Source organism: Mustelus asterias, chromosome 7 (genome assembly GCF_964213995.1).
Source record: "Mustelus asterias chromosome 7, sMusAst1.hap1.1, whole genome shotgun sequence".
Taxonomy (NCBI): Eukaryota; Metazoa; Chordata; class Chondrichthyes; order Carcharhiniformes; family Triakidae; genus Mustelus; species Mustelus asterias.
The window spans coordinates 140,915,598-141,059,776 of record NC_135807.1 but is presented as its reverse complement, the minus strand read 5'-3'; the positions used below and the strand labels follow the sequence as shown (position 1 = coordinate 141,059,776).

Sequence of the window (144,179 nt, the reverse complement as noted above, 5' to 3'; positions counted from 1 at the left end):
TGGATTAGCAAATTTGCTGATGACACCAAAGTCGGTGGTGTGGTAGACAGTGAGGAAGGGTGTCGTAGTTTGCAGGAAGACTTAGACAGGTTGCAAAGTTGGGCCGAGAGGTGGCGGATGGAGTTTAATGCGGAGAAGTGTGAGGTAATTCACTTTGGTAGGAATAACAGATGTGTTGAGTATAGGGCTAACGGGAGGACTTTGAATAGTGTGGAGGAGCAGAGGGATCTAGGTGTATGTGTGCATAGATCCCTGAAAGTTGGGAATCAAGTAGATAAGGTTGTTAAGAAGGCATATGGTGTCTTGGCGTTTATTGGTAGGGGGATTGAATTTAGGAGTCGTAGCGTTATGTTGCAACTGTACACAACTCTGGTGCGGCCGCACTTGGAGTACTGTGTGCAGTTCTGGTCCCCACATTACAGGAAGGATGTGGAGGCTTTGGAGAGGGTGCAGAGGAGGTTTACCAGGATGTTGCCTGGTATGGAGGGGAGATCCTATGAGGAGAGGCTGAGGGATTTGGGATTGTTTTCGCTGGAAAGGCGGCGGCTAAGAGGGGATCTTATTGAAACATATAAGATGATTAGAGGTTTAGATAGGGTGGATAGTGATAGCCTTTTTCCTCTGATGGAGAAATCCAGCACGAGGGGGCATGGCTTTAAATTGAGGGGGGGTAGTTATAGAACCGATGTCAGGGGTAGGTTCTTTACCCAGAGGGTGGTGAGGGATTGGAATGCCCTGCCAGCATCAGTAGTAAATGCGCCTAGTTTGGGGGCGTTTAAGAGATCCGTAGATAGGTTCATGGACGAAAAGAAATTGGTTTAGGTTGGAGGGTCACAGTTTTTTTTTTTAACTGGTCGGTGCAACATCGTGGGCCGAAGGGCCTGTTCTGCGCTGTAATGTTCTATGTTCTATGTTCTATGTTCTATGTTGTTATGTCCTGATGACTGGACACACCCCTACCGGTGCTGCCTGAGGCTCCTCCCCTGTTCACTGGGGTATAAAGGTGGCTGCTCCTCCCCTTCGCCTCATTCTGATCCGGTCCCTTGGTTAGAGTTACTGTAAGAGTTAGTTCACATTTGTAGTTAATAAAAGCCAGTTGTTCCAGATTCCGTCTCTGGGTATTGATAGTGCATCAATTTTATTAACTACATTAAAATTTTCTTGTGATGGGACAACTCTTGAAGGCTGACAAACTCCACGTGCTCCACGCACGAGTAAGCGCCGTCGTGTATGCTACCATCCAGGACGCCGACACGTATACGGCCGCAATCGAACTGCTAAAAGGCCAATACCACAAGTGGCCCAATGTGGTCTACGCTCGACATCTACTAGCTACACGCCGACAACAGCCGGGTGAGTCGTGCGACCAATGTCTGCGCGCATTGCGGGTACTCGCCCGGGCCTGCAACTGTACGGCAGTATCAGCCGCCCAAAACGCAGAGGACTTAATCCGGGACGCTTACGTCACGGGCATCAGGTCGAGTTATATCCGACAGTGGCTGCTGGAGCAGGGTGGGCTGGACCTGCAGAAAACCTTGGCGCTAGCCGAATCACTGGAGCTGGCCTCCCGTAATCTTGAAGCTTACACCCCCGACCACGCAAGCGCATCATGGGCACCGCTGCCACTACCTCCCCAGTACTCGAGCGGGCCCCTGACCCACATGACGCCACGTGCAGTCCACGACTCTACCGCCGCGGCAGTCTACAGTGGTCCGAAATGCTACTTCTGCGGCCTAGGAAAGCACCCCCGGCGAAGCTGCCCGGCAAAGGATTCATTCTGCTCCGCGTGTGGGAAAAAGGGCCACTATGCAAAAGTCTGCCGGGCAAAGTCCACCTCAAGGTCCAGTAGCGCCGCGTGCGACCCGCAAGAGCCGCCATTTTGGACGACATCGGCCGCGTGCGACCCGCGGGGGCTGCCATCTTCGACGCCATCAGCCGCGTGCGACCAGCGGGGGCCGCCATCTCCGACGTCGTCAGCAGCCCGTGACTTCTCGCATGCCTCGACAGTGGCGTCGATTACCCTGGACCAGTCCCAGCCTCACCAACTCGCCAGGTCCATAATGGACATCCAGGTAAATGGCCACGTGAAGCATTGTTTGTTTGACAGTGGGAGCACGGAGAGCTTTATTCACCCTGATACAGTGAGTCAATGCGCCCTTTCCGTGCGGCCCGTCAAACAAACGATCTCCATGGCATCGTAATCCCGCTCCGTAAATGTCCTCGGGTGCTGCGTAGTGACCCTGACGGTGAGGGGCACGGTATATGAGAATTTCAGGCTCCTCGTGCTGCCTCATCTCTGCGCGGCTGTACTCTTGGGGCTGGGTTTCCTGACCCGCCTGAGGAGTGTGACTATGATTTATAATGGGCCTCTTCCCCCGCTCTCCGTCTGCAACCAGCAGTTTCGAAATTGCCCACCGCATACAACCTGCAGTCTCTCGACTCTTAAAATCGCACCTCCCTCTCTGTTCGCTAATCTTGCCCCTGGTTGCAAGCCTATCGCCACCAAGAGCAGGCGATATAGTGCTGGAGACAGGGCCTTTATCAGGGCCGAGGTCCAACGGCTCCTCAAGGAGGGGATCATTCAGGCCAGTACCAGCCCCTGGAGAGCTCAAGTGGTAATCGTAAAGTCTGGTGAGAAACACAGGATGGTCATTGACTACAGTCAGACCATTAATCGATACACGCAGCTGGATGCGTACCCTCTTTCTCGCATATCTGACATGGTCAATCAGATTGCGCACTATCGGGTGTTCTCCACCATTGACTTGAAGTCGGCATACCACCAGCTCCCCATCCGCCCAGAGGACAGGCCATATACGGCCTTTGAGGCGGATGGTCGCCTATACCATTTCCTTAGGGTCCCTTTCGGCGTCACTAATGGGGTCTCGGTCTTCCAGCGTGAGATGGACCGAATGGTGGACAAGAACGGGCTACGGGCTACCTTCCCGTACCTGGATAATGTCACCATCTGCGGCCACGATCAGCAGGACCACGATGCCAAACTCCAAAAATTCTTGCACACAGCAAAGCTCCTTAACCTGACCTATAATAAGGAGAAATGTGTATTCCGTACACACCGCCTTGCCATCCTCGGGTACGTGGTGGAAAACGGGGTCATCGGCCCCGATCCCGGAACGTATGCGTCCCCTCCTGGAACTTCCCCTCCCCACTAGCATCAAAGCACTGAGAAGATGCCTGGGCTTCTTCTCGTACTATGCCCAGTGGATCCCCAATTATGCGGACAAAGCCTGTCTGCTGATCAAATCCGCCTCTTTTCCCCTGACGGCAGAGGCCCGTCTGGCCTTCGACCGCATCAAGGCTGATATCACGAAGGCCACGATGCACGCTATAGACGAATCCATCCCGTTCCAGGTGGAGAGCGATGCGTCTGACTTTGCCTTAGCCGCCACTCTTAACCAGGCGGGCAGACCCGTGGCCTTCTTTTCCCGAACCCTCCAAGGCCCTGAAATTCGATACTCCTCTGTCGAAAAAAAGGCCCAAGCCATAGTGGAAGCTGTACGGCACTGGCGGCATTACTTAGCCGGTAACCGGTTCACCCTGCTCACGGACCAACGATCCGCCGCCTTCATGTTCAATAATACACAGCGGGGCAAGATCAAAATGATAAAATATTGAGGTGGAGAATCGAACTCTCCACCTACAATTACGATATCTTCTACCGGCCCGGGAAGCTCAATGAGCCCCCGGATGCCCTGTCCCGTGGAACATGTGCCAGCGCGCAGGTGGACCGGTTGCAGGCTCTCCACAATGACCTCTGCCACCCGGAGGTCACCAGGCTTTTCCATTTTATTAAAGCCCGCAACCTTCCCTACTCCATTGAGGAAGTCAGGTCTGTAACTAGACACTGCCAGGTCTGAGCAGAGTGCAAGCCGCATTTCTATCGGCCAGATAGAGCGCACCTCATAAAAGCCACCCGCCCTTTTGAACGCCTAAGTGTCGACTTCAAAGGGTTCCTCCCCTCTTCTGACCACAATATCTATTTTCTGAACGTGATAGATGAATATTCACGTTTCCCCTTTGCCATTCCCTGCCCGGATATGACCTCGGCCACGGTCGTCAGGGCCCTGCATGGTCTCTTCATTCTGTTCGGTTACCCCAGCTACATCCACAGCGACCGGGGTTCCTCCTTCATGAGTGATGAACTGCGTCAGTACCTACTCTCTAAAGGCATAGCCTCGAGTAGGACTACCAGCTACAACCCCCGGGGAAACGGACAGGTGGAAAGAGAGAACGCAACTGTCTGGAAGGCCGTTCTACTAGCTCTGCGGTCTAAGGGTCTTCCAGTCACCCGCTGGCAAGAGGTCCTCCCTGATGCACTACACTCGATTAGGTCCCTCCTGTGTACAGCAACCAATGCCACACCCCACGAACGAATGTTCGCGTTCCCCAGGAAGTCGTCCTCGGGGACATCCCTACCGTCGTGGCTGGTGTTCTGCTCTGGAGGCATGTTCGGACCCGGAAGTCAGATCCCCTGCTCGATAGGGTCCAACTCTTCCATGCCAACCCCCAATATGCCTACGTGGCTTATCCCAATTGGCGAGAGGACACAGTCTCGATTCGAGACCTGGCACCCGCAGGTGCCCCAGAGTCCACTACGCCCCTCAACCCCACAGCCCTGAACTCTTTTGGTCTCCAAACAGCGCCAGGGTCACTGCTCACACCTCTCACCCCTGTGTACAGCTCGCCTGAGCCCCGGGAACCGACACCACGCACCCGGCAGTTGGACGAGGCTGTGGATGGGTCCGATAATCGAGTTTTGGCGCCCAAACCGACACCGCAATCTCCGCAACTGACTTCGCGGCCATCGGAACTGACATCGCAACCTACACTACGGCGGTCGCAGCAGCGGATCAAGGCACCGAACCGACTTAATCTGTGACTCTGTATATATAGTTCCGCCCATTTCACCCCCGCTGGACTCTTTTTTAAACAGGGGGTGAATGTGGTAAACCTCCGTTATGTTGTTATGTCCTGATGACTGGACACACCCCTACCGGTGCTGCCTGAGGCTCCTCCCCTGTTCACTGGGGTATAAAGGTGGCTGCTCCTCCCCTTCGCCTCATTCTGATCCGGTCCCTTGGTTAGAGTTTACTGTAAGAGTTAGTTCACATTTGTAGTTAATAAAAGTCTGTTGTTCCAGATTCCGTCTCTGGGTATTGATAGTGCATCACCTTGGCTCGACCCCCTAGGCCCCACCCTCTTGGCACTGCCCGATGCCCAATGGGCAGTGCCAAGGTGCCCCCTGGGCATGGGCACTTAACGTTCAAGTTTATTTATTAAGCACAAGTAAGGCTTATATTAACACTGCAATGAAGTTACTGTGAAAATCCCCTAGTCGCCGCAGTCCAGTGCCTGTTCGGGTCAATGCACCTAACCAACACATCTTTCAGAATGTGGAAGGAAACCGGAGCACCCGGAGGAAACCCACGCAGACCCGGGGAGAATGTGCAAACTCCACACAGACAGTGATCCAAGCTGGGAATCGAATCTGGATCCCTGGCACTGTAAAGCAGCAGTGCGAACCACTGTGCTACCGTGCCACTTTGCTGCTTGGGCAGTGCCAGGGGGCACAGGCTGGCACTGCCAGGGTGCCCATTTCATGGGGCACCAAACCCCTGCTGCCTGACCCCCTGGAGGCCCCAATTGCCCCCACTCCACTCCAGCGGGGTCTCCCGCTAGTTCCCCGAAAGTGGGGAGCTATTCTAAACCCCGCTGGAGTGAAGTTGTACTGGCAGGTTGGGAAATGCTATCGGGCCCGGAGAATTCAGCCTCAGGCTCGATAATCACATTCAAATAACATTAACATAAGATTAAAATTACTTACCTGATGTTCCCGCTGGAATTCTGGGGTGACCTTACCAAAAAAATTCTAAATGCGTAATGAGCGTGAAAACAGGAATTAATTGCACCCATTTTTTCAGCAAGATTTCAGACACAATGGGCCCGATTTTACATCGCGTTGCACCCATTTTCGAGCACGAAAACTTGGCAAAGTCGGGCGTGAGGTGAGTAGCGCGATCCGCGCCCGCCTCCGTGCCGGTTCCCCCTTTACCAAGGCCAGAAAATGGCTGCGATCAGGATGGCGTCCAAAACGGGCATGACAGCCATTTAAATGCATTTGCATGCATTTAAAATGACTTAATGGGCTGCACGCCCAACTTTACCGGCACTTCCCTTTTTATCACCGCGTTCGCCCATCCAGAATCAGCGCGAAACAGACATGCTCCATAGAAGTCCGATTCGGGCACTCCAGTTAGTGAGGAGATAAATTATAAGTATCCGATAGCTCTCTGCTTGAGATCGGTGGGGGCGGGGGGCAGTGGGAGGGGGAGGGAGGTAGATGGGTCCCTTGCCACTCTGCCTGAGATCAGTGGAGGGGAAGAGGGGGTCCGCTACCACTCTGCCTGAGATCAGAAGAGGGGAAAGAGGGGTCCGCTCCCATTCTGCCTGAGATCAGTGGGGAGGGAAGGGAAGGTCCGCTGCCACTCTGCCTGAGATCAGTGTGGGGGAAGGGGTGTCCGCTGCCAATTTGCCTGAGATCGGTGGGGGGAAGGGGGGGAGGGGTCCACTATCGGTCTGGGAAGCGGAGAGGGGTTGGGGGATAAGAGGGTCAGTAATGTTGTGGGGGTGGGGCAATGTCTGCTTGGGCCGGGGGAAGCATTATCCTGTACGGGAGGGATGTGGCAGGGGAGCAGCATTCTTATCATTTTTTCTGCACATGCGCAGTTGAAGGCGCCGATCGGAGATGCATTAAGCCCCACCCACAGGCTTCTGCAGCACAATTCGGAATCGCTGATATTTTTGCTGGCAGAGTGCGTATGGGGGCGCCTGAGAACAGGTCTAAAAGTCCGATTTGAAACACTCCCAGTTTCAAGTCCACCCAGCACTTGGAATCAAAATGGTAAAATAGGGCCTGATGTTATGCCACTTAGTGCAAAAAAAGAGACAAAGTGTGATTCATGCCAGTAGGGGGAGCAAATGAAATCTATTCCCGCCAGAAAGCCGGCTGCTCACAGCTAGAGGGGCAGCATTGCGCTTGCACAGATCGGTGTTTTGTGTACAAGTGTACACAGAACAGAGAGATGAGTCACTTCCCCACCCCCCAGACAGCCGGTGCCCAGTGGGAAGTGCCAGGGTGCCCAGTGGGAAGTGCCACTCCTGAGCACCTGGGAAGCATCAATGGCCTCCAGTCCCACTGGCAAGGCAATCACGACAGGTCCCAATTGGTGAGGACCATGCGTGATCCTCGACAGTGAGGACGATTATGTCCTAGGCTCATTAAACATATTAAAATGTATATTTAAATTTGTAAATCAGCCTCATGGCCTTCTCGGGCACAAGGCAGGTCACATTGGCAACCCAGGGCTGGTAAGATCACGAGAGGCATGATGAGCTGGTAAGCCAGTAAGATTGCCCCCTCTGATACAAACACCCATCTCTTTAGCATGTCTGAGTTTTTTTCACCCTTTTAGCCTTTAATCCCTTTCAGTTCACTCACATTGCTTCACTAAGTGTCTTGAGTTGTATTTCTTCTAACTGCCAAACAGAAAACTAAACCATTCATAGAGAGCTTTTTTTAGCTTCCCCTCACAAAAATTCTGTGTCCCGAACTGCAGGTTCAGAGACCATCTGTAATTCAATCTCCCAGTTAGCTGTCTATTCACCCTTTGTTTTTTAGCTTGCTTTCATTCCTATTGCAACCTCATGTCACATAAGCATTTCTTGGAACTTAAATACTTGCGAGGTAGTCCAATTTGCAGAATACACCCCATTTCGGTTTTGGAATTAAAGGAACATGACATAAAAACAAAATACTGGCTTTTTCCCAAAGCAAAGGGGGCATCACAGGAAGTTAAATTACACAAAACCAATCAGGTCATATCAAAAGCAAATGTTGAACATTTTTGTTTGGCATATTTCAGATTGGTAATTTTTTTTCTGTTGTTTCAGGACTCCCGTGGTGATGATGATTCTTACCAAGGAGAATGCTGTTAGGGAGTGGAGGGAATTGATGGGACCTGTAGACCATGAGTTGGCAAAGGCGTCTTTTCCAAATTCGCTTCGAGCTCAGTTTGACACAAGTATTTTACAGAATGGATTTCATAGCTCCTCCACTGTAAAACATGCCAATCAATACATCATGTTATTTTTTGGAGATACATTCTTGGATTCATTTGGGGATCACATAGGTAATTCCATCATATTTCCAATTTTCAAATCAAATCTGGTGTTGTGTTTTGAGTTCAACTCCAAAACAATGCATAATCCATTTTCCATACGCTAATGAAAAATTTAACTTGTTGCACAAATTTGCTAAACTGTGGAAGCCAATTTTCATGTATGTCAGTTCTAACTGGAAGAATGACTGCAATTATTATACCACTGCACCCAGTTTCCAGAATCAGTCAGTGCATGTACTCATTCATTGCTCCAATTCTATGCAAGGTACAAGGAGGCAATTGAGTGGTGGGACAGATTAGTATCCACTGATACTGAAGGGGAGGAGCAGATTAAGGAACAATAGACAAAAGTAGAGGGAATTAAATCCCATTGTGCAGATATCTGTAGCCAACTGATGAAGTATCCTACACTCATTTCTATTTGACAACTGTTGTTTCAGTATTGTGAGCAGTTTTGGGCCCCGTATCTAAGGAAGGATGTGCTGGCCTTGGAAAGTGTCTAGAGGAGGTTCACAAGAATGATCCCTGGAATAAAGAGCTTGTCGTATGAGGAACATAGAACATAGAACATAGAAAGCCACAGCACAAACAGGCCCTTCGGCCCACAAGTTGCGCCGATCACATCCCCACCTCTAGGCCTATCTATAGCCCTCAATCCCATTAAATCCCATGTACTCATCCAGAAGTCTCTTAAAAGACCCCAACGAGTTTGCCTCCACCACCACCGACGTCAGCCGATTCCACTCACCCACCACCCTCTGAGTGAAAAACTTACCCCTGACATCTCCTCTGTACCTACCCCCCAGCACCTTAAACCTGTGTCCTCTCGTAGCAACCATTTCAGCCCTTGGAAATAGCCTCTGAGAGTCTACCCTATCCAGACCTCTCAACATCTTGTAAACCTCTATCAGGTCACCTCTCATCCTTCGTCTCTCCAGGGAGAAGAGACCAAGCTCCCTCAACCTATCCTCATAAGGCATGCCCCCCAATCCAGGCAACATCCTTGTAAATCTCCTCTGCACCCTTTCAATGGCTTCAACATCTTTCCTGTAATGAGGTGACCAGAACTGCGCGCAGTACTCCAAGTGGGGTCTAACCAGGGTCCTATAAAGCTGCAGCATTATCTCCCGACTCCTAAACTCAATCCCTCGATTAATGAAGGCCAGTACGCCGTACGCCTTCTTGACCGCATCCTCCACCTGCGAGGCCGATTTAAGAGTCCTATGGACCCGGACCCCAAGGTCCTTCTGATCCTCTACACTGCTAAGAATGGTACCCTTCATATTATACTGCTGCTTCATCCCATTGGATCTGCCAAAATGGATCACCACACTCTTATCCGGGTTGAAGTCCATCTGCCACTTCTCCGCCCAGTCTTGCATTCTATCTATGTCTCGCTGCAACTTCTGACATCCCTCCAAACTATCCACAACACCACCTACCTTGGTGTCGTCAGCAAACTTACCAACCCATCCCTCCACTTCCTCATCCAGGTCATTTATGAAAATGACAAACAGCAAGGGTCCCAGAACAGATCCCTGGGGCACTCCACTGGTCTCTGGGGAGCAAGGGTCCCAGAACAGATCCCTGGGGCACTCCACAGATCCCTGGGGCACTCCACTGGTCTCTGGGGAGCTGAGGACTCTGGGTTTGTTCTTGTTGGAGTTTAGAAGGATGAGGGGAGACCTTGGGATTGGGATGGTGTTGCATAATATAACCAGAAAATATTGCATTCAGTTGGACAGGCAGCATCTGTGGAAAGAGGGACAAAGTTAATGTTCTTTCTATCAAAACCAAGTTAATCAAGGTTTCCAAGGAGAATGTTATTAGCGATCAGAGGGAATTGATGGGATCTGCAGACCTTGAGTTGGCAAAGATGTATTTTTCAAATTCCTTTCAAGCTCAGTTTGACACAAGTAGTTTATAAAATGGACCTCTTGGCCTGCACTTTTTTGGATGGCAGGGTCTCACTGCCCGCGATCCGAAGAGTCAGCAGGTAACACATCCCTGCTGACTCCAAGCACCCTGCAGCCATTTTGCACTCAAATTAATTTAAGTGGCTGCAGATAGGACTTCCGTCCCTCATTCAGGATGGGGTCCTGCCTTAGAGAGCTGCAAATCCAGGCGCCAGAGGCCCAGGTAAGTTCAAGGGGCCCTATGTAAGTTCAAAGGGTCCTAGGGCAGAAGGGGTAGGGAAGGCCTGGGGGTGTGGAGGTGGAGCACGAAGCGGCGATCAAGGTCTTAGGCATGGTACCAGGAGGTGAAGGGAAGGTCCAGAGGCTGCTGTCTTCAGAAGGAGGCTTCTGATGGAGGCAACCCACTTCCTGCCCAGTATCGAACTCTTTGTAATACAGCCTTCCCCCATGAATGTGGAATCCTCTTGCCAGCCTAAAAATTGAGGCTAGGTGGAAAGTAGCTCTTAAAGCTTATATACAGAAGTTTAGAAATTCAAGAAAGAAACAAAGTCAGTCTTCTGGAATTTGCAAGAGAAAATGAAGTTATATTTGGTGGGTGGTATAGGTCAATGAAGATTGAACAAGATTTCAGAAACCTTACAGAGATGATGCTGATTGACAAAACTCAAACAAATGTAAAGGAAGCTGCAATAATGGCAGCTATCAGTCGTCTCTCACACATTAGCAAAATGTCTTTGTGAATTTCCAAAGAAACTGGTATGACAAAATAGGACTGAGTCAGCACAGCTTCGTCAAGGGGAGGTCATGTCTGACAAATCTGTTAGAGTTCTTTGAAGTGGTTACAAGGAAGTTAGACAAAGGAGAACCAGTGGACGTGATTTATTTAGATTTCCAAAAGGCCTTTGACAAGGTGTCGCATAGGAGACTGTTAAATAAGTTAAGAGCCCATGGTGTTAATGGTAAGATCCTGGCATGGATAGAGGATTGGCTGACTGGCTGAATGTAGAGAGTGGGGATAAAGGGGTCTTTTTCAGGATGGCAGCCGGTGACTAGTGTTGTGCCTCAGGGGTCGGTGCTGGGACCACACCTTTTCACAATATACATTAACGATTTGGAAGGAGGAACTGAAGGCACTATTGTTAAGTTTGCAGATGATACAAAGGTATGTAGAGGGACAGGTAGTATTGAGAAAGCAGGGGGGCTGCAGAAGGACTTGGACAGGTTAGGAAGGTGGGCAAAGAAGTGGCAGATGGAATACAATATGGAAAAGTGTGAGGTTATGCACTTTCGAAGGAGGAATGGAGGCATAGACTATTTTCTAAATGGGGAAATGCTTAGGAAATCAAAAACACAAAGGGACTTAGGAGTCCTTGTTCAAGATCCTCTTAAGGTTAATGTGCAGGTTCAGTCTGCAGTTAGCAAGGCAAATGCAATGTTAGCATTCATGTCGAGAGGGCTAGAATACAAGAGCAGGGATGTACTTCTGAGGCTGTGTAAGGCTCCCATTTGGAGTATTGTGAGCAGTTTTGGGCCCTGTATCTAAGGAAGGATGTGCTGGCTTTGGAAAGTGTCTAGAAGAGGTTCACAAGAATGATCCCTGGAGTAAAGAGCTTGTTGTATGAGGAACAGTTGAGGACTCTGGGTCTGTACTTGTTGGAGTTTAGAAGGATGAGGGGGGATCTTATTGAAACTTACAGGATACTGCGAGGCCTAGATAGAGTGGACGTGGAGAAGATGTTTCCACAGTAGGAAAAACTAGAACCAGGGGGCACAACCTCAAGCTAAAGGGACGATCCTTTAAAACAGAGATGAGGAGGAATTTCTTCAGCCAAAGTGTGGTGAATCCGTGGAACGCTTTGCCGCAGAGGACTGTGGAGGCCAGGCCATTGAGTGTCTTTAAGACAGAGATAGATAGGTTTTTGATTAATAAGGGGATCAGGGATTATGGGAAAAAGGCAGGAGAATGGGGATGAGAAAAATATCAGCCATGATTGAATGATGGAGCAGATTCGATGGGCTGAGTGGCCTAATTCTGCTCCTATGTCTTATGGTCTTATGGAGTGATAAGCGATCAGATCAAAATGAGGAGCAAGAAGAAATAGACGATTCTCGGAGTAGAGAGACAGTCCGGAGGTTCCGTTTTATTCAAGGGTCGCAACATGTTATTTTTGTCATACAAAGGACATGTAAAGAATGTTGGAAATTAAAAAGCAAAACAGTAGCATCTCTATAATGGGCCTCCAGTAAGTACTGTCCCGGTGGGTAAAGCTGAGGACAAACCTGCTAAGGTACAGAGTGCTGGAAATGATGAAAGTTTTTTGTATAAAGGCAAAGTGCTCCCATTCTTATCTGGTGAGGCAGGGAAGCCAATTTTTATTCTAGGGGCAATCCTATCGGCTCGTCACACCAGTCAATTGGCGTGGCAAGCTAGTCAGATCAGGCGGAAGCGAAAAACTGGGTTTGCACCCGGTTTCTCATTTCTCACGATGTTACCAGTCCCATTGTGCTGACAAAATCCTGGGCGCGAGGCTGATTTAAATATTCATGAGCTTATTTTAATATAATTAGTAAGTTCCAGATGCAATTGTCCAGGTTGACTTGCCTTAACAGCTTCGCCATTCGAGGTCCTCACTGGCAAGGATCACGTGTGATCTCCACCAACGGGGACCAAATGTGATAGCCTCGCAGGTGGGACCAGAGGCCATTGATGCCCCCTGGTGAGTCGGGAGCAGGGGAGGGCAGTGGCTCTGGTAATCTGGCACTGTCCATTGGGCACTGGGCAGTGACAAGTGGGTGGGATTTAAGAGGAAGAGGCAGGGCCTGAAGGGCAGGGTACTTGATGGGGAGTTGGCAGAGGCGGGGGGGGGGGGGGGGGGGGCTAATCTCCATCGGGGATGAGCTGGGGCAATGATCAGCCAGGAGACTGATACTTTGCATAACGGAGTGGCCAGGGCAGCAATCGGCCGGGGGGAGGGGGGATCAGGGCCAGTGGTCGGCCAGGGGGTGAGATCGGGGCCAGCAATCAGGTGGGAGCGGTGGGAAGTGACAAATCTCCCAGTAAACTGTATACAGTTGTACACAGTGAACTGGGAGATCAGGGCCAGGGCTCCTGCGCAATGGCACCCCTACAGCCCAGCAGCTGGCTTCCTGGCATGAGTAGGCACCGTCCACTCCTTCTGCTGGTGAGAATCACACTTTGGCACCTTTTTTTTCTAAGTGCCATACAATTGTGACTGGGAGCTCGTGCAGAAAATGGGCGTGATTCTCTGCCGTTTTCATGCTCCTTCAACACTTAGAATTTTTTTTGTAAGCATGTCAGGTGCCCCATGCAAGGCTCATTGAGAAAGTGAAGGGGCATGGGATACAAGGGGACATTGCTTTGTGGATTCAGAACTCGCTTGCCCACAGAAGGCAAAGAGTGGTTGTAGATGGGTCTTTTTCAGCATGGAGGTCGGTCACCAGTGGAGTGCCCCAGGGATCTGTTCTGGGACCCTTGCTCTTTGTGATTTTTATAAATGACCTGGATGAGGAAGTGGAAGGATGAGTTAGAACATAGAACATAGAACAGTACAGCACAGAACAGGCCCTTCGGCCCACGATGTTGTGCCGAGCTTTATCTGAAACCAAGATCAAGCTATCCCACTCCCTATCATCCCGGTGTGCTCCATGTGCCTATCCAATAACCGCTTAAATGTTCCTAAAGTGTCTGACTCCACTATCACTGCAGGCAGTCCATTCCACACCCCAACCACTCTCTGCATAAAGAACCTACCTCTGATATCCTTCCTGTATCTCCCACCATGAACCCTATAGTTATGCCCCCTTGTAATAGCTCCATCCACCCGAGGAAATAGTCTTTGAACGTTCACTCTATCTATCCCCTTCATCATTTTATAAACCTCTATTAAGTCTCCCCTCAGCCTCCTCCGCTCCAGAGAGAACAGCCCTTGCTCCCTCAACCTTTCCTCATAAGACCTACCCTCCAAACCAGGCAGCATCCTGGTAAATCTCCTCTGCACTCTTTCCAGCGCTTCCACATCCTTCTTATAGTGAGGTGACCAGAACTGTACACAATATTCCAAATGTGGTCTCACCAAGGTCCTGTACAGTTGCAGCATAACCCCACGGCTCTTAAACTCCAACCCCCTGTTAATAAAAGCTAACACACTATAGGCCTTCTTCACAGCTCTATCCACTTGAGTGGCAACCTTTAGAGATCTGTGGATATGAACCCCAAGATCTCTCTGTTCCTCCACAGTCTTCAGAACCCTACCTTTGACCCTGTAATCCACATTTAAATTAGTCCTACCAAAATGAATCACCTCACATTTATCAGGGTTAAACTCCATTTGCCATTTTTCAGCCCAGCTTTGCATCCTATCTATGTCTCTTTGCAGCCTACAACAGCCCTCCACCTCATCCACTACTCCACCAATCTTGGTGTCATCAGCAAATTTACTGATCCACCCTTCAGCCCCCTCCTCTAAGTCATTAATAAAAATCACAAAGAGCAGAGGACCAAAAAGCACTGATCCCTGCAGCACTCCGCTAGCAACCTGCCTCCAATCCGAAAATTTTCCATCGACCACCACCCTCTGTCTTCGATCAGACAGCCAGTTACCTATCCAATCGGCCAACTTTCCCTCTATCCCACACCTCCTCACTTTCATCATAAGCCGACCATGGGGGACCTTATCAAACGCTTTACTAAAATCCATGTATATGACATCAACTGCCCTACCTTCATCAACACACTTAGTTACCTCCTCAAAAAATTCTATCAAATTTGTGAGGCACGACTTGCCCTTCACGAATCCGTGCTGACTATCCCGGATTAATCTGCATCTTTCTAAATGGTCGTAAATCCCATCTCTATGGACCTTTTCCATCAATTTACCAACCACCGAAGTAAGACTAACCGGTCTATAATTACCAGGGTCATTTCTATTCCCTTTCTTAAACAGAGGAACAACATTCGCCATTCTCCAGTCCTCTGGCAACCCCCTGGACAGCGAGGACCCAAAGATCAAAGCCAAAGGCTCTGCAATCTCATCCCTTGCCTCCCAAAGAATCCTAGGATACATTTCATCAGGCCCAGGGGACTTATCGACCTTCAGTTTATTCAAAACTGCCAGGACATCCTCCCTCCGAACATCTATTTCCTCCAGCCTATTAGCCTGTAACACCTTCTCTTCCTCAAAAACATGGCCCCTCTCCTTGGTGAACACTGAAGAAAAGTATTCATTCATCACCTCGCCTATCTCTACTGACTCCATACACAAGTTCCCACTACTGTCCTTGACCGGCCCTAACCTCACCTTGGTCATTCTTTTATTCCTCACATAAGAGTAAAAAGCCTTGGGGTTTTCCTTGATCCGACCCGCCAAGGACTTCTCGTGTCCCCTCCTAGCTCTCCTAAGCCCCTTTTTCAGCTCATTCCTTGCTAACTTGTAACACAAAGTTTGCTGATGACACAAAGTTTGGTGGTGTTGTGGATAGTGTAGAGGGATGTCAGCAGTTGCAACGAGACATAGATAAGATGCAAGACTGGGCGGAGAAGTGGCAGATGGACTTCAACCCAGATAAGTGTGTGGTGGTTCATTTTGGCAGGTCGAATAGGATGAAAGAATATAATATTAAGGGTACGATGCTTGGCAGTGTGGAAGAGCAGAAGGATCTTGGGGTCTGGGTTCATAGGACGCTCAAAGCAGCATCGCAGGTGGAGGCTGTGGTTAAGAAGGAGTATGGAATACTGGCCTTCATCAATAGAGGAATTGAGTTGAGAAATCGGGAGATAATGCTGCAGCTGTATAGGACCCTGGTCAGACCCCACCTGGAGTACTGTGCCCAATTCTGGTCGCCTCATTACAGAAAGGATGTGGAAGCCATAGAAAGGTCCCCTGGTGATGAAAACCTTCAAAGAGTTCCTGCTGTCCCTGGACGACTCGGTGGACGAAACGGAGTCGGTGAAACGTTACGAGTACAAGATCGAGTTCCGCCGACAGCAGATGCAGGATTTCTTCCTGGCTCACAAGGACGAGGAATGGTTTCGCTCTAAGTATCACCCGGACGAGGCTGGCAAGCGAAAGCAGGAGGCAGACTACGGCCTGCGCACCCGCCTCAGTGTGTACCTGATGGAGCACAGTTGGTTCGAAGGGCTCTCTCTCGACATCGATAAAGCCAATATCATCATGAAGGCTTTAGACGCCGCCGTTATAAAGATGGAAGGCGGGACGGAAAACGATGTGAAGATCCTGGAGCTGGAGGATGAGGAGGAAAAGACGGAAAAGTTGGAGCTGGTGAAGAAGGAAGAGGGGCGCGTCCCGGACCCCGACAGGAAGCTTCCGGAAAAGGAGAAGGAGGAAGATGGCAAGAAGGTCACCCCGCTTCCCTTATTCCCCTTGGTTTGGGGCTGGGCTTGAAACGTGACAAAGTAATGGGGGGTGTGGGGGGGCGGGGGGGCGGGGGGGGGGGGGGGGGGGTGGCGGGGGGAGGCGATGGCCCCATGGGATTATCGCCAGACTATTAATCCAGAAACTCAGCTAATGTTTCTGGGGGACCCCGGGTTCGAATCCCGCCACGGCAGCTGGTGGAATTTGAATTCAACAAAAAATCGTTTAAGACTTACCTGGATAGTCACATGAGCAGCCTGGGAATGGGGCGGCACGGTGGTTAGCACTGCTGCTTCACAGCTCCAGGGACCTGGGTTCGATTCCCGGCTTGGGTCACTGTCTGGATTCGGCCGGATTAGGCAGGAATTGGTGGATGTTGATTGGGAGAGGATGTTCGAGGCTAAGTCCGCGTCTGGCATGTGGGAATCTTTTAAGAAACTATTGATAAGGCTGCAGGATAGGCATGTGCCTGTAAAAAGGAAAGATAGGAAAGGTAGGATTCGAGAGCCGTGGATAACCAGGGAAATTGAGGATCTGATTAAAATGAAAAGGGAGGCGTACGTTAACTCCAGGCAACTGAAAACAGATGGAGCTCTGGAGGAATACAGAGAGAGTAGGAAAGATCTCAAACGGGGAGTTAGAAGGGCAAAAAGAGGTCACGAGATGTTCTTGGCAGGCAGGATTAAGGAGAATCCTAAGGCATTCTATTCATACGTTAGGAACAAAAGAGTTGTCAGGGAGAAAATCGGACCTCTCAGGGACAAAGGAGGGGAATTATGCTTAGAACCCAAGGGAATAGGGGAGATCCTAAATGAATACTTTGCATCGGTATTCACGAAGGAGAGGGGCGTGTTAACCGGGAGTGTCTCGGAGGGAGGTGTTGACCCGTTAGAGTAAATCTCCATTACAAGAGAGGAAGTGTTAGGTTTTTTAGGGAACATTAAAACTGACAAAGCCCCAGGGCCTGATGGCATCTATCCTCGACTGCTCAGGGAGACGAGAGGTGAAATTGCTGGGCCTCTGACGGAAATCTTTGTCGCTTCTTTGGACACAGGTGAGGTCCCTGAGGATTGGAGGATAGCGAATGTGGTCCCGTTGTTTAAGAAGGGTAGCAGGGATAACCCAGGAAATTATAGGCCGGTGAGCTTGACGTCCGTGGTAGGGAAGTTGTTGGAGAGGATTCTTAGAGACAGGATGTATGTGCATTTAGAACGAAACAATCTCATTAGTGACAGACAACATGGTTTTGTAAGAGGGAGGTCGTGCCTTACAAATTTGGTGGAGTTTTTTGAGGAAGTGACAAAAACGGTTGATGAAGGAAGGGCCGTGGATGTTGTCTATATGGATTTCAGTAAGGCATTTGACAAAGTCCCACATGGCAGGTTGGTTAAGAAGGTTAAGGCTCATGGGATACAAGGAGAAGTGGCTAGATGGGTGGAGAACTGGCTTGGCCATAGGAGACAGAGGGTAGTGGTCGAAGGGTCTTTTTCCGGCTGGAGGTCTGTGACCAGTGGTGTTCCGCAGGGCTCTATACTGGGACCTCTGCTATTTGTGATATATATAAATGATTTGGAAGAAGGTGTAAATGGTGTAATCAGCAAGTTTGTGGATGACACGAAGATGGCTGGAATTGCAGATAGCGAAGAGCATTGTCGGGCAATACAGCAGGATATAGATAGGCTGGAAAATTGGGCGGAGAGGTGGCAGATGGAGTTTAATCCGGATAAATGCGAGGTGATGCATTTTGGAAGAAATAATGTAGGGAGGAGTTATACAATAAATGGCAGAGTCATCAGGAGTATAGAAACACAGAGGGACCTAGGTGTGCAAGTCCACAAATCCTTGAAGGTGGCAACACAGGTGGAGAAGGTGGTGAAGAAGGCATATGGTATGCTTGCCTTTATAGGACGGGGTATAGAGTATAAAAGCTGGAGTCTGATGATGCAGCTGTATAGAACGCTGGTTAGGCCACATTTGGAGTACTGCGTCCAGTTCTGGTCGCCGCACTACCAGAAGGACATGGAGGCATTGGAGAGAGTGCAGAGAAGGTTTACCAGGATGTTGCCTGGTATGGAGGGTCTTAGCTATGAGGAGAGATTGGGTAGACTGGGGTTGTTCTCCTTGGAAAGACGGAGAATGAGGGGAGATCTAATAGAGGTATACAAGATTATGAAAGGTATAGATAGGGTGAACAGTGGGAAACTTTTTCCCAGGTCAGAGGTGACGATCACGAGGGGTCACGGGCTCAAGGTGAGAGGGGCGAGGTATAACTCAGACATCAGAGGGATGTTTTTTACACAGAGGGTGGTGGGGGCCTGGAATGCGCTGCCAAGTAGGGTGGTGGAGGCAGGCACGCTGACATCGTTTAAGACTTACCTGGATAGTCACATGAGCAGCCTGGGAATGGAGGGATACAAACGATTGGTCTAGTTGGACCAAGGAGCGGCACAGGCTTGGAGGGCCGAAGGGCCTGTTTCCTGTGCTGTACTGTTCTTTGTTCTTTGTTGTTCTTTTGTCTGCGTGGGTTTCCTCCGGGTGCTCCGGTTTCCTCCCACAGTCCAAAGATGTGCGGGTTAGGTTGATTGGCTATGCTAAAAATTGCCCCTTAGTGTCCTGAGATGCGTAGGTTAGAGGGATTAGTGGGTAAATATGTAGGGATATGGGGGTAGGGCCTGGGTGGGATTGTGGTCGGTGCAGACTCAATGGGCCGAATGGCCTCTTTCTGTACTGTAGGGTTTCTATGATTTCTATGGAGGGATACAAACGATTGGTCTAGTTGGACCAAGGAGCGGCGCAGGCTTGGAGGGCCGAAGGGCCTGTTTCCTGTGCTGTACTGTTCTTTGTTCTTTGTTGCAGAGGAGATTTACAAGGATGTTACCTGGATTAGGTGGCATGCCTCATGAGAGAGCTAGGTCTTTTCTCCTTGGAGAGGCGAAGGATGAGTGGTGACCTGATAGAGGTGTATAAGATGTTGAGGGGTATTGAGAGTGGATTCTCAGAGGCTTTTACCCAGGGCTGAAATGGTTGCCACAAGAGGTCACAGGTTTAGGGTGCTGGGGAGTAGGTACAGAGGAGATGTTAGGGCTAGGTTTTTCACTCAGAGAGTGGTGGGTGCGTGGAATCGGCTGCCGGTCGTGGTGGTGGAGGCGGATTCGATAGGGTCTTTTAAGAGACTTTTGGATAAGTTCATGGAAGTTAGTAAGATAGAGGGTTATAGGTAAGCTTAGTAGGTAGGGACATGTTCGGCACAACTTGTGGGCCAAAGGGCCTGTTTGTGCTGTAGCTTTTCTGTGTTCTATGTTCTAAGTATGCCCCCTTAGAGAAATGGGATCAGTAGTTACTGATGTTGGCAGGAGACAGGAATTTCCCTCCAGAAAGTTTGCTAAATAAAAAGGTATACGGGATATTGACGGAAAGTATTTACCCATTCAGTTGTATAGGTTTAATTTAAAATGTAGTTTATATAATTGCCCTGTAATTGTGGAGGTGGTTGGTAATTTGCCTATGGATGGTGAGATTTTTATCAGGAAATGACTTAGACAAAGATCAGGTCCTGCCATCTCCAGTGATTTTGGAAAAGGCTGTTGAGGCTATTGAGATTGAAATTGTACCAGAAAAACCAGGTATCTTAAAGAGTCCGTGGCTTTCTGTAACCCTACTGCAAGTAATACTGTTTCAACTAAAGATTTGTCCAAAGAGTCAGAAACTTCGCCCATTAATTTTAAAAGAACATTAACACATCAGGCCGAAAACAAAATGTGAATGGTATTTGGAGATGTTGGGCCTGATTTTACCATCAAGTTTTTTATGCATTTAAATTAACTTAATGGGCAGCATGCCCAACTTTACCAGCACTTCCCCCTTTACCACCACGCTCGCCAGTCTAGAATCCAGACATGCTCCATTAAAAGTCCAATTCGGGCGCTCCATCAGTGAGGGTTAGTGAGGACGTAAGTATATAGCGTCCGATGGCTCTGTGCTGCTCACGGGTGTCCTTTCGTTGTGGCCATTTTCTGTCTCGGGTCGGTGGGGGCTCTGCATGTGTGTGGGGGGCTGTTGCTCAGCAGGGTGTCCAATGTCCGATTTGAAACATGGACCCGGGTCTCAGCACTGACCTCGGGTCTTGTGGATGCTGCTGCGTCCTAGTGCATTTATCTCTCTTCCAGCTGAAAGATGTGCACAAAGCCCTTTCAAATTGCAACTTTTTCAAGGAGCTGTGATTTTGGGGAGCATGAGCCTGGGGGAAATAGTGGGGGGCTGTGATTTTGAGGAGCATGTGGCTGGGGGAAATGGGGGAGGGGGGCTGTGATTTTGGGGAACATGTGGCTGGGGTAAATGGGGGGCTGTGATTCTGGGGAGCATGTGGCTGGGGGAATTGGGGGAGGGGGGCTGTGATTTTGGGGAGCATGTGGCTGGGGTAAATGGGGGGCTGTGATTCTGGGGAGCATGTGGCTGGGGGAATTGGGGGGCTGTGATTGTGGGAAGCATGTGGCTGGGGGAATGGGGGGTTGTGATTGTGAGGAGCATGTGGCTAGGGGAATGGGGGGGGCTGTGGGAGCATGTGGCTGGGGGAAATGGTATGGACAGTGACTGTTGATGTGCTTGGGGCAAGCAGTGTTCCTTAACCTCTACATGTGTTCCTTTCCATCTCCAATCCCCCCCCCCCCCCCCACGCCCTTCAGAGTGATGAGATGGCTTTTGCAATGCAACCAATTGATATTGCTGTTGTTTTGGTTGATGCTGGAGTCAAGGAGGAGGAGCAGGAGGAAGAATTGGGGGCACAGGAGGCCCAGGCCTTACCACTTACAGGAGTCGAGGGAGAGGATCACCAGAGGCAGGAGGCGGCCGCCATTTACCTAGAGGGGGGGCGCAGGAGAAGGAGGGAGCAGAGACCCCGACAGTTCCGTGCACAAGTGTCATCTGAACAGATGTCGGACACCATGTGCCATCAACGTCTCTGCCTCCAAAAGGAGACAGTGCAACACCTGTTGCAGGACCTGACATCTAGGGGAGGGGCAGGGGGGAGGGCACCCACTCTCGATGACTGTCAAATTGACGGCGGCTCTGAACGTTTATGCAATGGCTCCTTCCAGACCCCGAGCGGAGATGTACGTGGCATTTCCCAGACAGCTGTGCACACCTATCTTTGTATCATCTGCAAACTTAGCAACAATGCCTTCAGTTCCTTCTTCCAAATCGTTAATGTATAGTGAAAGGTTGTGGTCCCAGCACCAATCCCTGAGGCACACCACTAGTCACCGGCTGCCATCCCGAAAAAGACCCTTTTATCCCACTCTCTGCCAATCAGCCAATCCTCTATCCATGCCAGGATCTTATCCTCAACACCATGGGCTCTTAACTTATTTAACAGTCTCCTATACGGCACCTTGTCAAAGGCCTTCTGGAAATCTAAATAAGTCACGTCCACTGGTTCTCCTTTGTCTAACTTCCTTAACTTTGTTGGGTGGGTTCTGAAAATATTTCAGTGGGCTGACCCTGTGAGAAACAACCAGAAGACAGTGTACTTATTTGTCATGCTAAATACCCCCAAAACATCTATAGAAAGTGTTTAAATTATTTAACTAGACAACCTCTGCACTTATCCTGAGTAACACAATCAAAGAAACTCATAGCTGTTGTGTTGTCTTCCAATATATGCAAAGGAAAACATTAGGAGCTTGGTAGGTAGATTGTGAGAAGGCTTGAAAAGGATAATGAAACTCTGAAGATTTTTAGAGACATATTTGATTTGATTTATTATTGTCACATATATTAGTATACAGTGAAAAGTATTGTTTCCTGTGCCCTAACAGATATATACACAGCAGATAAAAATAATTTCTGCCCAATTTTCTTGGCTTCTAAAATTTCCTGGACCATTACCCACCACTAATGCACTGAAACTGCTGAGAATATTCATCCCTGTTGTATGGTGTTTTCTGCAATATCCCTATATTGAAAATTTACATCTTGTTAGTCTGCTCCCAAATACAAAAATTACTCCCCATGGTTCTTGAACTCTGCGATTTTACATTTTTTAAATTTAAAAATACACAACAGTGTCCGCTCATCCTTAATTTAAGCAATTGAGACAGATGTTCAGTAACTAGCTAATAGAAAGTTGGGATACATGTAACTAGCTAATAGAAAATAGAAAGTTGGGATAGATGTGTCATTTTGAGGTCGACAACATTCAATGAATTGTAACAAATAAACATAAATGATTTTGAATTCCAAATGTAATTATTAATTTACTTACATTTACAGAGGAGGAACTATCTATTTCAGAAACTCCATCTGCTGTGCCTAGTACCACTGCTATCGAACCTTCTGACTTGGTGGATGTTGATGCTCCCACAGATGAACAACAAGAAGACACTTCTGAAGCTACGTCTGCACTTGGATCCCAAGTTGCACTTGCTCCTAGTGAAGCCACTGATGAGGGCATCAGAGAAGTATCCACCTCTGGTGAAGTCCCTGATGTTGGCACCAAAGACATATTTGCTCCTGGTGAAGCTCCTGATGTGGACACCCAAGATGTATCTGCTCTCTCTGAAGGTCCTGATATTGACACTGAAGATGTATCCACTTTTAGTAAATCCCCTGATGCTGAAGATGTATCTGCTCGTGATGAAGCGCCTGATGCCACCACTGAAGATGTATCTGCTCCTGATGAAGCGCCTGATGCCACCACTGAAGATGTATCTGCTCCTGATGAAGCCCCTGATGCCACCGCTGAAGATGTATCTGCTCCTGATGAAGCCCCTGATGCCACTACTGAAGATGTATCTGTTCCTGATGAAGCCCCTGATGCCACTACTGAAGATGTATCTGCTCCTGATGAAGCCCCTGATGCCACCACTGAAGATGTATCTGCTCATGATGAAGCCCCTGATGCCACCACTGAAGATGTATCTGCTCCTGATGAAGCACCTGATGCCACCACTGAAGATGTATCTGCTCCTGATGAAGCACCTGATGCCACTACTGAAGATGTATCTGCTCCTGATGAAGCCCCTGATGCCACTACTGAAGATGTATCTGCTCCTGATGAAGCCCCTGATGCCACCACTGAAGATGTATCTGCTCCTGATGAAGCACCTGATGCCACCACTGAAGATGTATCTGCTTCCATTAAATGATAATATCCCAGAAATACTTGGTTCTGATGCAATGACCCAGATGTGCAAGATGCAGCTGATGGCTCTGAGTCTAGCCTTTAAATGTAGCTGCTTCAGTAATATAACTGCATCCTGATCCTGGCTTTGAATATGATTACTGCCAAGTCTAACATTGATCCAATCTCCCAGGCCTAGTAGCCTTGCTTAAAGATGCTGCCACCCAGGAGATAGTTTTTATTATTAATCTCAATTTTGATTTATCAAGTGGGATTACAGTATTAACCCTGAAACTTGGAAATGCATTTTCTCAGCATTGCATTAGCAAGAAGATTCTGGAAAGAAAGGAAGCAGATGTAAGGCCACACAATTACTGAACTAGAATTGAATGAAGATGGTGAAGTTATTACCACTATTAAATTGTCAGGTATCTGAGATTTTAGTACTGCAAAAAAAATTACCCAAATCAAATAAATAATTGTGAATCTTGGTATCAGATCTTTGCTTCCCTAAAATATTAATAACATTCAAGATAAGGCCCCAAGTTGTCATTGGAATCTAACAGTAAATAATTTAAAAGGCCTTGATCATTTGGAGTCAGGTAAACAATAGACATTTTGATTCTGAATTAGTCATTGTTGTTTTAGCTTCTAATACTTTGTTCTGGGCAGGGCAGTACTAAACAATGATGAAGCACTAATGCATAACACTATGGAGAGGTTGGCGATAAGTTTATTACTGCAACTGATGAGTTTCTAATTTGTGTCCCATTGGTGCTAGAAAGCTAAAGGTCACAATACTTCCATTTTGTTTATATTAATGATCTAGACTCAGGTGTACAGGAAACACAAATCTTATGGATGACACAAAACTTGGAAGTATTAAAAACTGTGAGGAGGATAGTGTTAAACTTCAAAATGACATAGAGGGCCCAATTTTACCATTTTGATTCTAAGTGCTGAATCTGGGCGCAATTCAGGTCCGACTTGGAAATCTGTTCTCAGGCGCCCCCATACCCACTTAGCCTGGAAAAAAAAATCGTGAGTCCAAATCGCGCTGTGGGTGGAGTTTATCGCGCCCGAAATGCTGAAGCTCCGATCGGAGCTTTGAACTGCGCATGCGCAGTGAGAAAAAAGTTTTGAAAAACGCGCCCCTGTCACATCGCTCCCGAGCCACAAAAAGCGGACAAAGCGGCCCGCGAATGATGGCCCCCACAGACATCGCCCCACCCCCGCAACATAACTGTTCCCTTTATCCACCCACCCCCTACGCTACTCAGACCGATCGCGACCCTCTGCCCCCTTCCCCCTCCCCCCCCACCAATCGCCTGCAGAGTGTCAGCGGACGCCCCCCCCCCCCCCCCCCCCCCCACCAGAGGTCCATCTGGTCTCCCTCCCGCCCCCCCCCTCCCCACCCACCAGTGAGTGATCGGGCCTCCTCCCACCAGAGATACAGCTTACCCGCCTCCCCCCTCCCCCCCCCCCACCCCAGCCCCATCAGAGAATGATCGGGCCTCGCTCCTCTCCCCACCAGAGATACATCTGACCCGCCTCCTCCTCCCGCCCTCACCAGAGAATGATCTGACCCGCCTCCCTCCCCAACTCCCCACCACCGATCTGAGTCAGAGAGCCGTTGGAAGTTCTGAACTTACCTCTTCAGAAGCTGGAGCGCCCAATACAGACCTTTGCTGAGCAGGTCTGCTTCACACCGAATCTGGACGCGCAAACACGATGGTAAAGGGGGAAATGCTGGTAAAGTTGGGCGGGCAGCCCAATAATTCAACTTAAATGCATGTAAATGTATTTAAATCACCGTTGTGTCCGTTTCAGGTGCGGTTTGGATTGCGGCCATTTTCGGGCCTTGGTAAAGTGGGCATCTGTGCAGGTGCGGATCGCGTTAATGGCCTCACACCCAACTTTACCAAGTTTGCGCGCCCGAAAACAGGCGTGATGCAATGGTAAAATCGGGCCCAGAGAGTCTAGTTGAATGAGCAGACAAATGCAGATGAAATTTATTGCAGCAAATATGAAATGATTCATTTTGGTAGGAAGAATGAAGAGAGGCAATATAAAATAAAGGGTACAACTTAAAGGAGTTGCAGAAGCAGAATGACTTAAAGGCATACTTTGTGAGAAACTAATCAAACAAAAGATAAACTAATTAAAGTATCAGGCCTTAAAGAAGTCTTGGAACTAAAAAAAGGAAAACTTTAAAGGAAACTTAACAACTCAAATCAAAATGTGGAGCAGAATGTTCCCCAAAACTAAGTGTCAGAACAGTGAGAAAACAGCAGTGTTTCATGCCAGTCTCTTAGGCACGCTCCACATCACAATCTTTCGACACTCAGTGCAATAAAAGAGCCTCCATGTGAATTGGACCATCATGGAGGCTCCAGGCCCATGGTTTGGCTGTGTGCTGTTAACAAGGGGGAGCTGTATTTGAACATTCAATGATGCACCCACAGTCAGTCACGCCAGGAAGGTGGTACCACATAGAGCAGCTCCACTGTTTTCGGAGGGAGAGTTGGGATGGCTACTAGACACCATGGAGGAGAGGAGGGCCATCTCCTTCCCCCGAGATGGTCGAAGGCCCAAAGATTGGACTGGCAATGCAGCCTGGGAAGTGGTGGCAGTGGCTATCAGTGCCCATGCACTGACATGGAGGACCAGTGGCCAGTGCCACAAGAAAATAAATGAACTTGTTGGGGCAGCAAGGGTGAGTGTCCATCGCGTTGTGACATCAGTCCCATCTGTCGTGACTAGAATGTCTAAGTCAATACACTCCCGAACATCTCACGGCACAACTGATCTTAATTGTGACAGTGTTTATTTTATTCTGGACTAATGCAGGGTTGTTATTTTAGTGTTTTCCGTGTCCTTTTTCAGAATGGGGCTTGATTAGGTTTTGACAGGACAGGTCATGTGACTGGGCAGGGCTAGGCTCACAGATAAAACAAAGTCAGTTGCTTTTTGGGAGCTGTCAAAGAAGAATTGACTACGAGTCTCTGAGATCTGGACACTGGGATCTGCCAGAAACTAGGTGAGAAGCTGAATTGGCGGGAAAAGTGTTCTAAATCCCGACTGTTTTCTCAGTTCAGGTTCTCACCCGAATCTCCGCACTCTGCACTGCAGAGGGCCCAATCATGAATATCATTAAAAGCTCGGGGGCGGGGCCTATTCGCACCAAAGAGCCTGAAATCGGGAAAATAAACGGGAACCCATGCATGTGCACATCGCTGGGAGATCGCTGAAAAGACCTCCCAGCGTCCAGATCACTGCCATCAAAACCTTACATCACTGGCCTCATCGCTGGCCCCCACAACCCCCCCAACACTCATCGCTGGCCCCCACAACCCCCCCCTACACTCATCGCTGGCCCCCACAACCCCCCCCCCACACTCATCGCTGGCCCCCACAACTCCCCCACTGACATCGTTGGCATCATCGCTGCCCCCACAACCCCCCACACACACATCACTGGCCCGCACAACCCCCCCACACACATCGCTGCCCCCACAACCCCCCCACACACATCACTGGCCCGCACAACCCCCCCACACACATCGCTGGCCCGCACAACCCCCCCTACACACATCGCTGCCCCCACAACTCATCCACACACATCACTGGCCCGCACAACCCCCCCCACACACATCGCTGCCCCCACAACCCCCCCACACACATATCACTGGCCCGCACAACCCCCCCACACACATCGCTGGCCCGCACAACCCCCCCCACACACATCACTGCCCCCACAACCCCCCCACACACATATCACTGGCCCGCACAACCCCCCCACACACATCGCTGGCCCCCACAACCCCCCCCACACACATCGCTGCCCCCACAACCCCCCCACACACACATCACTGGCCCGCACAACCCCCCCCACACACATCGCTGCCCCCACAACTCACCCACACACATCACTGGCCTCCACAACTCGCCCACACACATCGCTGGTCCCCACAATCCCCCCATAGAGACATCACTGGCATCATCGCTGGCCCCCACAACCCCCCCACACTCATCGCTTGTCCCCACAACTCCCCCACTGACATTGCTGGCCTCATCGCTGCCCCCACAACCCCCCCACACACACATCGCTGGCCTCATCGCTGGCCCCCACGGACCCCACACACATTGCTGGCCCCCACAAGCCCCCCGCAGAGACATCGCTGGCCTCATCGCTGGCCCCCACAACTCGCCCCCACAACCGCCCCCCCACAGAGACGTCGCTGGCCTCATCGCTGGCCCCCACAACTCGCCCCCACAACCGCCCCCCCACAGAGACGTCGCTAGCCTCATCGCTGGCCCCCACAACTCGCCCCCACAACCGCCCCCCACAGAGACGTTGCTGGCCTCATCGCTGGCCCCCACAGACTCCCCACAGAGACATCGCTGGCCTCATCGTTGACCCCCCCCCCACACTCCTGGACACAGCAGCCTATTGAATGGCAGCCAATCGCACCCCAAGGGATGAATGACACTCAAGTGAAAGCAGCCTTCAAAATCTCTCACAAGTATTTGTTGCCAACGGGCCCATGACTGGCCACCTCACTGCACCCGCACTCCCCTAAAGAGCCACAGATGTATATAAGCTGCAGGAATGGACACACAGCCAGTCACGCCACAAAGATGGCTGCACGGAAACCAGCTCCCAGATTCACAGAGGCCGACCAGGAGCACCTGCTGGATGCTGTGGAGGAGAGGCGTGAGCGGATCTTCCGTGGCCATGGCCCTCACCCAAGGGGTGCATCTGCCACAGCATTGTAGGAGGAGGTGGCAGAAGTGGTGAATGCCAGGAGCCTGACACCGTGCTCTGGCAGGCAGTGTCGGAAAAAAATGTATGACCTGCAAGCAGCAATTGTGAGTGAGCATCCCACTTGGAACCCCGCACATGCTTGGCACGGACCTCCAACCCTGCTTATTCACCTGAAGGGCATGCAACAAGTGACCCTTCCCCCAGGAACAGAATCTAACCCCTTCCCCTCACCCCTCAACGAGCACCCTTCAGTGGTGACCGCTTTCCCCGAAACTGTCAGCACAACGCCCGAGACACAGACACACATTGCACACCATGCACTGCAATATGTTAATGCTTGCTATCCACCTTATGTTCCCACAGGAAAAGAAAATCCACAACGCACAGGAGACGACACAGACTGGTGGTGGTGTGCCTGACCTGCGGCGGCTGAGTAGCATCGAGGAGCGTGCCATGGAGCTGGCAGGGGGTGATGGGCCATATCGAATGGTCACTGACAGTCAGGTCGGCGTACAGCATGCAAGTGAGCAGAAGCGCACCCTCAACCTTCATCCTCCTCTAAGTAAGTGCGATGCTGCATGGAATTTTTTGCCTCCCTCCCCCAGTGTGTGTTCTTTATTGCAGCTCTGGACCCAGAGGAACCCGGCCCTTTGGGTGTTGCTGAGTGGAGCACAATTAAGCACTGTCTTGCTGCGTATGTAGACAGGGATCCAGTGCAGGAAAAAGATGAATGATCTTCATGAAGCCAGGGTAAGTCACACTTCTCATTTGTCATCACTCACACTGATCACACTTCCACAAGGATCTCACTTGCCCTCCCATGCCACCAGCCAACCGGTCCCCTCCTCCCATTTCTCCAGTGGCTCCTTTCCTCCCATACCTCCATCTGACCTGGTAAGCATTTTGTCTACACTCTTTCCATCTGTCTTACTGCAAGACAAGCTTGAGCACAATCAGTGTGAGAGGGCACAGAGGTCCAGTGTAAAGCCCAAGGTGAAGGCCCTCAGTCCATTTGAATGAGCCCTTGAGCTGGCTGGTGAGCAGCAGGACCGCACTTGTGCTGAGGGCAAGGTGGGGGCACCAGACAATGTGAGAACTCTCAGCCCATCCAGCCATGGTGTCAGCCTCACGTGAGTTACGTTTCTGCTATCCTTATGTCTATGTCATGCACTAACGCCATCTCACTTCCCTTGTAGGTCAATCAGTCGCCCAGCCTGGCTCATCATCTCGGCCACTGGAAGCCACGGACCCAAGCAGCTCTAAAAATGTATCGGAGATTAGCAGAGAATAGTCATCACAGCTGTCACCTGCACACATCATAGAATCCCTACAGTGCAGGAGGCGACCATTCGACCCTGCACTAACTCTCCAACACCAATGCCACCCAGGCCCTATCCCCTTATCCTACGTATTTACCTTGCTATTCCACCTAATCTACACATCTTTGGAGTGTAGGAAGAAACTGGAGCATCTGGAGGAACCCATGCAGACCTAGGGACACAGACAGTCACACAAGGCCAGAATTGAAACCGGGTCCCTGGCGCTGTGTGGCAGCAGAGCTAACCACTGTGCCACTATGCTGCCCTCACACCTCAGTGGGTACAATGAGAGGCTTCTGGGTCACTCATTGGTGAGCACCTCACTGCTGATGATCCACAGCAAGCAGAAGCAAGGATGTCTCAGGATTCTGCCATTCGGAAGAATGCTGGATTTCAGGATTCTGTTGAATCCCAGTCAGGTGACATATTCCTGGGTCTGGTCACTTCCCAGCCACTGGAACTGCAAAAGCAGACTCGTGAATATCAGGAAAATATGTCAGTATTCCTCCTTGGACTCCACTGGAGGAGTCCCATCACGTCTGTCCAAGGAGATGATGCCGTCACTCCAAGGCAACCAGACCAACACTGCGAGGGTGGTGTACAGAGTAGAGATCTTGATGCAGAATATTCACTCTGTGGCAGAGAAGGTGCACTCCGTGGCACAGGTCATAAGCAGCTTGGTGCATGGCATCAACTGCATGGTGCAGGCACTTATGGGCATCCACAAGTACCAGAGGACAGTGGGGCTTTTGGATCTCATTCCACTTGCCCCTCCATCTCATGGAGCAGCCCAGGAGTTCTTCCACCGGGAAGAGGATCATCTGGTACACAACCCTAGGCCTTCCACTCTGGGTTGTCTGGCCCATGTGACTTCCCTTCCTGTAACCAGCCTACCTCCAATATTTCACAGCAAGGAAGGCGGCACTGTACCACCCGTACTGCCTGAAAGCAGGATGAGATCTTCAATGCGTCAATTGACTGGCCCTGTGTGCTGACATTCTGGGGAGGGGGAGTTCAATGTTTGGGGACTCAACCCCCAAAGGATTAACTAATGAATGCCAATCAATGGCAGCATCAGCCATTACAATACTGATTTAATGAGCATAATTGACTCATCAAGGAAGATTCCGGAAAGTTATTAGGCATATGGAGTACCACCTGTGGCCTAGTGGTATAGGTCACTGAGGTAGTAGACCACAAACCTAGAGCAATTCCCTAGGATTTCCGACTTGAATGCCCCCATGGTAGATAGTTAAATTTGAATTCAATAAAAAATTGTCCTGTGTTAGGCATGGGTGAGCTGCAAAATTAGGTTGTCTCACCCAAATATCTGCCCCTCTTTCGTGGCTACATTCACAGACAGGTGTCGCTGGACAGGGAGCTCACGGTGTCTGCTGGACCTGTCAAGGCCTTCAATGCCAGGTGGGTACAGCGTGGAGTTGGATGCGTGATCAACCCCCTTAATCACTTTTTAGCTTGATGTTTTAAGTTTCATTTGTGATTTGTTTTTTGGTTAAGTGTTGTGTACGTGGTATCCGTCACTTTAAGGCAGTATAGCTGAGGTGAGTCACCTGACTTAAGCAACCAATGGGAATTGAGGGTAAATGATCACACCAGAGAGAGTCCTCTCAGACATTTTACTTCTGGAACCATGCTGTAAGCATATAGAACTGGGCTTTTGTTACAGCTTTCTTGGACTTCAGCCCCACGCTCCTGATCTATGGGCACCTGCTCCTGGTCAAACCTGCAATCAACAGGTCCAGGCAGGGGGCAACCGAGGGTTCGTCCGACCTGACTGTCTGTCCCTCTACCACAGCTACATTCGCAGCCTGATGTCTTTGGAGAGGGAGCATGTGGTGTCCACTGACACCATCGAGGCCTTCCGTGCCTAGTGAGCACCGCGGAGACTGGGCTGCTTTATAAACATTCTTAATCACGTTTTGGTTTGATGGCTTAAGTTTAATTTGTGATTTGTTTTTGTTTATGGCAGTATCCCTTTAAGGGGCTATCCCTTTAATTTGTCCTTCAGTTTGTTTGATTTATTTTAATTGGTTTTAACCAAAATAGGGTATTGGTTGGTCACTATGACCCCTCCCGCTGAGTTTGTTGCAAAAATCCAGAGAATGCTCATCCAGTTCTTCTGGGTCAAAAGACTGCATTAAAGTTAAAAGTTTATTTATTAGTCACAAGAATGTTTACATTAAACATAGAAACATAAACATAGAAAAACTACAGCACAAACAGCCCTTCGGCCCACAAGTTGTGCTGAACACATCCCTACCTTCTAGACCTACCTATAACCCTCCATCCTATTAAGCTCCATGTACTCATCCAGGAGTCTCTTAAAAGACCCTATTGAGTTCGCCTCCACCACCACTGACGGCAGCCGATTCCACTCGCCCACCACCCTCTGTGTGAAAAACATACCCCAAACATCTCCCCTGTACATACCCCCCAGCACCTTAAACCTGTGTCCTCTCGTAGCAGCCATTTCCACCCTGGGAAAAAGCCTCTGAGAGTCCACCCGATTTATGCCTCTCAACATCTTATACACCTCTATTAGGTCTCCTCTCATCCTTCGTCTCTCCAAGGAGAAAAGACCGAGCTCCCTCAGCCTATCCTCATAAGGCATGCCACTCAATCCAGGCAACATCCTTGTAAATCTCCTCTGCACCCTTTCAATCTTTTCCACATCCTTCCTATAGTGAGGCGACCAGAACTGAGCACAGTACTCCAAGTGGGGTCTGACGAGGGTCTTATATAGCTGCATCATTATCCCCGGACTCCGAAACTCAATCCCTCGATTGATAAAGGCCAGCACACCATACGCCTTCTTAACCACCTCATCCACCTGCGGGGCCGATTTTAGAGTCCTATGGAGCCGGACCCCAAGGTCCTTCTGATCCTCTACCGTACTAAGAGTCTTTCCCTTTATATTGTACTCCTTCATCCCATTTGTCCTACCAAAATGGACCACGACGCATTTATCTGGGTTGAAGTCCATCTGCCGCTTGTCCGCCCAGTCTTGCATCCTATCTATGTCCCTCTGTAACTTCTGACATCCCTCCAGACTATCCACAACCCCACCAACCTTCGTGACGTCGGCAAACTTACCAACCTATCCCTCCGCTTTCTCATCCAGGTCATTTATGAAAATGACAAACAGCAAGGGTCCCAGAACAGATCCCTGGGGCACACCACTGGTGACCAACCTCCATTTAGAAAAATACCCATCTATACCCACTCTCTGCCTCCTTTGGGCAAGCCAGTTCTGGATCCACCGCGCAGCAGCCCCTTGGATCCCATGCCCTCTCACTTTTTCGAGAAGCCTTGCATGGGGGACCTTATCGAACGCCTTGCTAAAATCCATATAAACCACATCTACCGCCTTCCCTTTGTCAATGTGTTTAGTCACATTTTCGAAGAACTCCACCAGGCTCGTAAGGCATGATCTGCCCTTGACAAAGCCATGCTGAGTATTCTTGAGCATACTAAACCTCTCTAAATGCTCATATATCCTGTCCCTCAGGATCTTCTCCATCAGTTTACCAACCACTGAGGTTAGACTCACCAGTCGGTAATTACCTGGGATATCCCTATTCTCCTTCTTGAAAATAGGAACCACATCTGCAATCCTCCAATCCTCCGGCACCTCTCCCGTCTCCCTCGACGACACAAAGATCATCGCCAGAGGCTCTGCAATCTCCTCCCTCGCCTCCCACAGTAACCTGGGGTACATCCCATCCGGACCCGGCGACTTATCTATCTTGATGCCATTCAAAGATTCCAGCACAACCTCTTTCTTAAAGTCCACATACTCAATCCTTTCAGTCCACCGCACGCCCGCAGTACATCCACCCAGGTCCTTCTCCTCTGTGAAAACCGAGGCAAAATACTCATTGAGCACCTCTGCCATTTCTACTGGAATGAACACTACTGGAATTAACACTGCAATGAAGTTACTGTGAAAATCCCCTAGTCGCCACACTCCGGTGCCTGTTTGGGTACACTGGGAAAATTTAGCATGGCCAATGCACCCTAACCAGCACATCTTTGGACAGCATTAGGTTGCTTCTGTGGTTCTATGTCAACCCGGTTAGGGAGGGTGGTCAGACACTATGTGCCTTCGCACCCAGTTGGCGACCTCTGCCTTCAGACCCTGAAGCGATACCTCTATGTCAAGCCCCCTCCTAGATGGTGTACAGCCCTAGCGACAATTGTTTTCTGTCAGGTGCACAGCCTGAACTATGACATGCAGCTTCTGTTCATAGACCTGAGGGGTCTCTGTAACTCCTTGCAGGCATTGTCATCTTTTAACAGAACCTACTCAAAGTCAGGAACATTGTTGCCTCATGCCACAGCTCTTCTCCATCTGGGGTAGCACCTGTCATCACGGAACTGTTGCTCAGGAATCTGCACCTTCACAAATACCATTTTGGGTGGCTGGCAGGGAGACAGGCTAGGTGGTGAAGGAGTGGGCAGGATGACACCCCAGGCATTGGAGCATCATCTGGCAGTGGATGTCCAGCTCACAGCCAATGCCATCCATGACTCCAAAGTGCTCATGCTTGGACCTAATGGCACTCATGGTGTCGAGGAGGGACAGGTTGTGTGGTGAACTCAGGGATCAGTGTTGGGACCGCAATTGTTTATGATTTACATAGATGATTTAGTTGGGGACCAAGTGTAGTGAGTCAAAATTTGCAGATGACACTAAGATGGGGGGCAGAGCAAAATGTGCAGAGGACGCTGAAAGTCTGCAAAGGGATATAGATAATCAAAGTGAGTGGGCGAGGGTCTGGCAGATGCAGTACAATGTTGGTAAATGTGAGGTCATCCATTTTGGTAGGAATAACAGCAAAATGGACTATTATTTAAATGGTAAAAAATTGCAGCATGCTGCTGTGCAGAGGGACCTGGGTGTCCTTGTGCAGGAATCACAAGGAGTTGGTTTGCAGGTGCAACAGTTAATTAAGAAGGCAAATGGGGGGAATTTTGTCTTTTATTGCTAGAGGGATGGAGTTTAAAAACAGCGAGGTTATGTTGCAGCTGTATAAGGTGCTGGTGAGGCCACACCTGGAGTACTGTGTACAGTTTTGGTCTTACTTGAGGAAATTTTTGAATGGTAAAGGAATTAAGGGTTATGGTGAGCGGGCGGGTAAGTGGAGCTGAGTCCACGAAAAGATCAGCCATGATCTTATTGAATGGCGGAGCAGGCTCGAGGGGCCAGATGGCCTACTCCTGCTCCTAGTTCTTATGTTCTTATGAACTCACATCATAGCGCACCGCTGCTTAGATGGAATTTCATATTAGCCCCATATTAGCCCTGTAACCTTTAGCACTACATTGGAGGGGTTTTCTGTATGGGCTGCTGCTGCACACCCTTCTCTTCCTTTCCCTTACTCATTGCCCGGACATGTCTTGATGTGCCTTGTTGCCTGCCGGCAGTGGAGGTCCCCAGTGCAAGTCCATCTACGGAGGAATCACCCCTCCCTTAAAATTGGGAACTAGGATGGAGGGTGTTGAACACAGCAGCCCCATACAACTGCAGGTCCTATCAGTTCATGGACTCACAAGAAACCTACCTATTTTACGGCCATGTGGAGTCCGTTGACCATGTTTAGAAAGAGTGACTGTGCTCCCTTTTCCGTTATTTTAAAATACCTTTTGCTTGCAGTTTGTTTGCACTGCAGCCCCACACCCTAATCTAAAGGCAGCTAATGTGGAGTAGCAGGAGGAGGACCTCCTCTTGAACATGCTCAAGGACCTGCAGAAACTTGCAATTGACAGATTCAGGCAGCTGGCAGCAACGGGGTCATCTGACCCAACTGTCTTCCTTCTGCCGCGGCTACATTTGCGACTGGGTGGCACTGGAGAGGGAGCATGTGATGTCCATCAGCACTGTTGAGGCCTTCCATGCCCATTGGGCACCACGGGCACTTAGGTGCCTTAGCAACACTTTCCATCACTTTTTAGTTTGATGATTTAAGTTTCATTTGTGATTTGTTTTAAGGCAGTATCCCTTTAAGGGGCTGCCCCTTTAATTTGTCCCTCAGTTTATTTAATTTAGCTTACTAAATTATTTGATTTATCTCAAGATAGTGATAATCCACAAATCTAGGGCAATGCTCTGGGGATTCAGGTTTGAATCTCGGCATGGTTACTGGTCAAATTTGAATTTCATAAAATAAACCTCCTGTGGCAGGCAAGGCTCACCTGGTATCCACTGGCAGCGTCGAGGCCTTCCTTGCTCAGTGGACACTGGAGGGACTGGTTTGCCTTATCAACTCTTTTAATCACGTTTTGATTTGCTATTTTAAGTTTCATTTGTGATTTGCTTTTTGGTTCAGGCAATATCCCTTTTAAGGGGCTGCCCCATTAATTTGTCCTTCAGTTTATTTGATTTATTTTAATGTACTATTTAATTTGCTCTAAAATAAACCTCCTGTGGCAGACCTGATTATTTTCAAGGCGGCAGATTACACACAACTTGATTATTAATTTTAACCTTCATTCTCCCATCGGTAGCAGATCATATGAGCCTTTCATCTTGTTCACCCAGCCACTCATGATAACATCCTTGATGGTCTGGCCTCTCAGACCATGGCAATACCGTACACATTGCTCATGCCCTACAGCTGTCCCTTGCAGCTTGAGTGTTGGGAGAAATGTGAGTGGAGTCATTGTTGCCTCTGTGTCAAGATCTTTCTGCCCTCATGGGGCAAATCATCACCTCCTGTCAGAGTCTCCCACATTGCCCATCTGACCTGGAGTGTCACCAAACCCCACCTTGGGACCTCACCATTACCCCTTGTGCTGATCTGCTGGTTGTCCCCCCTCTGAGACTCTTCGAGCTGCCATCCCAGAAAGGCATTGCCTCCTTGGAACCATCGCTTAAACCCCAGCAAGAGTGAAGGCACACTAATGCCCCTCCCCCCAACACCCATTAGAGACTGAGAGCACCACAATAATAGAGGGCTCCCTACTAGGCCAGCAAGCAGCAACCCTCCCTGGACTCATCCCACCCTCCGTCCCCAAGAATGACTTAGCTGGTTCCCCCACTTCCTTTCTGATGCCTCCTCTCCACTGGACTCCCTGGTGATGATCTGCATACTCGCCTCCGATATCCCCCTTGGAGGTGCGATTACCAGGTTCACGTTTTTATAGAGCTGTTGTAAATCACGATGGGGTGTTTGATTATTCAATGACAGTGGGTGTGATGGCGGGACAGCTTGCTAACGCAGTGCTAATTTGTTAAAAGAAGTTCCCGACCTTTCTGGATGGGAACTTCCTTATGTCATTGGTAAGGGGTGTGGAAAATCGGGAAATTAGATCTCACCTGCAAGAATCTACTTTTCCAACTCGTGAGATGTTTGGCCCGTGTTGCTATTTATGCTGACAGCTAATATGGGCTCAAAATTCCAACTATTTTCTGGAATATTGTGCGCAAATTTGGTCTGCTTAAAAAAAGGTATCATTGCATTAGAAGCAATTTAGAGAAGGTTTATCTGGCTCACTTCTATGATGAATGATTTATCTTATGAAGAAAGGTTGAACAGATTGGGCCTATACTTATTGGAGTTTAGAAGAATGAGAGTTGACCTTACTGAAACATAAAAAAATCTTGAGAGGATTGGATAAGGTGAATACCGTATTGCAGATGGCAGAGTGGCATTCAGACACAACCCAATCAGCCATGATCTTATTAAATGGTGGAGCAAGCTGAATGGCCTGCTCAGAGATGTGCCCAAATAGCAGGTCCAAGTCGGCGGCACGATGGCCCAGTGGTTAGCACTCCTGCCTCAGAGCACCAGGGACCCGGGTTCAATTCCGACCTCGGGTCACTGTCTGTGTGGAATTTGCACGTCCTCCCCATGTCTGCGTGGGTTTCCTCCGGGTGCTCCGGTTTCCTCTCTCAGTCCAAAGATGTGCAGGTAAGGTGGATTGGCATTGCTAAATTGCCCCTCAGTGTCCCAAAATGTGTAGTTTAGCAGGGTAAATACATGGGGTTATGGGAATAGGGTGATGGATGGACTTGATAAGATGCTGTGTTGGAGAGTTGGTGCAGATTCGATGGACCGAATGACCTCCTTCTGCACTGTAGGGATTCTATGATTCTAAGTGAGATGAAATCCCCAGTGAGTCTGAATCCAGTTCATATTTCAGCATCCTTGTACCAGTGTAACTGTGAGTTATGCACTCCACAGCCCAATAAATGTGGGGCCTGCATTTTTCCAGATCATTGAACTAATTATTACAGTTATGGACTTGGCTTTACATTACTTTTCTACTATCAATAACCTTGGAACAAAAGCCCTCCAAATCATAACTATTTTTTCAACTTTATGCTTCAGCTTGTTATGGACAAGGAAATAGACAAGCTGCAAAACAAAGTTTTGGATTGGGGGAGAGCGGAGTTTAGTAAAATAAGACAGGATCTGGCCAAGGTAGACTGGGAACAGCTACTAATGGGAAAATCTAGAGAGGAGCAGTGGGGGGCATTCAAGAAGGAAATGGGGAGGGTGCAGCCCCAGCATGTTCCTCTAGGGTTCCCTCTAGGTAAGAATAACAAACCCAGAGAACCATGGATGACCAGAGATATTCAGGATACAATGAGAAGGAAAAGAAAGGCTTTTAAAAAGTACATGGGGAGCAAATCAGTGTAGGCATTAGTGAGTTATAGAAAGTGCAGGATAGAACTTAAGAAAACAATTAGGAATGCAAAGAGGAGATATGAGAAAGCTCTGGCTGGTAGAAGTAGGGAAAAATCCCAAGATATTCTCTAAGTATATCAATGGGAAGAGGATAATCAGGGAAAGAGTAGGGCCCATTAGGGACCAAGGGGGCAAGCTGTGGATAGAGCCAGAGTGGTAGAGTGTTAAATGAATACTTCACATCCGTCTTCACCCAAGAGAATGAGGACGATGGTAGGGAATTCAGGGAGAGAGACTGTGAGGTTCTTGAGCAAATTGACATAGGGAAGGACAAGGTATTGAAGGAATTGACAGTCTTAAAGGTGGATAAATCTCCAGGTCCAGATGAATTGTGCTGCTATGGGAGGCAAATGAGGAGCTTGCAGGGGCTCTGACCCAAATTTTCAATTCCTCTCTGGCAACAGAGGAGGTTCCAGACAACTGGAGAAGAGTTAATGCTGTTCCATTATTTAAGAAAGAGATAAAGCAGGGAACTACAGAGCAGTGAGTCTCACATCAGTAGTAAGGAAACTATTAGAGAAACCTCTGAAGGAGAGCATCTACCTCCAGTTGGAGAGGCAAAGCTTGATCAAGGATAGTCAGCATGGCTTCGTCAGAGGGAGGTCATGCCTAACAAATTTGATTGAAATTTTTGAGGAGGTGACCAGGTGTGTAGATGAGGGTAGTGCAGTCGATGTAGTTTATATGGATTTCAGCAAAGCCTTTGACAAGGTCCCACATGGGAGACTTGTAAAGAAGATAAATTCACATGGGACACAGGGTAATTTGATAAAGTGGATTCAAAATTGGCTCAGTTGTAGGAGACAGACAGTGAAGACAGAAGGCTAGTTTAGTGACTGGAAGCCAGTATCCAGTGGCGTACCACAAGGATCTGTGCGGGGGCCCCTATTATTTGTCATTTATATAAATGACATTGATGACTATGTGGGGATAGGATCAGTAAGTTTGCAGATGACACATAGATTGAACTGGTGGTTAACAGGGAGGCAGAGTGTCTTGGGCTACAAGAAGATATAGATGGAATGGTAGAAAAGTGGCAAATGGAATTTAACCCTGACAAGTGTGAGGTGATGCACTTTGGGAAGGAGTAATTTGACAATAAAGTACTCAATGAATGATAGGATACTAGGAAGTTATGTGGAACTCAGGGACCTTGGCATGTTTGTCCACAGATCTCCGAAAGTGGAAGGGCATGTTAGTAGGGTGGTGAAAAAGGCATATGGGACACTTGCCTTTATCAATCAAGGCATAGGTTACAAAAGCAGTGAAGTCATGTTGGATTTGTATCGAACTTTGGTGAGGCCACAACTGGAGCACTGTGTGCAGTTCTGGTCGCCACATTACCGGAAGGATGTGATTGCACCGGAGAGGGTGCAGAGGAGATTCAGCAGGATGCTGCCTGAGAAGTTGGATAGGCTTGGGTTGTTTTTGTTGAAGCAGAGAAGACTGAGAGGGCGACCTGATCAAGGTGTACAAGATTATGAGAGACATGGACAGAGTGGATGAGGAGCAGCTGTTTCCCTTAGTTGAAGGGCCTGTCACGAGGAGACATAGGTTCAAGGTGAGGAGCAGGAGGTTTAGGGGGGGATGTGACGCAAAACCTTTTTATTCAGAGGGCGGTGGCGTTCTGGAATGCGCTGCCTGGGAGGGTGGTAGAGACGGGTTGCCTCACATCCTTTAAAATGTATCTGGATGAGTACTTGGCACATTATAACATTCAGTGCTATGGGCCAAGTGCTGGCAAATGGGATTAGGTGGGAGTTCAGGTGTTCCTAATGTGTCGGAGAGGACTCGATGGGCCGAAGGGCCTCTTCTGCACTGTACAATTCTATGATTTTATGATTTGGAACTGATAAGTATGAGAATATGGGCCAGGGTTCTCCAAAAAATAATTAAGTGCCCAACAGCCGGAAAACAGGAGAATTTCCCACCCATTTTTTGGACGTTCTTACCAGAACGAATCTCCGGCACTCTGTGCTTCACAGGATGCCTCAGAGAGATTCACACCAGAAAGTGGAGGGTGGGGCCTCTTCCTGCCTGAGAGGCCAGAATCAGCGCGCTGAGCGGGCTACTACGCATGCTCCCATCAGTCAATGGAGAGATCGGTGCATGCATACTGGCCTCCCCCATCACTGGACTCCCAGTCGCTGGCTTACCGATTTTTTTGGCAGGCCCTCCCCCCACAATTGCCAGCTTACTTGATCGCCCACTCCCACCAATCACTGACCTACCTAACCCAACCCCATGATTGCTGGCCTATCCTCCACCCCCTCCCCTCCCACTCCCCACACTGAACCCCACCTCATTCCATTTCCAATCTCCCCCTCACTTCCTCACCCACTGAGAGTGGCAGTGGGTCCCCCCCAACCACCACCAATCGCCCCCCCCCCCCAAGTAGGCCCTATCCCCCTCTAGCCCTGCCCCCTTGGCATTGCTCGGTGTCCAGTGGGCAGTGCCAGGGTGAAAGGCTGGCACTGCCAGATTGGCACAGCCCCCCACCCCACCCCACCCCCGACCTCCTCAGGGAGGCCTCAGTGGCCTCTGCCCCCATCAACGGGGTGAGCGTGCCTGCTCCCTGTTGGTGCAAAGCAGTTATAAACCCCAGAGGAAGAACCTCTCCCGGCACGGAGGGAGACACTAGTGGGCACAGAGACTACTGTTCCAGCCCGCAAGTCATATGGAAATTCAGGTTTCTATTTGATAATCAGCCCCGCGCCGATTTCCAGTGCAGGGCTGATTACGCAGAAAAAAGGGCCTGGGAGTCTCGCGATCAGCCAGACACCAGTCACGAGTCCCACTAGAGGCCCCTCGCTGATGTCTCTGGTCTGCTACACTACTCAAGCACACAGCGGGTTGGGAGTATCCCAGCCACGATGTGTACACATGGTTGATATATTTATTATTTATTCCATGTTAGCTGCTAATAGTATCTCTAAGTAGAGACCCTCACAAAATTCATTTTTAAATTATTTTATTGAATTATTTTGTTGCAATTCAAAGAACAAATCTGCAATTATTATTTACACACTATTGAAAACAGAACAATTGCTAAACAGTCTGAAGATGTATTGTTTTGATGGTAGTTATTATGGTACCTAAAAGGAAAGCACAAAAGTAATGCAAAGAAGTGGCAGATGGAATACAATGTGGAAAAGTGTAAGGTTATGACTTTGGAAGGAGGAATGGAATAGACTATTTTCTCAATAGGAAAATGCTTAGGAAATCAGAAACACAAAGGGACTTGGGAGTCCTTGTTCAAGATTCTCTTAAGGTTAATGTGCAGGTTCAGTCCGCAGTTAGGAAGGCAAATGCAATGTTAGCATTCATGTCAAGAGGGCTAGAATACAAGAGCAGGGATGTACTTCTAAGGCTGTATGAGGCTCTTGTCAGAGCCCATTTGGAGTATTGTGAGCAGTTTTGGGCCCCGTATCTAAGGAAGGGTCCAGAGGAGGTTCACAAGAATGATCTCTGGAATGAAGAGCTTGTCATAGAGGAACAGTTGAGGACTCTGGGTCTTTACTCGTTGGAGTTTAGAAGGATGAGGGGGGATCTTATTGAAATTTACAGGATACTGCGAGTCCTGGGTAGAGTGGACGTGGAGAGGATGTTTCCACCAGTAGGGAAAATTAGAACCATGGGGCACAACCTCAGGCTAAAGGGATGATCCTTTAAAACAGAGATGAGGAGGAATTTCTTCAGCCAGAGAGTGGTGAATCTGTGGAACTCTGCCACAGAAGGCTGTGGAGGCCGGGTCATTGAATGTCTTTAAGACAGAGATAGATAAATGTTGATTAATAAGGGAATCAGAGGTTATGGGGAAAAGGCAGGAGAATGGGGATGAGAAAAATATCAGCCATGATTGAATGGCAGAGCAGAATCGATGGCCGAATAGCCTAATTCTGCTCCTATGTCTTATGGCAAAGGGATAAATCTACCATAAAAGTCTATTTAATATTTCTGTGATTGAGGAATGTTGAGTTTTCAGAATTTAGAACTTGAAGCCTGTCTGTAAGTGGGACAGACAAAACTCTAAAAATATTTTAGTACAAAACATTTTGTACTTCATGTAAAAATGTTGTTATATGTTCATCATTGCACCTGCGATCCATCACAGGCAGATATTTTAGATCACTGAAGGTCTGTTCCAGCAATTCCTGCAAACAAAACATCATTGTACCCAATAAAATCACTACAATCAAAATGTTGTTTCTTGGGAATCACTTCATTTGTTTTTGTACATGCAGCTTTCATCTCAGACTTAGCACCTTTTACAAAATCCTTTTATTTGTAAAAGTCATAAGTAGTTTTAAAATGATCTGCAGTGGATCTGTACAAGCTACAAGAAGTAAAGACATTTAATAGATGTTCATGCCTTCCTGAAGGAATAAAAACTCTTGTGAATGATGTGAACTTTACACAACTTTGTAAAGCTGTTAATTTTATAAAACAGAGACAGAATCCAGTCTGAAAATCTGCAGTTTTATATATTAAACTGGCCTGTTGGAAGAATAACATTTTAAATAAGTAACGCAAAATATCATGCCTCGTGACACAATCCATAGGAGAAAACCTAATTCAGATGTAGAGATTAGCTTACAGATTGTACTTTGTCAACACACGCAGTACAGTTAAACATCTCAGTACACAAATGTCCAAATACTTAGAAGCATTAGTTGATCAGGAGAGACTGATATCATATATAACTTTGCTTTGAAAAATAACAAGCTAGAAAGCTGAATGCATACAAAGATGTTCACCATTTTTAGCGCAAACCAATCAATATGGCTAGCAGTACTTGCATATGAAAATTTAAAGTTTTAGAGCATTAATGACGCTATGCGATAATTTTGAAATGCAGTAGTGCAATAATTACCAAGTAGCATGTGGGTAAAAATGATCTGCAATTTGTAACCTGCCACTGAGCCAAGATACGACCTCCAGAGTGTGAGATGATTGTAGTTACAGAAACTTCTTAGTTCATACTTTCTTGGCTTCCTTTTTGCCTTTAGTTTTGTTGATTTTCCTGGGATTGCCAGGAGTTTGATTTGTGTTCTTAGAGTTTGACTTTGGGCCACCACTGCGCTCACTACGTCCTGCATTTTGATTTCTTTCTTGCCTGACACGCACCTGCTGTTGCTGGTCCAGTCTTTGTTCCCAGCGCTAATGAATACAAAATAACAAGGTATTAGTGAAAGAAACAGCATGGAATAGTCAACTTTAAAGGAGCATCACTTGCTTATCAAATATGGCAAACGGCTTTTGGTGCCTGCCATTGGAGAAAGCACCGAGGCAACAATGCATTTTGGGTCAACACATTTCATTACATCACAATACTTTATCAGTAATGTGTGACATTATCAAAATAAACCATACTTGGGTCTTTTACTGCTGTAACCTAAGCAATGAAGGCTGTGCTCATTAAAAAAAAAACCTTGCAGGATTTTGGTGATCAATCTATATGATTTAATTTCTCCCCTTTTTTGCACTCTTTTGAAGGGTCCTTACTGAGACACTGATAGCATGTTTCTGTAGCTTACCTGGAGCTGCTCTATTAATTGATTAGCCCTGACAATGGATATTGGCAGGTTCTTCAGTGTTAGGGAACCTAGAACAGAGTGGTGGCAGGAGGAAAAGTGACAGCAAGACGTGAAGCAGCAGAAGGAGGTGGAGTGGGAAAATGGAGGCAAGAAGAGCAATGGGAGGACAAGCAGTAAGAGGAGCAGTGAGTTGTTTAATTCACCTCCAGTGAGTTTTTTGATTCTCCACCACCATTCTCAGCTGGATGTGGAAGGTCTGCAGAGCTTAGATCAGATCTGTTGGTTGTGGAATCACTTAGCTCTATTACTTCTTATACTTTTTGGCACTCAAGTAGTCTTGCGTTGTAGCTTCACCAGGTGACACCTCATTTTTAGGTATGCCTGGTATTGCTCCTGACATACCCTCCTGCAATGTTAATTGAACCAGGGTTGATCTGGCTTGGTGGTAATGGTAGAGTAGGGAATTTGCCAGGCCATGAAGTTGCAGATTGTAGTTGAGATGAATTCTGGAATTAAAAGTTTAATGATGGCAATGAAACCATTGTCGATTGTCATAAAAGCCCTGGTTCATTAATGTCCTTCAGAGAAGGACATCTGCAATCCTTACCTGGTCTGGCTTACTTGTGACTCCATACCCACAGCAATGTGGAACTTGGGGAATTAAATATTGATGTCTTGAGGAGTGAACATATTACAGAGAAGGAGGTGCTGGAAGTCTTAAAGCGTATCAAGGTAGATAAATCTGCGGGACCTGATGAGATATATCCCAGGATGTTGTGGGAGGCTAGGGAGGAAATTGCGGGTCCCCTAGCTGAGATATTTGAATCATCGATAGTCACGGGTGAGGTGCCTGAAGATTGGAGAGTGGCAAATGTTGTGCCTTTGTTTAAAAAGGGCTGCAGGGAAAAGCCTGGAAACTACGGGCCAGTTAGCCTCACATCTGTGGTGGGTAAATTGTTGGAAGGTATTTTGAGAGACAGGATCTACAGGCATTTAGAGATGCAAGGACTGATTAGGGACAGTCAGCATGGCTTTGTGAGTGGAAAATCATGTCTCACAAATTTAATTGAGTTTTTTGAAGGGGTAACCAAGAAGGTAGATGAGGGCAGTGCAGTTGATGTTGTCTACATGGACTTTAGCAAGGCCTTTGACAAGGTACCGCATGGTAGGTTTTTGCATAAATAGAATCATAGAAACCCTACAGTGCAGAAGGAGGCCATTTGGCCCATCGAGTCTGCACCGACCACAATCCCACCCAGGCCCTACCCCCACATATTTTACCCACTAATCCCTCTAACCTACGCATCTCAGGACTCTAAGGGGCAATTTTTTTTTTAACCTGGCCAATCAACCTAACCCGCACATCTTTGGACTGTGGGAGGAAACCGGAGCACCCGGAGGAAACCCACGCAGACACGAGGAGAATGTGCAAACTCCACACAGACAGTGATCCGAGCCGGGAATCGAACCCGGGACCCTGGAGCTGTGAAGCAGCAGTGCTAACCACTGTGCTACCGTGCCGCCCAAAGTTAAAACTCACGGGATCCAGCGTGAGGTATCTAAATGGATACAAAATTGGCTTCTTGACAGAAGCCAGAGGGTGGTTGTAGAGAGTTGTTTTTCAAACTGGAGGCCTGTGACTAGCGGTGTGCCTCAAGGATCAGTGCTGGGCCCACTGTTATTTGTCATTTATGCTAATGATTTGGATGAGAATACAGGAGGCATGGTTAGTAAGTTTGCAGATGACACCAAGATTGGTGGCATGGTGGACAGTGAGGAAGGTTATCTCCAATTGCAGCGGGATCTTGATCAATTGGGCCAGTGGGCTGGCGAATGGCAGATGGAGTTTAATTTAGACAAATGCGAGGTAATGCATTTTGTTAGATTGAACCAGGGCAGGACTTACTCAGTTAACGGTAGGGCGTTGGGGAGAGTTACAGAACAAAGAGATCTAGGGGTACATGTTCATAGCTCCTTGAAAGTGGAGTCACAGGTGGACAGAGTGGTGAAGAAGGCATTCGGCATGCTTGGTTTCATTGGTTGGAACATTGAATACAGAAGTTGGGACGCCTTGTTGAAGTTGTACAAGACATTGGTAAGGCCACACTTGGAATACCGTGTGCAATTCTGGTCACCCTATTATAGAAAGGATATTATTAAACTAGAAGGAGTGCAGAAAAGATTTAATAGGATGCTACCGGGAATTTATGGATTGAGTTATAAGGAGAGGCTGAATAGACTGGGACTTTTTTCTCTGGAGCATAGGAGGCTGAGGGGTGACTTTATAGAGGTCTAGAAAATAATGAGAGGCATAGACAAGGTAGATAGTCAATATCTTTTCCCAAAGGTAGGGGAGTCTAAAACTAGAGGGCATAGGTTTAAGGTGAGAGGGGAGAGATTCAAAAGTGTCCAGAGGGGCAATTATTTCACACAAAGGGTGGTGAGCGTCTGGAACAAGCTGCCAGAGGTAGTAGTAGAGGCGGGTACAATTTCATCTTTTAAAAAGCATTTAGATAGTTACATGGGTTCGATGGGTATAGAGGGATATGGGCCAAATGCGGGCAATTGGGATTAGCTTAGGGGTTTTTAAAAAAATAAGGGCCGCATGGACAAGTTGTGCCGAAGGGCCTGTTTCCATGCTGTAAACCTCTATGACTCTATGACTCTTAAATGCCCTCTGAAATGGCTTAGCAAGCCACTCAGTTGTATTTAACCACTGTGAAGAAAACACAAAGGAATGAAACGGACGGACCATTCATCCAACATGATGAATTCTCCTCGGGTGAAACACAGAAATTAGACTTCCAAAAAACTAGGTACTATTGAACAGAAAGAGGAATCAGCAAAAGACTTAAAGCTCGAGGAAAGACATTAAAACAGCAAGATGAAACGTCTGACAGAAAACTTGAAAACAAAAAATTGCAAAGATTTACAAACTGAGATTAAGAAAGATAAATGAATGAGACAATGGAGAATAAGCCCAACTACAAATAAGAACAAGTCCAGTGAAGAACTGAATCAGGAGAATACGAGCTTGAAGGAGTAGCTTGGCAATGACAAATTAACTGAAGAGGTAAAACATTAAAATCGACAGCAGGACCACAAGCAAGGGAAAGGTGAGTTGAGATTCATCATTTTACCTGTATAAGGGCAGTATGGCAGCTAGGGCAGTGGTATGTTCCTCCTGCCAGATGTGGGAAATCAGGGAGCAACTTAGTCTCCCTAACAGCTTTGTCTGCAAGAAGTTTGTCCAGTTGCAGCTCCTCACAGACCACATTGTCCAGTTGGAGCGGCAGATGGATGTATTGTGGAGCATACAGAGGGCAGAGAGTGTGATAGACACTAGTTACAGGGAAGTTGTCACGCCACAGGTTCAGTCAGGTAGATGGGTAACTACCAGGAGAGGTAGGCAGGTAGTGCAGGAGTCGACTGTGGCTATTCCCCTTTCAAACAGGTATACTGTTTTGGATACTGTTGAGGGGGAATAGCCTCTCACCAGCAGCAGCCAGGTCTGTGGCACCACATCTGGCTCTGCTGTAGAGCAGGGTCGGGCAAAGAGCAAGCGAGCAGTAGTAATAGGGGACTCGCTAGTTAGAGACACAGACAGGCGTTTCTGTGGCCGTAGTCGAGACTCCAGGATGGCGTGTTGCCTCCCTGGTGCCAGAGTCAAGGACCCTGAGCAGTTGCAGGACATTCTTAAGGGGGAGGAAAAGCAGCCAGAGGTCGTTGTACATATTGGTACCAACGACACAGGTAGGAAAAGGGATGAGGTCCTGAAGTGTGAATATAGGGAATTAGGCAGAAAGCTAAAGTGCAGGACCTCAAAGGTAGTCATTTCTGGACTACTGCCGGTGCCACGTGCTAGTGAGAGTCGGAATAGGAAGATTAGGCAGATGAATGCGTGGCTTGAGAGCTGGTGCAGGGGGCAGGGATTTAGATTTGTGGATCATTGGGATCTCTTCTGGGGCAGGGGTGACCTGTTCAAGAGGGATGGGTTTACACCTGAACTGGAGGGGGACAAATATCCTGGCAGGGAGATTTGCTCGAGCCACTCGGGGGGGGGTTTAAACTAGTTTGGCAGGGGGGGTGGAACCCAAAGCAATAAGGAGACAGAAGAGAAGGTTGAGGACAGCACAGGAGTTAAAGAGAGCATATTAAATAGTAAAAGCAGTGTCAGTAATCCTTGTACTGGGCAGATCAGGCAAAAAACAAGGCAGAGAACAAGGGAAGTCTAGATTAAACTGCATTTATTTCAATGCAAGAGGCCTGATGGGCAAGGCAGATGAACTCAGGGCATGGATGGGTACATTGGACTGGGATATCATAGCTTTTACTGAAACATGGCTCAGTGGGGGACAGAACTGGCAGCTCAATGTTCCAGGGTACAGATGCTATAGAAAAGAAAGAATAGGAGGTAAGAGAGGAGGAGGAGTTGCACTTTTGATTAGGGAAAACGTCACGGCAATACTGAGGGGATATTTCTGAGGGTTCGCCCACTGAGTCTGTATGGGTCGAACTGAGAAATAAGAAGGGGGAAATCACTTTGATAGGGTTGTACTACAGGCCCCCAAATAGTCAGTGGGAAATTGAGGAGCAAATATGCAAGCAGATTACAGATAGCTCCAAGAAAAATAGGATGGTAATAATAGGGGACTTTAACTTTCCCAACATTGACTGGGATAGCCATAGTATTAGAGGCTTCGATGGAGAGAAATTTGTTGAGTGTATTCAGAAGGAATTTCTCATTCAGTATGTGGATGGCCTGACTAGAGAGGGGGCAAAACTTGACCTCCTCTTGGGAAATAAGGAAGGGCAGGTGACAGAAGTGTTAGTGAGGGATCACTTTGGGACCAGTGACCAAAATTCCATTAGTTTTAAGATAGCTATGGAGGATGATAGATCTGGCCCAAAAGTTAAAATTCTAAATTGGGACAAGGCCAATTTTGATGGTATTAGAAAGAAGCTTTCAAAAGTTAATTGGGGGTGTCTGGGGCAGGCAAAGGGACGACTGGTAAGTGGGAGGCTTTCAAAAGTGTATTAACCAGGGTTCAGGGTAAGCACATTCCTTATAGAGTGAAGGGCAAGGCTGGTGGAAGTAGCGAACCCTGGATGACTCGGGATATTGAGACCCTGGTCAAAAAGTAGGAGGCGGCACATGACATCATGACATGCATAGGCAGCTGGGATCAAGTGGAGCCCTTGAAGAATATAGAGGGTATAGGAGTAGGGTTAAGAGAGAAATCAGGAGGGCAAAAAGGGACATGAAATTGCTTTGGCAGATCAGGCAAAGGAGAATCCAAAGAGCTTCTACAAAAACATAAAGGGCAAAAGAGTAACTAGGGAGAGAGTAGGGCCTCTTAAGGATCAACAAAGTCATCTATGTGCGGATCCACAAGAGATGGGTGAGATCTTAAATGAATATTTCTCATCAGTGTATACTGTTGAGAAAAGGATGGATGTTAAGGAACTTGGGAAAATAAATAGTGATGTCTTGAGGAGTGTACATATTACAGAGAAGGAGGTGCTGGAAGTCTTAAAACGCATCAAGGTAGATGAATCCCTTGAACCTGGTGAAGTGTATCCCAGGACGTTGTGGGAGGGTAGGGAGGAATTTGTTGGTCCCCTAGCAGAGATATTTGAATCATCGACAGCCACAGGTGAGGTGCCTGAAGACTGGAGAGTGGCAAATGTTGTGCCTTTGTTTAAGAAGGGCTGCAGGAAAAAGCCTGGGAACTACAGGCCAGTGAGCCTAACGTCTGTAGTGGGTAAGTTGTTAGAAGGTATTCTGAGAGACAGGATCTGCAGGCGTTTAGAGAGGCAAGGACTGATTAGGGACAGTCAGCATGGCTTTGTAAGTGGAAAATCATGTCTCACGAATTTGATTTTTTTGAAGGGATAACCAAGAAGGTAGATGAGGGCAGTGCAGTTGATGGACTTTAGCAAGGACTTTGACAAGGTATCACATGGCAGGTTGTTGCATAAGGTTAAATCTCACGGGATCCAAGATGAGGTAGCCAAACGGATACAAAATTAGCTTGATGACAGAAGTCAGAGGGTGGTTGTGGAGGGTACTTTTTCAAACTGGAGGCCTGTGACCAGTGGTGTGCCTCAGGGATCAATGCTGGGTCCACTGTTATTTGTCATTTATGTTAATGATTTAGATGAGAATTTAGAAGGCATGGTTAGTAAATTTGCAGATGACACCAAAGTTGAAGGCATAGTGGACAGTGAAGAAGGTTATCTAGGATTGCAACAGGATCCTGATCAATTGGGCCAGTGGGCTGATGAATGGCAGATGGAGTTTAATTTAGATAAAAGTAAGGTGGTGCACTTTGGTAGATCAAACCAAGGCAGCACTTACTCAGTTAATGGTAGGGCATTGGGGAGAGTTATAGAACAAAGAGATCCAGGGGTACAGGTTCATAGCTCCTTGAAAGTGGAGTCACAGGTGGACAAAGTGGTGAAGAAGGCATCCGGCATGCTTGGTTTCATTGGTCAGAACATTGAATACAGGAGTTTTGTTGAAGTTGTACAAGACATTGGTAAAGCTGCAATTGGAATACTGTGTACAGTTCTGGTCTCTCTATTATAGAAAGGATATTATTCAACTAGAAAGAGTGCAGAAAAGATTTACTGGGATGCTACTGGAACTTGATGGTTTGAGTTATAATTATCACTCAAACTCATGTAACCCCCCCACCACCCGCCGCGCCCCTCTGTGTGCCCTAGAGATGTGCTCTACCTCACTTTGAACTGTCCGTGTAGTTTTTTTTTAGTTGTCTCCTTTTTTTTGCATTGTTTACAAACTGTGACTGCAAACAGTTCTTTATGTAAGTTACATGAATCATTACAAATCTTCATCGGTATCATTTGTGGGATGCAACTTGGTTTCACACTAGTCTGTGGTGGGAAATGCAACCTGCCATGGGGCAGTAGTGGATGATCCTGCCATAGTTTCACATTTGCGCAAAACTGATTTCTGGACATCCCACCACATTCTTTCTCACCCCCCATCACCCCTCTGCCCCGCCCTGCCCACCATTCAGCTGGCCACGGGGGACATGGGAAAATCCTGTCCAGGGGAACAGATTAATGGGCTTTGAGAATGTAACTTGCTCCTATTGGACAGGGGTGCTATCGGTGCCCGAGAAGGTGAAGGCAGTGATGTGTAATTTGAACTTAGAAAGGCTTGTCCAGTCTATTTCAGAGTAATCAATTCCGTGTAACCAATTTATAGGTTTAAATTGTTTAATTTCTCCAGCTTATTAGTGGTAACACCAGACAATAGAACAAAGAACAATACAGCACAGGAACAGGCCCTTTGGCCCACCAAATCTGTGCCGACACAGATGCCTCTCTAATTTAATATTTTCTTGCCTCTACGTAGTCCATGCAGAGCCTCTGGCGATGATCTTTGCATCGTCGATGGAGACGGGAGAGGTGTTGGAGGATTGCGGATGTGGTTCCTATTTTCAAGAAGGGGAATAGGGATAGCCCAGGAAATTACCGACCGGTGAGTCTAACCTCAGTGGTTGGTAAGCTGATGGAGAAGATCCTGAGGGACAAGATTTATGAGCATTTAGAGAGGTTTAGTATGCTCAAGAATACTCAGCATGGCTTTGTCAAAGGCAGATCGTGCCTTACGAGCCTGGTGGAATTCTTCGAAAATGTGACTAAACACATTGACGAAGGGAAAGCGGTAGATGTGGTTTATATGGATTTTAGCAAGGCGTTCGATAAGGTCCCCCATGCAAGGCTTCTAGAAAAGGTGAGAGGGCATGGGATCCAAGGGGCTGCTGCCCTGTGGATCCAGAACTGGCTTGCCCAAAGGAGACAGAGAGTGTGTATAGATGGGTCTTTTTCTAATTGGAGGTCAGTCACCAGTGGTGTGCCCCAGGGATCTGTTCTGGGACCCTTGCTGTTTGTCATTTTCATAAATGACCTGGATGAGGAAGTGGAGGGATGGGTTGGTAAGTTTGCCGACGACACGAAGGTTGGTGGGGTTGTGAATAGTCTGGAGGGATGTCAGAAGTTACAGAGGGACATAGATAGGATGCAAGACTGGGCGGACAAGCGGCAGATGGACTTCAACCCAGATAAATGCGTCGTGGTCCATTTTGGCAGGTCGAATGGGATGAAGGAGTACAATATAAAGGGAAAGACTCTTAGTACGGTAGAGGATCAGAAGGACCTTGGGGTCCGGGTCCACAGGACTCTAAAATCGCCCCCGCAGGCGTACGGTGTGCTGGCCTTTATCAATCGAGGGATTGAGTTTAGGAGTCTGGGGATAATGGTGCAGCTATATAAGACCCTCGTCAGACCCCACTTGGAGTACTGTGCTCAGTTCTGGTCGCCTCATTACAGGAAGGATGTGGAAAAGATTGAAAGAGTGCAAAGGAGATTTACAAGGATGTTGCCTGGATTGAGTGGCATGCCTTATGAGGATAGGCTGAGGGAGCTCGGTCTTTTCTCCTTGGAGAGACGTAGGATGAGAGGAGACCTAAAGAGGTATATAAGATGTTAAGAGGCATAGATCGGGTGGACTCTCAGAGGCTTTTTCCCAGGGTGGAAATGGCTGCTACGAGAGGACACAGGTTTAAGGTGCTGGGGGGTAGGTACAGGGGAAATGTTAGGGGGAAGTTTTTTCACACAGAGGGTGGTGGGCGAGTGGAATCGGCTGCCGTCCGTGGTGGTGGAGGCAAACTCAATAGGGTCTTTTAAGAGACTCCTGGATGAGTACATGGGAATTAATAGGATGGAGGATTATAGGTAGGCCTAAAAGGTAGGGATATGTTCGGCACAACTTGTGGGGCCGAAGGGCCTGTTTTGTGCTGTAGTTTTCTATGTTTCTATGTTTCTATATCCCTCTATTCCCTGCCTATTTATGTATCTATCCAGATGCTTCTTGAACGTTATTACAGAATCAGCTTCCACCACCTCCTCCGGCAGCGCGTTCCAGGCATTCACCACCCTCTGTGTGTAAAACTTGCCCCTTACATCTCTTTTAAACTTTCCCCCTCTCACTTTCAACTTATGCCCCTGAGTAATTGACCCTTCAATCCTGGGAAAAAGACTCTTGATTATCCACTCTATCCAAGTCTGTCATAATCTTGTAAACCTCTATCAGGTTCCCCCCCCCCCTTCATCCTCCGACGCTCCAATGAAAACAATCCAAGTTTGTTCAACCTTTCTTCATTGTCCATATCCTCCAAACCAGGCAACACCCTGGTAAATCTCTTCTGGACCCTTTCCATGGATCAACATCCTTCCGGTAGTGTGGCGACCAGAATTTACACAATACTCCAAATGCGACCAGAATTGTACACAATACTCCAAATGCATATTGCAGAATGGCAGAAGCAGCAGCATTTTTTCTTCACACTAGCATGAACACTTGTGGAAATATTTAAATGAGATTACCTGCCTTGACCCTGGATATTGATGGGAGTTCTGTGGCAGAGGGACCTTGCTCTGCTGCACTTCCCTCAGCTCAGCCTGAGGAATTCAGGGCACAATGCCACATTAATGTAGCAACTTTCATGACCTCAGGAGATTGCAATGGCAAATATTCAAGGAGCGCATGGGTGATCTGCAACTCCAGGGCCGAAGGAAATGTATCCCAGGTTGTTGAATGGGCGCGAGAGGAAATAGCGAAGGTGCAAGCAATAATCCTGTCTGGTCACAGGAGAGATGCTGAAGGACTGCAAGACAACCAATATGGTACCATTATTTAAGGAAGGAGGCAGGGATAAACCAGGAAACTACAGGCCAGTCAGTCTAACCTCAGTGGTGGGGAAACTATTGGAAAGAATTCTGAGAAACAGAATTAATCTACATTGGAGAGGCAGGGATTAATCAAGAAGAGTCAACATGGTTTTGTAAAGGGAAGATCGTGTCTGCTCTACTTGATTTAATTTTTTAAAGAGGAAACCAGGGGTGTAGATGAGGGCAATACATTTGATGTAGTCTACTTGGACTTTAGCAGGACTTTTGATAAGGTCCCAAATGGATAGCAAAGTGCCCATGGATTGCAAGGAAATTTGGCAAATTGGATCCAGAATTAGCTGAGTGGCAGGATGCAGAGGGTGATGGTTGAGGGATGTTTTTCTGACTGGAAGACTGTGTCCAGTGGGGTCCCTCAGGGTTCAGTGTTTGGGCCCTTGCTGTTTGTGTTTTATATAAATGATTTAGACATGAACATAGAGTTGATCAGTAAATTTGTAGATGAAATCCTTATTAGTCAGGAAATTGTATTGGGGAAATTTCTGAGATTAAAAACTGATAAATCCCCAGGGCCTGATGCTCTGCATCCCAGAGTACTCAAGGAAGTGGCCCTAGAAATAGTGGACACATTGTGATCATTTTCCAGCATTTTATAGACTCTGGAAGAGTTCCAGTGGATTGGAGGGTAGCTAATGTAACCCCTCTTTTTAAGAAAGGAGGGAGAGAGAAAACAGGGAATTATAGACCGGTTAGCCTGACATCAGTAGTGGGAAAAATGTTGGGAGTCAATTATTCAGGATGTAATAACTGAGCATTTGGAAAGTGGTGACAGGATCGGTCCAAGTGAGCATGGATTCACTGAAGGGAAATAGTGCTTGACAAATCTTCTGGAATTTGAGGATGTGACCAGTAGAGGGGACAACGGTGAACCAATGGATGTTGTGTACCTGGACTTTCAAAAGGCTTTTGACAAGGTCCTACACAAGAGATTATGAGCAAAATTAAAGTTCATGATATTGGGGATAATGTATTGACATGGATAGGGAACTGGTTGGCAGACTGGAAGCAGAGAGTGAGAATAAATGGGTCCTTTTCAGGGTGTCAGACAGTGACTAGTGGGGCACTGCAAGGTTCAGTGCTGAGACCCCCAGCCGTTCACAATATACATTAATGCTTTGGACGAAGGAATTGAATGTAATATCTCCAAATTTGCAGATGACACTAAGCTGGGTGGCAGTGTGTGCTGTGAGGAGGATGCTAAGAGGCTGCAGGGTGACTTGGACAGGCTGACTGAGTGAGCAAATACTTGACAAATGCAATATGACATGGATAAATGTGAGGTTATCCATTTTGGTGGCAAAAACAGGAAGGAAGATTATTATCTGAATGAATGGCAGTTTAAGAAAAGGGGAAGTGCAACGTGACCTGGGTGTCATGGTGGAACAGTCACAGAAGGTTGGCATACAGGTACAGCAGGTGGTGAGGAAAGTAATGACATGCTGGCCTTCATAGCAAGAGGATTTGAGTATAGGAGTAAGGATGCCTTGCTGCAGTTATACAGGGCCTTGGTAAGGCCACACCTTGAGTATTGTGTGCAGTTTTGGTCTCCTAGTCTGAGGAAGGACATTCTTGCTTTTGAGGGAGTGCAGTGAAGGTTTACCAGGCTTATTCCTGGAATGGCAGGACTGACATATTGTTATAAATCAGAGGTTGATCCCCCCTCTGAGAACTAACACCGAAACACCCAAAGAGGAATACCTTGTCTTATAATCTGTAAAAAAGTATGTGTGAATTCTAGTGATTAAATACAAAATAAATCCCTGGCACTCACTCTAAAATTAACACATAACTATTTATTTATCTCACAGTGAAAAAATTAACTAAACTATTAACAAACCGAATAAATCCCTTCTATTAACTAACCCTGAATAAAACAAGATTCTAATGGTATGCTCTTCAAATAAATACAATTCCCACTCATTAACAAAAATAGAATTTAGTCACTCTCTAAATTACAATCAGGTTTTATGTCTTCCGGAATATTCTGGGCATTCTTCTGTCTGAAACTTCTTTCTTCTTTGGTATCTTAGCTATCTAAATGGTGCTTTCTCCAAAACATAGATGAAGCTATGACAGCCAGTGATGTCCCACTGCCCTCTTCTTTTATACCTGTGATGACATATCAATATTTCCCACAATAGGATTGGTTCTAGGTTGTCAAAACCATCAGACCTAAATTTAATAGGTTTTTGGTATCGAAGTGCCTGATTCAAATTGATTCGCTAAATTTAAAAACCTGGTGCCTTGGTAAAACTGCTGTTTGGCCTTTTGATACAATATTAATGTTTCATTTTGGGACTTTCTCTGTACTTGCATTTTAAATCTCGAAGCACAGAAAATGCACCACCTTTTAACAGGACCATGCAATGCTTTCCCCCCTACCATTTTACCAGAGATCAGAAGGAGCTTGATGCGCATGTACACCAGTCTCTTAAAGTAGCAGACAGGTGGACAAAATTGTTAAGACAGCATACAGTATACTTGTCTTTTTTAGCCAAGGCATAGAGTTTAAGAGCAGGGATGTTATGCTGGAACTATATGGAACATTGGTTAGGCCACAGTTATAGTGTGCAGTTCTAGGATCCACATTATAGGAAGGATGTGGTAGCACTGGAAAGGGTGCAGAAGAGATTTAAGAACAAAGAACAAAACAAAGCACAGCACAGGAACAGATCCTTCGGCCCTCCAAGTCTGTTCGGATCATGATGCCCTAAGAGAAAGTCTTCTACCCTTACTCGGTAAGTATCCCTCTAATAGTCAGCACGGATTCGTGAAGGGCAAGCCGTGCCTCACAAATTTGATAGAAGTTTTTGAGGAGGTAACTAAGTGTGTTGATGAAGGTAGGGCAGTTGATGTCATATACATGGATTTTAGTAAGGCGTTTGATAAGGTCCCCCATGGTCGGCTTATGATGAAAGTGAGGAGGTGTGGGTTAGAGGGAAAGTTGGCCGATTGGATAGGTAACTGGCTATCTGATCGAAGACAGAGGGTGGTGGTGGATGGAAAATTTTCGGACTGGAGGCAGGTTGCTAGCGGAGTGCCGCAGGGATCAGTGCTTGGTCCTCTGCTCTTTGTGATTTTTATTAATGACTTAGAGGAGGGGGCTGAAGGGTGGATCAGTAAATTTGCTGATGACACCAAGATTGGTGGAGTAGTGGATGAGGTGGAGGGCTGTTGTAGGCTGCAAAGAGACATAGATAGGATGCAAAGCTGGGCTGAAAAATGGCAAATGGAGTTTAACCCTGATAAATGTGAGGTGATTCATTTTGGTAGGACTAATTTAAATGTGGATGACAGGGTCAAAGATAGGGTTCTGAAGACTGTGGAGGAACAGAGAGATCTTGGGATCCATATCCACAGATCTCTAAAGGTTGCCACTCAAGTGGATAGAGCTGTGAAGAAGGCCTATAGTGTGTTAGCTTTTATTAACAGGGGGTTGGAGTTTAAGAGCCGAGGGGTTATGCTGCAACTGTACAGGACCTTGGTGAGACCACATTTGGAATATTGTGTGCAGTTCTGGTCACCTCACTATAAGAAGGATGTGGAAGCGCTGGAAAGAGTGCAGAGGAGATTTACCAGGATGCTGCCTGGTTTGGAGGGTAGGTCTTATGAGGAAAGGTTGAGGGAGCTAGGGCTGTTCTCTCTGGAGCGGAGGAGGCTGAGGGGAGACTTAATAGAGGTTTATAAAATGATGAAGGGGATAGATAGAGTGAACGTTCAAAGACTATTTCCTCGGGTGGATGGAGCTATTACAAGGGGGCATAACTATAGGGTTCGTGGTGGGAGATACAGGAAGGATGTCCGAGGTAGGTTCTTTACGCAGAGAGTGGTTGGGGTGTGGAATGGACTGCCTGCAGTGATAGTGGAGTCAGACACTTTAGGAACATTTAAGCGGTTATTGGATAGGCACATGGAGCACACCAGGATGGTAGGGAGTGGGATAGCTTGATCTTGGTTTCAGATAAAGCTCGGCACAACATCGTGGGCCGAAGGGCCTGTTCTGTGCTGTACTGTTCTATGTTCTATTCCCTCCCTATTCATGTACCCATCCAGATGCCTCTTAAATGTTGCTAATCTGCTTGCTTCCACCACATTTTCTGGCATCGTGTTCCAGGCACCCACCACTCTGCATGAAAAACTTCCCCCGCACATCTCCCTTAAACTTTCCCCCTCTCACCTTGAACCTGAACCCTCTTGTAATTGACACTTCCACCCTCGAAAAAAGCCTCAGACTACCCACCCTGTGTATGCCTCTCATGATTTTGCAGACCTCAATCAGGTCTCCCCTCAGCCTCTGTGAAAACAATCCTAGTTTATTCAACCTCTCCTCAAAGCCAACGCCCTTGAGACCAGGCAACATCTTGCACTCTCTCCAAAGCTTCCACGTCCTTCTGATAGTGTGGTGACCAGAACTGCATGCAATACTCCAAATGCGACCTAACCAAGGTTTTATATAACCGAAACATGATGTCCCAACTCCTGAACACAATGCCCCAGCTGATGAAGGCAAGCATGCCATATGCCTTCTTAATCACCTTGGCCACCTGTGTTGCCACTTTTGGGGAACTGTAGACCTGTTCCTAAGAGTTCTGCCATTTACAGTATAATTCACACCTAAATTTGATCCTCCAAAATGCATCACCTTTTATTTGTCCAAATTAAACTCCATCTGCCATTTCTGTGCCCAAGTCTCCAATCTATCTATATCCTGTTGTATCCTCTGACAATCGGCATTAATAGCAACTCCAACAATCTTCATCATCTGAAAATGTACTAATCAGATCCCCCATATTTTCCTCCAGATCATTTATATATACTACATACAACAGAGGTCCCAGCACTGATCCCTGCGGAACAGTGGGAGGAAGTGTTAGGTTTTTTGGGTAACATTAAAACTGACAAATCCCCAGGGCCTGATGGCATCTATCCTAGACTGCTCAGGGAGACAAGAGATGTAATTGCTGGGCCTCTGACGGAAATCTTTGTCTCTTCATTGGACACAGCTGAGGTCCCTGAGGATTGGAGGATAGCGAATGTGGTACCATTGTTTAAGAAGGGTAGCAGGGATAACCCGGGTAATTATAGGCCAGTGAGCTTGACGTCCGTGGCAGGGAAGTTGTTTGAGAGGATTCTTAGAGACAGGATGTATGTGCATTTAGAACGGAACAATCTCATCAGTGACAGACAGCATGGTTTTGTAAGAGGGAGGTCGTGCCTTACAAATTTGGTGGAGTTTTTTGAGGAAGTGACAAAAACGGTTGATGAAGGAAGGGCCGTGGATGTCGTCTATATGGATTTCAGTAAGGCATTTGACAAAGTCCCACATGGCAGGTTGGTTAAGAAGGTTAAGGCTCATGGGATACAAGGAGAAGTGGCTAGTTGGGTGGAGAACTGGCTTGGCCATAGGAGACAGAGGGTAGCGGTCGAAGGGTCTTTTTCCGGCTGGAGGTCTGTGACCAGTGGTGTTCCGCAGGGCTCTGTACTGGGACCTCTGCTATTTGTGATATATATAAATGATTTGGAAGAAGGTGTAACTGGTGTTATCAGCAAGTTTGCGGATGACACGAAGATGGCTGGACTTGCGGATAGCGATGAACATTGTCGGACAATACAGCAGGATATAGATAGGCTGGAAAATTGGGCGGAGAAATGGCAGATGGAATTTAATCCAGATAAATGCGAAGTGATGCATTTTGGAAGAACTAATGTGGGGGGAGTTATACAATAAATGGCAGAGCCATCAAGAGTATAGAAACACAGAGGGACCTAGGTGTGCAAGTCCACAAATCCTTGAAGGTGGCAGCACAGGTGGAGAAGGTGGTGAAGAAGGCATATGGTATGCTTGCCTTTATTGGACGGGGTATAGAGTATAAAAGCTAGAGTCTGATTTTGCAGCTGTATAGAATGTTGGTTAGGCCACATTTGGAGTACTGCGTCCAGTTCTGGTCGCCACACTACCTGAAGGACGTGGAGGCTTTAGAGAGAGTGCAGAGAAGGTTTACCAGGATGTTGCCTGGTATGGAGGGTCTTAGCTATGAGGATAGATTGGGTAAACTGGGGTTGTTCTCCCTGGAAAGACGGAGAATGAGGGGAGACCTAATAGAGGTGTAGAAAATTATGAAGGGTATAGATAGGGTGAACAGTGGGAAGCTTTTTCCCAGGTCGGAGGTGACGATCACGAGGGGTCACGGGCTCAAGGTGAGAGGGGCGAGGTATAACTCAGATATCAGAGGGACGTTTTTTACACAGACTGCTGGGGGCCTGGAATGCGCTGGCTGCCAAGTAGGGTGGTGGAGGCAGACACGCTGGCATTGTTTAAGACTTACCTGGATAGTCACATGAGCAGTCTGGAAATGGAGGGATACAAACGAATGGTCTAGTTGGGCCAATGAGCGGCACAGGCTTGGAGGGCCGAAGGGCCTGTTTCCTGTGCTGTATTGTTCTTTGTTCTTTAAAACCACTAGCTACAGATTTTCATTCTGAAAAACACCCTTCCACCGCTACTCGCTGTCTCCTATAACCAAGCCAGTTCTGTATCCATCTAGCCAGTCCACCCAAATTCCATGCGATTTTAGGTTTTGTACCAGTCTGCCATGTGGAACCTTGTCAAACACCTTAGTAAAGTCCATATGAACTACATCCACAGCCCTTCCCTCATCAATTATCTTTGTCACCTCTTCAAACTCAATCAAGTTAATGAGATATGACCTTCCCCATACAAAACCATGCTGCCTGTCACTAATTAGTCCATTTTCTTCCCAATGTACATACATCCTGTCCCTCAGTATCTTCTCCAAAAGCTTCCCCACCACTGACATCAGGCTCACTGGCCTATAATTTTCTGGATTATCCCTGCTTCTTTTCTTACACAAGGGAACAGTAAGAAATCTCACAACACCAGGTTAAAGTCCAACAGGTTTATTTGGTATCATGAGTTTGTGATACTAAATAAACCTGTTGGACTTTAACCTGGTGTTGTGAGATTTCTGAGTCACCTGATGAAGGAGCAGCACTCCAAAAGCTTGTGATACCAAATAAACCTGTTGGACTTTAACCTGGTGTTGTGAGATTTCTGAGTCACCTGATGAAGGAGCAGCACTCCAAAAGCTTGTGATACCAAATAAACCTGTTGGACTTTAGCCTGGTGTTGTGAGACTTCTTACAGTGCCCATCCAGTCCAACGCCGACATCTCCACATCATAAACAAGGGAACATCATTGGCTATTTTCCAGTCCTCTGGAACCTCGCCTGTGGTCAAAGAGGATGTGAAGATATCTGTTAAGGCCCCAGCTATTTCTTCGCTTGTCTCCTGGGATAGATCCTATCCGGCCCCAGGGACTTGTCTACCTTAATGCAATTTAGGTACTCAACACTTCCTCCTTCGCTATTTTGACATTCCCTAGAGCGTTCACACACCTATCCTTGCCCTCAATATCCATCATGTCCTTCTCCTTGGTGAATACCGATACAAAGTACTCATTCCTGTGGTTCCATGCATAACTTCCCTTCATTGTCCTGGAGTGGGCTTACTCTTTCTCTTGTTACCGTCTTGTTGGCGGCACGGTAGCACAGTGGTTAGCACTGCTGCTTCACAGCTCCAGGGACCTGGGTTCGATTCCCGGCTTGGGTCACTGTCTGTGTGGAGTTTGCACATTCTTCTCATGTCTGCGTGGGTTTCCTCCGGGTGCTCCTGTTTCCTCCCACAGTCCAAAGATGTGCAGGTTAGGTTGATTGGCCATGCCAAAATTGCCCCTTAGTGTCCTGGGATGCGTAGATTAGAGGGATTAGCGGGTAAAATATGTAGGGATATGGGGGTAGGGCCTGGGTGGGATTGTGGTCGGTGCAGACTCGATGGGCCAAATGGCCTCTTTCTGTACTGTAGGGTTTCTATGTTTCTATATGCATAAAAAGCCTTGGGATTCTCCTTGACCCTGTTTGCTAAAGATATTTCATGGCCCCTTTTAGCCTTTCTAATTCCATGTTTAAGTTCCTTCCTACCTTCTTCCAATAAACGATGTGGTATCTTTTTGACCCCCTTGTTTGCGAACTTTTCATGCAAGCTAGTCGGGGTCCAGCTTTCCTCCCCTTGGTCTCCCCTCTGCCTTCCATTGTATGTCTTCTTCATCCACCCCCATGACCCTCTGCTTGCCACCGTGAGCCCTTGCCCATCCCTCTCCTCTCACAGCCCTCCTCCCACATTGCACACCCACCTTGTCTACATCAGGCCCCCAATCCCCGGCCTCACCTCGCACTCCACTGCCTGTCATACTTTGTGTAATGACTTTAATCAGGCAGTTGAGGTTGGCCTGTTAGAATATGAACTCCCTGATTAAGGGCCAAATTGATGGGCCAATCAGGGAGCCTCTTGCTTTGTATTTAAGCAGGAGTGTCAGTTCCTCTGGGACTCCTAATGTAGGCTGCTAACTGAAAGCTGTATGCTGTTGTCAGATTTGTAAATAAAGAGATTTTGGTGAAGGGGCTTCTGCCTCCGATGACTTGCAAAGATTGGAACTGAGGATCACCTTGCGCACGCCACTCATTAGCAACCGGGTTTTAGACCGACATAATTTTACTTTGGCATTGAAAGGCATCATGTGCTGTTTTAATGGGCACTCATAAGATGCAAATGAATGCAAATGGTGTTCACACCACCAGCCTGCAGAAAGGCCAATCTGCCTTTAACCTACTATTGGAAGAATTGCTACGTGATTTTATGTCAGTGAGTTTCTGACTATTTGGCTTCTGCTAGATTCTCTGCTCCCGCCCGCCACCAAACCTGCCACAGGTGGGATGGGTGAATTCCACCCTATATGTTCTGTATCTGTTCAACATCATTTGTTATGTTTGGCACCATAATAAGTGAGCACACTGCTGGGAATAAACAATACATGAGACTACTTCTCTTGTATTTTCAATTTCAGTTCGTAACAAACTTCCAGTTAGCATTTTAAAACTGAATACCCAAACTGTTGTTCTTTATGCGTCTTACCTTGAACCGTTTAACCCATTGATCTCTCCATTTTTCAGCTAAACATCCATTAAAAAGCATCAATCTGTGAGGAATCAGAAAGGACGGCATCAGACTGAACTTTACAAAATAGGTGGTCAAAATATGTCTCACAGGATTGGGCAATACTTTATTGGGGTTTTCATTCATAGAATGCAGACATTATTTATTGCCCATCTCTAACTTCCTTTGAACTGAGTGGTTTGCTAGGCCATTTCAGAGTCTATCACATTGCTGTGGACATTAATGAACCAGATGCATTTGTACAAAAAAAGCTTCATGGTCATCATTAACTTCGAGTGCCAGATTATTTTTTTCTGGAATTTAAATTTCACCATCTGCCATATTGGGATTTAAACCTGGGAATTCCAGAGTACTACCTTGGATCCCTGGATTCTACTCCACTGACAATATCACTGCACCACCACCTCCTCATGGTTCACCATTTCCACAAAGATGAGGATGATTTTCCAATTCTCACTAGATACAGACGAGGTACCGGAGGACTGGAGTAATGCAAACGTAGTTCCATTGTTGAAAAAGGGATCGAAGGAAATGCCAAGTAATTATAGGGCACTGAATCTTACATCGACGGTGAGCAAATTAGTAGAATCAATCCCGACGATAGGATTAATTTATGTAGAAAGGCATGGACTAGTAGGGATGGTCAACATGGGTTTGTTAGAGGAAGGTCTTTCCTCACAAATTTGATTGAATTCTTTGAGGGAGTAACAAGAAGGGTTGATGAAGGAAGTGCAGTATATGTTGTGTACATGGATTTTAGCAAAGCATTTGACAAGGTCCCACAGATTGGTCAAAAAAGTAAAAGCCCGTGGGATACAGGGTAATGTGACAAACTGGATGAAAAGTTGGCTTGGCAACAGGAAACAAAGGGTAATGGTCAATAGATGCCCTTGTGAATGGAAAGTTGCTTCAAGTGGTGTTCCATAGGGCTCGGTGGTGGGACCCTTATGTTTGTCCTTTTCACTGTATACTATTATATGTGAAAATAATAAATCAAAATCAAATGTTAACAATTTGGACGTGATCATGGGGAGCACAATTGGGAAATTTACAGACGACACAAAGATTGGCTGAGTAGTGGATAGTGTAGAGGATAGCTATAATCTACAAAATGATATAGATGAGTTTATGGAGTGAGTGGTAAATTGGCAGATGGATTTTAACACAGAGAAATGTGAGGTCATGCATTTAGGGAGGTCGAATAATTATAGGGAGTACACAATAAATGGAAATATACGAAGAGGGGAAGATGAAGTCAGAGATCTTGGAGTACAAAGAACAAAGAACAGTACAGCACAGGAAACAGGCCCTTCGGCCCTCCAAGCCTGTGCCACTCCTTGGTCCAACTAGACCAATCATTTGTATCCCTCCATTCCCAGGCTGCTCATGTGACTATCCAGGTAAGTCTTAAACGATGTCAGCGTGCCTGCCTCCACCACCCTACTTGGCAGCGCATTCCAGGCCCCCACCATCCTCTGTGTAAAAAACGTCCCTCTGATATCTGAGTTATACTTCGCCCCTCTCACCTTGAGCCCGTGACCCCTCGTGATCGTCACCTCCGACCTGGGAAAAAGCTTCCCACTGTTCACCCTATCTATACCCTTCATAATCTTGTACACTTCTATTAGATCTCCCCTCATTCTCCGTCTTTCCAAGGAGAACAACCCCAGTTTACCCAATCTCTCCTCATAGCTAAGACCCTCCATACCAGGCAACATCCTGGTAAACCTTCTCTGCACTCTCTCTAACGCCTCCACGTCCTTCTGGTAGTGCAGCGACCAGAACTGGACGCAGTACTCCAAATGTGGCCTAACCAGCGTTCTATACAGCTGCATCATCAGACTCCAGCTTTTATACTTTATACCCCGTCCTATAAAGGCAAGCATGCCATATGCCTTCTTCACCATCTTCTCCACCTGTGTTGCCACCTTCAAGGATTTGTGGACTTGCACACCTAGGTCCCTCTGTGTTTCTATACTCCTGATGACTCTGCCATTTATTGTAAAACTGCTCCCTACCTTATTTCTTCCAAAATGCATCACTTCGTATTTATCCGGATTAAACTCCATCTGCCACCTCTCCGCCCAATTTTCCAGCCTATCTATATCCTGCTGTATTGCCCGACAATGCTCTTCGCTATCCGCAAGTCCAGCCATCTTCGTGTCATCCGCAAACTCGCTGATTACACCAGTTACACCTTCTTCCAAATCATTTATATCTATCACAAATAGCAGAGGCCCCAGTACAGAGCCCTGCGGAACACCACTGGTCACAGACCTCCAGCCGGAAAAAGACCCTTCGACCACTACCCTCTGTCTCCTATGGCCAAGCCAGTTCTCCACCCAACTAGCCACTTCTCCTTGTATCCCATGAGCCTTAACCTTCTTAACCAACCTGCCATGTGGGACTTTGTCAAATGCCTTACTGAAATCCATATAGACGACATCCACGGCCCTTCCTTCATCAACCGTTTTTGTCACTTCCTCAAAAAACTCCACCAAATTTGTAAGGCACGACCTCCCTCTTACAAAACCATGCTGTCTGTCACTAATGAGATTGTTCCGTTCTAAATGCACATACATCCTGTCTCTAAGAATCCTCTCCAAAACTTCCCTACCATGGACGTCAAGCTCACCGGCCCATAATTTCCTGGGTTATCCCTGCTACCCTTCTTAAACAACGGGACCACACTCGCTATCCTCCAATCCTCAGGGACCTCACCCGTGTCCAAAGAAGCGACAAAGATTTCCGTCAGAGGCCCAGCAATTTCATCTCTCGTCTCCCTGAGCAGTCGAGGATAGATGCCATCAGGCCCTGGGGCTTTGTCAGTTTTAATGTTCCCTAAAAAACCTAACACTTCCTCTCTTGTGATGGAGATTTTCTCTAACGGGTCAACACCTCCCTCCGAGACACTCCCGGTTAACACGCCCCTCTCCTTCATGAATACCGATGCAAAGTATTCATTTAGGATCTCCCCTATTCCCTTGGGTTCGAAGCATAATTCCCCTCCTTTGTTCCTGAGAGGTCCGATTTTCTCCCTGACAACTCTTTTGTTCCGAACGTATGAATAGAATGCCTTAGGATTCTCCTTAATCCTGCCTGCCAATAACATCTCGTGACCTCTTTTTGCCCTTCTAACTCCCCGTTTGAGTTCTTTCCTTCTCTCTCTGTATTCCTCCAGAGCTCCATCTGTTTTCTGTTGCCTGGACTTAACGTACGCCTCCCTTTTCATTTTAATCAGATCCTCAATTTCCCTGGTTATCCACGGCTCTCGAATCCTACCTTTCCTATCTTTTCTTTTTACAGGCACATGCCTATCCTGCAGCCTTATCAATAGTTCCTTAAAAGACTCCCACATGCCAGACGCGGACTTACCCTCGAACATCCTCTCCCAATCAACATCCACCAATTCCTGCCTAATCCGGCTATAGTTAGCCTTCCCCCAATTTAGCACCCTGCCCGTAGGACAGCACTCATCCTTGTCCATTACTATCCTAAAGTTAACAGAGTTGTGGTCACTATTTGCCACATGTTCCCCTACCGAAACTTTGACGACCTGACCGGGCTCATTTCCCAGAACTAGGTCCAGTATAGCCCCCTCTCTAGTCGGGCTATCTACATACTGTTCCAAAGAACCTTCCAGTACGCATTTTACAAATTCCTCCCCGTCCGGACCCCCAGCTCTAAGCACTTTCCAGTCTGTGCCAGGGAAATTAAAGTCCCCCACTACAACAACCCTATGTTTTCTGCACCTATCCAGAATCTCCTGACATATCCTTTCCTCCACTTCCCGTGGGCTGTTGGGTGGTCTGTAGTACACCCCCAGCATAGTGACTGCACCCTTCCTGTTTCTGAGTTCCACCCACAGCGACTCAGTACATGACCCCTCTAAGTTGTCTACCCTCTGCACTGCGGTAATATGCTCCTTAACTAATATCGCTACTCCCCCACCTTTTTTAGCCCCTCCTCTGTCTCGCCTAAAACACTTATACCCCGAAATATTCAGCTGCCAGTCCTGTCCTTCTTTTAACCAAGTTTCTGTCACTGCAACCACATCCAAATTCCTCATAAGCATTAAGGCCCTAAGTTCGTCTGTTTTACCCGTTACGCTCCTCGCATTGAAGCAGATGCACTCCAGACCTCCAGGCCCAGTCAGGTCCTCCTCCTCCAGAGTGCTCCTCTTCTTAGCTAGCCTTGCCCTGGCCCCCAGCTCAACCCCAGCCTCAGTATTTACTGACCTACTGTTTTGTTCCCCACCCCCCTGCCACACTAGTTTAAATCCTGCCGAAACACTCTAGCAAAACTCCCAGCCAGGATATTTGCTCCCTTCCAGTTAAGGTGTAACCCATCCTTTCTGTACAGTTGCCATCCTGACTTGAAGATTTCCCAGTTATCTATGAATTTAAAACCCTCCCTCTTGCACCAGTCCTTTAGCCACGCGTTCAACTGTAGAATCTCCCTGTTCCGAGCCTCACTTGCACTAGACACTGGGAGCAGTCCAGAGATTGCTACCCTGGAGGCCTTACTTTTTAGCCTAGCACCCAACTCCCTGAATTTCTCTCGTATGACCCCCCTGCTCTTCCTACCTACATCATTTTCACCAATGTGTATAATCACATCCGTTTGACTACCTTCCTTTTTAAATATGCTTCCTACCCTCTCGGAGACATCCAGTACCCCGGCACCAGGGAGGCAGACTACCATCCTGGATTCTCGTTCACTCCCACAGAACTGCCTGTCCGTGCCTCTAACCATTGCGTCCCCCACAACTATCGCTCTCCTAAACCCCTTCTTTCCCTTCCGGACCCCTGAGTCTGTCTCCGTGGAGGCGATCTGGTCCTCGTGGCTTACCCCTGGAGGGTCATCCCCCTCCACAGAATCCAAAACAATATACCTATTTTGGAGGGGGACAACCACAGGGGATCCCTCCACAGACTGCTCACTCCCTTCCCTTCTCCCATCTGTTGCCCATCCCTTTCTTTTATGGGTGACTGCCACTGGGGTACTTTCTGGCACATCACCCTTCTGACTATTACCCATCCTTCCGAGACCCTGGTGTCACTACCTGACTATAACTTTTATCTATTAATCTCTCATTTTCCCTAACTAAACTGAGTTCATCGAGCCTCAGCTCCAGCTCCCTTACACGATCCTTCAGGAGTTGCAGTTCCACACATCTGGCACAGATATGGACTTCCGGGAGGCAAGTTGTCTCCAGGAACTCCCACATCCCACACCGAATGCAGTATACTGGCCTCCCACTCATACCAGCCATGTCCTTTTTAGTTTTTTGGAAATAAAACAAAAAAAGGGGGTGTAACAGAAGAAAAACAAACAACCTTCCTCACCTCTGCCGAAGCCCTGTGAGCCAAAGCCCTTACAGCTCACACTCTGCTCCCTGCTCACTCCACTGCCCGCTCCAGACGCTGCCCGCTCAAAAGTGCGGCCTGCTTTTAAACCCTCCAAAAAACCTTCCCCAGGCTGCTCCTGGGCCTACTCCCTGTTTTGAAAAAAAAACCTTTTTAAATTAGCCCTTTTTAAACCTTCCCCAGGCTGCTCCTGGGCCTACTCCCTGTTTTGAAAAAAACCTCCGATTTTTAAGCCAAATTTAACTGAAAAATAAATAAATAAAATGCAGACGCAATCGTTCTTACCCTCAGCCTGCTCCTGTGGAACAATGACACAGTACAAGTACACAGGTTCCTAAAGGCAACAGTTCAAGTCGACACGGTTGTAAAGATAGCATATGGAATACTCTCTTTCATTGGTGGTGCTTTAGAATGTAAAAGTAAGGATACAATGTTGAAATTTCATACAACACCTGATGAAGCCACAACTGGAGTATTGTGTGCCATTCTGGTCACTACATTACAGGAAGGACATCATTTCTCTTGCGAGAGTGCAGAGGAGGTTTACAAGAATGTTGTCAGGGCTTGAAAAGTGTAGTTACAAGGGGAAACTTTGTTCCTTGGAACAAAGAAGGTTGAGGGATGACTTTATTGAGTTGTACAAAATTAGGAGGGGAAGAGGTAGAGTGGGCAGGATAAAATTGTTTCCCTTGGTGGAGAATTCTAGAACCAGGGGGACATAGATTCAAGATAATTGACAAAAAGAGTGGGTATCTGGAATTCACTGAGTTGGTGGTGAAGGCAGAGATCCTATACTCTTTTTAAAAATACCTGGATCTGCATCTTAAGTGCTGTAAACTACAGGGCTATGGGCCAGGTGCAGAAAGGTTGGATTACAAAGGGCACCCAAATGTTCTCGGGCTGGCATGGACAAAATTGGCCGAGTGGTCTCTTCCTGTGCTGTAGCTTTTCTATGGTTCTAAGGAACAGGTGATATGTTATTTCTGCATTGCATGGAGATGGAAGGACCCTCCACTAGGTCTCTGGCAACAACTTGGCATCCTTTCAAGTTACCAGTGATACATGCATCAATGACATGAGCAAATACACCTCCAAAATTGAGGAGTTGGATTAGCCCTATGCCCAACAGATGCTTCCCATTTGCATACAGCTATTCAAGTGTGGACACCAAGTAGGAAAATCACTGAAGTGCTTGCAGCACTGCACTCAGCCTCTGATGATCATCTGCAGCATTCACCACCTCTACGCATTCAGACATTCTATGAGGGGGCAAGAGGAAGCTTGGACCCACATGAAAATAGCACATCTCTTCTTAGGGTCGCCAAGCTATGGACCAAGAAACTGGACAATCAGTGCTCTGTTATTGTTTTTGGTCTTAGAAGTGGTAGTCGTGGATCTGGACTTACAGATAAAACTGAAGGAGATGCTGTTAGCGTGATGTTCATTAAAAGATGGAGTTTATTAACCATTTACAAGGTAGACTCTGCATGAGGCATTATGTAGAACTACCTCTCGCTGTGATATTATTATGTGATCATGCGTCACTGATGATGTAGACTTTATATTTGCATACATATTTACATTAATCATTTATACAGCTGCCCCAAGTCTCTGGCTCAATAAATACGATTTAGAATTACATCACCCTACATCTCACTGAGGTCTCTCCTTTACTCTCTGGTTCACAAAGATAAGAGTTGTGATAGTTTCACCAATATCCCCGGCCTTGTTCACATCTCTCTCAGTGGTTGAATAGGATTCAGGTTATCCACATTCTCTCTCAAACTCTGTAGAGCAGCTTGTGAATCTTCTGAAATTATTGGTCCAGAGATTGTCATCCTTCTCGTATGGGTAGTTACTCCGTTCTTTTTCTTGCTGTGAGTGCACTTCTCGTTCTTCTCGCTATCCCATTCTCAGTTTCGACAAGAAACTTGCCCGTCTTAATTCCAGCCTCTAATCCAGACTGGTTCACCTAGTTAGAGCTCTGGTAGCTCATGCACTCTTATCACAGCGATTGTAATTTTTTGTCTGGTTTGCATGATGCTCATCCTCTTTCTCCTTTACTCTCTCAAAGTCACAGCTTTTTAGACATGGAATGAACATATGTAAAAGAACAGATTGTTGAGTGTGCTTCTTCCTAGAAGTTTTGTCAGAGCTAACCTATTCTGAAGAGACATAGAACAGTAACTCAATAGTGCAAAGTTGAGAGTGTAACTCTTTGTTTTGACTGTTCTTATTTCTCTTTTGCCCTGAACATTAGCTTGTAGGGGTCTGGGCAAATTAGTTGTGTGGACAAATCTATCATCTTCTTTAAATCTTTGAACCCTTCATTCGCAAATATGAACCATTGAAATAACAAGATCAGGAATGTAACAAATGTGGCAAAAAGATGACTGCCTCTGAGGTTGTTCATGAAGATATTTAACCTCAATCCATCTGGAGTAATAGTCAACAACTACTGAGTTCGAAAAGGTTCATTCTGAGATGTTCCCAGCATCTGGATGGAAATGATTAAACCACAAAGGGATTTTTCTGATCCTGGTGATGGATGGCACAGATGATGTAGCTCAAAATCATGTCCTTTCATGATTCTGAAATTCCTGGCAACCAAGCAGAATTTTGCACTCTAGCATGACACTTTGCAATGTTTAGGTGTCCCTGGTGTAAATATTGAATGATTTTGCGTCTGAGGACTCTTGGTATGAACTACCTCTGATTATAGGTTAATAAGTGGTCCACAATTCTGAGATATTATCAGCAATACTGAGATGCCTGCATTGCTTAAAGTACTGTTTCAGGAATAGTTTGCAGCATATTCTGGCCATCCATTTTTGCAGTATTCTCTGATTTTAGCACATTCTGTGCTTGTCATATTTTGTTCAGCTGCCATGAAGTTGCTGGTAGGAATTTCATAGTCAGTAACCTGTGTGACTCGACTTCCTTGAAAAGATTTATGATCTCCTGTTCAGGTTTCCCAATGGAAATGTATGATAATATCCCCGCTGTTGTTTGCTGCTTACCTTGAACATATTCGGTCATGACATCGAACCTCATGAGTCTCAGTTAGCACTGCTGCCTCACAGCAAGAAGTTTAACAACACCAGGTTAAAGTCCAACAGGTTTATTTGGTAGCAAAAGCCACACAAGCTTTCGGAGCTCCAAGCCCCTTCTTCAGGTGAGTGGGAATTCTGTTCACAAACAGGGCATATAAAGACACAGACTCAATTTACATGAATAATGGTTGGAATGCGAATACTTACAGCTAATCAAGTCTTTAAGATACAAACAACGTGAGTGGAGAGAGCATCAAGACAGGCTAAAAAGATGTGTATTGTCTCCAGACAAGACAGCCAGTGAGTTTGCTGCGGACAATGGTCTGTTTGAGGTTGTGCGGTTGTTTGAAGGCAAGAAGTCAAGAAGTGCCTCCCGAAGATACACAAGGCAAACACACCCGGCCGTCCCATTGTATCGGGCAATGGGACACTGTGCGAGAACCTCTCCGGCTATGTCGAGGGCATCCTGAAACCCATTGTACAAAGAACCCCCAGCTTTTGTCGCGACACTATGGGCTTCCTAAAGAAACTCAGCACACATGGAGCAGTTGAACCAGGAGCACTCCTCGTCACAATGGATGTCTCGGCACTCTACACCAGCATCCCCCACGACGATGGCATTGCTGCAACGGCCTCAGTGCTCAGCGCCAACAACTGCCAGTTTCCAGATGCAATTTTACATCTGATCCGCTTCATCCTGGACCAGAATATTTTCACCTTCAACAACCAGTTCTTCATCCAGACACATGGAACAGCCATGGGGACCAAATTCGCACCTCAATATGCCAACATCTTCATGCACAGGTTCGAACAAGACTTCTTCACCGCACGGGACCTTCAACCGATGCTATACACTAGATACATCGATGACATTTTCTTCCTTTGGACTCATGGTGAACAATCACTGAAACAACTCTATGATGACATCAACAAGTTCCATCCCACCATCAGACTCACCATGGACTACTCTCCGGAATCGGTTGCATTCTTGGACACACGCATCTCCATTAAGGACGGTCACCTCAGCACCTCACTGTACCGCAAGCCCACGGATAATCTCACGATGCTCCACTTCTCCAGCTTCCACCCTAAACACGTTAAAGAAGCCATCCCCTACGGACAAGCCCTCCGTAGACACAGGATCTGCTCGGATGCGGAGGATCGCAACAGACACCTCCAGACGCTGAAAGATGCCCTCATAAGAACAGGATATAGCGCTCGACTCATTGATCAACAGTTCCAACGCGCCACAGCGAAAAACCACACCGACCTCCTCAGAAGACAAACACGGGACACAGTGGACAGAGGATCCTTCGTCGTCCAGTACTTCCCCGGAGCGGAGAAGCTACGGCATCTCCTCCGGAGCCTTCAACATGTCATTGATGAAGACGAACATCTCGCCAAGGCCATCCCCACACCCCCACTTCTTGCCTTCAAACAACCGCACAATCTCAAACAGACCATTGTCCGCAGCAAACTCACTGGCTGTCTTGTCTGGAGACAATACATATCTTTTTAGCCTGTCTTGATGCTCTCTCCACTCACGTTGTTTGTATCTTAAAGACTTGATAAGCTGTAAGTATTCGCATTCCAACCACTATTCATGTAAATTGAGTCTGTGTCTTTATATGCCCTGTTTGTGAACAGAATTCCCACTCACCTGAAGAAGGGGCTTGGAGCTCCGAAAGCTTGTGTGGCTTTTGCTACCAAATAAACCTGTTGGACTTTAACCTGGTGTTGTTAAACTTCTTACTGTGTTCACCCCAGTCCAAAGCCGGCATCTCCACATCATGCCTCACAGCACCAGGGACCCAGGTTTGATTCCCAGCTTGGCCACTGTCTGTGTGGAGTTTACACATTTTCCTCATGTCTGCGTGGGTTTCCTCCGGGTGCTCTGGTTTCCTCCCACAGTCCAAAGCTGTGCGGGTTCGGTGGATTGGCCATGCTAAATTGCCCCTTAGTGTCAGGGGGAACTAGGGTGAGATTGTGGTCAGCGCAGGCTTGATGGGCAGAATGGCCTCCTTCTGCACTTTGGGATTCTATGATTCTAATTGGCTGCCAATGTCTCATTTTCAATTACAGTGCATCCTTGTTCCTTTTCAGTCAATGACCTAGATGCTGAATACATGGGTCTGTGGGTTCCATTTTTCAGTTTTGGAAGAATACTGTTCCTATTCCAATTACTGATGCATCTGCAGTACTACTGTGAGCAGTTCAGGGTCATAGTGTGCCTGCAAATCTGGTGGATTAAGTGGTTTTTAATATTCTGGAATAAGATTTATTGATGTTCTTCCCGAAACCATTGTGGTCTTGTCCGAGCGGCTGATGTAGCAGTTTGTACATATGTACTGTGACGTTAATGTATCTTTAAGAAAGTTTTTCTTTAAAAGATCATGATGTCTGGCGCTCTCGCAGCTTCAGTGTTTCTCATTGCTGCTGTGCTGTCTCCCAGATGTCCTTTTATTGCTCCTTCAGCTGCTTAAAAGGGACTTTGTTGATTTTTACCGTGGGATCTTTTATGGCTCTGCATTGTTAGGAGAAAAACTGGATGGCAGGGCAGGTGACAGAAGCTCTTTCATTTTCAGTTCTGGGCTGCAGGTTTGTTTTAGTTTTAGAAGGGACACCAAGCTGAAAATAAGTCTCTCTCTCTCCCTGGTTTTGGAAATTCTGCTGGTCATCTGAAAGCGAGGTCTTGCCTTTCTGAAGGGGGGAATCTGCTGTTGGTGACTCGCCTAGAGTCCCTGGTATTTTGGGAAGCTGTTCTGACTTCAAACTGTTTGGAATCTATCCAGAGAACTGCAGACTTCAACCAAAGGACTCAATTCCAGTATCATGTGAGCATTAGTCTATGTTGTGTTGAACCTGTTTAAAGGGTTTTGTCTATGGCAAGGGTTTTGTTTGATTGGGACAGCTCCTATATTTGTTAAGGGTTGTACATTATTGTGGTTGTTTTGTGTTTGTAATTGATAGAAGTTATTGCTAATATTCTTATTATACGTGTTAACTATATTCTTAAATAAACTTTGTTTGTTAAAAGCTCCTTAGTGGGTCATTTGAATCATACTTGAAGTGAAACCTATCATGCTTATCCTAGCAAAATTCAAGATGCAATACTTATGATCCTGGCAGGGTCCATAAAACACTTTGGAGTTTCTGACCTGAACCATAACAGCACCAAATTAGGGAAGAACTCCTTTACCTGATTGACCATCCCCATGAAGCATTGGAATTCAGTAACATTGTAATGTGGTGGAAAATCTTTTGTTGCTTTGAACTTTTAGGTAATAGCCTGATGTGTGAATAATGTGTCTCAAGAAATTTATAATGGGTTATGAAAACATATTGTTGAATGTTAGTCCTGCTTCTTGCAACACAGCTCTCACTCTTGTATAATGTACCAGTAGAGTCAACCTATGGATCAGAATGTCATCCATGTGGCAGATGACCCCTTCTAATCCCTTCAAATGACTATCATTGTCCTCTGGAAAATGTAATTCCATCGGCTAGGCGATTGAAACAATATTTCCCAAAATGCTATGAACCCACAAAAATTCAAAGATTTTTGATCCCCCACTTACCCCCCAGGTAAGAAAAATGAACTATATTACATCAGACCAAAAGAGGGTGGAAAGTTCTCAATATAAACACAGGAAGTAATTCAAATATTCACCATTCCTCCACCCCAGCTATATCTTTACAAACATGGCAACTTATTTTATCTTTACAAATTTGTATGTATCTATCTTATATTCCATTATTATGGGTAAGTATGTGGTACATGTAAATTAACAGATGAATTTTGGCCAGACACATCGGGTCCTATTTTACCATTTTGATTCTAAGTGCTGGGCGGACTTGAAACTGGGAGTGTTTCAGATCCGACTTTTAGACCCGTTCTCAGGTGCCCCCCTACCCACTCTGCCTGAAGAAATATCAGCCATTCCGAATCACGCTGCACAAACCTGTGGGCAGGGCTCAACGCGCCCAAAACCCTACAGCTCTGATCAGCGCCTCCAACTGTGCATACGGAAAAAGATGATAGAATGCGGCTCCCCTACCACATCCCTCCCGGGCCAGATAATGCCTCCCCCTGGCCCCCACAGACATTGTCCCACCCCACCCCCCCAAAATTACTGACCTCCTTATCCCCCCACCCCTCTCCACCCAGACAGATCATAGGCCTCTCCCCCTCACTGATCTCAGGCAGAGTAGCAGCGGATCCCCCTTCCCCCTCACTGATCTCAGGCAGAGTGGCAGCGGACCCCCCACCCTTCCCCCTCACTGATCTCAGGCAGTGTGGGAGCGGACCCCCTCCTTCTCTTCCACTGATCTCAGGCAGAGTGGCGGCAGACCTCCCTCCCCTCCCCACCTCAAGCAGAGAGCCAACGGACCCACCTTCCTCCCACCCCGCCACTATTCTCAAGCAGAGAGCCATCAGACACTCGGCACTTATCTCCTCACTAACTGGAGCGCCCGAATCGGATTTTTGTGGAGCATGTCTCTTTCGCGCTGCTTCTGGTAAAGAGGGAAGTGCCAGTAAAGTTCGGTGTGCAGCCCATTAAGTCAACTTAAGTGCATGCGCCGGTTCCCCCTTTACCAAGGCCCGAAAATGGTGGCCATTTTTGGGCCTTGGTAAAGGGGGAATGGGCTCAACTTAATGGTAAAATCGGGCCCATCACATTCCAAAGTTGCCAGAATCAACCAAAGCAGATTCTATGGATTTATCTACAGCCAGACACATTAAATGCTGTGAGCCAACCAGTCTCACTGAAGATCTGTCTTTCTCACAAGGGTTTCCAATCTCCATTTTTGAATAACTTGCCTTGGAATTCTCTCCAAGCATTGCTCCCACTTGGACAGCTTCCACAAGGATCCACCTGTGGGGTTTCAATCTTGCCTGCTGAGACTCCTTTCCCCTAGATCTCTGAATACATTCAAGATTGACCTGCCCAGGACACTTTCAGAACTTCCACTGTGCCAAGCAGAATACTAGTGCTCCAAAGGGTACCTTTGTCCTAACAGTAAAGCAATGAGTCACCAACCTCTGGCTGCCCTTCTGGATATTCTGGGCTTCTTTCAAGCCCACTTTGCTGCAAGTTAGTTCCCCGCAGCTCTTTCTTGAACTTGGATCCATTTTCTCTGGTCCAGTTGCTTATCTAGAATGGGATCTCTTTCTGTTCCCTGTTTTTGTCCCTGCCTAGGACATTCTTCTGGGATCTCTTTCTGTCTCACTCCCTGGTTTGGTGTCTTTTCCTTGTCCTCCTCCCCATGCCCTGCTCCCTGGGACACCTTCTCTCAAATGGTGCTCTGACCTGAAATTTCAAGTCGTTCTACTTTTCTTCTTTTCCTTCTGCAAACGTGCACAGGGCCGGCTCTTGGCATGAATGCGGCAAAACCACTAACTGCATATGTGCAGGGTTGTTCCCCAACCTGAAGAATGGAAAAACACTAACACTGCACATGTGTGGCCTTTTCTAGCTGTTGCACACACAGAAGGCACAATGATGATCAAAAAAGATGAACAGTGCATGTGCAACCATTTACAGCCGGTGCTTGCATAAGAGGTCTGAGGTCCGCTGGGAATTGTAGTTCCTGGTCTCTGAACTCCCGATGTCCGACTGCTGATTAAGGTAAGTAAGTTACAGAAAGGTGTGATAATTGCCAATGTACTTTGGATTTCTCACCTAAATGTCGTTGCCAGAAGCCACTGTTTGCATCCAACTTTGTAAAAATAATAGTTTTTGCCAGCTTTGCGAGACTCGATGGGCTGAACGGCCTACTTCTGTTCCTATGTCTTATGATCTCATCTACAAATGCCATTGGGTGCATCTCTCTTTCCACTGCCACATTTAAGTGTGCGAGGTCAACATAGATTTGTATGGAACCACTTAGCTTTGGTGCAGGAAACATACCTAAACACCAATTTGTGTGTTTGGTGACAGGAGAGATGACTTCCTGATTCAGCATTGTCTCAATTTCTTGTTTCCCTTTTTGTAAGAAGAACAAAGAACAAAGAAAAGTACAGCACAGGAACAGGCCCTTCGGTTCTCTAAGCCTGTGATGATCATGATGCCCTAACTAAACTGAAAACAAACCTCTGCTCTTACTCAGTTCATATCCTTCTATTCCCTCCCTATTCATGTAGCCTTCCAGATGCCTCTTAAATGTTGTTAATGTGCTTGCTCCCACCACATCCTCTGGCAGCGCGTTCCAGGCACCCACCACTCTCTGCGTGATAAACTTCTCCCACACATCTCCCTTAAACTTGTCCCCCCTCTCAACTTGAATTTGTGCACCATTGTAATTGACACTTCCACCCTTGGAAAAAGGGTCTAACTATCCACCCTGTCTCTGCTTCTCATAATTTTGCAGACCTCTATCAGGTCTCCCTCAGCCTCCGTCTTTCCAGTGAAAACAATCCTAGGTTTATTCAACTTCTCCTCAAAGCCAACGCCCTCGAGATCAGGCAATATCCTGGTGAACCTTCTTTGCACCCTCTCTAAAGCTTCCATATCCTTCTGGTAGTGTGGCAACCAGAACTGCACTGAATGTCTCCGAGCTTTGACTTGTGCACTGTAGCAGCAGAAGCAGTGCATGTAAATCATGTAAATAAAGGGTGCTGGTGATGGAAGACAGGTCTCAGTGAGATTATTACATGGACAATGAGGAGTGTTTTCTTCCCTTTGAACAACGTCTACAATTAAGACAAGTAATTCTCCTCCGGTAAGAAACAATGCCTCGCTTCAGTAAACTTGAAACCTATGATACAAGCATGGAAGACTGTGCATAATATGCACAGCGTATGCATTACTTCTTCCGGGCTAACAATATTGAGAGAGATGAAAAGCAGAACAGTACAGCAGTACAGAGAAGGTTCACCAGGTTGATACCGGAGATGAGGGGGTTAGCTTATGAGGAGAGATTGAGTAGATTGGGCCTGTACTCGTTGGAGTTTAGAAGGTTGAGGGGAGATCTTATAGAGACATATAAGATAATGAAGGGGCTAGACAGGGTAGAGGCAGAGAGATTCTTTCCACTTAGAAAGAAAACAAGAACTAGAGGACACAGCCTCAAAATAAGGGGGAGTCAGTTTAGGACAGAGTTGAGGAGGAACTTCTTCTTTCAGAGGGTAGTGAATCTCTGGAATTCTCTGCCCATTGAAGCAGTGGAGGCTACCTCGTTAAATATGTTTAAGTCACAAATAGATAGATTTCTGATCAATAAGGGAATTAAGGGTTATGGGCAGCGCGCAGGTAAGTGGAACTAAACCACTATCAGATCAGCCATGATCTTATTGAATGGCGGGGCAGGCTCGAGGGGCTAGATGGCCTACTCCTGCTCCTATTTCTTATGTTCTTATGTAGAAGGTAATCTTGTTGACAGTATGTGGGGTCCCGACATTCAACGTGATAAAACGTAAGACCTATCCAGCTGTCCCAATTCTTTAACAAGTTAGCAGCCATGGTAAAGGGCCAAAGCCTTCTATTATACTTCAGCGATACTGCTTTAACATAGCAGGATGAACTCCTTGGGATTCTGTCACTGAAGTTTTGACCAGGTTACAAAAATTGGCAGAGCGCTGTGAATTCGGGTCACTCCCGAACGACATGTTGCGAGATAGATCAGTATGTGGAATTAACAATGTGACACAGCTCAAAAAGAATTATTGGTGGAACCCAATTTGATCTCAAAAAGGCCATTGAGATAGCTCCATCACTGGAGAATGCAGAGAAAGGAGCTACAGGAGGTGTCAGACACCATTGTCCTCCGATTAGGGGGATGGACCTCGTGCAATGTTCATTCCTCAACTGAGAACATTTGCGTAAGTAAAATATCATTACATTACAACATTACATTACACGGTGAGTAAAGCACTGCTTCTGCTGCTACAGTGCACAAGTCAAAGCTCGGAGACATTCAGTGCAGTTCTGGTTGCCACACTACCAGAAGGATATGGAAGCTTTAGAGAGCGTGCAAAGAAGGTTCACCAGGATATTGCCTGATCTCGAGGGCGTTGGCTATGAGGAGAGGTTGAATAAACCTAGGATTGTTTTCACTGGAAAGACGGAGGCTGAGGGGAGACGTGATAGAGGTCTACAAAATTATGAGAAGCAGAGATAGGGTGGATAGTAAGATCCTTTTTCCAAGCTGTATCACCAGACCGTCAAGGAAAGGCAGTGGAAACCTCAAGGCTATTTGGGAACATTTTCCAGAAGGTTGTAGAAGCCAGACAAAGAACTATTGCAAACACCGCAACAGGCCACAACCAAGGAAAATTTATAGGAACAGGCAAAAAATGTGCTGTTTAGGAACGAGGCCAAGGCCAGTACCAGGAGGTACATTGCAGGTATGCCCACCACTGGAAACAGGATCAGTGCAATTGAACTGCATCTCCACGAAAAAAGGTCACCCCTACTACCCCCCCATGTGAGCCTCACATCTGCGGTGGGTAAGTTGTTGGAAGGTATTTTGAGAGACAGGATCTACAGGCATTTAGAGATGCAAGGACTGATTAGGGACAGTCGGCATGGCTTTGTGAGTGGAAAATCATGTCTCACAAATTTGAGTTTTTTGAAGGGGTAACGAAGAAGGTAGATGAGGGCAGTGCAGTTGATGTTGTCTACATGGACTTTAGCAAGGCCTTTGACAAGGTACCGCATGGTAAGTTCTTGCATAAGGTTAAATCTCACAGAATCCAGGGTGAGGTAGCTAAATGGATGCAAAACTGCCTTGATGACCTTGATGAAACTGCATTTGCTACCAAATAAACCTGTTGGACTTTAACCTGGTGTTGTTAAAACTCTTACTGTGTTTACCCCAGTCCAACGCCGGCATCTCCACATCTTGATGACAGAAGCCAGAGGGTGGTTGTAGAGGGTTGTTTTTCAAACTGGAGACCTGTGACCAGTGGTGTGCCTCAGGGATTGGTGCTGGGTCCACTGTTATTTGTCATTTATATTAACAATTTGGATGAGTTTATAGGAGGCATGGTTAGTAAGTTTGCAGATGACACCAAGATTGGTGGCATAGTGGACAGTGAGGAAGGTTGTCTCCGGTTGCAACAAGATCTTGATCAATTGGGCCAGTGGGCTGACGAATGGCAGATGGAATTTAATTTAGATAAATGCGAGGTGATGCATTTTGGTAGATTGAACCAGGGCAGGACTTATTCAGTTAATTGTAGGGCGTTGGGGAGAGTTACAGAACAAAGAGATCTCGGGGTACAGGTTCATAGCTCCTTGAAAGTGGAGTCACAGGTGGACAGAGTGGTGAAGAAGGCATTCGGCATGCTTGGTTTCATTGGTCAGAACATTGAGTACAGGAGTTGGGACGTCTTGTTGAAGTTGTACAAGACATTGGTAAGGCCACACTTGGAATACTGTTTCCAGTTCTAGTCACCCTATTATAGAAAGGATATTATTAAACTAGAAAAAGTGCAGAAAAGATTTACTAGGATGCTACCGGGAATTGATGGTTTGAGTTGTAAGGAGAGGCTTGATAGACTGGGACTTTTTTCTCTGGAGCATAGAAGACTGAGGGATGATCTTATAGAGGTATATAAAATAATGAGGGGCATAGATCAGCTAGAAAGTCAATATCTTTTCCCAAAGGTAGGGGAGTCTAAAACTAGAAGGCATAGGTTTAAGGTAAGAGGGGAGAGATACAAAAGTGTCCAGACGGGCAGTTTTTTCACACGGAGGGTGGTGAGTGTCTGGAATAAGCTGCCAGAGATAGTAGTAGAGGCGGGTACAATTCTGTCTTTTAAAAAACATTTAAACAGTTACATGGGTAAGATGGGTATAGAGGGATATGGGCCAAATGCGGGCAATTGGGTCTAGCTTAGGGGTCTTAAAAAAAAAGGGTGGCATGGACAAGTTGGGCCGAAGAGCCTGTTTCCATGCTGTAAACCTCTATGACTCTATGACACTATAATGGTGGAGCTGTTAGTAAATGGCCACCCATTAAAAATGGAGGTGGATATGGGAGTTGCGGTCTCTGTTATCAGGGAGCAGACCTATGATTGTCTCCAAACTGATATTCAGCTCCTGAGTTTAGAAGAGACAAAGACCAGGCTAGCCATCTACATGGGAGAACCATTACAAATAAGGGGCACCATGATGACCCTGGTGACTTACAGGCAGCAAGAACCTAGCCTTATAGGGAAAATGGGCTCCAGCACATCAGACAGAACTCGCTGGAGATCTTCAGGCTGAGCATGGGGAAATGAAGTTATCAACAAGTATCCTGAAGTTTTCCAGGAAGGACTTGGAAGAATAGGGGGGCGGCAGTGGGAGCCAAGATCTACATTGACCCCGATGCTACACCAAAGTATTTTAGAGCGAGACCAGTTTCATACTTTCTGTTGGAAAAAGTAGAAACGGAACTTGGACACGTGGAAAACCTGGGCATAATAATAAATCTGGGTACAATTTGCAGAGTGGGCCATGCCTGTCGTCTCTGTCCTTAAGCCGGATAAGTCAGTCTGACTTTGTGAAGACTATAAGCTCACAGTCAATTGGATTTCTAAACTTGATAGATACCCTATGCCCTGAATTGAAGATCTGTATGCCAGGTTAACAGGCAGCCAAGCATTCTCTAAGCTGGACTTGAGCCATGTGTATTTTCGAAAGTATGTAACAATATGCATAAAGGCATATACAAGTACACTCGCTTGCCTTCAGAGTCTCATCTGCGTGTGTAATTTTCCATAGGGTCATGGAAAATATACTCCAGGGATTACCCAAAGCGACGGTGTACTTGGATGATGCCCTGGTCATGGGGACTTCAGAACTAGAACACCTGGCAAACTTAGAAGAGATCTTGTGGAGATTCTCGGAATTTGGGATACGCCTGAAGAGGGATAAATGTATCTTCCAAGCAAATGCAGTGACCTACTTAGGCTATCAGGTGGATGGCAAAGATCTACTTCCAGTGGAGGACAAGGTAAGGGCCATCAAGGAAATACCAACTCCAAGGAACACCATGGAATTGAAATCCTTCCTGGAGTTGGTAAACTATTACAGTAAATCTATTACAAATTTGACTTCCCGACTGGCTTCTTTGCATAACCTACTACAAAAACACCAAAGGCGGCCTTGGGAGGAGGCACTGCAGGTGGAGGCTTTCAATAACATTAAACAACAGCTTCTGTCATCTAACGTACTGGCCCATTTTTGACACCAAAAGGAGGTCATCCTGACATGCGATGCTTCCTCTTGCAGAGTTGGAGCAGTACTGGCACACTGTTGAAAAGATGAAACAGAAAAGCTTATTGCATACTCATCCAGGATCCTTTTGGCTGCTGAAAGGAAGTATTCCCAAATTGAGAAAGAGGGGTTGGTGGTTGTACCTGTCGTTAAAAAATTCCATCAATACGTCTATGGTAGACGCTTTATAATTGTAACCGTCCACAAATCTTTGTTGGGTCTTTTTAAAGAAAATGAGGCAATGCCCCCTATTGCCTCCACCCAGATACAGTGTTGGGCCTTGTTTTGCTGGCGGCTTCTGAATATCTCCATGTTTGCCCTGTTTGTGAACACAACTCCCACTCACCTGATGAAGGGCAGTGCTCCGAAAGCTTGTGGCTTGTGCTACCAAATAAATCTGTTGGACTTTAACTTGGTGTTGTGAGGCTTCTTACTGTGCTTACCCCCGGCATCTCCACATCATGATCCTGCACATTTACCATGGCTAATCCATTTAACCTACACATCTTGGGTCACTAAGAGGGACAACTTTGCATGGCTAATCCACCTTAACCTTTGTTCTGTGGGAAGAAATCACAGCACCCAGAGGAAACCCACGCAGACATGGGGAGAATGTGCAAACTCCACACAGACAGTCACCCAAGGCTGGAATCGAACCCCGGTTCCTGGAGCTGTGATGCAGCAGTGCTAACCACTGTGCCACAGTGCCACCCCGTGAAGCACCTGGGCCATATCAGGAGTGAGGAACCCATGCCAGTGCAGGCCTTGTTACTATCCATGGAGACAACCGCCACCAGCATCAGGCAACAACTTGAAGCCGACCCTACGCCTACGCTTACCTGAGGAAGGAGCAGTGCTCCGAAAGCTCGTGATTCCAAATAAACCTGTTGGACTTTAACCTGGTGTTGTGAGATTTCTTACTGTGCCCACCCCAGTCCAACGCCAGCATCTCCACATCAATAGGAAAGCAGCAGTGGAAGCTTAAGTTATCTCTACCCAGGCACCATAGGTCTCTGGACTGTGACTTGTGCACCGTAGCCACAGAAGCAACACTTTATTCACTGTGTAAATAAAGGAAGACTGGCCTCAGCGAAATTATTACACTCTTACTTTATGCTGGAGTTTAGCAGTCAACTGTCCATCTTTCAGTGCTCCAAATACACAATTTTCAATTAATGGATATAGCTCATTAATAAAGGGGTCTCTGCACTCTCCTGGTCCTTGGATGCATCTATTAAATGTTGCTTGCTCTATAATGACATTTTTCCAAAGACTAAATTAAGTTTTAAAGGCTTTGATAACTTCTTCGTATGTGGTCATGTCTTTGTTTATGCCCTGTCTGACCATAATGTTCTCTGTACTACTGCCCATAACTAGAGTAATGTAATGACCTGGTCTTTGTTAGTCTTGATGCTGTTTTATACCTGGTAAATCTACAACACCAGTTCTGCCGTTCCTTGGCTTGAACCAGCCCTTCCAGATTGTCGAATCACTCTGGCAAAGGTGGGATTTTTTGTTCATATCTTCCATTTACATGTGAAATGAAGATTCAGGGTCAACCAGGTTCCTTGCGTGGGCCATTTACTCACAACTGATTGTGCAAATCCTAATCCAGAGAAGACAAAGACTATACGACAAATGGCTATTCCCGTGGACAAGCATGCTCTACAGTGCTTTTGGCATGACAAATTATCTTTCTAAGTTTATCCCATGTTATAGCAAAGTCATCGGAACTCTTTGTCAACTTCTCCACCAGGACGTCAAATGGCGCTGGCAAGAGAACCACACAGCAATCTTCAAACAAAAACAAAAAATGCTGGAAAATCTCAGCATTTGTTAGAGTGGGCAAAGGGTCTTCTAGACTTGAAACGCTGGCTCTATTCTCTCCCCACAGATACTGTCAGACCTGTTTAGATTTTCCAGCATTTTCTGTTTTTGTTTCAGATTCCAGCATCTGCAGTATTTTGCTTTTAACACAGCAGTCTTCAACAGACTGAAACAAGTGCTCGCAACCCCCACCAGTATTACAATACTTTGATGTTCGAGCACCTGCACTCATAGCAGCAGATGCCTCACAGCATGGACTTGGTGCAACTTGCATTCAGAACGGCAGATCAGTAGCCTTTCCTTCAAGGGCCCTCATTGAGACTGAGATTCGTTATGCACAGATCGATGCTTTAGTTTGTGCTTGTCAGAAATTTCATGACTTCATCTATGTCATCCTGCAACTGTTGAAAGAGATCGCCAGCCACTCATAACTACTTTAAAGAAGGCTCCCCACATTGCAACCGCACGGTTGCAGCACATGATGCTAAAGTTGCAAAGCTACAACCTCAGCATTGTCTACAAACGTGGCAAGGAGTTGCATTTGGCTGATGCCCTCTCCAGACTCTTCTTACCACCACAGATCAGGCAAATCGTGTGGAAGACATGGACAACATGGCAGTAGAGGTGCTGTCCTCTCATAGTATCCAGGAAGTCAAACAGGCCTTACAGGCGACATCATATGGTAACATGGCCCTACAATCAAACAGTTACATGGTAGCCCCAGACGGTGGGCACTATGTATTCAATTGTCATCAGCTTCTGCAAGTAGCAAAACCAGCACCAACAGATAACCCAGCACTTGAATCATCTAGCCTATGGCACCAGCCCCCTGCACCTCCTACAGAGGTCAATGCAGTGAATCCTGCATCTGACAAACATACAGATGAAACATATCATACTGCTAACAGTGAGGACACTGGCCACAGAAATACTCAAACACTACCAACCTATGTAATCACACACTCAGGTAGCCTGAACAGGTTGAACACAAGATTCTCAGACATTATTACCACTTAGTCTAGAACTAACTTTTGAATTTCAGTCAGAAGTCCCACACCAGGTTAAAGTCCAACAGGTTTATTTGGTAGCACGAGCTTTCAGAGCGCTGCTCCTTCATCAGGTGAGTGGTTGGTTTCACAAACAGGGCATACACAGACACAGACCCAACTGCAAGATAATGGTTGGAATGCAAGTTTTGAATTTCAATTTTCTTTCCAACAGAAAAATGAGGAAGAAGGAGATGTGATATGAGCTACATACTGGTTGCTACTGGCTAGTCCGTGCCTCTATATATATATATATATAAATAGTTACACATTGTCAGTTTGTTTAATTGTGTGTCACGCAATGGTCTGTATATAGTTTCTAATTGCACATACTGTTACATCTCACGCCACCAGGTGTCTCAACTAAACAGGGAAGATGTAGACTAAATGGTCATGTGGGAATGTGATGACATGCCTACAAAAGAGGTCACGTAGAAGGAGCATGGAATTCCTGAGTCAGAGGGACCAAGGAAGCTTAAGATGACCTGTGAGGGTAGTTCCTCTTAAATGACTCATTGGTTGGATAGTATGCTAGATCACTAGAGAGGTCCACTAGACGAGTGCCTCTTTATGTCATCAGCACCTCTAATCAATCCATCCTACAGACAATGGCAATGATTCTGTCCATGTCAGTGTGCTGTTAATGCATCCATTCCAAATGTGGCCTCCCATAGCTCTCCATGTAGTTGGCCACCTGTCAGTGAAGGAGTTTATGAAGTCAAAGTCTTGAGCCAAGGTGGTGCACTTGAGCTGACTGGACTACTCGATTTTCAGTCCATGATCTTGCACTGCCCCAGGGAACTCTGGCATTTGGAAATACATTTCTCGCTGCCAGTTAAAGTACAGCCACCTTGCTTGTGATTCCCAAGTCTCTGCATCTGCTCTCAGCTGAGCAGAACTGTGCTGTCCTCCATCCTCCAAGGGGGGATCTTCCCATAGTTGCCTCTGCCTCTCTCACTCCCTCCTCCCCACAAATGTCTTACTCTTCAACCTGTGCCAACCTTTCGAACTGCGTGCAAGAACCCAATGATAAGAATGAATCTGCGCTGCTGGAGGATGTCCTTGAATTATGTCGGAGTGTAGGCTCAGCTGTTTCAAACTCTTGAGAGGCTCCCAGTAACATTACTGTACATTCATGCTACACCTCCACAACTGATCCTGAGAGAGACAAAAGAGGATCATGAGAACTCGCCCATGACAGGAGAAACCTCAGCAGAGATGACGCTTCCAATGCAGCTGAGTCTTTGTACATTCCATCCCATTCCTCTACAGATTTCAATATATTTTTGCCTTCTCCTCCTGATATTCCCATCTTTCCATTACCCACTTGGACATGAGAGGCCTGTTGATTTCCATTGCTGTCTGCTCCATAGCTTTGAGGATGGTGCGCAGAAACATTCCTCCTCCTATGCATGTTCTCTTCAGTTAATTTTTGTATCCTCTTATGCTGCAAGTGCAAAAGAGAGAAGGTGATAAGGCAAAGCTGGCTTCTCTCATCAATGCCAGTGGTTCATTTAAATAAAATTCTGCATGTATCCATGCTGTCAGGTTCTCAACAGTGTTTGGACTCTGAGAACTTTGACAAATCAGTAATTACCCTGGACACACATTTAACCCATAAAAGAGCATATATGTCCTCAGGCTGCTCAGTTGGTGTGTTTGCTGGTAGCCGGAGACCATTTGGGTCTTGTGTCACACTCACCTTGCCAAAGTGAAGAAGTCCATTGAAACTCTTGCAGCTCTGCACCTAGATCCTCCAGATAACATTTTCACTGCTGACAATTTCTGCAACTCACAGCCAAGCCCCCCATGTTTTGTTAAGTGGACGTCCACTACTGCCCTCTGAAAACAAAGCATCTCACCACTGTCCCACTTTCTCCAATAGTAGCTGAAGATCTGCAACTGTGAAGCATGTGGCAGGTCCCACATGCCAGAACTCTGCCTCTTCTCCTGATGAGCTTGGGATTCCATGATAAATGAATATGGCTATGATGACAATGGCTGTTATAATGTATTTAAAGTCGAAGAAGCCTCAGTACAGACTTTGAAGTTGAGGAATCCACCAAAGTGAGTGGAAATCGATTGCAACACTTCTAAGCGGGAGACCACAAGGCGAGTGAGCAGGGAAACAGAAAACTGCAAAACCCTAAGTGACACAGTCCACAAGATGGTGAGCAAAAATACAAAAAGGAAAGAAACTGGACTTATGTTTTAGAATAAGTAGCCATCCAGAGGACAGCTGAAAGAGAACTGCCTTTAAAAAGAAGAAGGCTGGCAGTTTAAAAAGAAACAACTTTTTTAAATTGGCTGATTCAGAAGTTCCAAAGTAAACAGGGCCTGCAGAGAATAGTAAAGGCAGATCAAAAATGACCCACAGAGGTTTAAAAAAAGGGAGAGAATTGCCCAGAAATGAAGTGCTACAGTTTTTTAAAGTTTGAACTTTTTTTTCAAAAAGCAGAAATTGCAGAAAGCTCACAACAAGGGAGCTAATGCAGCTCACAACTTTAAACAAAAAGGCCCAGCCTGTTGAAAATCTCAAAGTGTGGGTTGTTCACAGAGGAAAACAACTTGCAAAGTTTGCAAAAGAAATTCCATTTCGGTGGGTACCGTCATTTAAAGGTTCAGAAAGTTCTTTAGAAAAGAGCAGCCTGCAATTGAGAGGAAGCCAGCTGCATCTTCCAGAGTAGAGGACAATCAGAAAAAATATGCCTGCAGTGGTTTAAAAAAACAAGGAAGAAGTTTTTAAAAGTTTTTTTAAAATGCCCACATTTACAGTAGAGCCTGCCAAATTCAGAAAGCGTAGGACAAACACAGAGACACAACTGGCCAGCTGTTGACAGCCTTAAGTTTAAAAAATAAATAGTCACTGTTTCAAAACAGCAATACATTTAAAGCAGGAAATGCAAGAAAAAACAAATGCCCGTGGACAGAAAATTAGAAAAGCCAGATATATTTGTGGTAAAGAAATGGTTACACCGGACACATGAGTGGTCTAGCACACTCCCAATAAAGCACCAAGGGCAACATGGGACCTCAGTGAGAGGGCAACTTTGTCACGGGCAAAAGATGACCCCAGAGTGTGAGGTAATTTTTTAAAATGTGTCAAAAGAAGATGAAGCTGTTTTGCAGAAAAATTATCACATCAGAACTGAACTAGAAGATTTAAAGTACAAGTTTCAAGCTAAGTATACACCTTTGAAAACACATGATAACGCAAAGTATTCAATCAGCCATGATGTCCATGATCAGAACAAAAAGGGGGTGAACTTACCTTCGATGGGCAGGGCGAGCCGGTAACATCACGAGATAGGCGAAAAATTGGGTTTGCGACCAGTTTCATACTTATCGTGATCTTACCGGGCCTGGATATCCGGTGAAATCATAAGATAATATTTAAATCTTTTAAAAATCTGATTTATTTGCCTTAACGGCCTCGCCGGTGAAGGTCCTCACCAGCGAAGATCACATACGATCCTTATCAATGGGGACCCATCGTGATGGCCTCACCAGTAGGACCGGAGGCCACTGAGGCCCCCTGGAAGGTTGGAGACAGGGGGCAGTGCCCCTAGGGCAGTGCCAGCCTGGCACTGCCCACTGGGCACCCTGGCACAGCCAGCCTGGCACACTGGCTGTGCCTAGTGGGCACTGCCAACAGGCAGGGCCTGAGCGGGGCAGGGCCTATTGGGAGGAGACGGGACCTGGATGGAGCAGGGCTTAAGGGGAGGTGGATGGGGGAGAAGCTGCACACTATGCAGCAGGGGGCGGATGGCAGGGATGTTGTGCACTCTGCGATTGACAATCGACCAGTGGGGCAGCGATCGACTGGGCCATGCCAGGAGGGTTGGGGGGGGATGATCGACCAGGGGTGGGGGGGGGCCAATCCACCAGGGAGGCCAGTGATCGCAGGGGAGAGAGATGTGGGTGATATCCAGGAGGTGGAGGTGACTGACAGATCTCTCTGTTCTGTTGCACACAACAGAGGGATCTGCACATGCATGATTGCAGCCTCTACTGTCAGCTGCCAGCTTTCCAGCGAGCTTAAGCCCCACCCCCTTCCCTGCTGGTGGGAAACAGATTTAGCATTATTTTTCTCAGAGTGGCATAAGGTTGGACGAAAAAACAGATCTGAAACTCTCCCATTTTCGTTTGGGACTTAGAATTATTTTGTTAAGATCACCTCCAAAGACTTCATAGGTGACACAAAGATATCAGGAGGAAATAATGATCTTTAATTCCACAGCTAGCAAATAAAAGCAGGAGTTGGGAAAATTCAACCTGTTTTGCGGTCAGGCAAAACAGCATATAGTAAAGGCACGCAAAGAACTTGTGACCCCCAACGAACTCCTTGACAAATCTATATGTAACCGTAAAAAAGACATTTAATATTACTTCAGCAAAAGCTGCCTTGGAACTATCAGTGGCAACAGAACAATGCACTAAAGCCCAGAATGAGTTGGCAAGAGGTCGACAAGAAGTAAACAATTCAGAGAACAGTTGATTGTTCTTCAAGATCAAATGTGAAAGAAATGCATAACCATTTCATCAACATGATGAATGAAGACTGTCTTGAGCAGCAGAATGAAAGGACAATGGAAGAAACTTGATGAGACTCTGCTGGATTGCAAGAAAACAAGTTACAATCCCAATGATGTTACCATTAGACAAGTCAGATCCCAGGCTGGAACCCACCTAATAGATCCTAACTTTTATTTTCTGCTCAGAAGCATGGAGGGTAGCTACTAAACAGAGTTACAAGAGTCTGCTGAGGAACAAAAGAATAAAACATTTATTAAAGAAGAAAAGATTAATTATAATATACCAATCCTTCACCCCAACTATAATTTATAGATATATACAGATTTGTAAGAATAACACAAGTCAAAAAATCTATCTTGGACTCTAATGTTCACAGTAAGTACACAGTCCACGTAAACCAATAGGTAAACTGTGGTCCAAAATGCTCAGGCCCAGGGAGCACGGCCCCCGCCACCCAACCCCCTAGGGGGGTCCCGATTGCACCCCCTTCACTCCAGCGGGGTCTCCCACTAGTTCCCAGAAAGTGGGGAGCTAATCTAAATTCCACCAGAGTGAAATTTTACTGGACGGTTGGAAAATGCTATCGGGCCTGGAGAATTCAGTCCCAGGTCCGATAATTATGTTTAAATAACATTAAAATAAGATTAAAATTACTTACCTGCCTTTCCTGCCAGTTTCCAGTGTAGTCCTGACCGCGCCAAATATCTTGCACTGGGAGATGCGCACATGTTGGGAATGCGTGAGTGAATCCCGCGACTTGGCGCACGCGCAATTCTCCCAGCCCGACCCACTAAACAATTAGCACATTGGAATGGGAGAATCGCCCCCTATGTATTTCTCAAAAACTTGCCTTGTGCATGTCACATCAGAAACTAAATGGTCTCACTGGAACTCTGTTTTTCACACACAAGTTTCCAATCATCACTCAAAGAACTTGCTTTGGATTTCTCTTGCAAGTGACACTTTCTCTCAGATGTCTTCACCAAGGATCCACCTCCAGGGTTTCAACTTCCCCTTCCAATGTTCCACTCCCTTGGATCACCATATACATTTAACTTCACTTTCCATATACTTTCTCAGCTACCTAGCCATGCCATTAGAACACTACTGCTTCACAGACCCTTTATTTATTTGTGGGGGATGTCGCTGGCTGGCCAGCATTTATTGCCCATTCCTAGTTGCTTGAGTGCAGTTGACAGTCAGCCACATTGCTGTGGCTCTGGAGTCACATTTAGGTCAGGCCAGGTAAGGACGGCTGATTTCCTTCCCTAAAGGACATTAGTGAACCAGGTGGGTTTTTCCAATAATCGACAATGGTTTCATGGGCACCAGTAGATTCTTTATTCCAGATATTTTTTATTGAATTCAAATTCCACCAACTGCCATGGTGGAATTCGAACCCGGGTCCCCAGAATATTAACTGAATTTCTGGATTAATGGTCTAACGATAATACCATCAGGCCATCGCCTACCATATTAAGGAGTTAGACTTTGGCTGCTTCCTTGCATCTCTGTCTTTTCACAAGCCTATGTTGCTTTGTATTTGCTTCCTGAAATTTTGTCTTTTATCTTGAAACCCTTTTCCTCTGCTAATCACTTGACTTCACTGAACAGGATCTGTTCACAGTCCCTGTCCATGTTCCTTGATTTAAGCTGTCATCTCGAACCTTTTACCTGCCCTCCCTGGTTTTTGGAACCTTCTTCTTTAGTTTGGGATTTGCTCTCTGTTCCTTTGCATGTCCTGCCTGTACCTGCAGCTACTCTGAACTAGTAATTACTTCTCGTTCCTTCTTCCAAATGAACTGAACCTGCTCTTTCTGTCTCTGTTGGCCAATTGTTGCTGGGCAACAGCATAGGTTTCCCCTACTTAAAGAGCTGGAAAACCTCATTAAAAATGCAGGCATCTTTTAAAGTGAAATTAAAACACAAGTTTCCTTAGCACACCACTACAGAAATATAAATCAAACTTAAACCTTAAAGTCATATGCTATTCCTAACATCCACAAAATAAAAATATGACACATAGAATTATCTCTATTTCCTAATACCTGCCCCCCCTTGAAAGGAAGAAAGCTTCACAACCATCAGGATTTGTTTACAGTGACATTATATCCATTTCACACAAACCAAACACCATAAACCACTAACAAAATAGTTTATTACATATTATACAAATAAACTTCAGCTTGGGGGCAATTCTCCCAGCCCACTGCGCTGTTGTAGCAGCACAGTGGGCTGGGAGACACAAGCGGAAGCCATGTGACGGGCTTCTCACTGGCCTCCGTGCATCTCCAGCTGCCGAAATTCCAGCGTTGTCAGCTGCGTGCCAGAATAAAACCTGAATAAATTAGTATAACGAGCATTTACATCTGATTGAAGTCTGAAGACTGAAGTCTCCAAGCCCATTAGCCTCTCTCCAACGCTCCCCCACCCACGCCCCCGCCCCCCGGCCAGGCATGTTTCACTCCAGTGGGGTTTACAACAGCTCCCCACTAGTGGCATTGTCAGCCTGGCCGTGCCAGTCTGGTCCCCTGGCACTTGCCAACCGGGGACCGGGCAGTGGGGGAGATCGGTGGGGGTCGGGGGTCCCGCTGCCACTCTGCATTCAGCGGTCACAGAGGGAGGGAGCCCAGCACTCGGGAGGCCGGCAGTGTGGGGCTACTGCGTATGTGCCAATCTCGACGCTGACAGCTCGGCGCATATGCAGTGGCCCACTCAGCGCTCTGCTGCCAGCCTCTCCAGCAGGAATCAGCCATGCCCACAGCTTTTTAATGAGATTCACGCTAGGGCTCTGTGGTGCACAGAGCGTGGGAGATTCATTTTGAAAATCCCACTGAAAAAAAACAGCAGGATTTACTTCAGTTTTTATACAAATTCGGTGGGAGAATCTCACCCCTAATGTCACAACTACACATGCCATATTTTACAATTACAAAGAGTTAAGCAAAACAAAGTCAATAAATGTAACACAATTAGCAGAATTTATAAATAATAGTATCATAAGAACCTTTCCCTCCCATTCTTTAACTCAGCAAACAATGTTTCAATTAAAAACATGGCCCAATTGTCCTTTTCATTAACTGTAGTCGTAATTACATCTTCAAATTCATTTCCCAAACTCAAATGTGGCAAATTCTCATTTTGATTTAGCAACGTCAAAATGGTATTTTTGTGCATTAATATCTATTTTTTCTTTTTACCAAAATATTTTTTTAGCCATTACAACGGTGCTTCTTATGTCAACACAAAAGTATTCCATCCTCCTATTTTGTTTGTTCTTTGAACTTTTATAATCTTTTTGTTTCTACCAATCCCTTTTGAAAAGTCTTCCCCACTTCTCTTTGAGCAATGTCAATTATTTTCTCCTTCTAAAGACACATAGTTTGTTCTAACCCTTCAACTCTTTTGTATACTTTAAAAGCTATATCAGTCCAGTCTTTATCAGGTTTTGAATGGTCTTTACAAACTGCCCACTTGCCTGCATTCCAACTGCACTGGCAAACACTTAGAAACCAGTGTCTCTGGTTATTGAACTGGAAGGATCATTTTGCAATTTCAGTCCTTTTGTTGACAATTTTGTATTTCTAATTTTGCAGGTATGCCAGTTGTTTTCTTCTTATCCATTGCTAAATTTGGTACATCAGTAAGATTAAGATCAGTAAGATTAAACTCCTCCCTCTGCAACTGGATCCTAGATTGACTAACCCACAGACAGCAATCAGTAAGGGTAGACAACAACATCTCCTCCACGATCATCCTCAACACCGGTGCACCGCAAGGCTGTGTCCTCAGCCCCTTATTATACTCCTTATACACCTTTGTATGGCCAAATTCTCCTCCAACTCGATTTTCAAGTTTGCTGATGACACCACCATAGTGAGTCGGTCTCAAACAATGACGAGACGGAGAACAGGAAAGAGATAGAGAATCTGGTGAACTGGTGCGATGATAATAATCTCTCTCTCAATGTCAACAAAACGAAGGAGATTGTCATCGACTTCAGGAAGCGTAAAGGAGAACATGCCCCTGTCTACATCTGACTCAAAAACAGATTCTTCCCTGCTGCCGTCGCACTTTTGAATGGACCTACTTCACATTAAGTTGATCTTTCTCAACATCCTAGCAATGACTGTAACACTACATTCTCCACTCTCTCCTTCTCTATGTATGGTATGCTTTGTCTGTATAGCGCGCAAGCAACAATACTTTTCACTGTGTGTGGTGAACCATCGTTGGTTCCCACTGTGGGATTGTTCTAATGTTGTTGTTGGGTTCTAATGTTGTTGTTGGGCTAGGGTGGGATTGATACACCTGTGGTTGTTACTGTTGTGGCACATCCCAGTCGGGCTCCGCCTCCTGGAAGAGGTATAAGACACCCTGCTCGGGCGGGACCCCTTCAGTCTGGGATAGTGTATTAAAGTTCTGGTAGTTCCATTGTTAGTTAATAAAAGCCTTCTTTTACCGAAGCTTTGTGCCTCGTGTCCAATTGATGCGCATCAATTTTATTAACTAATATTAAACTCTCGACGGAAGGAAAAAAAAGAAAGGAGAGTATGGAGCAAATCCTAAAGCCAGAACGTCTGACGCTAGATCCACGTGCGGTGGGCGCTTCTAACACCTTCGACCACTGGCTGAAGTGTTTTGAAGATTACCTAGCAGCCTCCGCAGCGGTCACCACAGATGATGACAGACTCCGGGTCCTCCATGCGAGGGTAAGCGACACAGTCTACCTCGTGATCCGTGCGGCCACCACTTACCCGAGGGCCCTCGAGCTTTTAAAAAAGCGCTATACGAAACCTCCTAACGAGATCCACGCTCGTTACCTCCTTGCTACACGACGTCGGCAGTCGGGTGAAACCATGGAGGATTACGCCAATGAGCTCTTGCAGCTAGCCAGGGGCTGTGACTGCAAAGCTGTGTCGGCTGAGCAGAGCATGTACGACCTCGCCCGAGATGCGTTTGTGGCCGGGGTCGGGTCTTCATACATCCGTCTCAAGCTGCTAGAAAAGGGAAATCTCAACCTGACCCAAGCTATGGAATTAGCTGAAATGCTTGAGGCGGCTTCGAAGAGCTTGGTCCTGTATCCGGAGGACCACGTGGAGACAACGTGGCAGGAGCAGTCGCAAATCCCTCCTCGCCCCACGGGCTCGAAGTGCAGTGTTATGGCGTGCTCCCATGTGGACCAGACGACGGCTGCAGCCCCATGCGGCCCGCGGTGCTACTTCTGCGGAGGAGCCAAACATCCACGACAAAAGTGTCCCGCTAAAGCGGTAGTCTGTACCTTATGTGGTAAAAAGGGGCATTATGCGAAGGTGTGCAGATCGAAGCCCAAGAACGGCAGTGCGGCCTGTGACCCTTCGGAACGGGGATCATCACCATCATCGTCGAAGTACTCACGGGGTCCGTCCACGTGCGAGTCCAGGACGACGCCATTGCGGTCGACGGAGTCAGAGGAGGATGACCACCAGGAGTCGCTACGTTTGGCGCCCTCACCCATGTGCGATTCATGGGGGCGGCCATTTTGGTCGACGATGACCATGAGCGACCAGCAGGGGTCCTCAGCATCGACCTCAGCTGCCTGCAGTGACGTTCATGGACCAACGGTGGCGTCGATCACCCTGGACCAGGCTAAGCATCACAGGCTTGATTGTTCGATGATGGATATACAGGTAAATGGTCATGCAATTTATTGTCTGTTTGACAGCGGGAGCACTGAGAGCTTTATTCACCCTGACACTGTGAAGAGGTGTGGACTCCAGATTCAACCTGCCAAACAGACAATCTCTATGGCATCAAGGTCCCGGTCTGTCCCTGTGCTAGGACGTTGTGTGGTAACTTTGAAAGTGCAAGGCACAATTTACGAGCGATTCAGGCTCCTTGTGTTGCCGCATCTTTGCGCAACAATTCTCCTCGGCCTAAACCTTATGGTCCACATGAAGAGTGTGATCCTACAGTACGGTGAGCCACTCCCTTCGCTGACAGTGGGGGAACAGCTGCAGTCTCCAAATTGTCCAAAGCGCCCCGCCTGCAATCTTTCTACGTTAAAGATCACCACACCCTCTTTATTTCAGAATCTGGTACCAGGCTGCAAGCCCATCGCTACTAAAAGTAGGCGTTACAGCACTGAAGATCGGATCTTCATCAGATCTGAGGTTCAGCGACTCCTCAAAGAAGGGATCATACAGCCCAGTGTTAGTCCGTGGAGAGCACAGGTTGTGGTGGTCAAGAGCGGGAACAAACCCCGGATGGTCATTGATTACAGTCAGACCATTAATCGATATACGCAGCTGGATGCGTATCCCCTCCCGCGCATATCTGATATGGTCAATCAGATTGCGCAGTACCGGGTGTTCTCCACCATAGACCTTAAGTCCGCCTACCACCAACTCCCCATTCGCCCAGAGGACCGACACTACACGGCCTTTGAGGCAGATGGTCGTCTGTATCAGTTCCTTAGGGTTCCATTTGGTGTCACCAATGGGGTCTCGGTCTTCCAGCGTGCTATGGACCGAATGGTGGACCAGAACAGGTTGCGGGCTACCTTCCCGTACCTGGATAATGTCACCATCTGCGGCCGTGATCAGCAGGACCATGACACAAATCTCCAGAACTTTTTACGCACTGCATCTCGCCTGAATTTGACCTACAACAGGGAGAAGTGTGTATTCCGTACGCGCTGGTTAGCCATCCTGGGATACGTGGTGGAAAACGGGGTCATTGGCCCTGATCCAGACCGTATGCGCCCCCTTGCTGAACTTCCCTTGCCCGCTAGCGCAAAAGCACTGAGAAGATGCCTAGGCTTCTTCTCCTATTATGCGCAGTGGGTCCCCAACTACGCGGACAAAGCCCGTCCGCTTATTAAGTCTACGACTTTTCCACTCACGCCAGAGGCCCAATTGGCCTTCAAGGAATTGAAACACGACATCGCGAAAGCCACGATGCACGCGGTAGACGAATCCATCCCTTTTCAGGTGGAAAGCGATGCATCTGATTTCGCCCTGGCCGCCACACTAAACCAGGCGGGCAGGCCCGTCGCGTTTTTTTCCCGCACCCTCCAAGGCCCCGAAATTCGGCATTCAGCGGTGGAAAAGGAGGCCCAGGCCATTGTGGAGGCCGTCAGACACTGGCGCCATTACCTGGCGGGAAAGCGGTTCACCCTGATCACGGACCAGCGGTCCGTGGCGTTCATGTTCAACAACTCGCAGAGGGGCAAGATCAAGAATGATAAGATCTTGCGGTGGAGAATTGAACTCTCCACCTATAACTACGATATCATGTATCGTCCAGGGAAACTCAATGAGCCCTCGGATGCCCTCTCGCGCGGAACATGCGCTACTATGCAGGAGGATCGCTTGAACGCCCTCCATAATGACCTGTGCCATCCTGGGGTCACTCGGCTCTACCACTTTGTCAAAGCCCGCAACCTGCCTTACTCGGTGGAGGACGTCAGGTCGGTGACAAGGAGCTGTCGGATTTGCGCGGAATGCAAACCGCACTTTTACCGACCTGACCGGGCACATTTGGTCAAGGCCACTCGCCCCTTTGAGAGGCTGAGTGTGGATTTTAAGGGCCCCCTTCCCTCAACAGATCGGAACGTGTACTTTCTGAACATAATAGATGAGAACTCCCGGTTCCCGTTTGTTGTCCCCTGCGCGGACATGTCGGCTGCCACGGTGATCAAGGCATTCTGTGATCTTTTTACCCTGTTCGGGTACCCCAGCTATATCCATAGCGACAGGGGCTTGTCGTTCATGAGTAATGACTTGAGGCAATTCCTGCTCTCATACGGGATTGCCTCTAGTAGGACCACAAGTTACAACCCTAGGGGTAATGGACAGGTGGAACGAGAGAGTGCTACAGTCTGGAAGGCTGTCCTATTGGCGCTGAAGTCCAAAGGCCTTCCAGTCTCCCGTTGGCAGGAGGTCCTCCCTGATGCGCTTCACTCCATTCGCTCCCTCCTGTGTACGGCAACCAATGCTACTCCCCACGAGAGGATGTTCTCATTCCCTCGGAAGTCGTCCTCGGGGATATCTTTACCAGCCTGGTTGACGTACCCAGGACCCGTCCTCCTGCGGCGACATGTAAGGGCCTGCAAGTCCGACCCCTTGGTCGAACAGGTCCACCTCCTCCACGCCAACCCTCAGTATGCCTATGTGGCATATCCTGACGGGCGAGAGGACACAGTCTCGATCCGAGACCTGGCACCCGCAGGGGACGTAGCAACTCCTGTCGCTCCCATATCCCCAGTAACGAATCCCTTATCCCTTATTTCTCCCCCGGACGTGGCGCGGACAGCATCGGGACCAATGCTTAACAGTTTTACTCCAATGCACAGCTTGCCTGAGCCCCGAAGATCGTCGCCATCGCAGAATGTATCGGGATCCCCTGCACTACCGTTTCATCAGGGTCAACCGGCCTGTGAGTCTGTGGGAGAACAGCTGGACGCTGTTTTGGGGAGAACGCCACCGCAAGCACCTACTCCGGTGTCACCGCCGGTATTGAGGAGGTCACAACGACGGTGCGGTCCTCCAGACCGTCTGAACTTATAATCTGTTGACATTTTAGTCTGTTTTCGTACCCCGCCGGCCTTTGTTCTCAAAGGAGGGGTGAATGTGGTGAACCATCGTTGGTTCCCACTATGGGATTGTTCTAATGTTGTTGTTGGGCTAGGGTGGGATTGATACACCTGTGGTTGTTACTGTTGTGGCACATCCCAGTCGGGCTCCGCCTCCTGGGAGAGGTATAAGACCCCCTGCTCGGGCGGGACCCCTTCAGTCTGGGATAGTGTGTTAAAGTTCTGATAGTTCCATTGTTAGTTAATAAAAGCCTTCTTTTACCGAAGCTTTGTGCCTCGTGTCCAATTGATGCGCATCACTGTGTACTAATACATGTGACAATAATAAATCAATTCAAATCAAATCATTAGTTGGACCAGTTCCTTGTTTAACTGATCAAAATTCAGCAAGCAGTTTTTATTCACAGGAACAAGTTCAGAACTGTGACACTCCATAATGCACATTTTCTCTTTCATTTTCTTGAGTTTGCTTCCAAATTCAAGGATATTATTGTGCTTTTCACAACAAAGTTCCAACAATTCATACGTTTTGGTTTGTAATTCTGCATTCAATCAATTATTCTGATTTATCAACAATTTATTTTTCTATTCAAAACATTTCCTTGACACTTCATAGAGACTTCTGATGCTTGAAGTTCAGTTTTAACTGAAGATTGACCTTTTGGCTCAGTTTGCTCCTACATATTTATCATTTAGACAATTTAAATCCTCAGTTAAATTTTCTACCTTCCATGAAAGAGTTTCAGTTTTGCTAACCAATTCTCATTTTTCATCAGCAAACTCCTCTTTCATTAATGAAATTTGGCTTTCCAGATTAATCAGGTTTTCCTTGAATTGCATGCTGTCAGCAATAAGCATCTCATTTTTCACCTCAATAGCTTTCAAGAGTTGGTGAAGATCAACATGATCAAACGCCTGCCTCAATGCATTTGTGACAATGTTGCTGCCTTCACTAGCCAAATGATTACCCAGAATAGAATCTACCCCTACATTAGGTGGTTTAGGAATAATTTCCATCATAACAACTCAGTTTATGAAGTCACTTCCTAAATTGACTTCACACAAAGAAACATGGTCATAAATTCAGTTAATACTCCTTATTAACACTTTTTTAAAAATAAAGTGATCAGAAACATGAATTGTATTATCAGACAGCATCAATGATTGATCTGTCCCAATATCTCTCAAAAGTTTGAGTTGTTCACTTATTTCATTGGAGGGGTAAGGAAATACTTCTTCCTTTGAAACAATGCATCCTGAATCTCATAGCTAGATTTCCTTCATAAGCAATCAAAGAAGAAATCTCTTGGCTTGCCTGATTCATGTCCCCTTTTCTCATGGTTTCTGAGAGAACATGTTTCACTTGTACCACTGCTACAGCTTAAACAACCATTTCTATTTTTGGTACAACTCTTCCTCATGATTCCCTAAGCTTTCCTGCTACTGCAACAATCTCTCATCTAGTTCCCTGCAATCTGCCCAAGGATGTCCCACCTTGTTACAATGGAAATTCTTAGGCCTCTGAATGTCACTTCCACCCTCAACACCTTCCTTTCTGGTCTGAGGAGCAATTTCAGAGGAATTGCCTGCCGGTTAAAGAGGAAATTAACACAATAGTGAGATGGGGTATTAGCTCTGACAATGTGCAGTCCATATGGGTAGAGTTGAGAAATATCAAGGAGCAAAAAACATTAGTGGTTTCATATATATAGACCCCCAAACTGCAGTGCTGATTTTGGGAATGGCATTAAACACAAAATTAGAGATGCATGTGATAAGGGAATATCGGTGATCATGGGTGATTTTAATCTGCACTTAGATTGGGCAAATCAAATTAGCTACAATGCCGTAGAGGAGGAATTCCTGGAGTGTATATGGGATGGTTTTCTTGACCAACTAAAACCAACTGGAGAGCACGCCATCTTAGACAGGGTACTGTGTAATGAGAAGGGAATCATTGCCAATCTAGCTGTACAAGACCCTTTGGGGATGAGTGATCATAACATGATAGAATTTTTTATCAAGATGAAGAGTGAAGTAGTTGATTCGGAGACTCGGGTGCTGAATCTTAATAAAGGAAACTATGAAGATAGAAGGCATGAGTTGGCCTTTATAGATTGGGGAGAGTTACTTAAAGGGTGACAGTGGATAGGGAATGGCAAACATTCAAGGAACGCATGGGGGAACTGCAACAACTATTTATTCCCTGTCTGGCACAAAAGCAAAATGGGGTAAGAGGGCCAATCCATGGCTTACAAAGGAAATTAGAGCGAGTATCCAATCTAAGGAAGAAACATATAGATTGGCCAAGAAAAATAATAGGTCTGAGGATTGGGAGCAGTTTAGAATCCAGCAAAGAAGGACCAAGGGATTGATTAAGACGGGGAAAATACAGTACGAAAGTAAGCTTGCAGGAAACATAAAGACTGACACTTAGGGCGGAACTTTACCGGTACGTCTGCCCGCGTTTCGTACGATCCTGCCCGAGGCCAATGGAGAATGCCATTCCCGAGCCTCGTCCGCCCCCAGAATCGGAATCGGGGGTGCCGGAAAAATTTCGGCCTAAGAGTTTCTATAGGTATGTGAAGAGAAAGAGGTTGGTAAAAACAAATGTAGGTCCCCTACAGACAGAAACGGGATATATAATAGAAGAAATGACTGAGCAACTGAATACATACTTTGGTTCTGCCTTCACAAAAGAGGACACAGATACCAGAAATGTTGGAGAATGCAAGATTTAGTGAGAGTGAAGAACTAAGGGAGATCAATATTAGAAGAGAAATGGTGCTGGGAAAATTGATGGGATTGAAGACAAATAAATCCCCAGGGCCTGATAATCTCCATCCCAGAGTACTTAAGGAAGTGGCTCTAGAAATAGTGAATGCATTGGTGGTCATCTTCCAGGATTCTATAGACTCTGGAACAGTCCCTGCAGATTGGAGGGTAGCTAATGTCACTCCAATATTCAAAAAGGGAGGTAGAGAGAAAACAGAGAATTATAGACCAGTAAGCTTAACATCGTTAGTGGGAAAAATTCTTGAATCCATTATCAAGGACTCTATAGTGGAGCATTTAGAAAGCAGTGGCAGAATCAAACAGAGACAGCATGGATTTATGAAGGGGAAATCATGCCTCAAGGAGCAGCTCATATACACTCAGAACAGGCTTTTTTACTGTATCATCATAATCCAAAGATACCACTTCTGAACGCAACGCATAAACCTCATGAGCTCTACCTTCCAACCTATGCTGTAAGAGCAATATTCAGATTTCTTTTGGCCACTTCATTTGCCTCACTACCTTCTCAAACAATATAAAGAATGCCTCTACATCTCTCTCCTCAAACTTCGGAAAAGCTTGTACAAATTTAAACATCTCCCCAATTGGCTCTGGTTTGGAGGCAATTTCTTCCCCAATGTCTGGTGACTCTTTTTTAAATTCCAACCTTTTAAACTGGTAATCCCTTTCTTGTTCCTTCTTCTTTACTTCTCTTTCTTTATCCTTCTTCCTTTCGTCCCTTGTTAACTTCACTCTCTGGAGGTCAAGATCTTGCAGTTCCAAAAATTTCCTTTCCTTTTCTTTTTCTTCTCACTTACTTGACTTCCCTCTCTCTAGTCTTTCTTCTAAATCTCTTTTAAATAGGGACAGAGATGTTTTGCTGCAGTTGTATAGGATGTTGGTGAGGCCACACCTGGAGTATTGTGTGCAGTTTTGGTGTCCTTATTTGAGAAAGGATGTCTTTGCTATAGAAAAGTGCAGCAAAGGTTTACCAGGCTGATTCCTGGGATAGCAGGTCTGTCATTTGAGGAGAGACTAAGTTGGTTAAAATTATATTCACTGGAGTTTAGAAGAGTGAGAGCGGATGTCATGGAAACTTATAAAATTATAACAAATTTAGATAGGGTAGATTCAGAAAGAATGCTCCCAATGGTGGGGGGAGTCCAGAACTAGAGGTCATAGTTTGAGGATAAGGGGTAAATCTTTTAGAACTGAGGTGAGGAGAAATTTCTTCACCTAGTGGGTGATGAATGTGTGGAATTCACTACCACAGAAAGTAGTTGAGGCCAAAACATTGTCTGATTTCAAGAAGAAATTAGATATAGCTGTTGGGGTTAAAGGGATCAAAGGATATGGGGGGGGGGGGGGTGGAATCAGGATATTGAATTTGATGATCAGCCATGATCAGAATGAATGGCGGAGCAGGCTCAAAAGGTCAAATGGCCTCCTCCTGCTTCTAGTTTCTATGTTTCTACGAAATGCTCTCTTCTTCCTTTTTCCTCTCATTCATTTGCCCTTTCCTTTGCCCAAAATTCTAGTTCCAACTTCTTCTTGTGTAAACTTGTCTCCTGATTCGAAAGGTTCTTCTGTACTTTCACTTCCAAGTTCAGATTTTTGGCCACTAGTTTTCAAAGTTCTGCTTAGATCTTGTTCTAACTTCTATCTGTAACTCTTCCACCACACTCAACAACTGAGCAATGATTAATATCATTCATGAATCATAATTTGATCCATGTTGTTTCAGAAACTCACTTGCATTAAAAGTAGCCATTTTAGTATATTAATGTACAAGAAATCTGAGCCGGAATCTTACCACCATTCACATTTTCACATCTCACCGCAGTGAATGGAGATTTGGCTGGCCACCAAATTCTCTGACTTCGTTGCAGTGAGAGCATGGGATGAACAGCCCTTAAGATCACGTCCCTGATCTCCGTCCTTCTATACCTTACCAATTAGTGTCCAGTTACCTGCTGTCCACATTTCAAAATATCCTGGAAAAGCTCACACTTTGTTACAATCTCAGCTGATTTTATTACTAGACGAATCAAATCCCAGGGTGGATAGATCTTTTATTTTTTGTTCAGGGTCAAGAACTGTCAAGCCTCAAGACTGAGTCTGAATTTATAAAGTCAGAGACTTGAGATGGGAGTGGTGGTGCAGAGATAGCAAGTAAATATTGTTTTACAAATTGTGATACTCTGTTGGAAGGGAACATTTTCTTTAGAGAAGAAAGAGCGATGTTGTGATATTGTCCCTGCATACCACTGTAATGTAAAGGTGCTCAGTAGAGAAAGGGTTAATGTGGAGACTAGCACCATTCATTGTATGATGGATAGAGTCACATGGTAAGAAACTTTGGGGGAACAATTTAGAAACAACACTCTGTAAATAAGCAGCCAGCCTGCATGGCGCGTTATAGTAATCTGAGATCTGTAAATAGTTAAAGACTTACAATAAACTGTTCACATCTAAACATACAAGTCTCAAGATCTCCTCACTGAGACACCTAAAATAATGCATAATACAATATACGGTGGCAGGAAACCGGTACCACACCTTAGGAAGGATAAAAGCAAATTACTGCGGATGCTGGAATCTGGAACCAAAAGGGAAAATGCTGGAAAATCTCAGCAGGTCTTTTGACAAAGAGTCTTCTGGACTCAAAATGTCAGCTCTTTTCTCTCCTTACGGAAGCTGCTAGGCCTGCTGAGATTTTCCAGCGTTTTCTCTTTTGGGCTTAGGAAGGATAGATTGGCTTCAGAAGGAGTGCAGCATAGATTTCCCAGAATGGTACGTGGACCCCAAGGTTAAAGTATGAGGAGACATTACATAAAATAGAGTTGTATACCCTGGAATTTTGATATAAGCTTTCAAGATATTATGGGGAATAGATAGGGGTGTCTAGACTAGAGGACATAGCCACAGAATTAGAGTCAGACTTTACTGGGGTAAAATCAGAAAATTATTCTGGGTGGTAGAAGTTTAGTATTTTCTTCTACAAATAGCAATTGATACTACATCTGAGATTGATAGATTTTTGTTATCCGAAGTTATTAAGGTAGACCTGAATGGGGAAATGCAAATATATGGAATTAGGCCACAGATCAACAATGATTTCATTGTATGGCAGAATGCGAGGGACTGAATGTCATATTCCAGTTCCCATGTCCCTAGATTCCCAATATAAGCAAGTTATTATATGCTCCTCATTTTAGAAAAATCATAGAATCCCTACAGTGCAGAAGGAGGCATTCAGCTCATTAAGCCTGCACCAACAACAATCCCACCCAGACCCTATCCCTGTAACCCCACATATTTGTCCTGCTAATCCTTCTAACCTACGCATCCTGGAACACTAAGGGGCAATTAGCATGGCCAATCAACCTAACCTGCACATCTTTGGACTGTGGGAGGAAACCGGAGCACCCGGAGGAAACCCACGCAGACACGGGGAGAATGTGCAAACTCCACACAGATTTTTGATTTGATCTGATTTGATTTATTATTGCCACATGTATCAACATACAGTGAAAAGTATTGTTTCTTGCGTGCTATACAGACAAAACATACCGTTCATCGAGAAAGAAACGAGAGAGAGCAGAATGTAGTGTTACAGTCATAGCTAGGGTGTAGAGAAAGATCAACTTAATGCAAGGTAAGTCTATTCAAAAGTCTGACAGCAGCAGGGAAGAAGCTGTTCTTGAGTCGGTTGGTACGTGACCTCAGACTTTTGTATCTTTTTCCCGAAGGAAGAAGGTGGAAGAGAGAATGTCTGGGTTGCGTGGGGTCCTTAATTATGCTGGCTGCTTTGCCAAGGCATCGGGAAATGTAGACAGAGTCAATGGATGGGAGGCTGGTTTGCGTGATGGATTGGGCTACATTCACAACAGTTTGTAGTTTTTTGCAGTCTTGGGCAGAGCAGGAGCCATACCAAGCTGTGATACAACCAGAAAGAATGCTTTCTATGGTGCATCTGTAAAAGTTGGTGAGAGTCGTAGCTGACATGCCAAATTTCCTTGGTCTTCTGAGAAAGTAGAGGCGTTGGTGGGCTTTCTTAACTATAGTGTCAGCATGGGGGGGACCAGGAAGGGTTTTTGGTGATCTGGACACCTAAAACCTTGAAGCTCTCGACCCTTTCTACTTCGACCCCATTGATGTAGACAGGGGCATGTTCTCCTTTCTGCTTCCTGAAGTCGATGACAATCTCCTTCGTTTTGTTGACATTGAGGGAGAGATTATTGTTGCCACACCAGTTCACCAGATTCTCTATCTCATTCCTGTACTCTGTCTCATCATTGTTTGAGATCCAACCCGCTATGGTGGTGTCGTCAGCAAACTTGAAAATCGAATTGGAGGGGGATTTGGCCGCACAGTCATAGGTGTACAAGGAGTATAGTAGGGAGCGGAGAACACAATCTTGTGGGGCACCGGTGTTGAAGATTATCGTGGAGGAGGTGTTGTTGCCTATCCTTACTGATTGTGGTCTGTGAGTTAGGAAGTTCAGGATCCAGTCGCAGAGGGAGGTGCCAAGGCCCAGGCCACGGAGTTTGGAGATGATTTTCGTGGGAATAATAGTGTTGAAGGCTGAGCTGTAGTCAATGAATAGGAGTCTGACATCGGTGTCCTTGTTATCTAGACGTTCCAGGGTTGAGTGCAGGGCCAGGGAAATGGCGTCTGCTGTGGACCTGTTGCAGCAGTAGGCAAACTGTAGTGGATCCAGGTAGTCGGGGAGAATGGAATTGATTCGTGCCATGACTAACCTTGCAAAACACTTTGTAATGATGGATGTCAGTGACTCAAACGGGGAATCGAACCCAGGTCCCTGGTGCTGGGAGGCAGCAGTCCATTGTGCCACCATTATGTTAATGGACATTATAAATATAATAGGGCCATTGTACGCTAGTATTTCTAAGTACGTTTTTGTTCCAAATTTATCACATAGCAAAATTCAATTTCTTTTACAAAGTACAATTTTAGTCCAACTTCTCATTTTTTTAACGGTTACGAGGAATGAATAGACTTCAGATTATTTTCTGATCACAGTCATGGTTTCAGATATTACTTATCATATATTTCTGTTGTGTCTCTATTCACTTCTTTCATTTGTGTGATTAAGGTATTTCAATTCTGGCAAAAAGCAAATTATATGAAACTTAAAATGTGAAAATTTGGGGATAAATCTTACAGATTATTAAAAACATTTAATACATTCTAAAAATGAAGAATCTTAAGACTACATTGTCTGATAGGATGAGTAATTTGAAAATGCTGCCCCCATAGTATGGAACATTATTCTCAGTGTCTCTAAAACTTGATCGCGTAGGATGATGTCTTGTGCTACCCAAATTTGGAAGAATCTGTAATAATTAAATGCATGAACAGCATAAACAACCCAAAACCTGCATTCTTATTTAATTATACATATAATGTACACCCACGGAGTTTGTAATCTAAAAATAACACACAGATTGTTAGATATTACAGGTACATAATGAACAAATCCTAGTCCTGGAAACTTATTCTGGCTTTTGGTTGAAGCATAAAGTCACCAGTTAATAAAGACTCATATGGTATCAAAGGTGCTTGTTAGTCTGGCCTGGCTATCAACCCGTCTGTATGAAGTTTGACTGAAGGACAATGACACTTACCTTGACCGCAACACAAAGCACATAATGAGCAAATCCTGGTTATGTGGCAGTTGAGGACATGAGCATGAAGAGTTGGTAAGGAGAGTTATGTGAGCCTGCAGGATAGGTACCAATGACTTGAGAATCTCTATAACCTCCACCACTGTGGTGATTTCATTACAGCCACTTCTGCTCACATCTTTTACTTTGGCTCGGATAACTGTAGCAAAATTAAAGAGGCAAAGATGAACTGAAAACTCAAAGTTGATTCCCAAAAGCAAATAAGAGTTCATGTCAATAAACTACCTAAACCTTCTGTCTGAAAATTAATATTTGAACATGTATTTTACCCAACAGTAACTACAGTTAACATCATTAAATGTTAGTTAAAATCTTATTCTAAACTTAACAGTCACCTTTTTTATTCATTTAATCTGCCATCACCTTCAATGTGGGGAATTTAACCCAAAGTGTTTTGATAATATTTCAATAGTTTTAACATCAATAAACTGCAGTTAGCCTTAAAAACCAACAGGGCGATCTTACCATCTCACCCCGCCGGCCGATAGACAGGGTGAGCCAATAAGATCGTGAGACAGCTGAAAAATCAGGCCCAATTTCTTGCCTCTCAATCTTACTGGCACCAAATATCCAACAAAATCAGCTTCATGCACAAAATTGGGCACAAGGCTGATCTCAATATTTAAATTCTATTTTAAATAGAATTTAAATATTATTATTGAGCCCGGGATGGAATCGTCTAGGCTCACTTGCCTATTCGGCCTCGCAGGTAAAGGTCCTCACCGGCGAACATCATGTCTGGTCCCCATCAACAAGGACCTGTTATGATGGCCTCGGTGGTGGGGCCAGATGCCATTGAGGCCCCCCTGGGAGGTCAAAGGCAAGGTGGGTGCTATTGGGCAGTGCCAGCCTGACACCGCCAGCCAGGCACCCTGGCAGTGTCCACTGTGCACTGGGCAGTGCTAAGGGGTGGGGCCAACTAGGAAGGGGTAGGGCCCGAAGGCAGTGGGCCGATCGGTTGGATGCTGCGTGCTCTGCAAACGCAATTGGGAGGGAAGACACTGTGTGCTCTGCAACTGGGATTGGCTGTGGGGCCCCATACTACTGGGGGGAGGGGTGGTCGATCAGTCATGAAGGCCAGCAGTAGCTGGGGAGCGCAGTGACTGATAGATGTATTCTTCTGCTATTGCACAGAACAGAGATCTGAGCATACGCAAATTGCGCTCTCTGCTGCAAGCTGCCGGCTTTTGGCGAGCTTAGGCCCTGCCCCCCCCCCCTCCTCTTGTTGGCAGGGCACAGATCTTGCAATTTTTTTCACAGTGAGGTAAGATTTGATTTTTAATTTGCCCAACAAAAAGCACGATTCTCTCTTTTTGGCCTTTGTTCGGGCACTTAGAATATTTTTGGTAAGATCACCCCCATTTGCCTCAGACCAATGGACTCTGTTAGGACAATCTAATTTTACTTGAGTTTGAATCTAGTCTCAATGATTCAGTGATAACTATCGCTTTTTCTTATTATCTATAAAGATCTTACTTGAAATTAATTTGGCTGAACAGAATCTCAGAATCTTTACAGTGCCGAGGAGGCCATTCAGCCATTCAAATCTGCACTAGCTCTCATGAAGAGCATTCTGTCTAGTCCCACTCCCTGACTTATCCCCATAATCATGCACATTCCTTCTTTTTGGAAAGCGATCCAACTTCCTTTTGAATTCCTCATTTGAACCTGCCTCCACCCCATCTCAGAAAGTTTGCTCCAGATTCCAACCTCCCTCTGGATGAAAAGAAACTTCTACGCATCACTTTTATTCATTTTGTCAATGATTCTGAATCTGTGATTCCCTCTGGTTCTTGATATACTCTTGGGAGGGAATAGTTTTTTACTATTTACCCTGTCCATACCCCTATGGATCTTGAATACCTCCAGCAAGTCTTTTCTCAACCTTCTTTTCTCCATCAAATCTCTTCTCAGCCTTCTTTTCTCCAAGAAAAACAGACTCAACCTCTCCAATCTATCTTCATAGTTACAGTTCTTTTATCCCTGGAATCATTCTTGTGAATCTCTTCTATACTCTCTTCGATGCCTTCACATCCATCCCCAAGTATGGTCTACAGAACTGAATGCAGTATTCCAGATGAGCCTCAACTAGTGTCTTATACAAGTTCAATATGACTTCCTTACTCTTGTACTCAATGCCCCTATTTATAAAATCTTGGACACCGTATTCTCTATTACGTGTTCTTTCAACATGCCCTTCTATCTTCAAAAAGTTATATACATATACACTGAGGTCCCTTTGTTCCTGCACCTCCTTTAGAGTTTCTCCCTTTACTTTATATTGTCACTCCTTATTCTTCCTGCCAAAATGAATCACCTCACACTTCTTTGCATTGAACCTCATCTTCCACTTCTCTGCCCTAACCACCAGTATGTCTATGCCCTTTTGAAGTTCAAATCTATCCTCATCACAGTTGACAACATTTCCAATCTTTACATCATCTTGAATTTTGAAATCATGACCTGAACACCACAGCCGAGGTCATTAATACATATTAGGAAGGGCAAAGGTCACAACACTGACCCCTGGGGAACTCTACTCCCATTTGCAAACCCTCCTCCAATCTGATAACCAACATTTATCACTATTCTGTTTCCTGTCACTTAGCCAATTTCTTATCCCAGTGCTGACTTTCCCTTTTATTCCATGAGTTAGAATTTTACTCAAAAGCCTGTTGTGTGGCATTGTATCAAATTCCTTTTGAAAATCCAAATACACCATATCGACAGTGTTGCTCTTATAATCCTTCTCTCTTACTTCCTCAAAAAACTCCAGCATAGAACATAGAACATAGAAAGCCACAACACAAACAGGCCCTTCGGCCCACAAGTTGCGCTGATCATATCCCTACCTCTAGGCCTATCTATAGCCCTCAATCCCATTAAATCCCATGTACTCATCCAGAAGTCTCTTAAAAGACCCCAACGAGTTTGCCTCCACCACCACCGACGTCAGCCGATTCCACTCACCCACCACCCTCTGAGTGAAAAATTTACCCCTGACATCTCCTCTGTACCTACCCCCCAGCACCTTAAACCTGTGTCCTCTCGTAGCAACCATTTCAGCCCTTGGAAATAGCCTCTGAGAGTCTACCCTATCCAGACCTCTCAACATCTTGTAAACCTCTATCAGGTCACCTCTCATCCTTCGTCTCTCCAGGGAGAAGAGACCAAGCTCCCTCAACCTATCCTCATAAGGCATGCCCCCCAATCCAGGCAACATCCTTGTAAATCTCCTCTGCACCCTTTCAATGGCTTCAACATCTTTCCTGTAATGAGGTGACCAGAACTGCGCGCAGTACTCCAAGTGGGGTCTAACCAGGGTCCTATAAAGCTGCAGCATTATCTCCCGACTCCTAAACTCAATCCCTCGATTAATGAAGGCTAGTACGCCGTACGCCTTCTTGACCGCATCCTCCACCTGCGAGGTCGATTTAAGAGTCCTATGGACCCGGACCCCAAGGTCCTTCTGATCCTCTACACTGCTAAGAATGGTACCCTTCATATTATACTGCTGCTTCATCCCATTGGATCTGCCAAAATGGATCACTACACACTTATCCGGGTTGAAGTCCATCTGCCACTTCTCCGCCCAGTCTTGCATTCTATCTATGTCTCGCTGCAACTTCTGACATCCCTCCAAACTATCCACAACACCACCTACCTTGGTGTCGTCAGCAAACTTACCAACCCATCCCTCCACTTCCTCATCCAGGTCATTTATGAAAATGACAAACAGCAAGGGTCCCAGAACAGATCCCTGGGGCACTCCACTGGTCACTGACCTCCATGCAGAGAAAGACCCCTCCACAGCCACTCTCTGCCTTCTGCAGGCAAGCCAGTTCTGGATCCACAAGGCAACAGCCCCTTGGATCCCCTGCCCTCTCACTTTCTCAAGAAGTCTTGCATGGGGGACCTTATCGAACGCCTTGCTGAAGTCCATATAGACCACATCCACCAGCATGTTAGTTAAACGTGATTTTCCCTTCATGAATCCATGCTGGCTTTCCTTAATTATCCTGCAATTCTTTAGGTGACTACTGATTTAGTCCTGACCTATAGTTTCCAGAAGTTTTACAATAATAAAGAAGCAAAATACTGCAGATGCTGAAATCTGAAACAAAAACAGAAGATGCTGGAAAATCTCAGCAGGTCTGGCAGCATCTGTGGAGAGAGAATAGAGGCTAGATAACCCTTCGGCAGGGCTCTGAAGAAGAGTAATCTAGACTCAAAACATTGGTTCTATTCTCTCTCCAGAAGTTTTACTCCCACTGCCAGTTTATCCTTGCACTGTTTTTGAACAAGAGTGTAACAGTCACAATTCTCTAATCCTCCAGCAGCATCCTGTGTCTAAAGAAGACTGGAAGATTATCACTTTTGCAATTTCCACTCTTATTTCCCTCAATACACTTTGATGCACCTCATCCAGTCCTGGCATCCTATCTATTTTAAATATAGATAGCTTTTTTAACATCTCCTACTTCTCAACTGTAAAATATTCTAGTGTCCCAGTTACCTCCTCCCTCACGTTGGCCTGGGTAGCATATTCTTCCTTTGTAAGGACAGATGCAAAGTACTTGTTTAGTATGTCCACTATTTCTCCTATAGCTGTGAATCTGTGCATGCAGTTCGCCAATCTTAATAACCACGTTCCATGCATTCAGATGCATGCACATTAACTCCAATTTAGGCTTTTTTCTATTTTCCCTTTTACTCTGACCCTACCTAATGACATATAATTGCCTACTTTAATTCTATCGAACTCAGAAGTGTTCTATTTACTTTGATGCTACTATTCTCTGACATATTCTCCATATCAATTAATACTTCCCATTTCCTACTGTCGGTTTACACCCCCCCACTCTGAATTTACCCTCAGGTTCCCAACTCCCTGTCAATCTAGTTTAAACTTTCTCCAAATGCCCTAGTGAACCTCCCTATGAGGCCAATGGGGGAATTTTACCATTCCACCTGCCGCAGGAATCATAGCGGGGGGTTTTGGAGAGAGGGGGGGGGGGGGAACTATGCAAAAGTCCGTTGACTTCGGGCAGAACTTTCTGGTTTTGGGGTTTTGAATCAGAAAATCCTGCCCCATTAGTCCCAGTCCTGTTAAGGAGTCACCCATTCTCTTTGTACAGGTCCCACCTGTCCCAAAACTAGTCCCAATGCTTCAGAAATCTAAAGCCTTCCTTCCTACCACATTTCTCCAGTCACATGCTGAATTGCTCAATCTTCCTATTCTTAGGTGCACCACACATGACTGAGATTACTGCTCTTGAAGTCCTGCTTTTTAATTTCTTTCCTAACACAATAAAATCTACTTTCAGGGCCTCATCCCTTTTTCTAACTATGTAATTGATCGCAATGTGAAACACAACTTCTGGTTGTTCACCCTCCCCCAAAAGAATATCCTGCAGCTGATGTGTAATATCCTTTACCCTGACACGAGGGAGGCAACATACCACCCTGGAGTCATGTCTACAGCTGCAGAAAAGTCTCCCCTATCTATGGAATCTCTTATCACAATAACACTTCTGTTCTTCTTCCACAAACTTGCCTCTTGCTACAGTCCTCTGAGGAACCATCTCGCTCACAAGTATCCAAAATGGAAAACAGACAGTGAGATTGCATCAATGTATTTATAGAGTCATAGAGTTTTTAAAGCATCGAAAGAAGCCTATCATGTCTGCACTGACTATCAAGCACCTATCTATTCTAATCCCATTTTCCAACACTTGGTCTTTAGCCTTGTGTGCTTTCCTGCTTCCCTTCGATATGCTGGTGGTCACATATTCCCTTTCTGCCTGTGTACTTTTTAACTGTAGTGTGACCACTTCTCTAAATGTGCTATCCACGTAATTCACATGTTCTGCAGTGGTTAGAGAAGGCAACTCACCACGATCTTGGCCAAACCATCAATGCCCATATTCCATGAATGAATTAAAAAAACATTAGCTCACGTTTCTGCAGTTGGTTCTGCAATTTTATTGGTTAAAGTTCTCAGCACAAATTTGGCGTTAATTGGAAATCTCACCTTGCAAAATTATACAGCAATATTGAAATGCTACCTGATGTCATGATTCAGGCACAGCATTGGGTAGAGTAAAGGGAGCTGTAAAGGGGCACTTAGCCTATGTTATAATAACTGGAAACACTTAATGCTGACATTTGATTGCCAAATGTGTAAAAAGTTGATATTTTCATCTTGGTAATTAAGACCGCCCCCCCTCCGCCCCAACGCACACGCACACATCTTCCCATTAAAAAAAAGGTCCAATCTGAAATATTATTACAAAACAAATTGCAGGTGCAACTCTTTCAACTGATCATATTAACCTTTTCCCTGACTAATTTTGGTAAAAGCAATTTTAGCTTGCTTTTCACTATCATTGAGAGAAAACATTGAATGAAATGGTCTTCTTCCTCCACATATAAATATGTTACACCAATGGAGAGAAATGAAATGTGCTTGAGGGGCACCTGGTCAAAGACAGCAACATAGTTGAACATACCTAATTAACATCCTACAACAAATAACATCAGCATTCGGATAAAGACTGCAAAAGGCAATAGAAAGAATATTCTGTTGAGGTTACAAAACTCAAGCTGTACAATGCTAATTAATTTATAACAAAATAATGTGAACATATAGCAAAAGAGGTTGGATGATCTTCTGTTAGATCAGAAAAGAGTTTAAAGGTTTGTGAACACGCTCTCAATTTATAATTTCTGTGATTATAAAATGGTTCGGGAGCCTTTGCAATTATACAGGTAACAACAGATCATTGTCTCATCCCCAAAATTGCTGAAAATATTTGCACATAGTCTGCAGTTTTATTTAAAGCTTGGATTGAGCGGTTCTAAAATAAAATATCGATGCGGATGCTGCCGTCATTGATTTTTTACATGCCACTTGACAATAACTAGCTATCACTTACCATAGCTATAATTCTTTTCCAAGTATGTTTTTAGCGTTGGTTTAACTTTTCTGCATTTACAGCGATCTGCCGAAAAATAACAAAAGTGCAAACAATTTTAAATACGCTGAAATACAAAGGCTGGAGATTTGAAATATAAATGCTGTCAAAAGTGTTGGTCTGTCAATTTTGAAGACCAGAGAGAAAATGTTTTACAGGAGCGATCTGGGCAGTTTGCTTTAAGGGCGTTGTTGACGGAACTTTACAGTGGCAGAACCATGTTAATAAATGACAGCCAATTGTAAATCAAGATTCACCTTTTCCAAATCTCTGAAACGCGTTTTCATTTTACAGTATAAATGATCGCTCACACTACAGAAATGTTCAGTTGCGATAAGAATAATGGTGCAAAACTGAAGTAGCGCGTGGACTCGCTGAGGACCGATTTCTCAACAGACCCGCACCTACCGAAGTTTTCTCTGGTGCATATTAAGAGGTGTCCTTGGGAGTGACCAACGTACCGAACAGTTTTTGATGTCTGATAAGGTTTCCATCTTGTGCGCTGCATGCATAGCTCTTATTGTCTGACTTTCCTCTAAATCATGGCCCAGTTTTATTCCAAATACAAAAGCAAAATTCTATGGATACTGGAAACCAGGTCAGTGGCCTGAAACGTTAACCGTGTTTCTCTCTCCACAGATGCTGCCAGACCTGCTGAGCTTTTCCAACAATTGTTGTTTTAAAAAAACATTCAGATCCCCAGAATCCGCAGTATTTTGCTTTAATTTGAGTATTTTCTGTTTGAATTTCAGCTTTATCCCCCTCGATATCATGGACAATGATATCGGTGTCTTTTTAAAATATCCCCATCGTTACACGTGAAGTCTAGCGTTTTCAGTGAACCCTCCACTAGCGCTTCGCGCACTTGATATTTGCACTTAATTCTGATAAAGGCCGTAGTAACACTGCAAATCATTAAAGACTCACCTCCAGCTCTCCTACCTGGGTTCCAGCTCTTGCAGTCAAAAGGCTCCGGTACCACCATATCTCGAGTGAAGTCTATCCATTTGGCATCTGGAAGTTTCAAACAAAAAGATTAGGTCAGTTCTGGTTGAATTAATTTCGTAATCTGCCTTCTCCATACATTAGTAAGTGCAAAGCGAACTAAGGTGGTATTTTCGTCTACGAACGTCAGAGTTACTGCATGATTCCATTTGACTGAAATTGAAAACATTGTTCGTTTTTTTAACTGAATTTCATTTGAGATAAAATTCCCTCTACATAAAGCGGGAAATCACAAACTGATTGTTGTACTTTTGAGAGTTATTGATGTTCTGTTATAAATCTTTACTAAATTTTTCACTAGAATCTACTGATCATACTTCTGACCTGCAGGAACATCGGTGACAATTGCTTCAGGAGCGATGCAAACTCCCCGATCGTAGACAGGTAAGTCGTTGCATGCCAGGCTCTCCGGCCAGCTGTGGTTGTACCTTCTTATAATAGGCTCGCAACCGTCCCTTGCCTTCTGGCAAACTGACTTACACGGCTTAATGGGGTCATGAAGGAATTCGAGGGTACAGATAGGTGCATACATTGCACAGAGAAAAAACCGCAGCACTGGACTGCAGTTTGTATCCACCAGTTCCTGATATTGCTCGATGGCGAGAATAGCATTCTCCTGGGTGCTGTGATGAAGGTGGTTGGGCATCCGGGTGATATTCCAGGGCATTGTATTACACATCGGGATCCTGACACGTTCGCAGGGTGCTCCGTGCACCCAGACAGCTGGACCGAGCCAAAGGCAGACAGCAGCAATTGCTGGAAGCATCTTGTAAAGTGCGGACCAATTCACCAGCTCCACCACACTATATATATACCTTTTCAGAGAAAAGTTTTTTTTAAGTTAAATCACCGACTCAGATGGATGGGGATGTTAGATTCGTTATTTACATTTAAGTCGAGCGTTCAATTAAGGGCTGGCGATCAAGTTGACAACAAGAGGAGCTCCTTTCGGATTTGGCAACCCGGAGTTATCAGGAAATTAACGCAGCGAAAGCCGCCATAGAAATGATGAGACGGCATCTAGCGTGCAATGAATAGCAGGAATGACGTCTTCTTTTCCCACTTATGTCTCTTGCTGTATCTTTCATCTTTTTTCCACTTAGTGACATCATCTGCATCTGTTCCTTGTTCCCTACGCGTCACTAATTTGTAAAAATCCATGTTTTGAAGCGCTGTTTGCATTTAGTTCCAGGCAGATACATTTCGAGTTATTACATTTAACCTGAAATGTCGATCTTAAATATTATAATACAGAACAACTTAACGTGAAAGTGAATCTTGTTGATGCCATGATTTAGTTGCAGTGATTCCTCTAAAGTGTAACTAATAATTATTAATCCATGGCTAATACCCGGAGAACGTTGGATGCGGTGAGTCCGAAAGAAGGACAAGTCTTCCAGGCAGAGGCTTCAGTGATGATCAAACTGGGAGAGTAACGCTGGATAAGAAACATTAAAACACAAACGGAATGGAGGATTCAGGAAGGGAATCAATATTAAATCAGGATGGAACACGGTAGGCAAGGAGGAACGAAGCGCCACTGCTTAATCCTGCATCAAGGAGCTCCAGGAAAACTGAAGTCATCGGTCATCTCAATCCCAGGACATCCTGCAGGAGTTCTCAAGGACCAACAATCTTCAGCTATGACCTCCTTCCATCATTAGGTTAGAAGTGGGGTTGTTTGCTAATGATTGTACAATGTTCAACACCATTTGTGATTCCTCAAATATTGAAACAGTCCATGTCCAATTGCAGGCAATAGGCAGGTTTGGGCTGACAAGTGGGAAGTAACATTTGCATCACAAAAGTGCCAGACAATGACCATCTCCAACAAAAGTGAATTTACCCCATCACCCCTTGACATTCAATGGCATTACCATCACTGAATCCCCCACTATCTGATTACCATTGACCAGAAACTGAACTGGACTAGCCATTTATATATTGTGACCTCAAGAACAGGTCAGAGGCTATGAATTCTGCAGTAAGTCACCTCCTGACTCCCCAAAGCATGTCCACCATCTACAAGGCACAAGTCAAGGGTTTGATGGAATGTTCTCCACTTATCTGGGTGAGTGCAGCCCTCAACAAGGCCCAAGAAGCTCGACATAATCCAGGCCAAAACTGCCTGCCTGAATGGCACCCATCCATCATCTTAAACATCCTCACTCTCCACCAGTGATACATATTGGCAGCAGCGTGTACATCTACAAAGATGCAACCCACTGAGACACCTTCACCAGTGTCTCCAAACCTAGGTCCCCTGTCATCTAGAAGGGCAAGAGCAATAGATGCATGGAAATGCCACCAGCTGCAAATTCCTTTCCAAGCCACTCGCCATCTTGATTTGAAACTTTGAGGTTTCTTCAATATGGCTGGGTCAAAAACCTGGAACTCCTCTCGGAGCAGTACACCTGAGTGAACCTACAGGTGTGCTGCAGTAGGTGGACTGCAGTGTGTAAGGTGGTGGTGCACCACCACCTTCTCAAGGGCAATTAGGGATGGGCAATGTTTACATTTCGTGAAATAAAACAAATAAGAGAAAAAAATCGTAGAGTTACACAAATATGAATGAATTGGTATTCCTAATAATTGCCCAGACTAATAATTCACGGGGAGCCTCATTCGCGATGTCAGTGCTCCATTGTTGCAGCAGTTATTCTGATTACCAAATTCAATCTCGGATTCACTTTGATTTGATTTGATTTATTATTGACACATGTACTAGCATACAGTGAAAGGTATTGTTTCTTGCGTTATACGATAAAGTATACCGTTCATAGAGAAGGAAAGGAGAGATTGCAGAATGTAGTGTTACAGTCATAGCTAGGGTGTAGAGAAAGATCCACTTAGTGAGAGGTAGGTCCATTCAAAAGTCTGACAGCAGCAGGGAAGAAGCTGTTCTTGAGTCGGTTGGTATGTGACCTCAGACTTTTGTATCTTTTTCCCGATGGAAAAAGCTGGAAGAGAGAATGTCCAGGGTGCGTGAGGTCCTTAATTATGCTGGCTGCTTTGCAGAGGCAGCGGGAAGTGTAGATAGAGTCAATGGTTGGGAGACTGGTTTTCGTAATGGATTGGGCTACATTCACAACCTTTTGTAGTTTCTTGTGGTCTTGGGCAGAGCAGGAGCCATACCAAGCTGTGATACAACCAGAAAGAATGCTTTCTATGGTGCATCTGTAAAGGTTGGTGAGAGTTGTAGCTAACATGCCAAGTTTCCTTAGTCTTCTGAGAAAGTAGAGGCATTGATGGGCTTTCTTAACTATAGTGTTGGCATGGCATGGGGGGGGGGGGGGGGTGGAACCAGGACAGGTTGTTGGTGATCTGGACACCTAAAAACTTGAAGCTCCCAACTGTTTCTACTTCATCTGTGTTGATGTAGACAGGGGCATATTCTCCTCTACACTTCCTGAAATTGATGACAATCTCCTTCATTTTGTTGACATTGAGGGAGAGATTATTGTTGCCGCACCAGTTCACCTGATTCTCTATCTCATCCCTGTACTCTCTCTCGTCATTGTTTGAGATCCGATCCACTACGGTGGTGTCGTCAGCAAACTTGAAAATCATGTTGGAGGGAAATTTGGCCACACAGTCATAGGTGTATAAGGAATATAGTAGGGGGTTGAGAACACTGCCTTGTGGGGCACCAGTGTTGAGGATGATCGTGGAGGAGGTGTTGTTGCCTACCCTTACTGATTGTGGCCTGTGAGTTAGGAAGTTCAGGTTCCAGTCGCAGAGGGAGGAGCCGAGGCCCAGGCCACGGAGTTTGGTGATGGAATAATGGTGTTGAAGGCTGAGCTGTAGTCAATAAATAGGAGTCTGACATAGATATCTTTGTCATCTAGGTTGAGTGCAGGGCCTGGGAGATGGCGTCTGCTGTGGACTTGTTGCGATGGTAGGTGGACTGCAGTGGATCCAGGCAGTTCCGAAGGCTGGAATTGATTTGAGCCATGACTAGCCTTTCAAAGCACTTCATAATAATGAATGTCAGAGCCACCGGCCGATAGTCATTAAGGCACGCTGCTTGGCTTTTCTGAGGTACTGGGATGTTAGTCATCTTCTTGAAGCAGATAGGGACTTCAGATTGTTGTAAAGAGAGGTTGAAGATGTGTGGAGTTTGCACATTCTCCCTGTATCTGTGTGGATTTCCTCTGGGTGCTCGAGTTTCTGCCCACAGTCCAAAGATGTGCGGGTTAGGTTAATTGACCCTAGTGTCAGGGGATTAGCAGGATTAATATGTGGAGTTACGGGAATAGGGCCTGGGTGGGATTGTGGTCAGTGCAGACTCGATGGGCTGAATGGCTTCCTTCTGCACTCTCGGGATTCTATGATTCTATGACTCTATGTCTGTGAATACCCCCAACTGATCCACACAGGATCTTGAGTGCTCGTCCGGGTACCCTATCCGGGCCAATCGTTTTCCGTGGGTTGACCTTCGAGAAAGCTGCTCTGACATCTTCAATGGTGACCTCGATACATCCAAAGCTTCCAGGGTGAAGGGCATGCTCTTGCTGACCTCTTGCTCAAAACGGGCATAGAATGCATTGAGCTCATCAGGGAGGGGTGCGTGGAGCCAGCGATTTTACATGCCTTCATCTTGTAGCCTGTCATGTCTTGCAGACCTTGCCATAGCTGGCGGGGGTCTGTGGCTAGCCTGGGACTCTAGTTGGCCCGGTACTATGTTTTGGCATCTTTGATGGATCTCCTTAGATCGTACATGGCTTTCTTGTATAGTCATGATGTGGAGATGCCGGCGTTGGACTGGGGTAAACACAGTAAGAAGTGTTGTTAAACTTCTTACTTTCTTGTATAGGTCAGAATCGCCTGACTTGAATGCCTCAGACCTAGATTTCAGCAAGCAGTGGGTATCCCTGTTCATCCATGGTTTCCGGTTGGGAAACACGCGGATTTGCTTCCTTTGGCACACAGTCTTCTACACACTTACTAATGAATTCAGTTACTGTAGTGGCGTACACGTTCAGGCTGGTCGCAGAGTTTTTAAATACTGACCAGTCCACTGACTCCAAACAGTCCCATAGGATATCATTCGATTCCTCAGACCAACATTGCACGACTTTCTCTGATGGATTCTCCTGCTTCAGTTTTTGCTTGTAAGCCGGGAGTAGGGGCACAGCCTTGTGGTCTGATTTGCCAAAGTGTGGGCGGGAGAAAGAGCAGTAGGCGTGTTTGATATTTGTGTAGCAGAGGTCTAAGATGTTTGGGCTTCTGGTGGAACGGGAAACGTGTTGGTGGTAACTTGATAGGACACTCTTGAGCTTGGCCTGATAGAAGTCCCCGGCCACGATGAACAAGGCATTGGGATGTTTTGTTTCAAGGCTATTTGTAGTGGTGTATATTTCATCCAGCGCAAACTTCATGGGGTGGGATTTTTTACGGAACACTAGGGGTGACTTGCAATTGTTATGCGATGTTATTCTAAAAATATAATATTTAACAAATACTACTAAAAGTTTTTGAAAAACGCACATAAACGCTATGAGAAGATTTTAAATATTATAGGAGAAAAATACATTTTCCGAATAATAAATTACTCCAAGGACTATATATCATGTGTTAAAAATACATACACAATGACAAAGAACAAAGAAAATTACAACACAGGAACAGGCCCTTTGGCCCTCCAAGCCTGCACCAACAATGCTGTCCGACTGAACTAAAACCCCCTACCCGTCCAGGGACCATATCCCTCTATTCCCATCCTATTCATATATTTGTCAAGACGCCCCTTAAAAGTCACTATCGTATCTGCTTCAACTATCTCCCCCAGCAACGAGTTCCAGGCACTCACCACCCTCTGTATAAAAAACTTGCCTCATACAGCTCCTTTAAACATTGCCCTCACACCTTAAATCTATGCCCCCAATAATTGACTCTTCCACCCTGGGAAAAACGTCTGACTATCCACTCTGCCCATGCCCCTCATAATCTTGTAGCCTTCTATCGTGGTATTCTATAATGTGGTATTGGTTAGCTCTTAGTCCACAATGCTCCATGAGAAGGCTGTAATCAGCATGTTGCATTGGTCAGAATTCTCCCGGTCTGCCCGCCACAGGAATTGTAGGGGGAGGGGTGGACAATGCAAAGGCCCATTGACCTTGGGCGGGATTTTCTAGTTTTCAGGCGAGCCTGTCCAGAGAATCCCGCACTATAAGATCTTTAGTTTGCAGATTTATGATTCCAATGCACTTAAAAAGGTCGGCGGCCTTTACAGTTCTATCCTTTGCATCAACTGCTTGCAACATAACAAAACAGCCACTTCACTTTTAAAAATTTGCATGCTGGTACATTCTGGCCCTTGAGCTCTCACTCTATGAAAATAATGCTTATCATTAGTTCAATGAATGTGCCAGTCAATAAATCCAAAGAAATGCGTTTCATCAATTGAACTAAATGCTCAAATTTCATTGCGGTGTTGAAACAGAAACTAGGGGGGGCGATTCTCCCATCGCGACCCGCAACTTTTCTGGCGGGTCGGGTCGGGAGATGCTGTGTCGGCCATTTCGCGGGTCCCCGTGAGCGTTTACAATCTCCCAACTGGAAAAAAATGGCGCTTCCGGGAGTGCACGGAAAACCGGCGTACCGCTGATTTGCATCGCTTTCCATACCTTAGCATGCCATTATTGGGATCGACATGGCAATCTCCACCCACATTTGCGTCTCCTACCTCGTTGGCGTGATGCCACTTTGGCGCAAATCAAAGTGGGTACATAAAAGTCTCAACCTGGCGTGGCAGCCTTGAACTGGCGTGAAGAGTTAAATGCTGCTAGTGGAGCGCGGGGGATGTTGCAGGCAGGCACTGGAGATGCCTGGTGGGCTTCTTCCTGCTGTCCTCAGGTGCTGGCCCATGGACTAGGGGGCTGGGGGGCTTCTATTTTCACAGCGCTCAGTGTGGGAGGCCCCATCAAGGAGTCCTGTGGCATTCTCTTGCTGCGGGGTGTGGTCAGGGACTCGACTGTGTGCTGGGGTTCTGGGGTGGGAGAGGAGTGTATCATGTGCTGACTGAGGCCGAACCAGATGAAGCAGCTGCTGCTCCAGGCTGGGTTGCAGAGGTTCAGACATGGACTGCATGGAATCTGCTGTCACTGGGCACACATCTGGTGCTGACTTTCAGTCTGTCCCTGCCCTGCGACAAGGACCAGCAACACATGCCTGTAACGGATGCTGCAGTTGCACACACAGCAATGGCTCAAGAGTGCGCATTGCCCACGGCTGCACACCGACCTGCATCATCTGTGCCAGCATTTGCCATGATGGGAATCTCGCACAATCCGAATTGGGTCACGCATGGAACCATGGATTGTGTGGTGCTGCCAGCACCCACAAGTGAGGGTACTGGCCCAAGTGAGGGATTGGGGTGGTGCTGGGTCTATGCAGCCAATGACATTAATGCATCATTCTATGCTCTTTCCAAACCCCACTGTGCAGATGGCTCTCAGTTTGCTCGATCTGGAGCTGGCCAGTATGATGGCCATGATGTGGAGATGCCGGCGTTGGACTGGGGTAAACACAGTAAGAGTTTTAACAACAACAGGTTAAAGTCCAACAGGTTTATTTGGTAGCAAATGCCATTAGCTTTCGGAGCGCTGCTCCTTCATCAGATGGAGTGGAAATCTGTTCGCAATCAGGGCACAGAGACATAAAATCAAGTTACAGAATACTGATTAGAATGCTTTACAGCTAATCAGGTCTTAAAGATACAGACAATGTGAGTGGAGGGAGCATAAGGCACAGGTTAAAGAAATGTGTATTGTCTCCAGACAGGACAGCCAGTGAGATTCTGCAAGTCCAGGAGGCAAGCTGTGGGGGTTACCGATAGTGTGACATGAACCCAAGATCCCGGTTTAGGCCGTCCTCATGTGTACGGAACTTGGCTATCATTTTCTGCTCAGCGACTCTGCGCTGTCATGTGTCGTGAAGGCTGCCTTGGAGAATGCTTACCCGAAGATCAGAGGCCGAATGCCCGTGACCGCTGAAGTGCTCCCCCACAGGAAGAGAACAGTCTTGCCTGGTGATTGTCGAGCGGTGTTCATTCATCCGTTGTCATAGCGTCTGCATGGTTTCCCCAATGTACTATGCCTCAGGACATCCTTTCCTTTCCAAGTTGCAAGAGTAGGTACCGTGTACCTGGTAGATGGTGTTCTCACATGAGATGACGGCATCCGTGTCGATGATCCGGCACGTCTTGCAGAGGTTGCTGTGGCAGGGTTGTGTGGTAACGTGGTCACTGTTCTCCTGAAGGTTGGGTAGTTTGCTGCGGACAATGGTCTGTTTGAGGTTGTGCAGTTGTTTGAAGGCAAGAAGTGGGGGTGTGGGGATGGCCATGGCGAGATGTTCGTCTTCATTAATGACATGTTGAAGGCTCCGGAGGAGATGTCGTAGCTTCTCCGCTCCGGGGAAGTACTGGACGACGAAGGGTACCCTGTCCACCGTGTACTGTGTTTGTCTTCTGAAGAGGTCGGTGCGGTTTTTCGCTGTGGCGCATCAGAACTGTCGATCGATGAGTCAAGCACCACATCCTGTTCTTATGAGGGCATCTTTCAGCATCTGGAGGTGTCTGTTGCGATCCTCCTCATCTGAGCAGATCCTGTGTATACGGAGGGCTTGTCCGTAGGGGATGGCTTCTTTAACATGTTTAGGGTGGAAGCTGGAGAAGTGGAGCATCGTGAGGCTATCCGTGGGCTTGCGGTACAGTGAGGTGCTGAGGTGACCGTCCTTAATGGAGATGCATGTATCCAAGAATGCAACCGATTCCGGAGAGTAGTCCATGGTGAGTCTGATGGTGGGATGGAACTTGTTGATGTCATCATAGAGTTGTTTCAGTGATTGTTCACCATGAGTCCAAAGGAAGAAAATGTCATCGATGTATCTAGTGCATAGCATCGGTTGAAGGTCCTGTGCGGTGAAGAAGTCTTGTTCGAACCTCTGCAAGACGTGCCAGATCATCGACACGGATGCCATCATCTCACGTGAGACCACCATCTACCAGGTACATGGTACCTACTCTTGCAACTTGGCCAACGTTGTCTACCTGATACGCTGCAGGAAAGGATGTCCCGAGGCATGGTACATTGGGGAGACCATGCAGATGCTACGACAACGGATGAATGAACACCGCTCGACAATCACCAGGCAAGACGGTTCTCTTCCTGTGGGGGAGCACTTCAGCGGTCACGGGCATTCGGCCTCTGATCTTCGGGTAAGCGTTCTCCAAGGCGGCCTTCACGACACACGACGGCGCAGAGTCGCTGAGCAGAAACTGATAGCCAAGTTCCGCACACATGAGGACGGCCTCAACCAGGATCTTGGGTTCATGTCACACTATCGGTAACCCCCACAGCTTGCCTCCTGGACTTGCAGAATCTCACTGGCCGTCCTGTCTGGAGACAATACACATTTCTTTAACCTGTGCCTAATGCTCCCTCCACTCACATTGTCGGTATCTTTAAGACCTGATTAGCTGTAAAGATTTGCATTCTTATCAGTATTCTGTAACTTGATTTTATGTCTCTGTGTGCCCTGTTTGTGAGCAGATTTCCACTCCATCTGACGAAGGAGCAGCGCTCCGAAAGCTGATGGTATTTGCTACCAAATAAACCTGTTGGACTTTAACCTGGTGTTGTTAAAACTCTTACTGCATTATGGTGGCAGCAGGGGCGGAGGAGGAGGTGGCTCAGGAGGTGGTGGGTGTGGAGAGACCACCTCAGGAGCAGCCAGTACCAGTCCCTCAGGATGGAGGGCAGGGGGCTGAGGCCAGGAGGTGGGTGAGCAGGCTCCCGAGAGGGTGCATAGAAGGCAGAAGGTGCCAAGGCCAAGGAAGTACAGGCCCGGAATTCATTCGAGGACCTCTCGGAGGAATGTGCCATCACCGCTGTGCCTGTCCAAGACCACGGTGTGACACCTTTGTGAGGTGCTCGCACACTTGGCACCTCAGGGGAGGGACGGCCACCCGCTCCCAGACTCGCATTCCAACCATTATCTTGTAAATTGAGTTTGTGTCTTTATATGCCCTGTTTGTGAACAGAACTCCCACTTACCTGACGAAGGCGCAGCAAGCGCTCCGAAAGCTACCAAATAAATCTGTTGGACTTTAACCTGGTGTTGTGAGACTTCTTACGACATGAAGGTATGACAGCAGCCCTTAATTTTTATGTCTTCGGCTCATTTCAAATACCCTGTGGCGACCGAGTTAGGATTTCCCAAGCCTCCGTGCACAGATGTGCGCGGCAGGTCACAGATGCCCTGTATTTTCGGGCAGGACAGTTCATTAATTTCGATGTGGGCCGTGTATAGCAGCAGGCCCCACATGCAGGGCCGCAGCAATTTTCAACACGAAGGGGTTCCACTCCCTGAATGTCCAAATTGTCTGCGACCATCAAATGAACATCATGCAGGTCGATGCACGCCACCCAGGGAGTGTCCATGGCAGCTTTGTGCTCAGGCAGTCGGACATCCCTGGGCTCTTTGAGGACCAGCCCAGGCTCCCGGGATGGCTACTGGGCAACAAAGGTTACCCGCTAAGATCATGGCTGATGACGCGGAGGTCTGATGTGCGGAGGCTCGAGACCGAGGCGGAGACCCACTACAACGAGGTCCTTGCAGCCACCTGGTCCGTCGTTGAGCAGTGCATCAGCCTGCTTAAGATGCAGTTCCGCTGCTTGGACTGCTCTGGGGAGGCCCTCCAGTATGACCCTATGCGTGCTTCATGCATCATCATCATTTGCTGTGCTCTTCACAACATCACCCAGCAGTGGGAGACCAGCTGGAGCATGAGGAGGAGAAGGAGGAGCGACGAGGGGGCGAGGTGGATGTCCCGCCATATGAAGAGCCGGAGGAAAGACAGCGGGCGACACCACCAATGCCAGAGGACAGCGAAGCTCCTCGTGCTCACTCCAGCTGCCCCTCTATCCTATGGAAGAGGCCAGGCACCTTTGGGTACCCACAGGGAGGAGGATTAGCTGTTGCGCACCCCAGGCCCTTCCACCTAGTTGACTCTGGGAGTGTCCAGCCCATCCAAATCCCCTTTTCCTGTCACTAATTCAACTCCAGATCCACAGGCTACGGACAATGGCACTGTCACACGGGAGGGCCTTGAAAGCAGGCTGGGGCCCTCCAGGTCTTCGCCCTTCAGAGAACACTTGCCAAGGTCATCAAAGACAACAGAGTGTGGCAGACAGCAGGCTGCCCCCACCTCCACTGTGAATGCTGGATATACACCAAGCTGTAGCAGCAGTGTTAGAAATGTTAAGAAGCTCTACCAGGTGTCCAGCAGGGAAGGGCAGCGAGGGACGCCTTAATTGCAGCCCGCTTCACCTAGCTGGTGCTGTGCAGTGAGGGGGTGCAACCAATACATATCCACTACACCCCAGAAGCAAGTGCAGCCGCTATTCCCCCTCCAACCCGACCTGGGCCCTCAAATCACCACATCACCCTTTCTCAGCCTCTGTCATCCCATCACCCTATCCCCCAGAAACATCCAAACCTGTTAATGTGCCTGGGCTGGCAATGGTTGGGAGTCTTGATTGAAGGCTGGAGGATGATGAGGACTCGTTGTTGTGCTCACTGGGATCCTGCCCCGGGTGCCACTCAAATCTGACTCCTACCTGTACTCCGAATGCACGCTGCTACCCTGGCCCACGTAGCTGTAAGGGTTGGGGACACATGTTTTTTGGCAAAAAGGAGGGATGGGGCGGGGGGGTGTGCAGGGGGGGCGGGGGGTGGTGGTACTTGCACAAAGGGTCTGGTGGATGTTGGGGAAGGTAGGGCAGGCACTCTGTAACATGTAGCTGAGTGTCTCGCAAGACACAACAGACAGCACCTCTATGCATGGGAATGGGGACCACTCAGCCCTGTTAGCGGGGGGGGGGGGGGGGGGAGCGGGGGGCACGGCGGGGAGAGGAGGGGGGAGGAGGGGGTGGGGGAATCAGAGACACATCAGTCACAGCTGTGAGGTGCAATTAGCAGTTTATTTTGTTCTCAACATTATTGATTAATAAACCCTGACTACTGGTGACCTCCATCCGTGCCCTCTTAGTGAACTACAACTTTCTTACTTTGTGTGATCCACTGCTCCTTCTAGGTGCTACCCTAGGATGCACATCGAAGGCGGAGGTGTCCAGCTGTGATGCCTGCTCTGTTGCCTGTGATGCCCTTGGCAGATGTCCCCTGGGTGGCCGGGACCTGGAGGGCCCCAGCTGACTTGCAGATGGCACTGTTTCAGTGCCACCCTGTTCATCTCGCTGGCCCTGAGATGTCCCGGCTTGAGGAAGAGGGGAATTGGAAGATCTCGGGACATCCGGGATCTCCTGGGTGGAAGGCCCCGGCATGGGCTTAAGCCCTTCCTCCTCCCTTGGGGTGCCCAGAGGCCCTGGGGACACTCCATGGGACACCAGAGTAGCTGGACTGAGCTCCAGAAGCTCCGGCGTCACCTGGCTCTGCCAGTCCTGGAAGCCTAGATGCGTCTGCCCCATGGTCTGTGATTCCTCAGCCCTGGCCCTCTGAGACTCGGCCAAACGCTGGATCCCCTCCGCCATAGCATTCTGTGAGCGAGCCAGGCTCTGGAGCCCCTCAGCAGCAGCCTTCTAAGCCTGGGCTAAGTTGTCGAGGCTCGCAGCCACAGCCTGCTGTGTCTCCAGAATCCCAGCGAGAGTCCCAGCCATGGCCAGCAGTGTCTCCCACATACCCCCAACCCCCATGGCCATGGAACGCTGTGTCCCCTGGATGTTGGAAACACACTCACCCATAGCCTGCTGTGTCTCCAGGATGGCCTGGACCCTGTCACCCATGAGGACAGACCCCTGAGCCAGACTTTCCACTGCGGTCGCCACCCTTGCAGTGTTGGCCTGGTTCACATGCTGTGTCGGCACCACCTCCTGCAACAGCACTCTGTTGGACTTCCCTAAACAGCCTTGCAGTCGCAGCATGGCTGCTGACAGCCCTTCCACAACTCCCCGGGTTTCCTGATGCATCTCCACCAGCCTTGGGAGGAACAAACCCAGAGGCCCAGCAGCTGGCTTGGGGACAGCTGAATCCTGGCCTCCGGCAGACCTCCATGTGCCCGAGCCATCCGATGTGCAGCAGTGTCTGTGATGTGCTCACCAGTTTGTGACCCAGAAGCCTAAACACTAAAGGTACCCACCGCGGTGATCGTATCTGTGTGGGTGGGTTGTGTGGTACATGCTGGTGCCACCTTCAGTGGTGCTGCCCACGGAGGATTCCTCAGAGCCTCCCTCCGAGGTGTCATCCAGGAGGTCGTGGGCAGTTTGCTCCAGGGCAACAGGGGCAGCGGCAACATCCGAAGGGCCAGGTTGCTCTGGGTCCAGAGTTGCAATAAAGAACACACATTCGGGGAAGGGAGGCAAAACATTCTATGCAGCGTCACACTTACTTTGAGGAGGACCTAAGTTGAGGGTGCGCTTCTGCTCACTGGCGTGCTGAATACCGACCTGACCGTCGGTGACCAATTGGGAAGGCCATCACCCCCTGCCAGCTCCATGGCACGCTCCTCGATGCTACTCAGCCGCCGCAGGTCAGGCACACCACCACCAGTCTGTGTCGTCTCCTGTGCGTTGTGGATTTTCTTTTCCTGTGGGAACATAAGGTGGATAGCAAGCATTAACATATTGCAGTGCATGGTGTGCAATGTGTGTCTGTGTCTCGGGCGTTGTGCTGACAGTTTCGGGGAAAGCGTTCACCACTGAAGGGTGCTCGTTGAGGGGTGAGAGGAAGGGGTTAGATTCTGTTCCTGGGGGAAGGGTCACTTGTTGCATGCCCTTCAGGTGTATAAACATAGAACATAGAACAGTACAGCACAGAACAGGCCCTTCGGCCCACGATGTTGTGCCGAGCTTTATCTGAAGATCAAGCTATCCCACTCCCTATCATCCTGGTGTGCTCCATGTGCCTATCCAATAACCGCTTAAATGTTCCTAAAGTGTCTGACTCCACTATCACTGCAGGCAGTCCATTCCACACCCCAACCACTCTCTGCGTAAAGAACCTACCTCTGATATCCGTCCTGTATCTCCCACCATGAACCCTATAGTTATGCCCCCTTGTAATAGCTCCATCCACCCGAGGAAATAGTCTTTGAACGTTCACTCTATCTATCCCCTTCATCATTTTATAAACCTCTATTAAGTCTCCCCTCAGCCTCCTCCGCCCCAGAGAGAACAGCCCTAGCTCCCTCAACCTTTCCTCATAAGACCTACCCTCCAAACCAGGCAGCATCCTGGTAAATCTCCTCTGCACTCTTTCCAGCGCTTCCACATCCTTCTTATAGTGAGGTGACCAGAACTGCACACAATATTCCAAATGTGGTCTCACCAAGGTCCTGTATAGCTGCAGCATAACCCCACGGCTGTTAAACTCCAACCCCCTGTTAATAAACGCTAACACACTATAGGCCTTCTTCACAGCTCTATCCACTTGAGTGGCAACCTTTAGAGATCTGTGGATATGGACCCCAAGATCTCTCTGTTCCTCCACAGTCTTCAGAACCCTACCTTTGACCCTGTAATCCACATTTAAATTAGTCCTACCAAAATGAATCACCTCACATTGATCAGGGTTAAACTCCATTTGCCATTTTTCAGCCCAGCTTTGCATCCTATCTATGTCTCTTTGCAGCCTACAACAGCCCTCCACCTCATCCACTACTCCACCAATCTTGGTGTCATCAGCAAATTTACTGATCCACCCTTCAGACCCCTCCTCTAAGTCATTAATAAAAATCACAAAGAGCAGAGGACCAACCACTGATCCCTGTGGCACTCCGCTAGCAACCTGCCTCCAGTCCGAAAATTTTCCATCCACCACCACCCTCTGTCTTCGATCAGATAGCCAGTTACCTATCCAATCGGCCAACTTTCCCTCTAACCCACACCTCCTTACTTTCATCATAAGCCGACCATGGGGGACCTTATCAAACGCATAAGCAGGGTTTGAGATCCGTAACAAGCATGTGCGGGGTTCCAAGCGAGATGCTCACTCACCTTTGTTGCTCGAAGGTCGTACATTTTTTTCCGACACTGCCTGCCAGAGCGCGGTGTCAGGCTCCTGGCATTCACTGCCTCTGCCAACTCCTCCTACAATGCTGTGGGGGATGTGCCCCTTGGGTGAGGGCCATGGCCGCGGAAGATCTGCTCACGCCTCTCCTCTACGGCATCTAGCAGGTGCTCCTGGTCAGCCTCTGTGAATCTGGGAGCTGGTTTGCACGCAGGCATCTCCGTGGCGTGACTGGCTGCGTGTCCATTCCTGCAGCTTATATACAGCTCTGTCTAATTCGGGGTGTGCCGGTGCAGTGAGTGTGGCCAGTCGGGGGAGTGCGGGTGCAGTGAGTGCGGCCAGTCAGGGGAGTGGTGCAGTGAGTGTGGTCAGTCAGGGGAGTGCGGGGGCAGTGAGTGTGGCCAGTCAGGGGAGTGCGGGGGCAGTGAGTGTGGCCAGTCAGGGGAGTGCGGGTGCAGTGAGTGTGGCCAGTCAGGGGAGTGGTGCAGTGAGTGTGGTCAGTCAGGGGAGTGCGGGGGCGGTGAGTGTGGCCAGTCAGGGGAGTGCGGGGGCGGTGAGTGTGGCCAGTCAGGGGAGTGCGGGGGCAGTGAGTGTGGCCAGTCAGGGGAGTGCGGGGGCAGTGAGTGTGGCCAGTCAGGGGAGTGCGGGTGCAGTGAGTGTGGCCAGTCAGGGGAGTGCGGGGGCAGTGAGTGTGGTCAGTCAGGGGAGTGCGGGGGCAGTGAGTGCGGCCAGTCAGGGGAGTGCGGGTGCAGTGAGTGCGGCCAGTCAGGGGAGTGCGGGGGCAGTGAGTGTGGCCAGTCAGGGGAGTGGTGCAGTCAGTGCGGCCAGTCAGGGGAGTGCGGGTGCAGTGAGTGCGGCCAGTCAGCGGAGTGCGGGTGCAGTGAGTGCGGTCAGTCAGGGGAGTGCGGGTGCAGTGGGTGTGGCCAGTCAGGGGAGTGCAGGGGTAGTGAGTGTGGCCAGTCAGGGGAGTGCGGGTGCAGTGAGTGTGGCCAGTCGGGGGAGTGCAGGGGTAGTGAGTGTGGCCAGTCAGGGGAGTGCTGTTGCAGTGAGTGCGGCCAGTCGGGGGAGTGCGGGTGCAGTGAGTGCGGGGCCAGTCAGGGGAGTGCGGGTGCAGTGAGTGCGGCCAGTCAGGGGAGTGCGGGGGCAGTGAGTGTGGCCAGTCAGGGGAGTGCGGGTGCAGTGAGTGTGGCCAGTCAGGGGGAGTGCGGGGGCAGTGAGTGCGGGGCCAGTCAGGGGAGTGCGGGTGCAGTGAGTGCGGCCAGTCAGGGGAGTGCGGGTGCAGTGAGTGTGGCCAGTCAGGGGAGTGCGGGTGCAGTGAGTGCGGTCAGTCAGGGGAGTGCGGGTGCAGTGAGTGTGGCCAGTCAGGGCAGTGCGGGTGCAGTGAGTGCGGTCAGTCAGGGGAGTGCGGGTGCAGTGAGTGCGGCCAGTCAGGGGAGTGCGGGTGCAGTGAGTGCGGCCAGTCAGGGGAGTGCGGGTGCAGTGAGTGCGGTCAGTCAGGGGAGTGCGGGTGCAGTGAGTGTGGCCAGTCAGGGGAGTGCGGGTGCAGTGAGTGTGGCCAGTCAGGGCAGTGCGGGTGCAGTGAGTGCGGCCAGTCAGGGGAGTGCGGGAGCAGTGAGTGTGGCCAGTCAGGGGAGTGCGGGTGCAGTGAGTGTGGCCAGTCAGGGGAGTGCGGGTGCAGTGAGTGCGGCCAGTCAGGGGAGTGCGGGTGCAGTGAGTGCGGCCAGTCAGGGGAGTGCGGGGGCAGTGAGTGTGGTCAGTCAGGGGAGTGCGGGTGCAGTGAGTGCGGCCAGTCAGGGGAGTGCGGGGGCAGTGAGTGTGGTCAGTCAGGGGAGTGGTGCAGTGAGTGTGGCCAGTCAGGGGAGTGCGGGTGCAGTGAGTGCGGCCAGTCAGGGGAGTGCGGGTGCAGTGAGTGCGGCCAGTCAGGGGAGTGCGGGGGCAGTGAGTGTGGTCAGTCAGGGGAGTGGTGCAGTGAGTGTGGCCAGTCAGGGGAGTGCGGGGGCAGTGAGTGCGGCCAGTCAGGGGAGTGCGGGTGCAGTGAGTGCGGCCAGTCAGGGGAGTGCGGGGGCAGTGAGTGTGGTCAGTCAGGGGAGTGGTGCAGTGAGTGTGGCCAGTCAGGGGAGTGGTGCAGTGAGTGCGGCCAGTCAGGGGAGTGCGGGTGCGGTGAGTGCGGCCAGTCAGGGGAGTGGTGCAGTGAGTGCGGCCAGTCAGGGGAGTGCGGGTGCAGTGAGTGCGGCCAGTCAGGGGAGTGCGGGTGCAGTGAGTGCGGCCAGTCAGGGGAGTGCAGGTGCAGTGAGTGCGGCCAGTCAGGGGAGTGCGGGTGCAGTGAGTGCGGCCAGTCGGGGGAGTGCGGGTGCAGTGAGTGTGGCCAGTCAGGGGAGTGGTGCAGTGAGTGCGGCCAGTCAGGGGAGTGCGGGTGCAGTGAGTGCGGCCAGTCAGGGGAGTGGTGCAGTGAGTGCGGCCAGTCAGGGGAGTGCGGGTGCAGTGAGTGTGGCCAGTCAGGGGAGTGGTGCAGTGAGTGCGGCCAGTCAGGGGAGTGCGGGTGCAGTGAGTGCGGCCAGTCAGGGGAGTGCGGGTGCAGTGAGTGCGGCCAGTCGGGGGAGTGCGGGGGTAGTGAGTGTGGCCAGTCAGGGGAGTGGTGCAGTGAGTGTGGCCAGTCAGGGGAGTGGTGCAGTGAGTGCGGCCAGTCAGGGGAGTGCGGGGGCAGTGAGTGTGGTCAGTCAGGGGAGTGGTGCAGTGAGTGTGGCCAGTCAGGGGAGTGGTGCAGTGAGTGCGGCCAGTCAGGGGAGTGCGGGGGCAGTGAGTGTGGTCAGTCAGGGGAGTGCGGGTGCAGTGAGTGCGGCCAGTCAGGGGAGTGGTGCAGTGAGTGCGGCCAGTCAGGGGAGTGCGGGTGCAGTGAGTGCGGCCAGTCAGGGGAGTGCAGGTGCAGTGAGTGCGGCCAGTCAGGGGAGTGCGGGTGCAGTGAGCGTGGCCAGTCAGGGGAGTGCGGGTGCAGTGAGTGCGGCCAGTCAGGGGAGTGCGGGTGCAGTGAGCGTGGCCAGTCAGGGGAGTGCGGGGACAGTGAGTGCGGCCAGTCAGGGGAGTGCGGGGACAGTGAGTGCGGCCAGTCAGGGGAGTGCGGGTGCAGTGAGTGTGGTCAGTCAGGGGAGTCCGGGTGCAGTGAGTGCGGCCAGTCAGGGGAGTGGTGCAGTGAGTGCGGCCAGTCAGGGGAGTGCGGGGGCAGTGAGTGTGGTCAGTCAGGGGAGTGCGGGGGCGGTGAGTGTGGCCAGTCAGGGGAGTGCGGGGGCGGTGAGTGTGGCCAGTCAGGGGAGTGCGGGGGCAGTGAGTGTGGCCAGTCAGGGGAGTGCGGGGGCAGTGAGTGTGGCCAGTCAGGGGAGTGCGGGTGCAGTGAGTGTGGCCAGTCAGGGGAGTGCGGGGGCAGTGAGTGTGGTCAGTCAGGGGAGTGCGGGGGCAGTGAGTGCGGCCAGTCAGGGGAGTGCGGGTGCAGTGAGTGCGGCCAGTCAGGGGAGTGCGGGGGCAGTGAGTGTGGCCAGTCAGGGGAGTGGTGCAGTCAGTGCGGCCAGTCAGGGGAGTGCGGGTGCAGTGAGTGCGGCCAGTCAGCGGAGTGCGGGTGCAGTGAGTGCGGTCAGTCAGGGGAGTGCGGGTGCAGTGAGTGTGGCCAGTCAGGGGAGTGCAGGGGTAGTGAGTGTGGCCAGTCAGGGGAGTGCGGGTGCAGTGAGTGTGGCCAGTCGGGGGAGTGCAGGGGTAGTGAGTGTGGCCAGTCAGGGGAGTGCTGTTGCAGTGAGTGCGGCCAGTCGGGGGAGTGCGGGTGCAGTGAGTGCGGGGCCAGTCAGGGGAGTGCGGGTGCAGTGAGTGCGGCCAGTCAGGGGAGTGCGGGGGCAGTGAGTGTGGCCAGTCAGGGGAGTGCGGGTGCAGTGAGTGTGGCCAGTCAGGGGGAGTGCGGGGGCAGTGAGTGCGGGGCCAGTCAGGGGAGTGCGGGTGCAGTGAGTGCGGCCAGTCAGGGGAGTGCGGGTGCAGTGAGTGTGGCCAGTCAGGGGAGTGCGGGTGCAGTGAGTGCGGTCAGTCAGGGGAGTGCGGGTGCAGTGAGTGTGGCCAGTCAGGGCAGTGCGGGTGCAGTGAGTGCGGTCAGTCAGGGGAGTGCGGGTGCAGTGAGTGCGGCCAGTCAGGGGAGTGCGGGTGCAGTGAGTGCGGCCAGTCAGGGGAGTGCGGGTGCAGTGAGTGCGGTCAGTCAGGGGAGTGCGGGTGCAGTGAGTGTGGCCAGTCAGGGGAGTGCGGGTGCAGTGAGTGTGGCCAGTCAGGGCAGTGCGGGTGCAGTGAGTGCGGCCAGTCAGGGGAGTGCGGGAGCAGTGAGTGTGGCCAGTCAGGGGAGTGCGGGTGCAGTGAGTGTGGCCAGTCAGGGGAGTGCGGGTGCAGTGAGTGCGGCCAGTCAGGGGAGTGCGGGTGCAGTGAGTGCGGCCAGTCAGGGGAGTGCGGGGGCAGTGAGTGTGGTCAGTCAGGGGAGTGCGGGTGCAGTGAGTGCGGCCAGTCAGGGGAGTGCGGGGGCAGTGAGTGTGGTCAGTCAGGGGAGTGGTGCAGTGAGTGTGGCCAGTCAGGGGAGTGCGGGTGCAGTGAGTGCGGCCAGTCAGGGGAGTGCGGGTGCAGTGAGTGCGGCCAGTCAGGGGAGTGCGGGGGCAGTGAGTGTGGTCAGTCAGGGGAGTGGTGCAGTGAGTGTGGCCAGTCAGGGGAGTGCGGGGGCAGTGAGTGCGGCCAGTCAGGGGAGTGCGGGTGCAGTGAGTGCGGCCAGTCAGGGGAGTGCGGGGGCAGTGAGTGTGGTCAGTCAGGGGAGTGGTGCAGTGAGTGTGGCCAGTCAGGGGAGTGGTGCAGTGAGTGCGGCCAGTCAGGGGAGTGCGGGTGCGGTGAGTGCGGCCAGTCAGGGGAGTGGTGCAGTGAGTGCGGCCAGTCAGGGGAGTGCGGGTGCAGTGAGTGCGGCCAGTCAGGGGAGTGCGGGTGCAGTGAGTGCGGCCAGTCAGGGGAGTGCAGGTGCAGTGAGTGCGGCCAGTCAGGGGAGTGCGGGTGCAGTGAGTGCGGCCAGTCGGGGGAGTGCGGGTGCAGTGAGTGTGGCCAGTCAGGGGAGTGGTGCAGTGAGTGCGGCCAGTCAGGGGAGTGCGGGTGCAGTGAGTGCGGCCAGTCAGGGGAGTGGTGCAGTGAGTGCGGCCAGTCAGGGGAGTGCGGGTGCAGTGAGTGTGGCCAGTCAGGGGAGTGGTGCAGTGAGTGCGGCCAGTCAGGGGAGTGCGGGTGCAGTGAGTGCGGCCAGTCAGGGGAGTGCGGGTGCAGTGAGTGCGGCCAGTCAGGGGAGTGCAGGTGCAGTGAGTGCGGCCAGTCAGGGGAGTGCGGGTGCAGTGAGTGCGGCCAGTCGGGGGAGTGCGGGGGTAGTGAGTGTGGCCAGTCAGGGGAGTGGTGCAGTGAGTGCGGCCAGTCAGGGGAGTGCGGGGGCAGTGAGTGTGGTCAGTCAGGGGAGTGGTGCAGTGAGTGTGGCCAGTCAGGGGAGTGGTGCAGTGAGTGCGGCCAGTCAGGGGAGTGCGGGGGCAGTGAGTGTGGTCAGTCAGGGGAGTGCGGGTGCAGTGAGTGCGGCCAGTCAGGGGAGTGGTGCAGTGAGTGCGGCCAGTCAGGGGAGTGCGGGTGCAGTGAGTGCGGCCAGTCAGGGGAGTGCAGGTGCAGTGAGTGCGGCCAGTCAGGGGAGTGCGGGTGCAGTGAGCGTGGCCAGTCAGGGGAGTGCGGGTGCAGTGAGTGCGGCCAGTCAGGGGAGTGCGGGTGCAGTGAGCGTGGCCAGTCAGGGGAGTGCGGGGACAGTGAGTGCGGCCAGCCAGGGGAGTGCGGGGACAGTGAGTGCGGCCAGTCAGGGGAGTGCGGGTGCAGTGAGTGTGGTCAGTCAGGGGAGTGCGGGTGCAGTGAGTGCGGCCAGTCAGGGGAGTGGTGCAGTGAGTGCGGCCAGTCAGGGGAGTGCGGGGGCAGTGAGTGCGGCCAGTCAGGGGAGTGCAGGTGCAGTGAGTGCGGCCAGTCAGGGGAGTGCGGGTGCAGTGAGCGTGGCCAGTCAGGGGAGTGCGGGGACAGTGAGTGCGGCCAGTCAGGGGAGTGCGGCTGCAGTGAGTGGGGCCAGTCAGGGGAGTGCGGGGGCAGTGAGTGCGGCCAGTCAGGGGAGTGCGGGGGCAGTGAGTGCGGCCAGTCAGGGGAGTGCGGGGGCAGTGAGTGTGACCAGTCAGGGGAGTGCGGGGGCAGTGAGCGTGGCCAGTCAGGGGAGTGCGGGGGCAGTGAGCGTGGCCAGTCAGGGGAGTGGTGCAGTGAGTGCGGCCAGTCAGGGGAGTGCGGGGGCAGTGTGTGCGGTCAGTCAGGGGAGTGCGGGTGCAGTGAGTGCGGCCAGTCAGGGGAGTGCGGGGGCAGTGAGTGCGGCCAGTCAGGGGAGTGCAGGTGCAGTGAGTGCGGCCAGTCAGGGGAGTGCGGGTGCAGTGAGTGCGGCCAGTCAGGGGTGTGCGGGTGCAGTGAGTGCGGCCAGTCAGGGGAGTGCGGGGGCAGTGAGTGTGGCCAGTCAGGGGAGTGCGGGGGCAGTGAGTACGGCCAGTCAGGGGAGTGCGGGGGCAGTGAGTGTGGCCAGTCAGGGGAGTGCGGGGGCAGTGAGTACGGCCAGTCAGGGGAGTGCGGGGGCAGTGAGTGTGGCCAGTCAGGGGAGTACGGGTGCAGTGAGTGCGGCCAGTCAGGGGAGTGCGGGTGCAGTGAGTGCGGCCAGTCAGGGGAGTGCGGGTGCAGTGAGTGCGGCCAGTCAGGGGAGTGCGGGTGCAGTGAGTGTGGCCAGTCAGGAGAGTGTGGGTGCAGTGAGTGCGGCCAGTCAGGGGAGTGCGGGGGCAGTGAGTGCGGCCAGTCAGGGGAGTGCGGGGGCAGTGAGTGTGGCCAGTCAGGGGAGTGCGGGGGCAGTGAGTGTGGCCAGTCAGGGGAGTGCGGGGGCAGTGAGTGTGGCCAGTCAGGGGAGTGCGGGGGCAGTGAGTGTGGCCAGTCAGGGGAGTGTGGGTGCAGTGAGTGTGGCCAGTCAGGGGAGTGCGGGGGCTGTGAGTGCGGCCAGTCAGGAGAGTGCGGGGGCAGTGAGTGTGGCCAGTCAGGGGAGTGGTGCAGTGAGTGTGGCCAGTCAGGGGAGTGGTGCAGTGAGTGCGGCCAGTCAGGGGAGTGCGGGTGCAGTGAGTGCGGCCAGTCAGGGGAGTGAGGGTGCAGTGAGTGTGGCCAGTCAGGGGAGTGGTGCAGTGAGTGCGGCCAGTCAGGGGAGTGCGGGGGCAGTGAGTGTGGTCAGTCAGGGGAGTGGTGCAGTGAGTGCGGCCAGTCAGGGGAGTGCGGGTGCAGTGAGTGTGGCCAGTCAGGGGAGTGCGGGTGCAGTGAGTGTGGCCAGTCGGGGGAGTGCGGGGGCAGTGAGTGTGGTCAGTCAGGGGAGTGGTGCAGTGAGTGCGGCCAGTCAGGGGAGTGCGGGTGCAGTGAGTGTGGCCAGTCGGGGGAGTGCGGGGGTAGTGAGTGTGGCCAGTCAGGGGAGTGCGGGGGTAGTGAGTGTGGCCAGTCAGGGGAGTGCGGGGGTAGTGAGTGTGGCCAGTCAGGGGAGTGCGGGGGTAGTGAGTGTGGCCAGTCAGGGGAGTGTGGGTGCAGTGAGTGCGGCCAGTCAGGGGAGTGTGGGTGCAGTGAGTGCGGCCAGTCAGGGGAGTGCGGGTGCAGTGAGTGCGGCCAGTCAGGGGAGTGCCGGTGCAGTGAGTGCGGCCAGTCAGGGGAGTGCGGGTGCAGTGAGTGCGGCCAGTCAGGGGAGTGCGGGTGCAGTGAGTGCGGCCAGTCAGGGGAGTGCGGGTGTAGTGAGTGCGGCCAGTCAGGGGAGTGCGGGTGCAGTGAGTGCGGCCAGTCAGGGGAGTGCGGGTGCAGTGAGTGCGGCCAGTCAGGGGAGTGCGGGTGCAGTGAGTGTGGCCAGTCAGGGGAGTGCGGGGGCAGTGAGTGTGGCCAGTCAGGGGAGTGCGGGGGCAGTGAGTGCGGCCAGTCAGGGGAGTGCGGGTGCAGTGAGTGCGGCCAGTCAGGGGAGTGCGGGTGCAGTGAGTGCGGCCAGTCAGGGGAGTGCGGGTGCAGTGAGTGCGGCCAGTCAGGGGAGTGCGGGTGCAGTGAGTGCGGCCAGTCAGGGGAGTGCGGGTGCAGTGAGTGCGGCCAGTCAGGGGAGTGTGGGGGCAGTGAGTGCGGCCAGTCAGGGGAGTGCGGGGGCAGTGAGTGCGGCCAGTCAGGGGAGTGCGGGTGCAGTGAGTGCGGCCAGTCAGGGGAGTGCGGGTGCAGTGAGTGCGGTCAGTCAGGGGAGTGCGGGTGCAGTGAGTGCGGCCAGTCAGGGGAGTGCGGGGGCAGTGAGTGCGGCCAGTCAGGGGAGTGCGGGTGCAGTGAGTGCGGTCAGTCAGGGGAGTGCGGGTGCAGTGAGTGTGGCCAGTCAGGGGAGTGCGGGAGCAGTGAGTGCGGCCAGTCAGGGGAGTGCGGGTGCAGTGAGTGCGGTCAGTCAGGAGAGTGCGGGGGCAGTGAGTGCGGCCAGTCAGGGGAGTGTGGGTGCAGTGAGTGCGGTCAGTCAGGGGAGTGCGGGGGCAGTGAGTGCGGTCAGTCAGGGGAGTGCGGGTGCAGTGAGTGTGGCCAGTCAGGGGAGTGCGGGTGCAGTGAGTGTGGCCAGTCAGGGGAGTGCGGGGGCAGTGAGTGCGGCCAGTCAGGGGAGTGCGGGTGCAGTGAGTGCGGCCAGTCAGGGGAGTGTGGGTGCAGTGAGTGCGGCCAGTCAGGGGAGTGTGGGTGCAGTGAGTGTGGCCAGTCAGGGGAGTGTGGGGGCAGTGAGTGCGGTCAGTCAGGGGAGTGCGGGTGCAGTGAGTGTGGCCAGTCAGGGGAGTGCGGGTGCAGTGAGTGCGGCCAGTCAGGGGAGTGCGGGAGCAGTGAGTGTGGCCAGTCAGGGGAGTGCGGGAGCAGTGAGTGTGGCCAGTCAGGGGAGTGCGGGAGCAGTGAGTGTGGCCAGTCAGGGGAGTGTGGGTGCAGTGGGTGTGGCCAGTCAGGGGAGTGCGGGTGCAGTGAGTGCGGCCAGTCAGGGGAGTGCGGGAGCAGTGAGTGTGGCCAGTCAGGGGAGTGCGGGAGCAGTGAGTGCGGCCAGTCAGGGGAGTGCGGGAGCAGTGAGTGTGGCCAGTCAGGGGAGTGCGGGTGCAGTGAGTGCGGCCAGTCAGGGGAGTGCGGGTGCAGTGAGTGCGGCCAGTCAGGGGAGTGCGGGTGCAGTGAGTGTGGTCAGTCAGGGGAGTGCGGGTGCAGTGAGTGCGGCCAGTCAGGGGAGTGCGGGTGCAGTGAGTGCGGCCAGTCAGGGGAGTGCGGGTGCAGTGAGTGTGGCCAGTCAGGGGAGTGAGGGTGCAGTGAGTGCGGTCAGTCAGGGGAGTGCGGGTGCAGTGAGTGCGGCCAGTCAGGGGAGTGCGGGTGCAGTGAGTGTGGCCAGTCAGGGGAGTGCGGGGGCAGTGAGTGCGGTCAGTCAGGGGAGTGAGGGTGCAGTGAGTGTGGCCAGTCAGGGCAGTGCGGGTGCAGTGAGTGCGGTCAGTCAGGGGAGTGCGGGTGCAGTGAGTGCGGCCAGTCAGGGGAGTGCGGGTGCAGTGAGTGCGGTCAGTCAGGGGAGTGCGGGTGCAGTGAGTGTGGCCAGTCAGTGGAGTGCGGGTGCAGTGAGTGCGGTCAGTCAGGGGAGTGCGGGTGCAGTGAGTGCGGCCAGTCAGTGGAGTGCGGGTGCAGTGAGTGCGGTCAGTCAGGGGAGTGCGGGTGCAGTGAGTGCGGCCAGTCAGGGGAGTGCGGGTGCAGTGAGTGCGGCCAGTCAGGGGAGTGCGGGGGCAGTGAGTGTGGCCAGTCAGGGGAGTGCAGGTGCAGTGAGTGTGGTCAGTCAGGGGAGTGCGGGTGCAGTGAGTGTGGCCAGTCAGGGGAGTGCGGGTGCAGTGAGTGCGGCCAGTCAGGGGAGTGCGGGTGCAGTGAGTGTGGCCAGTCAGGGGAGTGCAGGTGCAGTGAGTGCGGCCAGTCAGGGGAGTGGTGCAGTGAGTGCGGTCAGTCAGGGGAGTGCGGGTGCAGTGAGTGCGGCCAGTCAGGGGAGTGCGGGGGCAGTGAGTGTGGCCAGTCAGGGGAGTGCAGGTGCAGTGAGTGTGGTCAGTCAGGGGAGTGCGGGTGCAGTGAGTGTGGCCAGTCAGGGGAGTGCGGGTGCAGTGAGTGCGGCCAGTCAGGGGAGTGCGGGTGCAGTGAGTGTGGCCAGTCAGGGGAGTGCAGGTGCAGTGAGTGTGGTCAGTCAGGGGAGTGCGGGTGCAGTGAGTGTGGCCAGTCAGGGGAGTGCAGGTGCAGTGAGTGTGGTCAGTCAGGGGAGTGCGGGTGCAGTGAGTGCGGCCAGTCAGGGGAGTGCGGGGGCAGTGAGTGTGGCCAGTCAGGGGAGTGCAGGTGCAGTGAGTGTGGTCAGTCAGGGGAGTGCGGGTGCAGTGAGTGTGGCCAGTCAGGGGAGTGCGGGTGCAGTGAGTGCGGCCAGTCAGGGGAGTGCGGGGGCAGTGAGTGCGGCCAGTCAGGAGAGTGCGGGGGCAGTGAGTGCGGCCAGTCAGGAGAGTGCTGTGGCAGTGAGTGTGGCCAGTCAGGGGAGTGCGGGGGCAGTGAGTGCGGCCAGTCAGGGGAGTGCGGGTGCAGTGAGTGCGGCCAGTCAGGGGAGTGCGGGGGCAGTGAGTGCGGCCAGTCAGGGGAGTGCTGGGGCAGTGAGTGTGGCCAGTCAGGGGAGTGGTGCAGTTAGTGTGGTCAGTCAGGGGAGTGCGGGGGCAGTGAGTGTGGCCAGTCAGGGGAGTGCGGGGGCAGTGAGTGTGGCCAGTCAGGGGAGTGCGGGTGCAGTGAGTGTGGCCAGTCAGGGGAGTGCGGGGGCGGTGAGTGCGGCCAGTCAGGGGAGTGCGGGTGCAGTGAGTGCGGCCAGTCAGGGGAGTGCGGGGGCAGTGAGTGTGGCCAGTCAGGGGAGTGCGGGGGCGGTGAGTGCGGCCAGTCAGCGGAGTGCGGGTGCAGTGAGTGTGGCCAGTCAGCGGAGTGCGGGTGCAGTGAGTGCGGCCAGTCAAGGGCCCGTTGGCAACAAAGACTTGTGAGAAATTTTGAAGGCTGTATTCAGTTGTGTGTCATGCATCCCTTGGGGTGCTGCTTGGCTGCCATTCAAAAGGCTGCTGTGTCCAGCGGTGGTTGCAATACTCAGGGCTCCTAATCAGTTAACTGCTATGTCCGGCACGGGGGGGGAGGGAGGGGGGCGATACTCAGGGCTCCTAATCAATACGCTGCTGTGTCCAGGGGGTGTGCAATACACAGGGCTCCCATTCAAGGAGGGAATGATCACAAGTTGGGGTTGTGCATGTCAGCACAACGCAAGTTCTCTGCAGGGCAGCAGTGAGGACTGTATGTTCAAAGGATGGAGGGATTGGGTACCCGGATTATCCGGAACCATGGGAGCATAGAGTGAGCAGGCAGCCATGTCTGTGTGTAGGGGGAGATGGGGGAAGAAGGGAGGAGGGCGTGGGGGCAGCAATGTCTGTATGGGGGATGGGGACCAGCGATGCCTGTATGGGGGAGGGGGGCCAACGATGTCTGTATGGGGGAGGAGGGTCAGTGATGTCTGTATGGGGGTGGGGGGGGGGGTGGGCAGCGATGAGGCCAGCGATGTCTGTGGGGTGGTTGTGGGGGCCAGTGATAAGGCCAGCAATGCGGCCAGCGGTGTCTGTGGGGGGAGTTGTGGGGGCCAGTGATGAGGCCAGCGATGTCTATAGGGGGGTTGTGGGGGCCAGCGATGAGGCCAGCGATGAGGCCAGCGATGAGGCCAGCGATGCAACCAGCGATGTCTGTGGGGGGGTTGTGGGGGCCAACGATGATGCCAGTGATGTGTGTGGGGGCCAGCGATGAGGGTAACGATGTCTGTGTGGGTTGGATGGCAGTGATCAGGATGCTGGGAGGTCTTTTCAGAAATCTCCCAGCGATGTGCGCATGCGCAGGTTCCCGCTCATCCTGCCGATTTCAGGCGCTTTGGGGCAAATAGGCCCTGCCTCCTGAGCATTTAATGATATTCACGATTGTGACCTCTCCATTGCACAGAGTGGGGAGATTCGGGTCTGAGGTTGCGCAGAAAAAACAGTCGTGATCTTGACCAGTTTTCCCACCAATTCAGCACTTTTGGGAGAATCGCACCCCCCTGTCTAAACTCAAAAAAATTCCAATTATTATCAGTAATCCGCTTTTACACAGAAGGGCTATTTTAGTATAGAAGTCCCTTTTTTTTCTCAAAGGCAATTAGAACAAAGAACACAACAGCACAGGAACAGGCCCTTCGGCCCTCCGAGCCTGCACTGATCATGATGCCTAAACTAAAACCATATACACTTAGAGAGTCCGTATCCTTCCATTCCCATCCTATTCATGTATTCGCCTAGATGCCTCTTAAATGCCGCTATCGTACCTGCTCCCACCACTTCCCCAGGCAGTTCCAGACGTTCACCACCCTCTGTGTAAAAAACTTGCCTCAAACATCTCCTCTAAACTTTTCCCCATGCACCTTAAACCTATGTCCCCTAGTACTTGACTTTTCTACCCTAGGAAAGAGCATCTGAATATCTATTCTGTCCATGCCACTCATAATCTTGTAAACCTTTATCAGGTCACCCTTCAACTTCCGTTGTTCCAGTGAGAACAAACCGAGTTTATCCAACTTCTCCTCATAGCCAATACCCTTCAGACCAGGCAACATCCTGATAAACCTCCTATGCACCCTCTCCAAAGCATCCACATCCTTCTGCTAGTGTGGCGACCAGAATTGTATACAATATTCCAAATAAGGCCTAAGGATCAGTACAGCTGCAGCATGACCCGCCAATTTTTATACTCGAGGCCCCGACAGATGAAAGCAAGCGTGCTGTATGCCTTCTTGACTACCTTATCCACCTGCGTTGCCACTTTCAGTGATTGGTGAACATGTACGCCCAGATCTTTCTGCCTGTCAATACTCCTAAGAGTTCTACGATTTACTGTATAATTCCTACATGCATTGGACCTTCAAAATGCATTACCTCACATTTGTCCGGATTAGACTCCATCTGTCATTTCTCCACCCAAGTCTCCAACTGGTCTATATCTTGCAAGGAGGAATGCGCAACAAATACCAGCCTTACCAGCAACACCCACATCCCAATGAAGAATTAAAAAAGGGAACAGTTGTACTGAAATCAAATTTCTGTGGAAAGGCAAGATACTAATCATAGTCGGATTGTTTTTGAGTTTGAGGATTGCATCTGAGTCTTGTAATTAAACATATTGAAGAATCGTTAAATGTCACGTCCTCGGAACCACTGACAAATTTATGGATACCTGACAGATAACCTGCCAAAGGGATATAACATCAATGGAATGAAGATAGCAGCTGGGACTGGTTCATTGTCCCATTCTCATTCCATGTGCAAAGTTTGCTGCTTCATCTATATATGCAAAAGTTTGACAAAATTATTCAAATAATTAACCTTCTTGCTTATAAGTGTTATTGGGAAATATTTTATGAGTTATTCAATAAAAATATTTCTGAATTATGTGCAATGTTGGGTCATAACGGCTAGTAAAAAGAAACACCTTTCATTTAAATTCTCAAGTCAAACCTCAAAATAAAATTCAATTATCATTTTGGCGACGCTGGAATAATGTTAAAGTTTATAGTTCACATAAACGTGTTCTTTGCTATAATTGACCCTAATATTGCATTTGATGCTCTCATTTTTTTTTCACTGAATGTGGGTGTCACTTCCTGGGCCACATTTATTGCCCATCTATAATTGCCTTTCAGAAAGTGCTTTCAGCTGCCTTGTTAAACTGCTGCCCTCCATGACGTGTAGGTACACACAGGATGCTGTTAGGGAGGGCTTTCCAGGTTTTTGATCCAGCAACAGTGAAGAGACACAGATATACACCGGGACTCTATCACCTTGCCCACCACAGAATCGGAGCGGGCGAGGGTCTGACAATGGAAATCTCCGTTGACCTTGGGTGAGAATTTCCGGTCTCACTCAAGCAAGGCCATAAAATCCCGCCCACAGTTCCAAATCACGGTGGCCTGTAGCTTGGTGAGGGGTGCTTTCCCATTCATCTGCTGCTACTGCCCTGCTTTTAAAGTTTAAAAGTTTATTTATTCATCACAAGTAGGCTCACATTAACACTGTAATGAAGTTACTGAGAAAATCTTCTCGTTACCACACCCCGGCACCTGTTCGGGTACACTGAAGGAGAATTT

The 144,179-nt window shown here is 48.3% G+C and overlaps 1 protein-coding gene across 1 annotated transcript; it reads right to left on the bottom strand.

Annotated features, from left to right (window-relative positions):
- Positions 1-42,744: 42,744 nt before the first annotated feature.
- On the bottom strand, positions 42,745-128,428 carry LOC144496009 (secreted frizzled-related protein 4-like). Its single transcript, XM_078216967.1, has 6 exons — positions 128,271-128,428; positions 114,800-114,871; positions 113,819-113,884; positions 106,821-107,019; positions 62,737-62,800; positions 42,745-43,587 (listed from the first exon to the last, which is right to left on the bottom strand). Exons 2-6 carry the CDS (start codon positions 114,840-114,842, stop codon positions 43,405-43,407), a joined length of 555 nt encoding a protein of 184 aa, XP_078073093.1. The 5' UTR covers positions 114,843-114,871; positions 128,271-128,428; the 3' UTR covers positions 42,745-43,404.
- Positions 128,429-144,179: the final 15,751 nt, after the last annotated feature.

Coding starts and splice junctions, on each gene's coding strand:
- LOC144496009 (XM_078216967.1), bottom strand. CDS start 114,842: ATGGTGGTACCGGAGCCTTTTGACTGCAAGAGCTGGAACCCAG. Junction 113,885..114,799: donor CTGCAAGAGCTGGAACCCAG/GTAGGAGAGCTG, acceptor ATTTTTCGGCAG/ATCGCTGTAAATGCAGAAAA. Junction 62,801..106,820: donor TGCTTTGTGTTGCGGTCAAG/GTAAGTGTCATT, acceptor GATTCCTCACAG/ATTGATGCTTTTTAATGGAT.